Raw genomic sequence first — 144,179 nt, forward strand, 5'->3', positions numbered from 1 at the left:
AATCTCTTGCCAGTAGCGTTGTGCCTTCCTGCAAGACCACCAGAGATGGTAATATGTCCCCATTTGTGTCTTGCACTTCCAACACATTGGTGATGTGTTTGGAAACATTTTAGCCAAACGTGCCGGAGGAAGGTGCCATCTATAAAATATCTTGTATAAATTTTCTTTGTATGGAATCGACAGTGTCATCTTATAATTTTCTGCCCATAGCTTGTCCCATCTATCCAACTCTATATTGTGACCTATATTTCTTGCCCAGCTTACCATGTTTTCTTTCACTGTTTCCTCCTCTAATTTATACCTTATTAAATATCCATAAATTTTAGATATTATTTTCTCATCTGTGCCTTTTAAAATTTTATCTAGTTCACTTGGTTGGCTTTGAAAATCATAATGTCTCCGGTCTGCTGTATATTTTGACTCAATTTGAAGGTATGGCCACCAATCAATCATAATGCCTCGTCTTTCCAGTTCTTGTCTCGTAAGTAGGTCTCCCTCACTACTCAACAATTCTTGATATTTCCGCATCTTTCTTATTTCTATAGTGTTTGGATAAATTAGCGCCTCCATAGGCGACAACCATCGTGGGATTTTACTATAGTGTTGCCTTCTGATATCTTGCCATGTTTTATATAGTGCACCTCTTATTACATGTCTCTGGAAGTACGGATGTTGCTTGTCTGTGCCTTCCCACAGAAAGGCATGCCAACTTCGACTCAGATCAAATCCCTCCAAGTATAGCGTTCTCCTATTTGATAGATCTATCCATTCTCTGATCCAATTCAACGCCGCCGCCTTGTAATATAGCTCCCAGTCTGGTAGACCTAGGCCTCCCTTCTCCTTTGTGTCCTGTAAGCATCTTATTTTAATTCTAGCTTTCTTTCCTTGCCAGATGTATTTCATTATTGTCTTATTGAGATCCTTAAAGAAATCTTTTCCTGGACCAATTGGTATCACTTGGAAGAGATATAGGAGTCTTGGTAATATGTTCATCTTTACAGACGCTATTCTGCCAAGAAATGATAGTTGTACCTTATTCCATCTTTCCAAGTCTTTTCTAATTTGCTTCATCAATTTAATGTAATTGTCCTCTCTAATAGTTGTTGCTTTTGTAGTAAGCCAAATTCCCAAATATTTTACTTTCTTCGCAATTTGCATTCCTAATTCTTCTTCTAATTTTTCCTCCTGTGTCATTGTCATATTTTTGGTCAAGACTTTGGTTTTTTGTTTATTGATCTTAAGCCCCGCCACTTTGCCATACTCCTCTATCTTCTCTAATAATTTGACTCCCGCTACTTCCGGTTGTTCCACTATGAAGACCACATCATCCGCGAAAGCCTGTAGTTTATACTCCTCATTCCTTATCTTCAGTCCTTTTATTTCTTCTTCCTTTCTTACTTCCTTTAGAAGGACTTCCAGTGAGATTATAAACAGTAGAGGCGATATCGGGCATCCTTGTCTTACCCCCTTTTGGATGCTTATTTTTTCGGTCATATCTCCATTAATTATAATTCTTGCTGTCTGGGAAGAATATATTTTCTTAATCATTTTCAGGAATTTGTCGCCGAAATTCATAATCTGCAGGTGTGCTATAAGGAATTTCCAGTTCTAGTCTTCCTAATCTTTGATTATCCAATAGTTTTTGATGCTGTCTTTTAATATGTACATCTTTTGACACAGAGCTTAGATATCCAAAACAAACACATATTCATGTACCCCACAGTCTGATAAGCCCAAAAAACAGTCAATTTTTTCAAATCTGAGCTTTCCCTGAGGAGTTAGACCAAAGCTGTCTCTCAGAATTGGCAGTAGGACTGCATTCAACCTGAAAACATAACCTTTGACACAGAGCTTAGATATCCAAACCAAACAAATATTCATGTACCCCACAGTTTGAAAAGCCCAAAAAACAGTCAATTTTTTCAAATCTGAGCTGTACCTGAGGAGTTAGATTAAAGTGTCTCTCAGAATTGGCAGTAGGACTGCATTCAACCAGAAAACATAACTTTTGACACAGAGCTTAGATATCCAAAACAAACAAATATTCATGTACCCCACAGTTTGAAAAGCCCCCCAAACAGTCAATTTTTTCAAATCTGAGCTATCCCTGAGGAGTTAGACCAAAGGGTCTCTCAGAATTGGCGGTAGGGCTCAGTTCAGCCAGAAAACGGAACTTTTGACATAGAGCTCAGATTTGCAGATTCATGTTCCCCACGGTCTGAAAAAGGGCAAAAACACATTCAAATTTCAAGTACGAGGTTTCCCTGAGGAGTCAGACCAAAGGGCATCAGAATTGGCAGTAGGACTGCATTCAACCAGAAAACATAACTTTTGACACAGAGGTTAGATATGCAAAACAAACAAATATTCATGTACCCCAGATTCTGAAAAGCCCAAAAAAAGACAATTTTTTCAAATCTGAGCTTTCCCTGTGGAGATAGCCCAAAGTGCCTCTCAGAATTGGCAGTAGGACTGCATTCAACCAGAAAACATAACTTTTGACACAGAGGTTAGATATGCAAAACAAACAAATATTCATGTACCCCAGATTCTGAAAAGCCCAAAAAACAGTCAATTTTTTCAAATCTGAGCTTTCCCTGAGGAGAGAGCCCAAAGTGTCTCTCAGAATTGGCAGTAGGACTGCATTCAACCAGAAAACATAACTTTTGACACAGAGGTTAGATATGCAAAACAAACAAATATTCATGTACCCCAGATTCTGAAAAGCCCAAAAAACAGTCAATTTTTTCAAATCTGAGCTTTCCCTGAGGAGATAGCCCAAAGTGCCTCTCAGAATTGGCAGTAGGACTGCATTCAACCAGAAAACATAACTTTTGACACAGAGCTTAGATATCCAAAACAAACAAATATTCATGTACCCCAGATTCTGAAAAGCCCAAAAAACAGTCAATTTTATCAAATCTGAGCTATCCCTGAGGAGTTAGACCAAAGTGTCTCTCAGAATTGGCAGTAGGGTTCAATTCAGCCAGAAAACGGAACTTTTGACACAGAGCTCACATTTGCAGAAGAAACACATATTCATGCTCCCCAAGGTCTGAAAAAGGGCACAAACACATTCAATTTTCAAGTACGAGGTTTCCCTGAGGAGTTAGACCAAAGGGCATCAGAATTGGCAGTAGGGCTCAATTAAACCAGAAAACTTAACTTTTGACACAGAGCTCAGATTTGCAGAAGAAACACATATTCATGTACCCCACAGTTTAAAAAGCCCAAAAAACAGTCAATTATTTCAAATCTGAGCTTTCCCTGAGGAGTTAGACCAAAGCTGTCTCTCAGAATTGGCAGTAGGACTGCATTCAACCTGAAAACATAACCTTTGACACAGAGCTTAGATATCCAAAACAAAGAAATATTCATGTACCCCACAGTTTGAAAAGCCCAAAAAACAGTCAATTTTTTCAAATCTGAGCTGTACCTGAGGAGTTAGACCAAAGTGTCTCTCAGAATTGGCAGTAGGACTGCATTCAACCAGAAAACATAACTTTTGACACAGAGCTTAGATATCCAAAACAAAGAAATATTCATGTACCCAACAGTCTGAAAAGCCAAAAAAAACAGTCAATTTTTTCAAATCTGAGCTTTCCCTGAGGAGTTAGACCAAAGTGTCTCTCAGAATTGGCAGTAGGGCTCAGTTCAGCCAGAAAACGGAACTTTTGACATAGAGCTCAGATTTGCAGAAGAAACACATATTCATGTTCCCCACGGTCTGAAAAAGGGCAAAAACACATTCAAATTTCAAGTACGAGGTTTCCCTGAGGAGTCAGACCAAAGGGCATCAGAATTGGCAGTAGGGCTCAATTCAAACAGAAATCTTAACTTTTGACACAGAGCTCAGATTTGCAAAAGAAACACATATTCATGTACCCCACAGTTTGAAAAGCCCAAAAAACAGTCAGTTTTTTCAAATCTGAGCTTTCCCTGAGGAGTTAGACCAAAGTGTCTCTCAGAATTGGCAGTAGGACTGCATTCAACCAGAAAACATAACTTTTGACACAGAGCCTAGATATCCAAAACAAACAAATATTCATGTACCCCACAGTTTGAAAAGCCCCCAAAACAGTCAATTTTTTCAAATCTGAGCTATCCCTGAGGAGTTAGACCAAAGGGTCTCTCAGAATTGGCGGTAGGGCTCAGTTCAGCCAGAAAATGGAACTTTTGACATAGAGCTCAGATTTGCAGAAGAAACACATATTCATGTTCCCCACGGTCTGAAAAAGGGCAAAAACACATTCAAATTTCAAGTACGAGGTTTCCCTGAGGAGTCAGACCAAAGGGCATCAGAATTGGCAGTAGGACTGCATTCAACCAGAAAACATAACTTTTGACACAGAGGTTAGATATGCAAAACAAACACATATTCATGTACCCCAGATTCTGAAAAGCCCAAAAAAAGACAATTTTTTCAAATCTGAGCTTTCCCTGTGGAGATAGCCCAAAGTGCCTCTCAGAATTGGCAGTAGGACTGCATTCAACCAGAAAACATAACTTTTGACACAGAGGTTAGATATGCAAAACAAACAAATATTCATGTACCCCAGATTCTGAAAAGCCCAAAAAACAGTCAATTTTTTCAAATCTGAGCTTTCCCTGAGGAGAGAGCCCAAAGTGCCTCTCAGAATTGGCAGTAGGACTGCATTCAACCAGAAAACATAACTTTTGACACAGAGGTTAGATATGCAAAACAAACAAATATTCATGTACCCCAGATTCTGAAAAGCCCAAAAAACAGTCAATTTTTTCAAATCTGAGCTTTCCCTGAGGAGATAGCCCAAAGTGCCTCTCAGAATTGGCAGTAGGACTGCATTCAACCAGAAAACATAACTTTTGACACAGAGCTTAGATATCCAAAACAAACAAATATTCATGTACCCCAGATTCTGAAAAGCCCAAAAAACAGCCAATTTTTTCAAATCTGAGCTATCCCTGAGGAGTTAGACCAAAGTGTCTCTCAGAATTGGCAGTAGGGTTCAATTCAGCCAGAAAACGGAACTTTTGACACAGAGCTCACATTTGCAGAAGAAACACATATTCATGCTCCCCAAGGTCTGAAAAAGGGCACAAACACATTCAATTTTCAAGTACGAGGTTTCCCTGAGGAGTTAGACCAAAGGGCATCAGAATTGGCAGTAGGGCTCAATTAAACCAGAAAACTTAACTTTTGACACAGAGCTCAGATTTGCAGAAGAAACACATATTCATGTACCCCACAGTTTGAAAAGCCCAAAAAACAGTCAGTTTTTTCAAATCTGAGCTTTCCCTGAGGAGTTAGACCAAAGTGTCTCTCAGAATTGGCAGTAGGGCTCAGTTCAGCCAGAAAACGGAACTTTTGACACAGAGCCTAGATATCCAAAACAAACAAATATTCATGTACCCCACAGTTTGAAAAGCCCCCAAAACAGTCAATTTTTTCAAATCTGAGCTATCCCTGAGGAGTTAGACCAAAGGGTCTCTCAGAATTGGCAGTAGGACTGCATTCAACCAGAAAACATAACTTTTGACACAGAGCCTAGATATCCAAAACAAACAAATATTCATGTACCCCACAGTTTGAAAAGCCCCCAAAACAGTCAATTTTTTCAAATCTGAGCTTTCCCTGAGGAGTTAGACCAAAGTGCCTCTCAGAATTGGCAGTAGGACTGCATTCAACCAGAAAACATAACTTTTGACACAGAGCTTAGATATCCAAAACAAACAAATATTCATGTACCCCAGATTCTGAAAAGCCCAAAAAACAGCCAATTTTTTCAAATCTGAGCTATCCCTGAGGAGTTAGACCAAAGTGTCTCTCAGAATTGGCAGTAGGGTTCAATTCAGCCAGAAAACGGAACTTTTGACACAGAGCTCACATTTGCAGAAGAAACACATATTCATGCTCCCCAAGGTCTGAAAAAGGGCACAAACACATTCAATTTTCAAGTACGAGGTTTCCCTGAGGAGTTAGACCAAAGGGCATCAGAATTGGCAGTAGGGCTCAATTAAACCAGAAAACTTAACTTTTGACACAGAGCTCAGATTTGCAGAAGAAACACATATTCATGTACCCCACAGTTTGAAAAGCCCAAAAAACAGTCAGTTTTTTCAAATCTGAGCTTTCCCTGAGGAGTTAGACCAAAGTGTCTCTCAGAATTGGCAGTAGGACTGCATTCAACCAGAAAACATAACTTTTGACACAGAGCCTAGATATCCAAAACAAACAAATATTCATGTACCCCACAGTTTGAAAAGCCCCCAAAACAGTCAATTTTTTCAAATCTGAGCTATCCCTGAGGAGTTAGACCAAAGGGTCTCTCAGAATTGGCGGTAGGGCTCAGTTCAGCCAGAAAACGGAACTTTTGACATAGAGCTCAGATTTGCAGAAGAAACACATATTCATGTTCCCCACGGTCTGAAAAAGGGCAAAAACACATTCAAATTTCAAGTACGAGGTTTCCCTGAGGAGTCAGACCAAAGGGCATCAGAATTGGCAGTAGGACTGCATTCAACCAGAAAACATAACTTTTGACACAGAGGTTAGATATGCAAAACAAACACATATTCATGTACCCCAGATTCTGAAAAGCCCAAAAAAAGACAATTTTTTCAAATCTGAGCTTTCCCTGAGGAGTTAGACCAAAGTGTCTCTCAGAATTGGCAGTAGGACTGCATTCAACCTGAAAACAGAACCTTTGACACAGAGCTTAGATATCCAAAACAAAGAAATATTCATGTACCCCACAGTTTGAAAAGCCCAAAAAACAGTCAATTTTTTCAAATCTGAGCTTTCCCTGAGGAGATAGCCCAAAGTGCCTCTCAGAATTGGCAGTAGGACTGCATTCAACCAGAAAACATAACTTTTGACACAGAGCTTAGATATCCAAAACAAACAAATATTCATGTACCCCAGATTCTGAAAAGCCCAAAAAACAATCAATTTTTTCAAATCTGAGCTATCCCTGAGGAGTTAGACCAAAGTGTCTCTCAGAATTGGCAGTAGGGTTCAATTCAGCCAGAAAACGGAACTTTTGACACAGAGCTCACATTTGCAGAAGAAACACATATTCATGTACCCCACAGTTTGAAAAGCCCAAAAAACAGTCAGTTTTTTCAAATCTGAGCTTTCCCTGAGGAGTTAGACCAAAGTGTCTCTCAGAATTGGCAGTAGGGCTCAGTTCAGCCAGAAAACGGAACTTTTGACACAGAGCCTAGATATCCAAAACAAACAAATATTCATGTACCCCACAGTTTGAAAAGCCCCCAAAACAGTCAATTTTTTCAAATCTGAGCTATCCCTGAGGAGTTAGACCAAAGGGTCTCTCAGAATTGGCAGTAGGACTGCATTCAACCAGAAAACATAACTTTTGACACAGAGCCTAGATATCCAAAACAAACAAATATTCATGTACCCCACAGTTTGAAAAGCCCCCAAAACAGTCAATTTTTTCAAATCTGAGCTTTCCCTGAGGAGTTAGACCAAAGTGCCTCTCAGAATTGGCAGTAGGACTGCATTCAACCAGAAAACATAACTTTTGACACAGAGCTTAGATATCCAAAACAAACAAATATTCATGTACCCCAGATTCTGAAAAGCCCAAAAAACAGCCAATTTTTTCAAATCTGAGCTATCCCTGAGGAGTTAGACCAAAGTGTCTCTCAGAATTGGCAGTAGGGTTCAATTCAGCCAGAAAACGGAACTTTTGACACAGAGCTCACATTTGCAGAAGAAACACATATTCATGCTCCCCAAGGTCTGAAAAAGGGCACAAACACATTCAATTTTCAAGTACGAGGTTTCCCTGAGGAGTTAGACCAAAGGGCATCAGAATTGGCAGTAGGGCTCAATTAAACCAGAAAACTTAACTTTTGACACAGAGCTCAGATTTGCAGAAGAAACACATATTCATGTACCCCACAGTTTGAAAAGCCCAAAAAACAGTCAGTTTTTTCAAATCTGAGCTTTCCCTGAGGAGTTAGACCAAAGTGTCTCTCAGAATTGGCAGTAGGACTGCATTCAACCAGAAAACATAACTTTTGACACAGAGCCTAGATATCCAAAACAAACAAATATTCATGTACCCCACAGTTTGAAAAGCCCCCAAAACAGTCAATTTTTTCAAATCTGAGCTATCCCTGAGGAGTTAGACCAAAGGGTCTCTCAGAATTGGCGGTAGGGCTCAGTTCAGCCAGAAAACGGAACTTTTGACATAGAGCTCAGATTTGCAGAAGAAACACATATTCATGTTCCCCACGGTCTGAAAAAGGGCAAAAACACATTCAAATTTCAAGTACGAGGTTTCCCTGAGGAGTCAGACCAAAGGGCATCAGAATTGGCAGTAGGACTGCATTCAACCAGAAAACATAACTTTTGACACAGAGGTTAGATATGCAAAACAAACACATATTCATGTACCCCAGATTCTGAAAAGCCCAAAAAAAGACAATTTTTTCAAATCTGAGCTTCCCCTGAGGAGTTAGACCAAAGTGTCTCTCAGAATTGGCAGTAGGACTGCATTCAACCTGAAAACAGAACCTTTGACACAGAGCTTAGATATCCAAAACAAAGAAATATTCATGTACCCCACAGTTTGAAAAGCCCAAAAAACAGTCAATTTTTTCAAATCTGAGCTTTCCCTGAGGAGATAGCCCAAAGTGCCTCTCAGAATTGGCAGTAGGACTGCATTCAACCAGAAAACATAACTTTTGACACAGAGCTTAGATATCCAAAACAAACAAATATTCATGTACCCCAGATTCTGAAAAGCCCAAAAAACAATCAATTTTTTCAAATCTGAGCTATCCCTGAGGAGTTAGACCAAAGTGTCTCTCAGAATTGGCAGTAGGGTTCAATTCAGCCAGAAAACGGAACTTTTGACACAGAGCTCACATTTGCAGAAGAAACACATATTCATGCTCCCCAAGGTCTGAAAAAGGGCACAAACACATTCAATTTTCAAGTACGAGGTTTCCCTGAGGAGTTAGACCAAAGGGCATCAGAATTGGCAGTAGGGCTCAATTAAACCAGAAAACTTAACTTTTGACACAGAGCTCAGATTTGCAGAAGAAACACATATTCATGTACCCCACAGTTTAAAAAGCCCAAAAAACAGTCAATTATTTCAAATCTGAGCTTTCCCTGAGGAGTTAGACCAAAGCTGTCTCTCAGAATTGGCAGTAGGACTGCATTCAACCTGAAAACATAACCTTTGACACAGAGCTTAGATATCCAAAACAAAGAAATATTCATGTACCCCACAGTTTGAAAAGCCCAAAAAACAGTCAATTTTTTCAAATCTGAGCTGTACCTGAGGAGTTAGACCAAAGTGTCTCTCAGAATTGGCAGTAGGACTGCATTCAACCAGAAAACATAACTTTTGACACAGAGCTTAGATATCCAAAACAAAGAAATATTCATGTACCCAACAGTCTGAAAAGCCAAAAAAAACAGTCAATTTTTTCAAATCTGACCTTTCCCTGAGGAGTTAGACCAAAGTGTCTCTCAGAATTGGCAGTAGGGCTCAGTTCAGCCAGAAAACGGAACTTTTGACATAGAGCTCAGATTTGCAGAAGAAACACATATTCATGTTCCCCACGGTCTGAAAAAGGGCAAAAACACATTCAAATTTCAAGTACGAGGTTTCCCTGAGGAGTCAGACCAAAGGACATCAGAATTGGCAGTAGGGCTCAATTCAAACAGAAATCTTAACTTTTGACACAGAGCTCAGATTTGCAAAAGAAACACATATTCATGTACCCCACAGTTTGAAAAGCCCAAAAAACAGTCAGTTTTTTCAAATCTGAGCTTTCCCTGAGGAGTTAGACCAAAGTGTCTCTCAGAATTGGCAGTAGGACTGCATTCAACCAGAAAACATAACTTTTGACACAGAGCCTAGATATCCAAAACAAACAAATATTCATGTACCCCACAGTTTGAAAAGCCCCCAAAACAGTCAATTTTTTCAAATCTGAACTATCCCTGAGGAGTTAGACCAAAGGGTCTCTCAGAATTGGCGGTAGGGCTCAGTTCAGCCAGAAAATGGAACTTTTGACATAGAGCTCAGATTTGCAGAAGAAACACATATTCATGTTCCCCACGGTCTGAAAAAGGGCAAAAACACATTCAAATTTCAAGTACGAGGTTTCCCTGAGGAGTCAGACCAAAGGGCATCAGAATTGGCAGTAGGACTGCATTCAACCAGAAAACATAACTTTTGACACAGAGGTTAGATATGCAAAACAAACACATATTCATGTACCCCAGATTCTGAAAAGCCCAAAAAAAGACAATTTTTTCAAATCTGAGCTTTCCCTGTGGAGATAGCCCAAAGTGCCTCTCAGAATTGGCAGTAGGACTGCATTCAACCAGAAAACATAACTTTTGACACAGAGGTTAGATATGCAAAACAAACAAATATTCATGTACCCCAGATTCTGAAAAGCCCAAAAAACAGTAAATTTTTTCAAATCTGAGCTTTCCCTGAGGAGAGAGCCCAAAGTGTCTCTCAGAATTGGCAGTAGGACTGCATTCAACCAGAAAACATAACTTTTGACACAGAGCCTAAATATCCAAAACAAACAAATATTCATGTACCCCACAGTTTGAAAAGCCCCCAAAACAGTCAATTTTTTCAAATCTGAGCTATCCCTGAGGAGTTAGACCAAAGGGTCTCTCAGAATTGGCGGTAGGGCTCAATTCAGCCAGAAAACGGAACTTTTGACATAGAGCTCAGATTTGCAGAAGAAACACATATTCATGCTCCCCACGGTCTGAAAAAGGGGAAAAAGAAGCTCAGATTTGCAGAAGAAACACATATTCATGTTCCCCACGGTCTGAAAAAGGGCAAAAACACATTCAAATTTCAAGTACGAGGTTTCCCTGAGGAGTCAGACCAAAGGGCATCAGAATTGGCAGTAGGGCTCAATTCAAACAGAAATCTTAACTTTTGACACAGAGCTCAGATTTGCAAAAGAAACACATATTCATGTACCCCACAGTTTGAAAAGCCCAAAAAACAGTCAGTTTTTTCAAATCTGAGCTTTCCCTGAGGAGTTAGACCAAAGTGTCTCTCAGAATTGGCAGTAGGACTGCATTCAACCAGAAAACATAACTTTTGACACACAGCCTAGATATCCAAAACAAACAAATATTCATGTACCCCACAGTTTGAAAAGCCCCCAAAACAGTCAATTTTTTCAAATCTGAGCTATCCCTGAGGAGTTAGACCAAAGGGTCTCTCAGAATTGGCGGTAGGGCTCAGTTCAGCCAGAAAATGGAACTTTTGACATAGAGCTCAGATTTGCAGAAGAAACACATATTCATGTTCCCCACGGTCTGAAAAACGGCAAAAACACATTCAAATTTCAAGTACGAGGTTTCCCTGAGGAGTCAGACCAAAGGGCATCAGAATTGGCAGTAGGACTGCATTCAACCAGAAAACATAACTTTTGACACAGAGGTTAGATGTGCAAAACAAACACATATTCATGTACCCCAGATTCTGAAAAGCCCAAAAAAAGACAATTTTTTCAAATCTGAGCTTTCCCTGTGGAGATAGCCCAAAGTGCCTCTCAGAATTGGCAGTAGGACTGCATTCAACCAGAAAACATAACTTTTGACACAGAGGTTAGATATGCAAAACAAACAAATATTCATGTACCCCAGATTCTGAAAAGCCCAAAAAACAGTCAATTTTTTCAAATCTGAGCTTTCCCTGAGGAGAGAGCCCAAAGTGCCTCTCAGAATTGGCAGTAGGACTGCATTCAACCAGAAAACATAACTTTTGACACAGAGGTTAGATATGCAAAACAAACAAATATTCATGTACCCCAGATTCTGAAAAGCCCAAAAAACAGTCAATTTTTTCAAATCTGAGCTATCCCTGAGGAGTTAGACCAAAGTGTCTCTCAGAATTGGCAGTAGGGTTCAATTCAGCCCGAAAACGGAACTTTTGACACAGAGCTCACATTTGCAGAAGAAACACATATTCATGCTCCCCAACGTCTGAAAAAGGGCACAAACACATTCAATTTTCAAGTACGAGGTTTCCCTGAGGAGTTAGACCAAAGGGCATCAGAATTGGCAGTAGGGCTCAATTAAACCAGAAAACTTAACTTTTGACACAGAGCTCAGATTTGCAGAAGAAACACATATTCATGTACCCCACAGTTTGAAAAGCCCAAAAAACAGTCAGTTTTTTCAAATCTGAGCTTTCCCTGAGGAGTTAGACCAAAGTGTCTCTCAGAATTGGCAGTAGGACTGCATTCAACCAGAAAACATAACTTTTGACACAGAGCCTAGATATCCAAAACAAACAAATATTCATGTACCCCACAGTTTGAAAAGCCCCCAAAACAGTCAATTTTTTCAAATCTGAGCTATCCCTGAGGAGTTAGACCAAAGGGTCTCTCAGAATTGGCGGTAGGGCTCAGTTCAGGCAGAAAACGGAACTTTTGATATAGAGCTCAGATTTGCAGAAGAAACACATATTCATGTTCCCCACGGTCTGAAAAGGGCAAAAACACATTCAAATTTCAAGTACGAGGTTTCCCTGAGGAGTCAGACCAAAGGGCATCAGAATTGGCAGTAGGACTGCATTCAACCAGAAAACATAACTTTTGACACAGATGTTAGATATGCAAAACAAACACATATTCATGTACCCCAGATTCTGAAAAGCCCAAAAAAAGACAATTTTTTCAAATCTGAGCTTTCCCTGAGGAGTTAGACCAAAGTGTCTCTCAGAATTGGCAGTAGGACTGCATTCAACCTGAAAACATAACCTTTGACACAGAGCTTAGATATCCAAAACAAAGAAATATTCATGTACCCCACAGTTTGAAAAGCCCCAAAAACAGTCAATTTTTTCAAATCTGAGCTGGACCTGAGGAGTTAGACCAAAGTGTCTCTCAGAATTGGCAGTAGGACTGCATTCAACCAGAAAACATAACTTTTGACACAGAGCTTAGATATCCAAAACAAACAAATATTCATGGACCCACAGTTTGAAAAGCCCCAAAAACAGTCAATTTTTTCAAATCTGAGCTATCCCTGAGGAGTTAGACCAAAGGGTCTCTCAGAATTGGCGGTAGGGCTCAATTCAGCCAGAAAACGGAACTTTTGACACAGAGCTCAGATTTGCAGAAGAAACACATATTCATGCTCCCCACGGTCTGAAAAAGGGGGAAAAGAAGCTCAGATTTTCAAAGAAACACATATTCATGTTATGCAAGGTACGAAAACACCAAAAACACACAATTTTCAAATCTGAGCTTTCCCTGAGGAGTTAGACCAAAGCTGTCTCAGAACTGGCAGTAGGACTGCATTCAACCAGAAAACATAACTTCTGACACAGAGCTTAGATATGCAAAACAAACAAATATTCATGTACCCCACAGTCTGAAAAGCCCAAAAAAAGACAATTTTTTCAAATCTGAGCTTTCCCTGAGGAGATAGCCCAAAGTGCCTCTTAGAATTGGCAGTAGGACTGCATTCAACCAGAAAACATAACTTTTGACACAGAGGTTAGATATGCAAAACAAACACATATTCATTTACCCCACAGTCTGAAAAGCCCAAAAAACAGTCAATTTTTTCAAATCTGAGCTATCCCTGAGGAGTTAGACCAAAGTGTCTCTCAGAATTGGCAGTAGGGCTCAATTCAGCCAGAAAACGGAACTTTTGACATAGAGCTCAGATTTGCAGAAGAAACACATATTCATGTTCCCCACGGTCTGAAAAAGGGCAAAAACACATTCAAATTTCAAGTACGAGGTTTCCCTGAGGAGTTAGACCAAAGGGCATCAGAATTGGCAGGAGGGCTCAATTAAACCAGAAAACTTAACTTTTGACACAGAGCTCAGATTTGCAGAAGAAACACATATTTATATACCCCACAGTTTGAAAGGCCCAAAAAACAGTCAATTTTTTCAAATCTGAGCTATCCCTGAGGAGTTAGACCAAAGCTGTCTCTCAGAATTGGCAGTAGGACTGCAGAGCGGGCACACTCCGACCTGACCATCTGGCTGCGCCCGTGGGACGCTGGAGCCGACTTGGGAAGACGGGGCCTGTTGCGATGCCACTGATCTAGCGGCCACCTCCCGCAGCCCCAGGGGCAACCATGCTCGGGGTGTCCCCGGATGGGACCGACGTGCGCACACGAATGGACGAAGTTCCCCTCGCTCTGCCGCCAAGGTCCCCTGGGAGCGGGGCTGGCCAGCGGTTGGAGCCGGACATGGTTGGGTCTGGGCTTGGGGGCCCAGAGGCCCGCGAACCCCAGCCACGCCAGAGGTGGCGCTCGCCCAACCTGGAAGGGACTCAGATACTGAACCCCCGTGTCTCACGCGGGGAGGCGCCCGGATCCAGGCGGGAGGGCACGTCACGCTCATGGCGATTGAAACATCGGTGACGCTCAGACGGGCGTAGCTCCAGGATGAACCCAGGGCTGCAAGTGCGTTCGAAGGGTCGATGATCAATGTGTCCTGCAATTCACATTAATTCTCGCAGCTAGCTGAGTTCTTCATTGATGCACGAGCCGAGTGATCCGCCGCTAAGAGTTGTCACTGTCAGTTAAACTGTGGTGGGTCGTGCCTTGTGCCGAGGACGCGCCCCCGCCCACGGAAAGGTAAACAAGATGAGATGCAAACGGCTTGGTTTCAACACATAAAGGACCGGGCACTCGGCTCGGCCCGTGATCACTCTGCTCGGGACGCCCCATGGCCGCCGGGGGAGACGTAGGGAGTCAAGGAAGGGCGCGAGGCAGCTTGAGGCTTTGAACCGCTGCCGACCTTCGGGAGGGAGTGACATCTTGGGTACCCGGCCCACGTGTTTGGGGAGGGAAACTGGCGGTGTGGAAAGAGGCCAACCCCTCCGGTGCGGTGACTGCGATGCCACCGGCCCTGTCCGTGGCCAGGCGGCGTGCTGACCGCACACAGAAGGGACACCCAGAGCAGAGAACGGCCATCGCGGCCTCCACCCTTTGGGCCTGAGGACGGTTCCCTCTGATCAGTCCAACACACCCGAGGGGGAGAGGAGGAGGAGCTGGTCCAGTCTGTGGGGTTCGGGTCTTGGTTGCAAAGACAGATGGAAGGAAGGACGGACAAAGCGGGTTGCCGATGGCCAACCTCAGGCACTCACCCAGTGAGGCTGCAGCACAGCACGGGAGGCAGCGTCGGGACCCCCGTGCGCATGGGACGCCTCCCCGGCTGGGTCCGGTAATGATCCTTCCGCAGGTTCACCTACGGAAACCTTGTTATGACTTTTACTTCCTCTAGATAGTCAAGTTCGACCGTCTCTCGGCGCTCCTCCAGGGCTGAGGCCGGCCCCAGTGGGGCCGATCCAGGGACCTCACTAAATCATCCAATCGGTAGTAGCGACGGGCGGTGTGTACAAAGGGTAGGGACTTAATCAATGCGAGTTTATGACCCGCACTTACTGGGAATTCCTTGTTCATGGGGAATAATTGCAATCTCCGATCCCCATCATGAATGGGGTTCAACGGGTTACCCGCACCTGTCGGCATAGGGTAGACACACGCTGAGCCAGTTAGTGTAGTGCGTGTGCAGCCCCGGACATCTAAGGGTATCACAGACCTGTTATTGCTCAATCTCGGGTGGCTGAATGTCATTTGTCCCTCTAAGAAGTTGGACTAGTTAGCATGCCAGAGTCTTGTTCGTTATTGGAATTAATCAGACAAATCACTCCACCAACTAAGAATGGCCATGCACCACCACCCACAGAATCGAGAAAGAGCTATCGATCTATCAATCCTTTCCATGTCCAGGCCGGGTGAGGTTTCCCATGTTGAGTCAAATTAAGCCGCAGGCTCCACTCCTGGTGGTGTCCTTCTGTCAATTTCTGTAAGTTTCAGCTTTGCAACCATACACCCCTGGAACCCAAAGACTTTGGTTTCCCGGAAACTGCCCAGCGGGTCATGGGAATAACGCCGCTGGATCGGTAGTCAGCATCGTTTATGGTCAGAACTATGACGTTATCTGATCGTCTTCGAACCTCTGATTTTTGTTCTTGATTAATGAAAACATTCTTGGCAAATGCTTTCGCTCTGGGCCATCTTGCGCCAGTCCAAGAATTTCACCTCTAGAGGCACAATACGAATGCCCCCGGCCGTCCCTCTTAATCATGGCCCCAGGTCCGAAAACCAACAAAATAGAACCGGAGTCCTATTCCATTATTCCTAGCTGGAGTATTCCGGCAACCGGCCTCTTTGAACACTTTAATTTTTTCAAAGTAAACACTTCGGGCCCCTGGGACACTCAGTTAAGAGCATTGGGGGAGTGCCGAGAGGCAGGAACTGGAACAGGTGGTAGCTTGCTTCGCGGCAGACTGCCAGCTTGATCCCAAGATCCAACTACGAGCTTTTTAACTGCAGCAACTTTAATATACGCTATTGGAGCTGGAATTACCACGACTGCTGGCACCAGACTTGCCCTCCAATGGATTGTCGTTAAAGGATTTAAAGTGGTGGACTCATTCCAATTCCAGGGCCTCAAAAGAGTCCTGTATTATTATTTTTCATCACTACCTCCATGCGTCAGGAGTGGGTAATTGCTGCCTGCTGCCTGCTGCCTTCCTTGGATGTGGTAGCCGTTTCTCAGGTTCCCTCTCTGGAATCGAACCCTGATTTCCCCATTACCAGTGGTCACCATTGTAGGCGCAGAAAGTACCATCGAAAGTTGATAGGGCAGACGTTCGAATGCATCGTCGCCGCCACGGGGGTGTGCGATCGGCCCGAGGTTATCTAGAGTCACCAAAGTGGCCGAGGCGAGCCCAGGTTGGTTTTGGTCTGATGAATGCACATATCCTCAGAGGTCAGCGCTCGTCGGCATGTATTAGCTCTAGAATTACCACAATTATCCGAGTAACGGTGGGAGGGACCAAAGGAACCATAACTGATTTAATGAGCCATTCGCAGTTTCACTGTCATGCCCATGTGTACTTTTACATGCATGGCTTAATCTTTGAGACAAGCATATGCTAATTGCAGGATCAACCAGGTAGCCGCCGAAGCTGCACGGAGGATCGGAGCCGGCGAAGGAGTAGGCTGGTGACGGCACAAGCCGAGCATCGGCAGGGGCTGGCTTCGGGTCACCCCCTCCGCCATATGTTGGCGCTGGAGGTGGGAATGCGGGACTTGTGGCGGTCGGGCCAGGGAGCAGGAAGGCCTTTGGAGGCCTTCCCCACCAGGCCCTTCGGAGGTCTCTCTGGGAGGGTCGGGGCTCAAGGTGGCGCTAGAGAAAAAGTCGCACCCTCAGAGAGGCGGGTGAACGCCGGTGGCGGACCTGCGGCTCTGGGAGGCTGAGGCCCCCGGCAATGCTCGAGCCGCTCCACAGTGGAGGAAGGCTGCAACCTGTGACTTGGGGAGGCGCGGGGCCGATGGCACGCCATGGTTTGAGTACGGAGGAGGATCCGCTCCCCCGGTGACGCTTCGAGGGTCACCGAGGTGGGGAGGCGTCCGCTCTGCCTGAACACCGGGCCTTGGAGGACCGGCCCGCAGAGGTCCCTCCCCAATCGATCGGGAGAGAGGCGGGAAGGAGGACTGGTCCGACCGCTCATCGTCTGCCTGTCAAATGAGAGCGGCCCGGCACAGTGCGGTCGGCTTGCCAGCGGTCGAGGACCTGGTAGACCGGTGCTCCTACGAGTTCTGAAAACCCAGTTGCCAGAAATCTCTGCGCATGTGGCGGACCCGGACTTTGGATCCCCAATGCCGTGGGGCTTCCCAGCTGTGGTGGCTGGGGAACGCCGGGACTCTCGGATGCTGATGATGCCCCGACCCACTGACTCTGTCTCCTCGCCGCCTTCCGAGTAGACCAGGGTGGGACGGCTCCACTTTGGTCCTGGCGGGCCCTGGCCAGGGAAAGACGCCAGTCTACCGTGCCGGAATGTAGTGACCCCGGCAGCGCGGAACTGGATCCCTGCTCGGGAGCCGTGGGCCTCAGTTGGGGACCTCCGTTGTCACCTTGGTGCCCTGGCCGGGGCCCGGGGGCATCCGTGGTGGTCAGATGGCCCGGTCTACCGGGACGTGGACGGGACCGGTTGACCAGAGTCTCCGTTTCTATTTTCCTGCCTTGATGTAGCATGCGAGGGGTTCCTTCTGAATGGACTGGGGCAGGACAGCTCCACTTTGGTCCCAGCGGCAGAGTGTGGAGACCGGGACAGCACAAGCGGGGATCACGGGATGGGATTCCAGCATGGGGGCCGTGGGCCTCGGTCGTGGAGGAGTCCACAACGGGTCCGCGACGGGCAGACGGCCCAGTTTACTGGGACACTCGGGCGGCCTCGGGCGGGACCGATTTACCGGGGTCTCAGCCGGACTAGAGTCTCTGTTTCTGTTTCCCGGCCATGATGGATGTTCGGGATCCCGGCGCGGGGGCCATGTGCCTCAGTTGAGGACCTCCGCCGTTGCCTCGGTGCCTGGGCTGGGCTCCGGGGGTGTCCACGATGGGCAGCAGCCTGGTCTACTGGGATGTGGGTGGGACCGGTTTACCAGGGCCTCTGCCGGACTAGTCTCTCTGTTTCTATTTCCCTGCCATGATAGATTCTGGGTTCAGTTCCAAGTGGGGAAAAAAGACACTGGAAATATGGAGACTGCTTGGAAAGATGGTTGGAAAAATGGCAGCTCCGATCACGCTTTGCTTGCACATGCACGAAGCCGAAAACACTAGCCTGAAGATGACGAGTGGGATATATATGCAACTCTTGGCGTATTTGGGTCTTTTCCCCTGTAAGATTGAGAGTATCTTGGCGATGTTTCGACAAGGTCCCACTCATCATCTTCCGGCTGGTGCCTTCGGCTTCGTTCCTGTGCGAGCAAAGCATGATCAGAGCTGCCGTCTCTCTATAAATACTCGTGGGGAGGTGTGGGGTGCTGGCTTTGTTGCTGTGAACGGGTTGGTTGCATGTGTTGTTACATCTTGATTAGTTGATGGAGTTGATATTTGCAGATTAGTTGGCTGTTTTGTAACATCCTGTGTGGGTGAGTCCTTGATATGTGCCCATTAGTCTTTTGTGTTGTAACGACCTGGGTAATGGGCTGGGTAGTTGATGTAACGTCCTGAGCAGACGGCTGTGATGCCACACCTCGGGTTTTGGTTTGGCTCTGAGTTTGCCATGTGTTCATGGCGTGTGTCAGTTTGCTTTGTGTGGGGATTGGAGGGAGGTGCAGCAGCTGGTGATGCCACCGTGGTCTGGCCTCTGGATGGTGGTTGCACTTCATCTATGGGATGGGTTTGAGTTTGAATCTGATGAGGATGATTGGTGGTGATGTCATGTGTTATCTTGGGTCTGGTGTTAATCTTCGTGGCTGGGACTTGTCTGTTGACTAGGGCTAGTTTCCAGATGTCTGGTAGGCGGGAGGTATCGTCACGTTTATTCATGTTATGGGGGTGTTTCTCTATTTCGATGGCTTCCATGATTATTCTCTTATTGAAGTGTTCAGTTTTGGAGATTAATTTGGTTCCTTCAAAGTCATTTTGTCTCCTGTTGTTTTAAAGTGCTGGAAAAGGGGGGAATTTTTTTCTTCTTTTCTGATTGCGTTCTTATGTTCTGCAATGCATGCATTTATTCTCCTATTAGTTTGTCCAATTTATGTGGCTGGGCAGATTTTGCATGGTATTTCATAGACTCTTTGGTTTTCTAGCTGGATCTTGTCTTTGGGGTTTCTTAAAATGTTGGCTATTTTTTGGTCAGTGCAGAAGGCTGTCTTGATATTGTGTTTGTGGAGAATTTTGCTGATTTTATCTGTGGTGCCTTTGATGTAAGGGAGGAGGGCGATGCTGTTGTCCTGTTCTGTGTCTCGGTTCTTGGGGGGGGGTGTCTCTCTTTGGATTAGGTTGGTAATTGTGTTTCTTTGGAATCCGTTAGAGATTAATACGTTTGTGAGAGTGTGTAATTCAGTTTTCAGGTGGTCTTTGTCGGCTAGGCGTTTGGTTCTGGAGTCTTGGCTACAAGTTGATCTGTGCAGGGTGGTGATGTGATTGTGAGTTTAAGTAGCAATTGGTATGTGGTTTTTTTTTCTGGTAGATGGTGTGTCCTAGGGAGCCGTTGGGTTTTTTGTAGATTAGGACGTCCAGAAAGGGGAGTTGGTTGTTAGCTTTTATTTCCATAGTAAATTGTATTTTGGGGTGTAGGCTGTTGAGATGTGTGAGGAAGTTGTCCAGTTTTTACTTTCCGTGTGGCCAAATTACGAAAGTGTCATCTACATATCTAAGCCAGAGTTTGGGTTTGTGTTCAGATTTATCTAAAGCGTTGGTTTCAAAGTGTTCAATGTATAAGTTTGCGATGACGGATGAGAGGGGTGATCCCATAGGTGCTCCTTCTACCTGTTTGTATCTTTGTCCATTGTGGATGAAGTATGTGTTGGTTAGGCAGTGGTTGGTCAGTTCTAGGATGTACTTAGGGGGTTTATATTTGTTTTGGATAGCTGTCAAGGTTGAGTTCTTTGATATATTGAGTTCTTTGATATATTGTCTTGAGCAATCATAGAACTCAGGATATTACAACACTAAAACTCAGGATGCTACAACATAGCCAACTACCCAGGATGTTGCAGCTCAGGACTCAGGATGTCACAACACTGGAGCTCAGGATGCTGCCACACGGCCCATTACCCAGGTCGTTAAAACACAAAAGCCTAATGGGCACACAGCTAGGACCTCGCCCACACAGGATGTTACAGAACAGCTGACTAATCTGCTCCATCAACTAATCAAGATGTAACAACACAGCCAACCTACCTGCTTATAACAACAAAGCCAACACTCCCCACCTCCCCACCAGTTTATAGAGAGATTTATAGAGAGACGGCATCCCTTTTTTAAAAAATTTAAAACAAACTTTATTAAATTATCAAACAATTATAAAAACAATTAAAACAATAATAAGATATTCATATACATAGATCATACACTCCTGGACTCACGGCTGTCTTTAGAAGAGCACATGGCGGCCGTGGCCAGGGGGACTTTTTATCAGGTCCACCTGATTTGCCAGTTGCGTCCCTTTCTGGATCGGGACTCGTTAAATACGGTCACTCATGCTCTCGTTACTTCCCGCTTGGACTACTGCAATGCTCTCTACATGGGGCTCCCCTTGAGGAGCACCCGGAGGCTCCAGCTGATCCAGAATGCGGCCGCGCGGGTGGTTATGGGAGCGACGTGGCGCTCCCATGTGACCCCCCTCCTGCGCGAGCTGCACTGGCTCCCGGTGGTCTTCCGGGTGCGCTTCAAGGTTTTGGTTACCACCTTTAGAGCGCTCCATGGCATCGGACCGGGGTATCTACGAGACCGCCTTCTGCTACCAATAGCCTCTCACCGACCAGTACGCTCCCATAGAGAGGGGCTCCTCAGGGTGCCGTCGGCCAAACAGTGTCGACTGGCGGCCCCCAGGGGGAGAGCCTTCTCTGTGGGGGCACCTACCATCTGGAACGAGCTCCCCCCAGAGATACGGAAGATCCCGGACCTGCACACGTTTCGCCGTGCTCTCAAAACTTTTCTATTTCAGCAAGCTGGCCTGGCCTAACTCCCATCTTTTAAATTTTTAAATTTTTTAATTCGTGATTTTACAAATTGGGTGTTTTAATCTGTGTTTCGGCCGAAATATTTAATAATTTTAAGGGATTTTTTAATATTTGTATTATCTGTATTTTATCTTGGCTGTTCACCGCCCTGAGTCCTTCGGGAGTAGGGCGGTATAGAAATTTGATTAATAAATTAATTAATAAATAAATATCATATATTTGACATTTCATTTCTATTCTTTTACATATCTATATATATTCTTCTTCTCTACACGTTATATATTTCTTAACCTAGTCCCATATTCATTTTCCTGACGGTGAAGTTGTTGTTGGTATTTATATGAAGTAAGCATGGAAATACCCTCTCAATTATCAGTTCTCAATTTAAAATTCACTATTAAAGAAAGGTAAAATTTAGTACTCATTAAGATTATGTATATGGTTTACTACGTATATCCTTATCCACTTTTTTTTCACTTAATCCAATCGTACCACTTGTCCCATACCTTAAAATACTTTGAGCTTTCCTTATCCTTTAATTTCAGTGTTGGTTGATCTGATTCCACACATGCATATATATTTTTTTGTATTATCTGCTGATCAGTTGGCAAATGATCAGTCTTCCAAACTTGTGCAATTGCTATTCTGGCCGCCGTAATTATATGATGTATCAAATATGTCATTTCTTTTCTGATATTTTGTTTATATATTCCTAATAATGTGCTAGCCTCGTGGGGGCAAGGTGCCACCTATACCACATTTTGTATTGGTTTTCCTTGTAGGTTACTGATTTCGTTATTTTGATGTTGTTTTCCCAAATCCTTTCCCATTCTTCTAGTTGAATATTTTTACCTATATTTCTAATCCAGGCGACCATTTGTCCTTTAATTATATTCTCATTTAAGTCAATTTCTAATAAGTATTTATATATTTTGGATATTAATTTCCCTTCTTTCACTTCCAGAAATTTGTCTAGCCTATTAGGATTCACATCAATTCCTCTTTCGTCCCTGTCTTTCCTATATCTATTTTGTACTTGAAGGTAGGGCCACCAATCCAATTCCATTCCCGCATCTCTGAGGTCCTGGCGTGTTCTTAATAGTCCATTTGATTCTAATAGATCCCTATACCGTATAATTCTACGATAATTTATAGTATTGGGGTGCATAGCCGCCTCCACTGTGGAAAACCACCCAGGGACCTTTGTGTAACATTTTTTCTTTGTCTCCAACCAGATGTCAATTAATGCTCTCCTAATTATTAAAATGTTGGTACATCTTGTTCCCGGAATTCCACAGGAAGGCGTGACACCCCATCATTAAATCATGGCTTTCAAGTTTTAATAATCGTTGATTATCTAGGTTAACCCACTCTTTTATCCATATCAGGCCTGCTGCCTTATAGTATTTCTCCTACGCCGGGAAACCAAAACCTCCTCTAAGTTTATCATCCTGTAGTGTGCTCAAGCTTATCCTGGGTTTTTTGCCCTCCCATAAAATTTTTTTTATTTAAGTTAATAAAGAATTTTTTCTCCAATTTCACTGGGATAGTCTGGAATAGGTAGAGGAGTCTATGCAGGATGTTCATCTTCAGAGCTGCTATCCTTCCTAAAAATGAACAGCATCTCTGATCACGCTTTGCTCGCACATGCACAAAGCCGAAGACACCAGCCTGAAGATGACGATATATATATATATATATATATATATATATATATATATATATATATATATATATACACCTTTCACACTTGTGATGTCCTCTATGTGCGTATATGTTCAACAGGCCAAGGAATCTCATAGGCCACCATGGAAAATAGCTATTCATCTTAACATCATCTACCCAGTTTAACCCTCAGAGTGCCTGGAGAGAGGAATGGGCCAAGGTACCTTCTAGTGGCCTGGCCCCAGTGGTGGGTTCCTCCCGGTTCGGCCGAGCCGGTAGCGGTGATGATATGATGTCACTGAAACGGTTCTGCCCCCCGCGGTTATTCTTACCTTTTATTTGGCCCCACCCCCAATCTATTGCTGCCTCCTGAGTCCCAGCTGATGGCTAGAGGGAAAAAACCTGTTTAAACTCTTGCCCCGGGCCTCAAAGGGCCGCCCTACAGCTGATCAGTGTTAAAAGCAAACAAATAAGTAGACCGATGCCTGCAAAAATAAATGGGTAGACTCAGTGGTGGGATTCTACTTCAGTAGAACCGGTTGTTAAGTAGTTAAGTAGTTTGGAGAACTGGTCATTGAAAGAAATCTCCTTTTGTTTTTTTCACTTTACAGGGTTAATCCTCTAAGGATTAATTACAACATTTGGTGGTGTTTCCTAGCCTAATCTTTATTACAGAAACTGCCTCTCAGGCAGTATGCCTAGACTTACTATCATTTCACGTTCCGGAGGCTATTTTTTTGCTTGACTTTCTTAAACGGGAAGGGTTGTTTTAAGCTTTTTACACCGCTGTTGGGAAGAAATACTCCCCTGTTGGAGTTCTTCCAGCCAGGGTGCAATCATCAGCACTTTGAAGAAATAATTGAATCCTTTTGTACATATGGACTACTCAGAGGGCTGAAAAAGTTATTTTTGACTGGTCCTCGCACTTTTGACCAGTCCTTGAACTTACGACTGTCCTCACATTTTAAGTTTTTGCCCTATCTTGTCACCATGGTGAAGAGAAGCAGTTGTGAAATGAGTGATACGATTGTTAAGAATGCTACAATGGGCATAAATGATGACCAGTCATAAGTGCGAAGACCGATCAAAAGTGCGAGGACCTGTCAGAAATCACTTTTTTCAGCCCTCTGGGTAGTCCTTTTGTACATATGGACTACTCAGAAGGCTGAAAAAGTTATTTTTGACTGGTCCTCACACTTTTGACCAATCCTCGAACTTACGACTGTCCTCACATTTTATGTTTTTGCCCTATCTTGTCACCATGGTGAAGAGAAGCAGTTGTGAAATGAGTGACATAGTTGTTAAGCATGCTGCACGGGCATAAATGTGAGGATGGTCATAAGTGTGAGGACCAGTCAAAAGTGCGAGAACCTGTCAGAATTGACTTTTTTCAGCCCTCTGAGTAGTCCCTATACACAGAGTCATGGCCACCCGGCCACATGACCAGCTAGCCACGCCCACCCAGTCACATGATCTCCAAGCCCCACCCACAAAATAAGCCACGCCCACAGAACCGGTAGTAAAAAAAATTAGAACCCACCCCTGCCTGGCCGTTAGTCATCCCTCAAACCACCTGCACTTAACCTGCCTCGCTGTGTCTGGATGAAACTGAACGGAATGAGATGTGGTATTGGAAGAAGTGCCTCTGCCCTGCATCGGTGGGGATGGAAAGATTCCTTTTGTTGTGATTGTGCCACTGATATGCAAACTTTTAAACATATTGTGCAAGATTGCTTGCTCTTGATGTGCATTATCTGGTTCCTTAAAAAATCTGCACGAAGCAATGCTTAAAAACCAAGAAAGACATTTTATATTTATTTCTTGGGACAACAAAGTATACCACAAAGCCTTAATCTTCAAAAGAATGCTTAAAAAGAAAAAAAAAAAGAAAAACGCTCTGAAATCTTGGCTACTGTAATCACTCCTAGGCTAGAGGAACTTCAAGACTCAATTCTTCACCCAGGCCCTCAGCTGTGGAGGATGGGTATGACTGCAGATGGTGTGCCAGCTGTATCAGCCATTATTTAAAACTTTGTTCTTCACATCCATTGTTCTTATTTATACTGCATTTCACTTTTACATGTGATATTCTGAATGGCTCAGAGTCCTTCTGGAATCAGGCGGTATCTACATCAAATAAATAAGCAGTTCTTTCTTCTAAAAGTCCATTTATACGTTGCCCTACAAATTTAAAACATTCTTTGCCTTCTCATTCTCTTTCTTGATTTTAATCAGTTATTCAGCACATTTACAGAATCAGCTTCTTACTGTAGGAACAATGAAGACGCCCAGAGGTCAAAATCCAATTCAAAATAAATTCAAACAACCCCAATTTTTTACCACCATAGAACAATTGTTGAGGAAGAGGAAGCTCAAAGCTGTCTTTCCCTTTTTCAGTACTACTATATTAATTTAGGACTGACCAATGAGGTTCGCCAATGCAACTTTCTGCAATAAGCAAAAATTTAGAGGTCAAAAATAAATCTGGAATTGTAAAAAAAACAGCTTCAGCAAGTTATCACATCTAAACCTCAACCTGCCTTTTAAAACTGTACATATTTCAGCAAGTTGGAACACAACAGGAAATGAGATTTAAAGATTTGCTTGAAAAATAATCGCCCGCACAGTAATCCCAATGTAATATAATTTTAATTGTCAAGATATAATCTTACTATATCATTTTATACAATTGTCATTAAGGAGAAAAAACACAGATAAAGCTCTGTGATAAATCTGCAGCTGCTTTTGAATTGTGTATGGGACGCACCCCACGGAGGCTGGCTATTGCACAGAATTCTTTTTCCTACAATGTTGGGTTGTTTTTTTTAAGAACCCTGTTTTCCAAAGCTTTTGCAGCGCCGCTTCCCCCTCTGCTTAAATGCATCAGGAAAACTGACACAGGATGGATTTGTGCAATCGGCCTGCCAAAATTATTGCTCACATTAGCATAAACACATCATGCTGATCAGAATGGGACATCTGTTGCATTTCATCTTTCATGTTCCAATAAGGCCAAAGTTCAGAAACATTAAGCGAGTCCTCACCAACAAGAGTTAACAGCAATTTAGGTAAGACGCAGAATAAATTTCAGACAATTTCAAATCAAATCTTTAAAATTTTACTTAAAACATAATGCCTATGAGCAGACAGATTGGTTTTCTCAGGCTGGGATTGCGGCGGCCGCCTATCACTGCCTTCGTGTACCCCATTTTTGGCCTCTGTGCATCCCGTTTTTCAAACAGACCAAAAACGGGACACACAGAGGCCAAAAATGGGATGCATGGAGGCTGAAAATGGGGCGTACGAAGGCGGCGATAGGTAGTGGCGGCAAACCCTGCAGCCTGCAGGTGATCGTCGGTATTCCGGGAGGCCAATCCAACCGCCAATCAACTGCTCGTGCTAAATCAGGCTGTGCTGAAGCTGACCAGGCTGTTTGCTGTTTGCTGCAAGGAGGCAAATTGCTGGGAGGCAGAAGGTTGAGGGCCAGCAGGTGGGCGGGGCTTCAGCAACATTCGCTCTATAAGATGCACAGACATTTCCACCCACTTTTTTTGGGGTGCGTCATATAGTCCAAAAAAATATAGTAATTGTTCTCACTATCACAAAATTTTTTCTTAGTTCTAAGGTTGCTTCTCTCCTTGATTAGTTTCCCTCCATTGTTTCTTATCCTGCTCTTGAAAGGTCAAAGGCCACCTATCAAAACTGAGCAGATCTGATCCTGAAATAAAATGGATCACAAGGTTTTACAAGAAGGTATTGGCTATTCCACAAACTTGGCAGGGATTCATTGAATATGTTTGCTGCATAACAGGGGAAAGATATTTGATACAACTAGATCTCCTTACAGGAATGCTACAGATTCTAACTTTTTAATTTAATTAGATTTAAATAATTTAATTTGATTCTAATTTTTTCCATTTAATCATGGATGCTGGAGATCTAAAGAAAAAGTTGACCACTTGTCCAGGATGGAATAAAGTCTGCTGCTTTGGGCAGGAGGTTGAACTAAAAGATCCCTCAGGGCCTTTCCAGCCCTATGAGTCTATGATTGCAATGGATTTGGAAGAATGCCTTGGGGGCAGGGGTGAAATCCAGCAGGTTCTGACAGGTTCTGGAGAACCGGTAGCAGAAATTTTGAGTAGTTCGGAGAACTGGCAAATACCACCTCTGTCTGGTCCCAGAGTGGGTGGGAATGGAGATTTTGCAATATCCTTCTCCCAGGAGTGGGGAGAGAATGGGGATTTTGCAGTATCCTTCCCCTGCTATGCTCACCAAGCCACACCCACCAAACCACACCAAGCCCACCAAGCCACACCCACAGAACCGGTAATAAAAAATTTGGATTTCACCACTGCTTGGGGTAATTATAGTGTAAGGATCGCCTCTCCTTCCAACTTAAGAAAGTACGAACTCTTGAAACGTAGTTGTTCAAAAGGATTCTTTTATTAAGCAGAAGTGAAAACCATCCAGCTAAAGCACAATCTGAATGCCCTTAGGCAAAGCAGTAGGATTAAAGTGGTAGAGACCCCTCCCTTTAGGTCAGAATGCGGATTTCAGCCAATACACAAGTGTGAAGATGTTTTCTTTACTATTTCCTTTGAGAACCCGAACAAACATGCATTCCCACCATTTCCCTTTAAAGTGAGACAACCCACATGGCTATCATATAAATTCCTGCAGGTAAAGGGAATCTCAGGCTTCCTTGGCACCAGGATATAGGTTGTAAAATATCTGATGACACAGGCCATGCTAGTAAATCGAATCCACATCCCCCCTTCCTTCACTTGAATGGCAGTATCACTTTTAGGGATCTGACATGCTACCCTCCTTAGAAAACAAAAGGGTCCACCTGTAAAAAAAAACAAAAAACAAATATACACAAGATTTCAAGATAGTAGATCAACAAGGTTTGTTAGGGTATTGGGAGTGAAATTTTCTCAGTAAGATTGGAGCCCTAACGTGGTGTTTAGCGACCCATTCATTGTGTGCTGATGGTAAATGTTTCCAAGCAACTAAGTATTGGACTTTCCCCCTGTGGATCCTAGAATCAAGGATTTCCTTGATTTCAAAGTGTTGTTCACCTTCAATCATGATGGGAACAGGTGGTGTAGATGCAGGTGGTCTGAGGGATGAGGTTACTTCTCGTTTGAGTAAACTGATATGGAATACTGGGTGGATCTGCCTGAGTGTCTTTGGAAGAAGTAGTTCAACTGCTACCGGATTGATGATTCTAGTGATGGGGAAAGGTCCAACGAACTTTGGCCCTAGTTTCTTTGATGGTTGTAATGATTTCAAGAATTTTGTAGATAAGTATACTCTGTCTCCAATATGAAAAGGTTTGGGTTCCATCCTTTTCTTGTCAGCTTGAATCTTAAAAGCTTCTCTAGCCTCCTGTAAGGCTAATCTAACCACTGGCCATGTGTTTTGCAAATTGTCCATCCACTCCTTAAGTGAGGGGATGGTGGGTTCTTCTGTGGGTAGTTCAGGCATGGGGCTGAAATCCTGGCCTGTTGCTACTCTAAAAGGGGTAAAACCAGTGCTTGAATGGACAGCATTATTAAACGCAACTTCAGCAAAAGGCAAAAGTTCGGTCCAGTTATCCTGTTGAAAATTAATGAAACATCTTAAATATTGTTCTAGTACCGAGTTTAAAATTTCAGAATTGCCATTAGTACACGGATGAAAAGAGGTGCTCAACCCCTGGCCAGTACCAAGTAAGCCCAAAAACGCCCTCCAAAAGTTGGAGGTGAATTGAGCCCCTCTGTCGGAGATGATCCTTTGTGGAGCACCATGAAGTCGATAAATGTGTATTAGGAATAATTTGGCTAAACTTTTAGCAGTTGGGATCTTTTGGCAGGGTATAAAATGTGCCTGTTTTGAAAATAGGTCTGTCACAACCCAAATAACAGTATTTCCCTCACTGTTTGGCAATTCCACAATGAAATCCATAGCAATCTCTCTCCAAGGCGCTGCAGGTTCAGCTACCTTCTGCAATAGACCTGGGGATTTCCCCTGGCGTCTTTTTGCTGCTGCACAAATGGGGCAGCTAGCTACATAGCTTTCTATGTCCTTTAGTGATGGCCACCAAAATTGTCTTTTAATCAGGTGTAAAGTTTTCACAAACCCAAAATGTCCAGCTAATTTGGAGTCATGGCACCGTACCATTAAGCATAGTCTTTGGCTTGCAGGGACATACAACTTCCCCCCCACCCAAGCCAAGTCTTCTTTCATCAGACAGCTGGATTTGTTGTTCAAAAACCATTCATCAGTGGCCAATGCTTGTTTAAAATTTTGGGTGGTGTCATTGTCTGTCACTGTTTCTTGTTTTCCCTGGGATCTGGTGACTACTTTAGCGGCTAGTTGACTGTTTTGTACTATAGGTTTGATTACATCTGACCTTGCACGAATGTATTGCGGTTTTCTGGATAGCGCATCCGCCAGAAAGTTTTCCCCCCCCGGGAGGTATTTTAGAGCAAAATCAAACCATTTAAAGTACTGAGCCCATCGTACTTGTTTTGGGGAGAGTTTCCTTGGGGTCTTTAGGGCTTCTAGATTTTTATGATCAGTCCAGACTTCAAAAGGGGTCTTACTGCTTCTAGGAAGTGCCGCCAGGTTAACAATGCCCAACGAACTGCATACGCCTCTTTCTCCCAAATAGCCCACCTTTGCTCAGTCTCATTCAACTTTTTGGATGTGTAAGCGCAGGGTTGTAATTGGTCTTGCTCATTCTTCTGAAGCAGGACCACTCCTATTGCCACATCGCTGGCATCTGCTTGTATGACAAATGGTTTCTCCGTGTCTGGGTGTTGTAGAATTGGTTCTGCTGAGAACAGCCATTTAAGTTTTTCAAATGCTGCCTGGCATTCCATAGTCCAGTTCAATGGTTGCTTTGGTTTAGGGTTGTCCTCCCCCTTTGTTTTTAAGAGCTTGGTGATGGGGAGGGCAATCTGAGCGAATGCAGGGATAAACTGGCGGTAAAAGTTGGCAAACCCCAGGAAGCTCTGTAACTGTTTACGTGTGCGTGGAGGGTCCCAATCAAGTACAGCCTGCACTTTTAGAGGATCCATCTCAACCCCCTGGTGTGAAATGCGGTATCCCAAATAGTCAATCTTCTCTTGATGGAATTCACATTTGGAAAGTTTGGCATAAAGTTTGGCAGCACGGAGTTTGTTTAAAACTGCCCTGACTAGTTTTACATGTTCTGCTTTGGTCTCGGTATAGATTAAAATGTCGTCCAAATAGACCAGAACCCCCTTATATAAATGCTGATGCAGCACTTCATTTATTAACTGCATAAACACTGCAGGAGCTCCTTGTAACCCAAAGGGGAGCACCTTGAATTGGTAGCAGCCGAGGGGGGTGTTAAATGCCGTTTTCCACTCATCCCCTTCCTTAATTCTGACACGGTAGTAAGCCTCCCTTAAGTCCAGCTTTGAAAAAATTTTCCCTTTAGCGAGGTGTGCTAACATATCTTTCATAAGGGGGAGAGGATACACGTTCTGCACACTGATAGTATTAATGTTCCGGTAGTCAATGCATAAGTGTTTTGAACCATCTTTTTTCTCTCTAAACAACACTGGGGCTGCAATTTTTGGTCGGGCTGGCTCGATAAAACCTCTTGCTAGGTTTTTCTCAATGAATGTTCTCAGCTCTTCCAACTCCCTCAGTGACATGCTGTACATCTTGGGTTTAGGGAGTTTCGCGCCGGGTAAGATTTCTATTGCACAGTCAGTGGCACGGTGGGGGGGGGGGAGCTCATCTGAGGCTTTTTCGCTAAAAAACTCAGCTAAATCCTTGTATTCTATGGGTATGCCCTCAGTTGGTGTGGCGTGACCAGGCATGGCCGTTTCTCAATTCTCTGCCCCCTCAAGTCCTTTATGTGGATACTCAGCGAAAGTCACCTTCCGCTGAAATTTTATGATGCCTTGTTTCCAATTGATTTGTGGGTTCCATCTTTTTAGCCACGCAAGGTCCAGAACCAACGGCCATTCCATGCCAGGTGCCACTATAAAGGTAAGCCTTTCCTCGTGGCTTCCAATGCCTATATGTAGAGGCACGGTGGCCAGAGAAGCTGGCTCCCCTCCTGCTATTGACCCATCTAGTTGGCAGAAAGCAATGGGGGTTTTCAGCTTTCTTACGTTAATCCCTAACTTCCCTACTAAGGTTGGGCTGATCAAACAACGGGTGCACCCCGAATCCACTAGGGTGGGGATACTTATCTCCCTGTTCTGGTTTGGGATAAATAGTCTTAAGGGGAGGGTAAGCGGTTTAATTGGTTTGCTTACCAGTGGCTCATCATCTGGATCGCTTCCAAACGAGTGTGATTCCTCCTGTTCAGATGCCAGGGTTTCTTCCCCAAAGAGGGGAGGGGATGGGACTTCTACAGCCTCCCTGCTCCTCAGGGCAGTCTCCTTCCCACGCCAACCCAGTTTTCCAGGACCCTCCCCCGGTGGGTGGTTCCAGGCGGGTGTTTGCGAACGACACTCTGCAGCTCGGTGCCCTTCTTTTCCACACTTGAAACAGGCTGAAGATCTTGGGGAGAATGCGGTTTGTGGTTTGTGGGGCTCTTGCTTCCATTGGGGTGAGGATTTCTTCCATGCTCGCCCCGCTCGATACTGGTTTCTGGCCATATCTATCTCAGCTTCTTCGGCGGTGACATACCATTCATGTAGGTCATTCGGTGCCCCTCGGGCCACGCAGGCATTGTATAAATCATCACTCAGTCCGTCCTTAAAACAGCTCACCAAAATATCTTCCGGCCAGTGCACATGACACGCGAGGTCCCAGAATTCTTCAGTATACTCTGCTACTGGCCGTCGCCCCTGCCTCACCACCTTAATGCGGTCACGTGCTTTGCGATCTGCCAGTGGGTCCTCGAACCGACGTCGCAGGGCCATCATGAAATGGTTGAAATTCGGCAGGTCTGGTGCGTTGGCATTATGTAGGGTCACCATCCATCTGGCTGCGGCACCCTCTAGGGCTAGGGTCACAACTCGCACTCGGGAGCCTTGGGTTTGGAAATCACGCCCATACTCTTGCATGTAGGTGAGCACATGTGCCACAAAGAATCCTAATTGTTGCGGATTCCCATCAAACTTCACCCCAAGAGGGGGAGTTTCTCTTTCCAGCTGAGGAGCCCGGGGTTGATTGGGAATGGGCGCCGGTGTGCGTGCTGCCTGTGGGGGGAGGGTTTGCTGGGTCTTCTCCAGTAGCTGCTGCACCATCTGCTCGATAGGCGGCCTCCAGGAGGGGGGTGCCTCCCCTGGCATCATCCATGACTGCTGCCCTTTCAGTGCTCTTTGGTTGTTGTCCTGGCTCCCTTCGGATGTTAAGATTTTCCAAAGTCTCCATCACCAATTGGGTTATATGCCTCTTCAGATAGTCCTCCCTCAGGGGTGCTTCGGTCAACCCCCCCTGGTCAGTAAGGGCTTCTAGTTCCAGTTTCCACCCCGGTTTTCGGTTGCCACGGTTGAGGGTGACTCCTTTGGTTCTCTCATCCCAGCCATCTTTCTTCCCGATGCCAATCGACCAGCGGGGCTTTTCAGGATTCTCCAGGGTTACCTCATCCTCTCCGATGGGTTGCACGAGACAGGCATCCGACTGGGTGGCGGTTACTGTCTCTCCCCAGCAATCGGTTTCTCCCAGCTCTCTGCTTTGTTCAGACATGGTTTGCAAGGTCCCCTCAGTAGAGCAAAGATTGCTTCTCTGGGTTGACCGTTTTGCAGATTGTGCTTTCTGTAAGGATCGCCTCTCCTTCCAACTTAAGAAAGTACGAACTCTTGAAACGTAGTTGTTCAAAAGGATTCTTTTATTAAGCAGAAGTGAAAACCATCCAGCTAAAGCACAATCTGAATGCCCTTAGGCAAAGCAGTAGGATTAAAGTGGTAGAGACCCTTCCCTTTAGGTCAGAATGCAGATTTCAGCCAATACACAAGTGTGAAGATGTTTTCTTTACTATTTCCTTTGAGAACCCGAACAAACATGCATTCCCACCATTTCCCTTTAAAGTGAGACAACCCACATGGCTATCATATAAATTCCTGCAGGTAAAGGGAATCTCAGGCTTCCTTGGCACCAGGATATAGGTTGTAAAATATCTGATGACACAGGCCATGCTAGTAAATCGAATCCACATCCCCCCTTCCTTCACTTGAATGGCAGTATCACTTTTAGGGATCTGACATGTAGTTTATTTCATGTTCCCCAAGCAACAACAGTTGAGTGATCATGTGATGCCTGAATCAATAAGCAGAAGGAACATGCAGCTCTTTGGACAAATGAACACAATGTTCTTTTCATTCAAAGCCAAGCTAAGTTTACTGTTTTCCTCCTGATCTACTCAAATTATGAGAGATGTTTACATTAAAGAAGTACTGCTCTTAATCGTCCCTGGTATTATTCACAGACTATTCATACTTTAGGAAAATATCACATAGAAGAAAGCAGATCAACGAAGCCTTTGTATTCCAAGAATGGTTGTTCTTAGAGTCATTGTTGACTCAGTTCTGTTGTGGTTGCAAGATTGGAACTGTGCCCTAATGGCCTTGCTTTCAAGACACTGTTGTGTTTTTTCTAAAGCAATCTTCTTAACTTCACATCTTCAGTATGTGTTGGGACATTCTGGGATCCCAGCATATCTTCCCTATGTGAGGGAAAGCTTATCTGGAAAAAAAATCATCAGAATTAAAATGTGATCTACCTGTTTATGATATGAAAGAGTGTCACCTTAGATTTCATGGAGTAATGTAATTAGAAAACTACTACAGCAAGGAAGGGGTCTAGATAGAAGCTTACATTTTTGCATTTTTACTTAGAATACAGAATCATAGGGCTGGAAGGAACCTCATAGGTCTTCTAATCTAACCTCCTGATCAAGGCAGGAGACCCTAGATCATTCCAGACAAATGACTGTCCAATCTCTTCTTGAAAACTTTCACTGACAGAGCACCCACAACTGAGGGAAACAAACCATTCCATTGATTAATTGTTCCCAATGTCAGGAAATTTCTCCGTACTTGAGGTTGGATCTCTCTTTAATAAACTTTCATCCCTTACTTCTTGTCCTGACTTCATGAGATTGTCAATCCTCTCTTCTCTGTGAAAGTGTCTCAAGTACTGGAAGACAGTCATTCTTTCGTCTTCATATTCAGAATAGTGTCCTACCAAGCCTCAATGAACTGGGTACCCTAAGATCTCCACCACAAAATAAATCCATCCTAATCATCTTACATGTTGATCTCACTGCTGCAGGTTGCAGTCCATGTGCTGGGACTGTGTGAGAAAGTCACTTCCAAGTCGAAAACTAACGTTCAGGAGATGCAAGAATGGATCTCTGTTTCATGCATTTTGCTGAGCAACCAAATTTTTCCTCCTTCTGATACACCATTGCTGGATTGTAGGCAGATACTACATATGAGATGCAAACTGGTGAATGCACCTCAAAAATAAATTGTCAGATTGCACTGGGTTGCACAGCAATGATGAACTTGAGTTGAATATGAAAAAGCAAGGATACCAGCCTGGCCGCCAAATGTCTGCTCTATCCTGTTCCCCATAGCTACCTATGGTTGTGAAAGTTGGACCTTAAAAAATCAAGACAGGAAGAAAATCTACTCATTGTGGTGCTTCTGAAAGTTCCCAAGCATTCCTTGGACAGCAAAGGTGACTAGCTCTCCCCACATACAGTGGGACTCAATATATACAGAGTCCAACATCTTTTAAATATTTCCCTCTTGATAAATTTAATTGTTTATAGGTATGTTTTGCCAAGTGAATCTCTCTCCATATTACAACTCTCTCTCTCTCAACATATTACAGTGTTGCCTTGTTAAAAAGTTCAGAGAAGAGCAACTAAGATGATCAAAGGCCTGGAGACTAAAACATATGAAGAACAGCTGCAGGATTTGGGTTTGGCTAGTCTAAAGAAAAGAAGAATTAGGGGTTACATGATAACAGTATTCCAGTATTTGAGGGGCTACCACAAAGAAGAGGGGGTCAAATTCTCCAAAGCACCAGAAGGCAGGACAAGAAACAGTGGATGGAAACTAATCAAGGAGAGAAGCAACCTAGAACTAAGGAGAAACTTCCTAACAGTGAGGACAATTAACCAGTGGAACATCTTGCCACCAGAAATTGTGGGTGCTCCATCATTGGAGGTTTTTAAGAAGAGTCTAGACAGCCACCTGTCTGAAATGGTCTACTGCTTGAGCAGGGGGCTGGACTAGAAGACCTCCAAGGTCCCTTTCAGCTCATTCCTTCTAAAATATTCAACTGCTTTGAAACTTAGTCAATTTGATACTCAATGCATTTTGACCTGAATTTTTTTGTTCTGGTATTCATTGCTTGTTTTGATATTCAAATGTACAAGCTACAACTTGTCTGTGTGGGCTACCTTACATTATTCCTTACGGGAAAAATTTCTTTGGTACTCATCATTTTTGGTACTCATCGCACTTCCAGGAATTAACTAATATTGAGTATCAAGGTGCCACTATATAGTAGAGAATAATCCACTTGGAGAAGAAATTTGATCTGCACTTTCACAATATGTTTTTTGTCCCCATCATGGAGTTTTCACCCCATTTCAGGTATTTGCCAAGTAAATCAACTTCACCCACCCCTAGCTTCTTTTGTATTTTACAAGCACATACCACATGTCCACTTAAGTTTGCTGTTTCCCAATCATAAATACAAGTATAAATCAGATGCTTTCAAAACTGCTTTCAAAACTTCATTACTGTGGCAAAGAATGGTAAGTTGACCTGGGAAACCATAGTGATTTCAACTTGCACGTAACTGCCAGTCTTAAGGGCTAACCTTGTTCTTTTTGGTTTGGGAGATAACCTATTACATTTTGCATGGCAATATTTATTTTACTTTGTTCTGCTGAATTCTGTGGTGCATTTTCCCTACCGCAACTTTATGTTACTGGGTCAGATAAACGTAATGGGAACAAGCAGCTGTGAGTAGGTGAACGTACCATTTGAAATGTTATAATTAGGGTTTGGAACGGGTAATACGATGGGCATCTCTTGTCCAGCAATGCTACAAAATGTTAATGCACATTCTTTTTCTTTGTTTCCAGCTAAGCAAAAATGACATCATTGACGTTGCTTTATGTGGCATCAGTACTGGCTATTTTTTTCCCACCATGTCACGGGCAGGAGGGGAAATGTTCAGGGGCTCCAGGAATCCCAGGGACCCCAGGGGCTAATGGGATACCTGGAAGAGATGGACGGGATGGCATGAAAGGGGATCCAGGACCACCAGGTATTGTATATATGTTCTACTCTTAAGAATAGAGAACGGGTCTGCAACTGATTCACATTACTCAAATTGTAGAGAACAGCAATGGATGGTAGTAGTGAAGCTTCCTTAAGTGATGAGATTGGCTCAGTTGGCTATGACTGTAGAAATCTTGTGCCATCATTTTGCTAAAATGACAGTAAAATCAGAGTATGCCCACTGGGATTGATGGCTTCTTCCCTCTACAGTCTGAGCATGGATGAATACATTATTGCAACTAAAGGAGAGATGTTTCTCTGTGGTGAAATCCCATAACTGCACATATTTATATTATGAAGAAATAAAGAAAGAAGGTCTCCTGTGTGAGCAGGGGATTGGACTAGATGACCTCCAAGGTCCTTTCCAACTCTGTTATTGTTATATCTAGAATATCTGAACTGTGGATTTCTAATCCTTCCAAGATCATTCTCTCTCTCTCTCTCTCTCTCTCTCTCTCTCTCTCTCTCTCTCTCTCTCTCTCTCTCTGAGATAGATGATTGATAGATAGATAGATAGATAGATAGATAGATAGATAGATAGATAGATAGATAGATGATAAATACAAAGAGAGAGAGAGAGACCATTCAGTTCTGAAGTGTTTGTTTCTTGAAAGTTATTCGCAGCCTTGAATTTATTCTTTATTTTAATTGCTGTCAATGCTTCTTATTTATTTATTTAAAATAATGTCTTAATCTGTTTCTTTACAATAATAAAAAAATGAATACACTCTACTTTCAGCTTGCAATTCCTTGTTTCTTCCCAGGCCCCATGGGACCCCCCAATGGTTTGCCAGGTCCTCCTGGAAGAGATGGGCTTCCAGGATCAAGAGGGCTGAAAGGTGAAACAGGAGAGAAAGGAGACCATGGACCCCCTGGGCCAGAAGGTAGTCGGAGAATTATTGCTTTTGTTGTGATTTCAAGGCCCCACCAATTAATTGATCTCCCCCTAACATTATGTCACCAATATCATTATACCTGGCTGGGAGTATATCATTATGGCATCCTTGGTGTTCTCTAAACTTGGCTGTTTGCTTGCAAACATTTATGATGTAATCAGATAATGAAACTTTTGCAAGCGGAAGTAAGCATAGAGAGCACTGAGGACCCCACAGTTGTTCCCCCTCCTTCTCTTCCTCCTCCTCTCCCTCCTCCAGTCCACAAATCCCACCTCCTGCTAGCACAGATGATGTTATCTAGATTGGTAATGAAATCTGCAAGAAATCAACCAAGCTCAGACCGTATCATGGTCTCCATAGTTCAACCTTGAACTACAGTGATAGTTCTATTGAGTGTGTTACTAAAGCTGTACTTTGATACCATGGTTTTGAATAAGTGAAAAATAATTCAGAAAAGTGATTGGGAGTTCATGCAGATACAGCACCTCTGATACTCACTAAAGGAGACCAACTTTTGAGAAGGGAAAAAAAGGGGATGGCTGCTTTAATGAGACCACTGGTAAAAATTGTTCTAATGGCCATAGTTGTGGCAACACATTTTCAAACTCATGCAGAAATTTGGGGGAAAGTCAGACTGCTTTAATGGGTAGGAGAACAGGGCTAGGCTGTTCTTAATAAGAATATCTATGGGACAGTGCAAAAAAAAAAGTCTCAAAGTGATTTTTCAGTAATTGAGAAATGTAGGACCAAAGAAAGACACACTCAAGTCAAGCAGGGACAGAACAGAAGATAAAGGGAATTCTGCGCTACAGCTATGCTTCCTATGCTGACCAATTCAAAACAAAGGGTTATTTCCTCCAACACTCTGAATTCTGTCTGTTGAAAAAACTAGTTCCCTAAAGAAAAACATTAGGTAGTGGAAAACACTTTGTGTGAAACTAAGCCTATATAATAATTAAGTATCCAATACTAACCATGAATGTGATCTCTCAAGTCAGGATCAACTCTTGATGGCATGACATACATATCTACTGCATGTAGTTTTCTGTGACAATTTGCCACTGCCTTCTTCGAATATGTGGGTTTTAGTTTTGCTTTCTTCTCCAGGAAAATTATTAGGTAGCTCCTATCCAAGGATTAACTAGGTCTGACCCAGCTTCTCAGCTCAAATAAGGCACCTCCTGGGATACTAAGTCAGAATATTGTCCAATCTCTGCTGAAGCAGGAGACCCTATGCTATTCTGGACAAACGGCTATTCTTCTTCAAAACCTCCAATGATTGAGCATCCACAACTTCTGGAGCAATGGTGGGTTGTTACTGGTTTGCACTGGTTTGTGTGTACCATTGACGGAAATTTGGTGAAGGTCGCCTTGCAAATCCAATGCGGTGCGCATGTGCAAAGAACATGGGGATGATGGAAGCAGCTTTTTCCAGCTCAGCTCAGGGCAACTGTGAGGAGCAAGAGGGGAAGCCAAGGTGCTCACCCCACAGCGGCCAACTTCATACGCTCTTGCTCCCATGCATGCTTTCCCGCTCTGATCCGGTGTGTGCAAGGAGTGTGAAGGGAGGCAGACATCGCGCCGAGAAGCTGAGAGCAAAAGTAGCAGCAGCAAGGGTGACAGGGGCGTGTGTGTGTGTGTGTGTGTGTGTGTCCTTCTGTGGTCCCATCCCGGGTGACTGCCAGGGTTTCGTTGCCTCCTCTTTTCCTCAGAGGTGCGGTGTCTGCTTCCAAGTCTTTGTGGAGGGACGGACACACACACACACACACTCGCCCCCGCTGCCGCTATTTTTCTTCTTGGTGCTCTTAAAGTTTATCTTGAAGAGCTGGAAGACATTTCCTTAGATCACCACCAAACTAATTGTTGGGAGCGTCAGGCTAGCCCCTGAATATACGAGAAGTCTTGGGCAAAGACTCTTCCAAAGTGCGGCCAAGTTTTCGCCTTCTTCGCCTCATATCACAGAGCAAACATGCAGAGTAGCACACACACCTCATGGTGTGTGTGTTTGCTCACACACATTAAGGCCGAGAAAGAGGAGAAGACTTGGCTGAACTTTTTAAGAACTTTGCCCAAGACTTCTTGTACATTCAGGGGCTAGCCTGACGCTCCCAACAATGAGTTTGGCAGAAGCCGAGAGCAAAAGTAGTGGGGGAGACAGGGGTGTGTGTCCCTCCGCAAGGACTCCGCGTCTCTGAGGAAAAGACGAGGCAGCAAAGCCCTGGCTGTCACCTGGGAGGGGACTGTGGAGGGACCCTTGCTGCTGCTACTTTTGCTCTTGGATTCTCGGTGCGGTGTCTGCCTCCCTTCACACTCTTTGTGCACGCCGGATCAGAGCGGGAAAGCACGCATGGGAGCAAGAGCGTGCGAAGTTGGCCGCTGTGGGGTGAGCGCCTTGGCTTCCCTTCTTGCTCCTCACAGTCGCCCTAAACTGAGACAGTGCAATTCTTTACTTGGGCAGCCCTGACGACCAAAGCAGCAACAAGCAGCTCCACAACAATGAGGTACAGTAAGATTTGGTGGTGCAGAAATTGTTCGGTAAAAAAATAGTGCATCTCTGAGGGGCTTCTGGCAAAAAACAAAAAAAACCACCCCAAAACAAAACCCAGGTTTGCAGCAACAGTTTGGAGCTTGTTAAATGTTCCTCTGCCCCAGCCATGCGTTTTCCAGTCCGGGCTGCTTGGCGTATAGGCTTTTATTTTGTCAGCCCAAGGGGAGGGGGAGGTATGTGGGAAATCACCCTGTCTCTGCAGCATTGGTCATGTGACTGAGTGGGCGTGGCCAACTTGATGTCACTCAAAGCAAGGTGCTGCCCCACCTTGCCATGCCCACTGAGTCACATGACCACCAAGCCACTTCCATGGTCACTTGACCACCAAGTCATGGTCACCAAACAAGCCACACCCACAGAACCGGTAGTAAAAAAATTTGGAACCCACCCCTGTTCTGGAGGTAAGTCATTCCACTGATTAATTGTTCTCACTGGTAGGAAATTTCTCCTTAGTTCTAGGTTGCTTCTCTACATGATAAGCTTCCATTCATTTCTTCTTATTCTGCCTTCAGGGGCTTTTGGGAGTAGGTCGACCCCCTCTTCTTTGTGACAACCCCTCGAATATTGGAAGACTACTATCATGTCATTCCTATTCCTTCATTAAACTTGACATAGCCAATTCCTGCAACTGTTTGCCATATATTTTAGCCTTCAGCTCCTTAATCATCTTCGTTGCTCTTTTTCTAGAATCTCTTTTTTTTTATTAAAAAGTTTTACAGAAAAAAAGAATTTCCCCCCCAATATTCCCCCCACCCTTTCCCTCCCCTCCCCCCCAGACTTCCCAGAGCAAAATACAAGGTATTTCAATTAACAATCATAAGCTAAATTAACCTATCTATCCTCAAGACTACTAAATCCCCCCTGAAACCTTAACTCCACTATAGATAACATAATACTTCTAATACTTAACGTTCATTCATAAGCTATTTGATATTTTCTTGTCTGATACTTATTTTGAATACAATCAATCCATCTTCTCCATTCCGATACGTATCTTTCTCGTTTATAGTCCTTCAAATACGCTGAGATTTTCGCCATTTCTGCTAAGTTCGTTACTTTCAATATACACTCTTCAATAGTAGGCAAAAAGTCCTTCTTCCAGTATTGCGCTACCGACAGCCTTGCTGCTGATATTAAGTTCAAAATCAACTTAGTTTCTAATACTGTACAATCCGTCGTTATACCCAGTAAAAACAATTGAGGAGTAAATTTCAACCTTTTTTTCAAAATGTTCTGCATCACCCACCAAATTTTTATCCAAAAAGCCTTGATTTTCTTGCAAGTCCACCATATATGATAATAGGTTGCATCATTACATTCACATCTCCAACATTTAGCTTGCAAATTCGAGTACATACATGATAATTTCTTAGGATCTAAGTACCATCTATAAAACATTTTATAAAAATTCTCTCTCAAATTTTGTGCTTGCGTAAATTTAACATTTCTGACCCAAATCTTTTCCCACGTTTCCATCATCACTGGTTCCTGAAAGTTTTGTGCCCATTTAATCATACAATCTTTAACCAATTCAGTTTCTGAGTCTATTTCCAGTTATGCATTATACAACCTTTTAATATGCATCTGACTTTGATCTCTAATCTGTTTCACCAAATTTTCCTCATTTTGCATAACCCCAATTTTTTGATCCTCCCTCCATCTAGCTTGGAGCTGACCATACTGAAACCAAGTAAAAATTATCCCTTCTTCTTTTAATTCATCTAGAGATTTCAATTGCAACTTGCCCCTTTCCAAAAGAAGAAGCTCTTTATAAGTAATCACCTCTATTCTTTGCTCTGTACTTCTATTTTCTATTACATATCTGGGGTTTGCCCATATAGGTATCTTGTAGTTCAGCTTTTTTTTTTTTTATTTGATTTATATGCCGCCCTTCTCCGGAGACTCAGGGCGGCTTACAATGTGCTCAGCAATAGCCTTCATCCTTTTGTATATTTATACAAAGTCAGCTTATTGCCCCCACAACTGGGTCCTCAATTTACCTACCTTTGAAAGGCTGAGTCAACCTTGAGCCTTAGCAAGATTCGAACCTGCAGTTATTGCAGACAGCTGGTCTTAATAACAGGGTGCCTTAGACCACTGTCCTACCAAGGCTCAAAGCTTATATTGGTACTTTTTCCAAACCCTCAGCAATGCATTTCTAAGTATATGACCCTTAAACACTTTATCCACTTTTTTTTTCATACAACAAATAAGCATGCCATCCATATAACAAATCATAACCTTCTATATTTAACATTCTTTCTTCAGTTAAGTTAAACCAGTCACTAATTTGTGATAAAGCTGCAGCTTCATAATACAATCTTAAATTAGGCATTTTAAGGCCTCCTCTCTCACGTATATCCTGTATAATTTTCAGTTTCACTCTTGGTTTCTTCCCAGCCCAAATAAAAGTATTAATCCCTTTCTGCCATTCCATCAGATTTCCATCTTTTTTAAGCACTGGTATCATTTGAAACAAAAATAAAAACCTAGGTAATACATTCATTTTTATTGCTGCTATCCTTCCCAGTAGTGATAGTTGTAACTTTTTCCATTTTTCCATTTCTTTCTGTACTTTTTGCCAAAGAATTTCATAATTGTTTTTATACAATTTCGTATTTAAGGCTGCAATATATACTCTTAAATACTTAACCTTTTTAACTACTTCAAACCCCGTTATCCTCCCTAACTCTTCTCTTTGAGTTATAGATAAATTCTTAGCTATCATCTTTGTCTTGTGTAAATTTACTTTGAATCCAGATACTTTACCATATTCAGCTACCATATCCAACATATAGGGAGCCACTTCTATAGGTTGAGATAAAGTAAGAACCAGGTCGTCTGCAAACGCTCTTAATCTATAATCCTGCTGTCTAATTACAATTCCTTTTATTTTGTCAGGATCACGTATCTTATTCGGCAAGACTTCTAAAGTTAAAATAAACGACAATGGCGACAATGGACAACCCTGCCTTGTACCTTTCTCAATTTTAAACACATCTGTTAAACTTCCATTGATTATTATTTGTGCTGTTTGTTCCTGATATATTGCTCTAATTGAATGTATAAAATACTCCCCAAAGTGCATTTTTTCTACTATTTTAAACAAAAATTGCCCTTGTAGTATGTTTATTGTTTCTTTTACTTTCTTATCTCCTGGATTAGATATAAGTAATTGTTCTTTCTTTTTTATTTCTTCCTCTCACTCTTTACGCTTCTTCTGTTGTTTTGATCTATATTTATTATTCATATGTATTAAGATACCCCTCATATAAGCCTTACTAGCATCCCAAGCCATTTCCATAGGAGTACCCTTATTCATGTTAATAACAAAAAATTATCTCATCTGTTTTTTAAGCTCCTTTACATTTTCTTCATATCTAAATAAGTTTTCATTCAACCTCCAAGACCTCCTTTCTCCCCTCTCCTGTTCAAATTCAATCCAGACTGGACTATGATCAGTTAAAGTTCTTGGACATATCTTCATCTTCTTCACTCTGGAAATAAAATCATTTGTGATTAGTATAAAATCAATCCTGGAGAAGGATTGATGTCTATCAGAAAAAAAGGTAAAATCTTTTTCCTCCAGGTTACGTTCTCTCCAGATATCTCTCAATTCTATATTTTCCATCATATCAAAAAAAGATTTAGGTAGTTTTGCACGTGCTGAAGTCTTTGATAAGCTTTTTTTATCTTTCTGCGTATCAATTACTCCATTCCAGTCACCCATTAGTATAAAAGATTTATAATCCCACTGTATTATTTTAGTATGTAAAAATTTATAAAACTTGTCTTGTTGCTGGTTAGGGGCATATATTCCGATAAGAAGCATTTTTCCAGACTGTGTCAATAACTCAATTGCAATATATCTTCCTTGATCATCTGCCTCAATTAGATTAGCTGATAGTCCTTTCCTTACATATATGACTAATCCATTTTTCTTCTCTGGCGCTGATGCTACAAAGTTTGTACCTAATCTTGAATTTATCAAATATTTTTGGTCTGATAATCTAATATGTGTTTCTTGTAAGTAAATAACATCGTTGTTAAATTGTTTCAAGTAGTGAAATACTTTCTTTCTTTTTTGTGGAGAGTTTAGGCCATTAACATTCCAAGATAGGAATTTAGTTGCCATCTTTAGCCTTTCGAAGCTTTGTAAGCATCAGCTGAAGCTCCTCCTCCACCTTACTCTTCGGCCTAGCTCCCCCCACTGCTTCTGTTTTTTGTACTACTAGAGATGAATTTTGAGATTGTTGCCCTTTTGGTTGTTGTTGTTGCAATTTATAAGTTGCTCGGGTCAGTCGTTATGTTTTCGGCTCTCCATTCTTAGGTGGTTCCAAAGTTGGGGGTAAACCCCCAAAATCCAAATCTTCTTCCATAATAATTCCTCCAGCTGCAGCTTCAGCGTAGGTTTGTATCTGTTTTCCATCTTTTCCTTGTTGTATCATCTCCATTTTCTTCCTTCCCCCGCCCCCTGGTGAGGGTGGTTATCCAGCCTGTAACACGTTTACATAAAAATCTTTTGCCTTCCAAACTGTATTTAACCGGTATCTTTCTCCTTTATAAGTCACTATTAGGCTAGTTGGAACGTCCCATCTGTATGCCACTTGTTGATTTCTCAGCTCATTTACCAAAAAGCCAAAGTCTTTCCTGCTCCTCAACATCTTTGGAGGAATCTCTTTCAAAACCACCATCTCCTGCCCAGCCATCTGAACTTTATTATTGTAAGAAGCTTGTAAAATTTCATTTCTGATCCTCCTAGTTGTGAAATAAATCACCACATCTCGTGGCAGCTGTCTTTGTTTTGCCAACCAGGAATTAACCCTGTAAATTTTGTCAATTTGGATTGCCACATCTTCTGGTTTTTCTTTAATTATCTCAGCCATAGCATCAGCACAAATGTCTTTTAAATTTTCTTTGCTATTTTCCTTTAGGCCTCTCAGTCTCAGAGCAAACTCCATAGATCTGTATTGTAACATTACCAATTCATCATCCACTTTCTCTGTTCTAGTCATGACATCACACATTTTACTCTCCAGATTTAAATTGACTTCATTAATTTCTTCAACTTTCCCATCAAGCTGGATAACAAGATTTGAGAGTCCTGATACAGCAAAAACAATATCATCTCTTATTTTATCATGCTCTTTTGCAACTGCTCCCTTGATCGAACCTATATCTTCCTCTATTTTCTTAAATTTCCCTTCAACAAGTAAAGTTAAATTGTTCATTGCTTTTCTCATTGCTGTTGCTTGATTATTCATGGCTTCTTTCATAGCTTCCTTAAAATCATTAAGTGCTGTGTCTTGACTCTGGGTCTGGCTCTGTGAACCATCCGGAAGTTGTGCTTTCTGTGTCACCACTGACACAACTGGGGAGCCTCCCCCTCCTTTAGCAACTCCTGGTTTTACTTGCTTAGAAGCCATTTTTTTTCCTTTCCCCCCCTTTTCTTTAAAAGTGACAAAGTCTTTAAAGATGTTAAATTAAAGTCTCCAAGAGTTGCCAAACAAAGTAGTTTTTTCCCCCTTGTTCTCTTCCCTCCACACTCTCCGTTCCCAGCAGTTAATAGGCAGCTAATCTACTCTTCCAGCGCAAAGTTCTCAAGCACTTTCATTTCAGGCTTTCACTTTCAAAGCCCTGACAAAGACTCCATCTTCCGCCTTCAGCTCAAGATTCAGATCGAAACAAAGTAACTTTGGAGTTAAGCTCTGTATTTTTAAGGCTTGTTCTCTTGTTTTCCACTCTGCCTGCGCTTGGGATCAGTCAAACTCATGTTTTAAAAGCAGGATCGGATCGCGGCTTCTCGCCCTGCTTTTGCAGGGACGTCCTGGCTCTGGAGCTTCTTGGCGGGCTGCCTGAGGAGCTCACACCCTCCAAGCCTCTGGAAATGATCCAGAGGGCTTTCGGGGGGGCTCTCCTCTCGCCCACCAGCTCTCCTCTCCTTCTTTTCCTGAAGGAGAGTTTTTTCAGCCATTTGACAGCTGATTTGCGCTGTCAAAACGGCTTTTACGGAGACGCAGGGCTGGCGGTCATGAATGACCGTCTACGGAGCCTGCGGTGCCAACCGGAAGTCTCAATACATCTAAAGATTTCAATTGCAGTTTACCCCTTTCCAAAAGAAGAAGCTCTTTATAAGTAATCACCTCTGTTTTTTGCTCTATACTTATATTTTCTATTGCATGTCTGGGATTTGCCCATATGGGTATCTTATAGTTTAGCTTATATTGATACTTTTTCCAAACCCTCAACAACGCATTTCTAAGTATATGACCCTTAAACACTTTATCCACTTTTTTTTCATATAACAAATAAGCATGCCATCCATATAACAAATCATAATCTTCTATGTTTAACATTCTTTCTTCAGTTAAGTTAAACCAATCGCTAATTTGTGATAAAACAGCTGCTTCATAGTACAATCTTAAATTAGGCATTTTAAGACCTCCTCTCTCACGTACATCCTGTATAATTTTCAGTATCACTCTTGGTTTCTTCCCACCCCAGATAAAAGTATTAACCCCTTTCTGCCATTCCATCAAATTTCCGTCTTTCTTAAGCACTGGTATCATTTGAAACAAAAATAAGAACCTAGGTAAAACATTCATTTTTATTGCTGCTATCCTTCCCAGTAATGATAGTTGTAGCTTTTTCCAATTTTCCATTTCTTTCTGTAATTTTTGTCAAAGAACTTCATAATTATTTTTAAACAATTTCGTGTTTGAGGCTGCAATATATACTCTTAAATTTAACTATTTCAAGCCCCGTTATTCTCCCTAAATCTTCTCTTTGAGATATGGACATATTTTTAGTTATCATCTTTGTCTTATGTTGATTTACTTTAAATCCAGATACCTTACCATATCGACCTATTATGTCCAACATATGTGGAGCCGATTCTGTAGGTTGAGATAAAGTAACAACCAAGTCACCTACAAATGCTCTTAATCTATAATCTTGCTGTCTAATTACAATTCCTTTTATTTTATCAGAGTCACGTATCTTATTCAACAAAACTTCTAAAGTTAAAATAAACAACAATGGAGACAAAGGACAGCCCTGCCTTGTACCTTTCTCAATTTTAAAAGCATCTGTTAAGCCTCCATTAACTATTATTTGTGCTGTTTGTTCCTGATATGTTGCTCTAATTGATTGTATAAAATGCTCTCCAAAATGCATTTTTTCTATTATCTTAAAACAAAAATTGCCAATTCAATCGATCAAATGCCTTCTCTGCATCCAAAAATATGAACGCTGCAGGGACCTGGTTGTTTTTTTCCAGATATTCCAATAAATTTACAATTTGTCTAACATTATATTTCATTTGCCTCCCTTTTATAAAACCTGATTGGTCATTATGAATTGTTTGTTGCATAACTGGCATTAATCTGTTCGCTAATATCTTAGCAAAAATTTTATAATCAGTGTTCAAAAGTGAAATTGGCCTAAAATTTTCAGGTTTGATACAATTTTGATCTTCCTTCGGAATCAGTGAAACAAAAGCTGTTCTCCAGGAGGGTGGAACTCCTCCCCCTAATTGAATTTTACAAAATAAAGCTTTAAGCGGTTCTACCATTTCAAACTGTAAATTCTTATAATAAACAACTGTTAATCCATCTGTTCCCGGAGCTTTCCCTGTTTTTAACTGCTTAATTGCAGCAATGATCTCCTCAGAAGTTATTGGTTGATTCAATCCTTCCCTCTGTTCCAACGTTAATTCCGGAATATTCCCTTCCTTTAAGTATCTATCTATATCTATACCTTGTATTGAGTCACTAGCATATAACTTTGTATAAAATTCTAAAAAAGCCTTTTTGATCATATTCTGTTGGTAAACTTCTTTACCTCTAAATTCTCTCTTACCAATGACTCGTGATTTCTGTTTTTTCCTCAGCATGTAGGCCAACCACCTACCTGGTTTATTGGCATTACAAAATGTATTATGTTTAGCATATTGTAAGCTAGTTGCCACCTGATCAGCCATTAACATATTAAATTGCGCTCGTAATATATTTATTGTTTCTTTGACCTTCTTATCTCCTGGATTAAATATAAGTAATTGTTCTTTCTTTTTTATTTCTTCCTCTATCTCTTTCCGCTTCTTTTGTTGTTTTAGTCTATGTTTATTATTCATATGTATTAACATACCCCTCATATAAGCCTTACTAGCATCCCAAACCATTTCCATAGAGGTACCCTTGTTCATATTAATAGCAAAAAATTCTTTCATTTGTTTTTTAAAATCTTTCACATTTTCTTCATATCTAAATAAATTTTCATTTAACCTCCAAGACCTCCTTTCTCCCCTCTCCTGTTCAAATTCCACCCAAACCGGACTATGATCAGTTAAAATTCTTGGACATATCTTCGTCTTCTTCACCCTAGAAATAAAATCATTTGTGGTTAGTATAAAATCAATCCTGGAGAAGGATTGATGTCTATCAGAAAAGAAAGTGAAGTCTCTTTCCTCCACATTGCGTTCTCTCCAAATATCTCTCAGTTCTATATCTTCCATCATATCAAAAAAAGATTTAGGTAATTTTGCACATGTTGAAATCTTTGATAAGCTTTTTTTATCTTTCTGTGTGTCTATTACTCCATTCCAGTCACCCATTAATATAAAAGATTTATAATCCCATTGTATTATTTTAATGTGTAAAAATTTATAAAACTTGTCTTGTTGCTGATTAGGGGCATATATTCCAATTAAAAGCATTTTTCCAGTCTGTGTTAATAATTCAATTGCAATATATCTTCCTTGATATCCGCCTCGATTAAATTAGTTGATAATCCTTTCTTTACATATATAACTAACCCATTTTTCTTCTCTGGCGCTGATGCCACAAAGTGTGTACCTAATCTTGAATTTATCAAATATTTTTGGTCTAATGACCTAATATGTGTTTCTTGCAGACAAATAACATCATTGTTAAATTGTTTCAAGTAATGAAATTCTTTCTTTCTTTTTTGTGGTGAATTTAGGCCGTTAGCATTCCAAGATAGATATTTAGTTGCCATCTTTAGCTTTTCAAAACCGCTTGAGCATCAGCTGAAGATCCTCCTCCACCTTACTCTTCGCCCTAGGCCCCCCCCCACTGCTTCTGTTTTCTAAACTTCTCGAGATCGATCTTGAGATTGTTGCATTTTTAACTGTTGTTCTTGAAGTTTATAAGTTGATTGGGTCAGTCGTTGTACTTTCGGTTCTCCCTTCTTAGATGGTTCCAGAGTTGGGGGTAAGCCCCCAAGATCCAGATCTTCTTCCATGATGATTCTTCCAGCTGCAACTTCAGCATAAGTTTGTATCTGCTTTCCATCTTTTTCTTGTTGTATCATCTCCATTTTCTTTCTGTCTCCCAGGGTGAGGGTGGGTATCCAGCCTTTAAAACGTTGACATAGAAATCTTTTGCCTTCCAGACTGTGTTTAACCGGTATCTTTCTCCACTATAAGTCACTATTAGGCTAGTTGGAACGTCCCATCTGTATGCCACTTGTTGATTTCTCAGCTCATTTACCAAAAAGCCAAAGTCCTTTCTACTTCTCAACATCTTTGGAGGGATCTCTTTCAAAACCACCACTTCTTGCCCAGCCACCTGAACCTTATTCTTGTAGGAAGCTTGTAAAATATCATTTCTGATCCTCCTGGTTGTAAAATAAATCACCACATCTCTTGGCAGCTGTCTTTGTCTTGCCAGCCAGGAGTTAACCCTGTAGATTTTATCAATTCGGCTTGCCACATCTTCTGGTCTTTCTTTAATTATCTCTGCAATAGCATCAGCACAAATATCCTTTAAATTTTCTTTGCTGTTCTCTTTCAGGCCTCTCAATCTCAAAGCAAATTCCATGGACCTGTATTGTAACATTACCAATTCATCATCCACTTTCTCTGTTTTGGTCATGACATCTCCCATTTTGCTTTCCAAATTTAAATTGGCTTCATTAATTTCTTCCACTTTCTCATCCAACTGAATAACAAGTTTTGACAATCCTGATACTGCATAAACAATATCTCTGTTGCAATATTTTCAGGATCAGACTCAATAAGATTAGCAAGAGTTAAAGATTTAACTATATATTCTTTTATTTACAATAGGCATTCTATATTCACTGAATATTCACAGATAGAAGCAAGGGGAAGGGTGTAGGTAGCTCCTTATATATACAATGGGTGGAGCTATATGTGGGAGTGGTGAATTATGAATACATTAAGAAGTGAAGAATAAGTTAACCCCTGATACCCTGTTTGTACACTATTTACACATTAGAGAATAAGGCATTTACATCTGACAAATCCCCCTCTAAATGCCGATTCGTTATACAACACCAGTTACACTCAGATTCAGGACAATACAAAACATACAACTTAGAGGTTAAATATTTGTGCTGCTTAGAAGGTAAAGGCTTTGTCAATATATCAGCTAATTGTTCTGAAGTGTCGCAATGCACTGCTTTAATAAATCCATCCTGAGATAATTGTCTCACATGTTTAAATTTTATATCTATATGTCTGGACCTTTGTCCAATGGCATCAGATCTAGATATTTCAATGGCTGCTTTATTGTCTTCATGCATAACAAAAGGCAAAGCAGGTTTTTTCCAGACATCTGAAATTAAATCATTAAACCATACAAGGTTATTTGCGGCTTTGGATAAACAAACATATTCCGCTTCTGTCGTTGAAGTGGCCACTAGTTCTTGTTTACCAGTGTACCAGTAAACTGGACAGTCATTTAAGAGAAATACATAACCAGATGTACTTTTTCTGCATGAGATGTCTCCAGCCCAATCTGCATCTGCATAACACGTAAGCTTTGGTTCTTTATTATCATTAGGTTCTAACATTAAACAAAAGTCTAGTGTACTTTTTAGATATCTTAAAATTCTTTTAACAGCTTCCCAGTGATACATTGTTGGTTTGCTGACATGCCTGGATAATAAATTGAGTGGTAAAGCGATATCTGGTCTAGTCCAATTAGATATATAAAGGAGTGAACCTATGATTGATCTATAAAATGTGTTGTCCTTGAATTCGGGAGAAGATTCATCAGTATTTCTTAGAAAGTCAGTTTGCATAGGAGTATCACAAGGTTTGGCATTGTTTAAGTTGCATTTATTTAAAAGTTCTATGATCTTATCTCTCTGGGTAAGTTTGAATCCCCTTTTTGTCTTATTAATTTGGACACCAAGGTATTTGTTTACCTTGCCTAAAGATTTCAACGAGAAATGCTCATTTAATTTAGTTACAAAAGTTTCTCTTCTCTCTTTATGTTTTCCTATGTATAAAATGTCATCCACATAAATCAATACAAATTCAATGTAATCATCACCCCTCTTGACAAAGAAACAATTATCAGCAGTGGTAGCGTTGAAGTCCATGGTCTTAAGTACTTTTACTAAACAATCATACCACCGTTTACCAGATTGTTTTAGCCCGTATAAACTCTTGTTTAACAACCAAGTCTCATTTCTGTTTGTGTATTGACTGTGAGGTGCTCTTACGTATATTTCTTTATCTAGTTTTGCGTGTAAGTACGCAGTCTGTATGTCATATTGGAATACATCAAGATTGAGTGCTGATGCTACCACTAGAGCTGTTTTGACACTCTCTGTTCTTACAGTGGGGGAATACGTGTCAGTATAGTCCTCCGGATATTTCTGTGCATAACCCTGTGCAACTAATCTAGCTTTGTATAGAGTATTTCCTCCCTCTAAATTCTTAATTTTATATATCCACCTGGTACCAATAATTGTCTTATCTTTAGGTGCAATTGCAGGTGTAAATACATTTAATCCTTGTAAACTTTCCATCTCTTTCTTCATTGCTAATTCCCATTTTTCTTTTTCTTCGCGAGGAAGTTTTAACACTTCCTCATATGTATTGGGTGTTGTTGGTTCACCATCCATATGCATTACATAATCCTTGTATTTATTTGGCATTTGATTTCTGGTGTTTCTAATGATTTTTTCGGGTTTACTATCGTTATCATGCAAATATCTTGCTTCCTTTTTTGTTAGTGTGTCTGTCTTTATTTTGTGTTGGCTATTTGTCCAAGTCTTGGTTTTGTTTTTATATTTGTTGATATTTTGCTTTTCTATAGTCCCTTTCTCATGAGGTTTTGTATCTTCATATTTTTTTGGGAATATTTCATTAAGATGTAATTTAGACCAGTTGGCTTGTTCATGGAACACAGCTGTTCTGGAGACTATAAATTTGTTGTTACTATCAATGAATCTGTATCCTTTAGTGCCAGTCTCATATCCCATAAATCTGAGTCTTCTGGACACATTTTCTCCCTTTCTTCTTAATTGTTTAGGTATGTGTACGTCTGCTGTGACTCCAAATATATGCATGTGTGCTAATTTTGGTTTTCTATTATACATCACTTCATATGGTGTCTTATTTACAATGCTGGACCATGTTCTATTTTGTGTGTAATTTGAATAATGTAAGGCTTCTGACCAGAATTGTTTGCTTAAGCCAGCATCTTCCAATGTGCATCTAATCATGGTTTGTAATGTGGAATTTTTTCTCTCTGCAATCCCGTTTTGGAACGCAGAAAATGGACTAGATGTGTAATGTAACATTCCTTTGTCTTTTAACCATTGGGAGAATTCTTTAGACATGAATTCGCATCCTCTGTCTGTCATAATTTGTTTTATTTTGATGTTGTGTTGTGTTTCTATGCGTTTGTAAAATTCTTTAAATTTTTGAAATGTTTCATCTTTGTGTTTTAATGTATAAACAAATCCATAGCGGCTATAATCGTCCACTATTGTCAGGAAGTAACGTTTTCTATAAGTGATTGATGGAGTTAATGGACCAACTAAGTCCATGTGCACTAAATCAAAAATTTTGTTAGTTGATCTAGTAGATTTTCTTGGCCTGGGACTAGTTTTTAGTTTTGTAGATTTACATACTGAGCATTCCAGATAATTTTCACAATTTTTTATTTTAACACCTTCTGCGTGTTCAGTCATTTTTTGTACTACAGGAAAACTGGCATGTCCTAACTTCCTATGTAAGATGTGAGCACACTCATCATGAATTGGTTTACCTATTTTTGGCTTCTTATCGTTGTGTGCATCTGTGTGATCATGAGATATTTTACATTCATCATTGTCACTGTTGCTAACATTCTCATCATCTATTTCAATACAATCTTCCATATTTGAATCAATGTTATGTAACCATTTTTCTTTTGTTATCAGATAAGGTAGGCCTCCTTTAATCACCACAGTGCCTACATTTATTTTATTCTTTTCCAAAGTTGCCTTTCCTTTTGAAAAGACAATGTTAATGTCAGAATCTCTGCTTAGTTTTATGGCACTTAATATGTTATGAGGTATTTCAGGTATTAGTAATACCCCCTCTATTTTTCCTAGACCAGGCAAGGTTACATTTCCTCTACCTAATACTTGAACCTTTTCTTGGTTAGCTACCTTAATTACAAATTTATCTTCTGCAAATGAAGACAATATACTTTTGTTATTAGTGGTGTGATTAGTTGCTCCAGAATCAATAAGCCAATTATTGTTCTCACTTTGCTGTGTGTTAGTGTTGTCTTGTTTATTTAATCCATTCAGTGAACCAGATTTTCTATCCTTTGAATTGTCTCTGCCCCCTCTATTCTCTCCGTGATTTGGTGGGCTCCTATGTCTATGCCTTTCTATGGAAGGCTGTCTATAATCGTATTTGTTTCTGTATTCTGATCTATATCTTTCTTTTAAAAATTTTGGGCAATCTCTTCTATTGTGTTCCCTGGATCCACAATTATGACATTTAAATGTTCCACTATATTTTTCTTGGAAAGCTACTTTCCTATATGGTTTATGTTCTGTGTGATTGTTAGAACGATTCCTTCTAGAATTATCTTCTGTTATCAATTTGTTGGATAGACTTTCTATGGATAAATATCCTAGATTGATTGTGTCTAAATGTGACATAAAATTGTCCCATGATGGATCAAGTGAGTTGATAATAACACTTTTCATTGTTTGGTCTGAAATCACCTCCCCCCTCAAATGCAGTTCAGCTCTTATTTTGTTCAAAGATATTAAATGTTCACTTATGGAAACCCCTGGTTTTACCCTAGACGAAAAGAAATCTTTAGATATCCTTGTGGTGGTAGCTACACTGTCACTGTGAAACAAATTAAACATGCATTGAATAATTTCTGAAACAGTCAAATTTGGCTTAATGCTGTGATACATTGCAGGAGACACACTAGATATTATTAAGAAAAAAGCTCTATGGTGTAAACAATCTATTTTTAGAGTCCAAGGTCTTTTTGGGGGACTAGTGATAAAAAACAGTAAGTTTTCTTTCATAAAGACAACCTGGAGCTGTTGATACCATTCTTGTAAATTAATGCCATCAACCCTTAGTTTTGGGAAGTCACTGGGTAAATTTCCGACATTATTGGGTCCATTACTTACAACCTGAGGTAGTCCGTGGTCTCGTAAATGCAGAAAATTGCAAAACGGCGTGGGGATGCTCGCTACGAGTCTGCATGGTCTTCTCTCCAGTTCATGTCTTCCCGGACCGTCAGCGTAGTTTCGCGCATGCGCGTTGTTCATTTCTTCTTCGGTGTCGTCGTGGAAGGTTCTCCCCATTGCGGCTTGCTCGCTCTGCTCCTCTTCAGACGAGTCGGTCTCTGGTTCGACTTTGGGAGTCCTGACGACGGTGGCTGCTCTTCCTCTTCTATTGAGAGCGTTGGTGCTTGCTTCGGTCTGCGGCGTAGGGCGGTATCGGCAGGGCTCTCTGGGTTCGGGCGTCAGCGCTCTTGTAGTCAGGATGGGAGCGGGCAGGTCTTGAGGCATTGGCTTGCTCGCTCGTTTCTTCGGCATCTTTTTAGTAATTTTCAGTTTTGGCCCAAATGCAGCAAAGAGCGTTTTCATTGCTGATTTTATTTGGTGTTTTGTTGGATCTTCCTCACTTTCTGGTTCTGATTCTTCTGAGGTGTTTGAATCTTCTTTTTCGTTTTCGTTGTCTGATAACATTTTTCGCGCCAGAAATTTTGAATTGAGCTTGCTGATTGGCTCTGCTTCGCTCATCTTGGAGGCCTGTTGAAACCAAGATGGCTGCCATTCAAATTTTCGCGCGGGATCATCGTTTTTCTTCTTTGTAATGATTTTCTCCGCAGTCATATCACTCACTACTTTTGGATCTTTAGGCTTTTCATTAGTGATGTTTTTCTCTCTCGCTGCTCCGCTGTTCTTCAGCATATCTTGGAGGTTCGCGATGAGGCTTTCATCATTCTTCTGGCTTTTTAATAGTTTTAATATCTCTGACCTGAGTTCGTTATTTTCTATTTCGATTTCCTCCTGGTCATCAATTATTTCTTCGTCTTCAGTGGTGTATTCTTCGGACTCTCTCAAAATTGCGTTTGTGGATTCGTTGATTATTTCTTGTTCCGTTTCCATTTCTTTGCTGTAGGCCCTGGTGTTGGGCCTATCTTTCTTAGACATTTTAAAGTTTTTTATTGAGTCAATTAACCATCCTCTGCTACCAGTTTGTTGCAATATTTTCAGGATCAGACTCAATAAGATTAGCAAGAGTTAAAGATTTAACTATATATTCTTTTATTTACAATAGGCATTCTATATTCACTGAATATTCACAGATAGAAGCAAGGGGAAGGGTGTAGGTAGCTCCTTATATATACAATGGGTGGAGCTATATGTGGGAGTGGTGAATTATGAATACATTAAGAAGTGAAGAATAAGTTAACCCCTGATACCCTGTTTGTACACTATTTACACATTAGAGAATAAGGCATTTACATCTGACAATCTCTTATTTCATCGTGCTTTATTGCAACCACTTCTTTAATTGATTTTATATCCTCCTCAACTTTCTTTAATTTCCCTTCCACAAGTACTGTTAAGTTATTCATTGCTGTGGCTTGATTATTCATGGCTTCTTTCATTGCTGTTGCTTGATTATTCATGGCTTCTTTCATAAATTCTTTGAAATCATTAAGAGCAGCCTCCTGACTCTGTGAATCAACCGGAAGTTGTTGTTTTTTTTTTAAATTTGATTTATATGCCGCCCTTCTCCGGAGACTCAGGGCGGCTTACAATGCGCTAAGCAATAGCCTTCATTCTTTTGTATATTTATACAAAATCAGCTTATTGCCCCCACAACTGGGTCCTCAATTTATCTACCTTAGAAAGGATGGAAGGCTGAGTCAACCTTGAGCCTTGGCGAGATTCGAACCTGCAGTAATTGCAGGCAGCTGTTCTTAATAACAGGGTGCTTTAGACCACTGTACTACCAAGGCTCTTTGTGCCTTGGTAGTTGTGCTTTCTGTGTCACCATTGACACAACTGGAGAACCTCCCCCTCCTTTAACAACTCCTGGCTTAACTTATTTAGAAGCTATCTTTTTTTTTCCTTTTTAAAAAGATCTTTTTTTTTCAAAGCCACAAAGTCCCTTGAACAACTTTAAAATGCTTGTAATTTAGAGTCTCTAATTTATCAAGCAAAATAGTGTTTTCTCCACAAGTTCTCACTTCCCAGCAGCTTTAATCCACTCTTACAATGCAAAGTTCTCAATAAGGACTTTCGTTTCTGACTTTCACTTTCAAAACCATAACAAAGACGCCATCTTCAGCCTCCAGCTCAAAGAAATTCAGTTTGAAACAAAGTAAATCCGGAGTTAAGCTTTGTTACTTTTAAGGCTTGTTCTGTTTCCGCTCTGCCTGCGCTTGTAATCAGTCAGACTCACTTTTTGACAGCAGGACCGGACGTGACTTCTAGCTCTGCTTACACAGAGTTGTCCTGGATTCAGAGCTTCTTGGCAGGCTGACTGGGGAGCTCTCACTCTCCAAGCCTCTGGAATTATTCCAGAGGACTTTCGGGGAGCTCTACTCTCGCCCACCAGCTCTCCTCTCCTTCTTTTCCCAAAGGGGAGGTTTTTCAGCCGCCAGACAGCTGATTTGCGCTGTCAAAGCTGCTTTTAGGAAGTCATGGGGCTGGCGGTCTAAGGAGACCATCCACGAAGCCTGCGGTGCCGACCGGAAGTCACTCTTTTTCTAGAATCTCAATGTCAGATGTGCTTCCTTCAAAGTCCAGGAAAGAATGACCCAAACTCCATTGTTTATAGAGAAAGGTACTTTTACTAGAAAATGAAGTGAACGCAACCAAAGGAAAGCAGAATCTAAGGCAATAAGCGCGAAAATTGCATATAGAAAGCATCCCCTCCCACTGTCCACCGTAAATCATCCAATCTAAAGGTCTCCCAGGGGTCAGGTGGAAGCACATGTCTGGCAGCGTCATCAATCAGGAATGCCACTACCATTGGCCCGACGGCAGCTTCAAAGATACAGTCCGGTGGCTTAACTATAAGTTTCGTTTCCTCCAGCACGCTTCCCCCCCATGCTACCTAGCTCTCCCCCCTCCCGTTACTATGGCAGCCAAAGCAGTAAAGGCGGAGGCTGACATTCAGCCCCTCTGCAGAAGAGATGTTAGTCCTAAATAGGGAAAGAGAAAACAACACAACACAGAAATTAGGGTTTATCAGGATATTTGGTGTGAAACAACATCACGTTTATTCACCCATTCAGCTTGAGATAATGGGAAATGCTTCCAGGCCACCAAATACTGCACTTTACCGTGATGCTTTCTAGAATCCAAGATTTCCTTAACTTCAAAATGTTGTTCCCCTTCTATCAGTATGGGGACCGGAGGAGCGTCCTGGTTTGGACGCAAAGGGGACGAATGTTCCGGTTTCAGTAAGCTAACATGAAACATAGGGTGGATTTGTCTCAAATTTTTTGGCAATTCTAATTCAACTGTGACTGGGTTGATGAGTCTAGTGATTGGGAAAGTCCCCACATACTTTGCTCCGAGCTTTTTTGATTTCTGGGAGGTCTGTAAATATTTAGTGGAAAGATAAACCATATCACCCACTTTGTAAATGTGTGCCGGGCACCTCTTTTTGTCAGCTTGGGCTTTATGTGCTCAGTGTGCGTCATCTAAAGCTTTTCGAGTTACTGCCCAAGTACCCTGTAGTTGTTCGATCCACTCAATTAAAGAGGGGTTCTGTGGGTTATCCTGTGGTAGCTCTGGGATTGGCACAAACTCTTGGCCAGAGGCCACCTTAAATGGAAACCAGTGCTGCTATGTATAGAGTTATTATACGCCACCTCCATAAATGGCAATAAGTCCACCCAATTATCTTTCTGGTAATTTATGTAACATCTCAGGTACTGTTCTAACACTGCATTGGTTCTCTCACAAGCCCCATTTGTCTGGGGGTGGTGGGCAGAGCTTAACCCCTGGGCCGAGCCTATTAACCCTAAAAACTCCTTCCAAAAGTTGGAGGTAAATTGCACACCCCTGTCCGAGATTATACATTTTGGAGCCCCATGTAATCGATAAACATGTTGAATAAAAAAATTTGCAAGGGTTTTAGCTGAAGGGATTTTAAAACAAGGGATGAAATGCACTTGTTTGGAAAACAAATCCGTTACTGCCCAAATGACTGTGCATCCCCCACTCTCCGGCAGGTCTACAATAAAATCCATGGATATCTCTTTCCAAGGAGCATTTGGCCTTGTCACACTCTGAAGTAAACCAGGTGGCTTCCCCGGAGGTCTCTTAGCTGAGGCACACACCGGACAGCTAGCTACATATGCCTCTATGTCCTTTTTGAGTGCAGGCCACTAGAATTGTCTTTTAACGAGATGTAGAGTTTTAACAAATCCAAAGTGTCCTGCCGTCATGGCGTCATGAGCATGCTGCAACACCGGTACTCTTAAACTGGCCGGAACATACAATTTGGCCCCAATCCAAGCTAGTCCATCATGGAGTGTACATTCATTCGAGTGGGTTCGAAACCACTTGTCAGTCTTTAGAGCTTCTTCTAATTTCTGAAGCAAATCGCCCGAGAGGGCTGGGTCGGCCCTCGTCTGTGCTCTGTGTCAGACTTCGATGCTATCTCAAAATAAATGAATTTCCAAACTGCCAATCTTTAAGGAAATCTTCTCTTTAATTGAGCACAGCCACCGCATCCTGATTTGATGCGGACAAGACTGACCTTTTGCCCCCCAATCCCTCCCTTTCTGATCCCCAAATATCTGCTTCTCATTGGCTATCTTCCAAGTCATTCTTCTTGTCACGTCATTTCCCAGGAATGTCTCCCCCCTTCATTTCCACGACAACCGGACATCAAAGGGATTTAGCAGGCAGAAGTTCAGAGCTTCTCTCTCTCTCTCTCTCTCTCTCTATCTATCTATCTATCTATCTCTATGCTAGCGAAACGCTGACATCCGGCCCCTCTCCCTTCACTCTCCCAGCGGGGCCTGCATGAGATAAACAACAAGTTTAGTACCTCACCCCCTCCGAGGGGGTACCCCACCCCCTCCCGGCTTGTCCGGGTGATCTGCATGGAATTTAGCTATGAGGCGGTCAGCTTGGATGTTTGTGCTCTTTACCCAGGAAGCTTCTGACAAAGGGTAGCCCTTCCACTTAATTAAGTACTGGAGGCGCCCTGTGTGCCACCTCGAATCGAGAACTCGCTGTACTTCATAGTGGATCTGGCCTCCAACAATTAAAGGCCCGTGGCACCGGCCTTAAAGTTGAACCTACTACAGGCTTCAGGAGGCTACTGTGAAAAACGGGGTGTATCCTCCCTAGTAACTGGGGCAACTGCAATTGTACTTTAACCGGGTTGATTACTTTTACTATTGGAAATGGCCCTATGAATTTCGGCCCCAGTTTTTTGATTGGGAGTCTGAGTCTCAAGTACTTGGTGGAGAGGTAGATCTTTTCCCCCACTTGGAACGGTCTCTGCGGGGCTCGGTGCTTATCTGCTTGTGTCTTTTTTTTTTTTAATTGAAAAAGTTTTTCAAATACAACTTCCCCCCCCCTTTTTCCCCCCTTCCTCCCTAACCCCCCCTCGCCATCCCCTCCCCCCTGTGACTTCTTCATAGTAAAACCCAAATTCATAACAGATTATATAATACTTTACCATCCCCTTACTCCATCCCATATGCTGACCCTTTCTTTCTAATAAGGTTATCATATCCCCCTTATACTATACATTTCAAAATGACATTCTACTATAACATATAATAACTCTTAATTTAGCATAATAATATTATTATATCTCCCAGTTTAGCGATTTCTGCTCATAATCTATCCTTTTCTACCCCCCATACGTATATCTCTTAAGTCAAATCTTTTATATATATTAATATAACATTTCAAAGCAACCTTCCGCTATAAAACTATATAATAAATCCTAATTTAACAATTATTCAGTTCATAGTCTACCCATTTCCTTCACCCCCATCGTTATATCTCTTAACTCAAATCTTTTACATATATTCATATCTAAACATAATATCCCTTTTCTTAGACTAAACAATCAATAAACTAACCTGTCTCCACCCACTTTCCTACAAGACTACCATACTTAATAATTCTTAATATCTTTATTCTTCTGCCCACTCCACTAAAAAAATATTCCCTTATGTAAATAAAATCCTCTTAAAAAGACTTTAGGTTTGTAATCCATATAATATCTTCTGTAATGTCTTTCAGCTGGATTGTAAACTCCATCACCCATGTTAGGGTAACATCACATCCTAATTCCAACAGTATGTTCGGTATCTTCAATTTAATTTAATTTAATTTAATTTAATTTCCAATTTATATACCGCCCTTCTCCCTGAGGACTCAGGGCGGTGTACAGCCAAGATAAAAAACATAGAATACAAATATTAAAACATTTAAAAATATATATAAATTTCGGCCCGAAAGTTAAGATATCACAAACTAATTAAAAGAATCTAAAAATTTCTTCTAAGCCAACCCGGCTTGCTGAAAAAGATAGGTTTTCAGGGAACGACGGAAGGCATTGAGGTCATGGATTCTTCTTATCTCTGGGGGCAACTGATTCCAGAGGGTAGGTGCCCCCACAGAGAAGGCCCTCCCCCTGGGGGTCACCAGCCTACATTGTTTGGCTGATGGCACCCTGAGGAGGCCCTCTCTGTGGGAGCGCACGGGTCAATGGGAGGTCGTCGGTAGCAGCAGGCGGTCTCGGAGATAGCTAGGCCCTATGCCATGGAGCGCTTTAAAGGTGATAACCAACACCTTGAAGCGCACCCGGAAGACCACCGGGAGCCAGTGCAGCTTGCGCAGGAGTGGTGTTACATGGGAGCGCCATGTTGCTCCCATCACTACCCGCGCTGCTGCATTCTGGACCAGCTGGAGCCTCCGGGTGCTCTTCAAGGGGAGCCCCATGTAGAGAGCATTGCAGTAGACAAGGCGATAGGTGACGAGGGCATGAGTGACTGTGCACAAGGAATCCCGATCAAGAAAGGGTCGCAACTGGCGAATCAGGCGAACCTGATAAAAGGTCCCCCTGGTAACAGCCATTAGATGTTCCTCCAAGGACAGCTGCCTATCCAGGAGGACTCCCAGATTGCGAGCCCTTTCAGTGGGGGCCAAAGACTCGCCCCCAATAGTCAGCGATGGAGTCAACTGACTATATCGGGATGCCGGGAGCCACAGCCACTCAGTCTTGGAAGGGTTGAGCCTGAGCCTGTTCCTCCCCATCCAGATCCGCACAGCCTCCAGGCACTGGGACATCACTTCAAGGGCATCGTTGGGGTGGCCTGGGGTGGAGATGTACAGCTGGGTGTCATCAGCATACTGGTGGTATCTCACCCCAAAGCCACGGATGATCTCGCCCAGCGGCTTCACATAAATGTTGAACAGAAGGGGCGAGAGGACCGATCCCTGCGGCACTCCACAAATGAGAGGCCTCGAGGTCGACCTCTGCCCCCCTGCCAACACAAACTGCGACCGGTCGGAGAGAAAGGAGGAGAACCACCGCAACACAGTGCTTCCCACCCCCAACTCTTCCAGCCGGTGCAGCATGATACCATGGTCGATGGTATCAAAAGCCACTGAGAGATCTAATAGGACCAGAACAGAGGAATAACCCCTGTCCCGAGCCCTCCAGAGATCATCCACCAATGCGACCAATGCCGTTTCCTTGCTGTGCCCAGACCTGAAACCCGACTGGAACGGATCTAGATAGGATGTTTCCTCCAGGAATTGCGGAAACTGTTGCGCGACCACACACTCAACAACCTTCGCAATGAAGCGGAGGTTGGAAACAGGACGATAGTTGGCCAATATTGCTGGATCCAGGGACGGCTTCTTGAGGAGAGGCCTCACCACCGCCTCTTTCAGGGCAGCGGGGAAGTGACCCTCACTCAACGAAGCATTAATGACGCCCTGGAGCCAGCCTCGTGTAACCTCCCGGGAAGCCGGTACCAACCAGGAGGGACACGGGTCCAGTAAACATGTGGCCGCACTAAGTCTCCCCAAAATCCTGTCCACATCATCGGGAGTCACAGCATCAAACTCCTCCCAGATAACATTCTCAAGACTGTTCCTCGTCACCCTGCCCTGATCTACCCAGTCAGAGTCCAGATCCCCCCGGATCTGAGTGATTTTGTCATACAGGTATTGTCCGAAATCCTCCGCCCTGCCTTCTAAGGGATCCTCCCGCACTCCCAGATGGAGCAGGGCACTGGTCACCCTAAACAGGGCAGCCGGACGATTCCGGAACATACAATTTGGCCCCAATCCAAGCTAGTCCATCATGGAGTGTACATTCATTCGAGTGGGTTCGAAACCACTTGTCAGTCTTTAGAGCTTCTTCTAATTTCTGAAGCAAATCGCCCGAGAGGGCTGGGTCGGCCCTCGTCTGTGCTCTGTGTCAGACTTCGATGCTATCTCAAAATAAATGAATTTCCAAACTGCCAATCTTTAAGGAAATCTTCTCTTTAATTGAGCACAGCCACCGCATCCTGATTTGATGCGGACAAGACTGACCTTTTGCCCCCCAATCCCTCCCTTTCTGATCCCCAAATATCTGCTTCTCATTGGCTATCTTCCAAGTCATTCTTCTTGTCACGTCATTTCCCAGGAATGTCTCCCCCCTTCATTTCCACGACAACCGGACATCAAAGGGATTTAGCAGGCAGAAGTTCAGAGCTTCTCTCTCTCTCTCTCTCTCTCTCTATCTATCTATCTATCTATCTCTATGCTAGCGAAACGCTGACATCCGGCCCCTCTCCCTTCACTCTCCCAGCGGGGCCTGCATGAGATAAACAACAAGTTTAGTACCTCACCCCCTCCGAGGGGGTACCCCACCCCCTCCCGGCTTGTCCGGGTGATCTGCATGGAATTTAGCTATGAGGCGGTCAGCTTGGATGTTTGTGCTCTTTACCCAGGAAGCTTCTGACAAAGGGTAGCCCTTCCACTTAATTAAGTACTGGAGGCGCCCTGTGTGCCACCTCGAATCGAGAACTCGCTGTACTTCATAGTGGATCTGGCCTCCAACAATTAAAGGCCCGTGGCACCGGCCTTAAAGTTGAACCTACTACAGGCTTCAGGAGGCTACTGTGAAAAACGGGGTGTATCCTCCCTAGTAACTGGGGCAACTGCAATTGTACTTTAACCGGGTTGATTACTTTTACTATTGGAAATGGCCCTATGAATTTCGGCCCCAGTTTTTTGATTGGGAGTCTGAGTCTCAAGTACTTGGTGGAGAGGTAGATCTTTTCCCCCACTTGGAACGGTCTCTGCGGGGCTCGGTGCTTATCTGCTTGTGTCTTTTTTTTTTTTAATTGAAAAAGTTTTTCAAATACAACTTCCCCCCCCCCCTTTTTCCCCCCTTCCTCCCTAACCCCCCCTCGCCATCCCCTCCCCCCTGTGACTTCTTCATAGTAAAACCCAAATTCATAACAGATTATATAATACTTTACCATCCCCTTACTCCATCCCATATGCTGACCCTTTCTTTCTAATAAGGTTATCATATCCCCCTTATACTATACATTTCAAAATGACATTCTACTATAACATATAATAACTCTTAATTTAGCATAATAATATTATTATATCTCCCAGTTTAGCGATTTCTGCTCATAATCTATCCTTTTCTACCCCCCATACGTATATCTCTTAAGTCAAATCTTTTATATATATTAATATAACATTTCAAAGCAACCTTCCGCTATAAAACTATATAATAAATCCTAATTTAACAATTATTCAGTTCATAGTCTACCCATTTCCTTCACCCCCATCGTTATATCTCTTAACTCAAATCTTTTACATATATTCATATCTAAACATAATATCCCTTTTCTTAGACTAAACAATCAATAAACTAACCTGTCTCCACCCACTTTCCTACAAGACTACCATACTTAATAATTCTTAATATCTTTATTCTTCTGCCCACTCCACTAAAAAAATATTCCCTTATGTAAATAAAATCCTCTTAAAAAGACTTTAGGTTTGTAATCCATATAATATCTTCTGTAATGTCTTTCAGCTGGATTGTAAACTCCATCACCCATGTTAGGGTAACATCACATCCTAATTCCAACAGTATGTTCGGTATCTTCAATTTAATTTAATTTAATTTAATTTAATTTCCAATTTATATACCGCCCTTCTCCCTGAGGACTCAGGGCGGTGTACAGCCAAGATAAAAAACATAGAATACAAATATTAAAACATTTAAAAATATATATAAATTTCGGCCCGAAAGTTAAGATATCACAAACTAATTAAAAGAATCTAAAAATTTCTTCTAAGCCAACCCGGCTTGCTGAAAAAGATAGGTTTTCAGGGAACGACGGAAGGCATTGAGGTCATGGATTCTTCTTATCTCTGGGGGCAACTGATTCCAGAGGGTAGGTGCCCCCACAGAGAAGGCCCTCCCCCTGGGGGTCACCAGCCTACATTGTTTGGCTGATGGCACCCTGAGGAGGCCCTCTCTGTGGGAGCGCACGGGTCAATGGGAGGTCGTCGGTAGCAGCAGGCGGTCTCGGAGATAGCTAGGCCCTATGCCATGGAGCGCTTTAAAGGTGATAACCAACACCTTGAAGCGCACCCGGAAGACCACCGGGAGCCAGTGCAGCTTGCGCAGGAGCGGTGTTACATGGGAGCGCCATGTTGCTCCCATCACTACCCGCGCTGCTGCATTCTGGACCAGCTGGAGCCTCCGGGTGCTCTTCAAGGGGAGCCCCATGTAGAGAGCATTGCAGTAGACAAGGCGATAGGTGACGAGGGCATGAGTGACTGTGCACAAGGAATCCCGATCAAGAAAGGGTCGCAACTGGCGAATCAGGCGAACCTGATAAAAGGTCCCCCTGGTAACAGCCATTAGATGTTCCTCCAAGGACAGCTGCCTATCCAGGAGGACTCCCAGATTGCGAGCCCTTTCAGTGGGGGCCAAAGACTCGCCCCCAATAGTCAGCGATGGAGTCAACTGACTATATCGGGATGCCGGGAGCCACAGCCACTCAGTCTTGGAAGGGTTGAGCCTGAGCCTGTTCCTCCCCATCCAGATCCGCACAGCCTCCAGGCACTGGGACATCACTTCAAGGGCATCGTTGGGGTGGCCTGGGGTGGAGATGTACAGCTGGGTGTCATCAGCATACTGGTGGTATCTCACCCCAAAGCCACGGATGATCTCGCCCAGCGGCTTCACATAAATGTTGAACAGAAGGGGCGAGAGGACCGATCCCTGCGGCACTCCACAAATGAGAGGCCTCGAGGTCGACCTCTGCCCCCCTGCCAACACAAACTGCGACCGGTCGGAGAGAAAGGAGGAGAACCACCGCAACACAGTGCTTCCCACCCCCAACTCTTCCAGCCGGTGCAGCATGATACCATGGTCGATGGTATCAAAAGCCACTGAGAGATCTAATAGGACCAGAACAGAGGAATAACCCCTGTCCCGAGCCCTCCAGAGATCATCCACCAATGCGACCAATGCCGTTTCCTTGCTGTGCCCAGACCTGAAACCCGACTGGAACGGATCTAGATAGGATGTTTCCTCCAGGAATTGCGGAAACTGTTGCGCGACCACACACTCAACAACCTTCGCAATGAAGCGGAGGTTGGAAACAGGACGATAGTTGGCCAATATTGCTGGATCCAGGGACGGCTTCTTGAGGAGAGGCCTCACCACCGCCTCTTTCAGGGCAGCGGGGAAGTGACCCTCACTCAACGAAGCATTAATGACGCCCTGGAGCCAGCCTCGTGTAACCTCCCGGGAAGCCGGTACCAACCAGGAGGGACACGGGTCCAGTAAACATGTGGCCGCACTAAGTCTCCCCAAAATCCTGTCCACATCATCGGGAGTCACAGCATCAAACTCCTCCCAGATAACATTCTCAAGACTGTTCCTCGTCACCCTGCCCTGATCTACCCAGTCAGAGTCCAGATCCCCCCGGATCTGAGTGATTTTGTCATACAGGTATTGTCCGAAATCCTCCGCCCTGCCTTCTAAGGGATCCTCCCGCACTCCCAGATGGAGCAGGGCACTGGTCACCCTAAACAGGGCAGCCGGACGATTCCCTGATGATGCAATAGAAGCGGAAAAGTAGTTAGACTTTGCCGTCTTTATCGCCACTAGGTAGGCCTTAATATGCGACCTTACCAGTGTTCGATCAGATTCAGCGAGACTGGCCCTCCAACCGCTCTCCAGGCGTCTTTTCCGGCGCTTCATTTCCCTCAGCTCCTCAGTAAACCAAGGAGCCGCACAGGATCGGCATCGGGTCAGAGGCCGCAAAGGCACAACTCGGTCCAAGGCCCCACCAGCCGCCCGGTCCCAGGTGGCTACCAGGTCCTCGGCCGAGTCATGTGCTAGATCCTCAGGAAATGGCCCAAGCTCCGTCTGGAACCTATCAGGATCCATCAGGCACCTGGGGCGGACCCATCTAATTGGGTCCGCCTCCCTGCGGCGAGGGGTCGCGGTTCGAAGATCTAGGCGAAGGAGTGAGTGGTCAGTCCATGACAAGGGTTCCATGTCTATATCCCCTATAACAAGACCACTCAACCTCTGGCCAGAGACAAAAATCAGATCCAGAGTGTGACCTCCCCTGTGAGTAGGGCCATGAACTAACTGGGTCAGGTCCATGGCCGTCATGGAAGCCATGAACTCCCGAGCCACCTCAGACGTTTCACCAACGGATGGCAAGTTGAAATCACCCATGACTAAAAGCCTGGGTGTATCTACTGCCACCGTGGCTATCACGTCGAGTAGCTCAGGTAGGGCTGTTGCCACGCGGCAGGGAGCCAGGTACGTAAGCAACAAGCCCATCTGAACCCCACGGCCCCACCTCACAAGGAGGGACTCACATCTGGCTATCTGAGGCACAGTTGTCTCCCTCGGACCCAGATCCTCGTTAATAATAACCGCCACCACCACCCCGCCCCTCCCCTGGGCCCTCAGCTGATGGAATGCTCTGAAGCCTGGTGGGCACATTTCAACCAGAGGGACGCCACCCTCTGGGCCCAACCAGGTCTCCGTAATACCCGCCAGGTCCGCTCCTCCCTCTTGTATAAGATCGTGAATGAGGGGGGCCTTATTGACCACGGACCTGGCATTGCACAGCATCAGCCGAAGGCCCAGCTCCTGAGTATCTAAGCCACCTAGTATCCATCTACCCCCATCAATAACAAAAATCTTCATTAAAAAAAAACACAACAACAACCACCCGAGTGACTTTATATTTGTATTCCATATAGTGTCTGTAGAGGTGTCTTTTATCCAAATTATTAATTCCAACCACCATCTGCATGCCCCAATCCCATAACCAACCATCTGCATGCCCCAATCCCATAACACTCTTGCCTTGTGGCTCAGCATAAATGTAGTATATTTATCAAAGAATCCAAAAAAAGATAGTTCCAATCCATTCAATTTAAGGCCCTTTTCACATCCCAAAAGTACAGCACTGCAGAGATCTGTCACTCTCCTCAGGATAATATAAACCAATACTTTGATTATCTTTTCATATATTCAATCATCTCTTAAATAACTGGCATTACACTGTTGTTTAGTTTAAAAGTTTTTGTTTTTGTGAGACCTGCTTCTTCTTTTCTTGACTTTTTGTGGGTTGGATCTCCATCCTGATTTCATTTCTGTAATTTGTATATCAACTATTTGGTTTTCATGCTGATCTATAACTTGATCTTGTTGGTTTTGCTTTTGTGGTTTAAATCTCCATTCTGGTTCTGTGAGTTTTATATCAACTGATTGATTTCCGTGCTGGTCTGTAACTTGGTAAGTCATCACTTTAGAATCCAGAGCCGCCTCTCTTGTATTTATAAATGATCCAGCTGAGATCTCTAAAGAAAAATCCGAAAGCGGCTCATCTACAAGAACCTCTGTAACTTGTTGTTTTTCCATTACTTCCACCTCCTTTTGCTTATCTTGAATTTCTATCTCTTGTTGGTTTTGCTTTTGGAGAACCTTGTATAAAATTCTTCCGCTTTTTCAACAGTATTTAGCTGATATCTTTCTCCTTGATATCTCAATATTATACCAACTGGAACGTCCCACCTAAATAAAATATTTTGTTTCTTTAGCTCAGTCACCAAAACTCCAAATTTCTTTCTATCTTTTAGAATCTTAGGCGGCAACTCTTTATATATCCAGATCTTTCTTCCGTACAGTTGTAGAGTAGAATTGAAAGATTTTTGCACAATATCATTTCTTATTTCTTTATCTGTAAAATAAATCACCACATCTCTAGGCAATTGCCTTTGCTTTGCAATCCAAGAATTTACTCTATAAGCCTTGTTGATCTTGCAAGATACCTCCTCAGGATGAACCTTTAAAATCCCGGCCAGAACTTGAGCAGATATTTTTCTTAAATCATCTCTATTATTTTCCTGTAACCCTCTCATTCTGACCGCAAATTCTGTGAGCCTGTATTGCATCATTGTAATTTCTTTTTCAATTCCTTGCTTTATATCTTCTGCATTGTAAGTCTCATGACCAGCTTCCTTTTTAAACTTTACTTCTAAACTTTTGTCTTGAATATTTATCAAATCATTTTCAATTATTTGTATTTTATTGTCCAAAGTATAAATCTTGTTATCAACTTCCTCCATTTTAGACTCTAATAACTTGATATTTGTATCCATCTTTATAACAATTTCTGAAAAAGCATTAGTCACTGTTACAATCTTTCGTTGCAAATTATCATACTTTAGTTGTATCATTTCTTTAATTTCTTGCCTAAATTTTTCAAGTTTCTGGTTCACAGTCTCGTGATATCTAGCCATTTCCTCCTGGAGAAATTCTTTTAAATTAAAGCCATTCTGCTGAGTCTGTAAGCTCAGAGCTTGTTCACATAATTGCAAATGGGGGAACACCCCCCCCCACTGCTTGTTTGTCAGGCTTTATTAGTTTTAATGCCATCCTGCCACACAAACTCTTTTTTAAGAAAACTTTTCCCCAAACAAGATCAAGTACAAATCTCCAAGAAAAAAGGAACTTAAAATAGATATTTTTCTTCCAGATTCTAACCAGCACTATTTATTCCGCTACTTTGTAGCTTGTTACGGAAAGACTCTCACTTTCGGCTTTCTTCTACTTCCCAAGCCTCAGCAGTCGCCATTTTAAAGTTTTTTTTCTCCTTCACTCTAAAATGCTTGTAAAATCATTAAGGATACTTGCGATTTAGGGTCCCAAGTCCAAGTCTCATCTTTTTTAATTAATCCATCTGTTAGTTTCATTGATTGATCCGGTTCCAGCGCCTAGCTCTGCAAAAAGGCAGAGTTCTCCCGAAGCCTGGAGCAGCGGCGAGCCGGAATAGGGAGCCACAACCTGCTCGTCCCCAAGAGTTAAAAAAAAACTCTGGGGACTTCGCAGAGGGCTCTACCTGCCCTCGCCTGCTTTGACTCACATTTCGATCAGGAAATGGAGTTTTTCGAGCCGCCTTTCAGGTGTAAAGGCGGCTCTTTACAGGCATCGGGGATGGCGGTCTCAAAGGACCATCTGGCGGCAGTGGAAGCCAGACCGGAAGCCCCTTATCTGCTTGTGTCTTATAAGACCGTGCTGCCTTGTCTAACGCCCTCTTGACATTCTCCCAGGTTTCTCTTAGCATTGCCATCCATTCGGTCAAGGTAACTGAGGAAGGAGGCTCCCTCGGGTACTCTGGCATGGGGACGAAATCGATGCCGCTCACTATCTTAAATGGGCTTAGTCCTGTACTACTGTGGACAGCATTGTTATATGCGACCTCAGCAAATGATAAGAGGTCCACCCAGTTTGATTGTTGGTAGTCCTCGTAGCACCTCAGATACTGCTCTATCACGGCATTCAATCTCTCCGCCCCCCCCATTGGTACTCGGGTGAAACACTGAGCTGAGGCCTTGGGATGATCCTATGGATCGAAGGAATTCCCTCCAGAACTTCGCTGTAAACTGGACCCCTCGATCAGAGATGATTCTTCTGGGTACTCGGTGCAGGCGGTAGATGTGTTTTACGAACAGTTTGGCCAATTGGCGGGCTGAGGGTAGTCCGCTGCAGGATATGAAATGTGCCTGTTTGGAGAACAAGTCTATTACAGTCCAGATCACTGTGCTTCCGCTGCTCCTCGGCAGTTCGACTATGAAGTCCATAGCAATCTCCTCCCATGGCCTTGACAGTTCAGCTACTGGCTGCAGCAGCCCCGGGGGCCTTCCTGGTCGGGTTTTCATCGTGGCACAGATGGTACAACTTTTTACATAGCTGTCCACGTCTTTTCTCATGTGGGGCCACCAAAACTGTCTCCGAGCTAAGTGCAGAGTCTTCAGGAAGCCAAAATGTCCCGCTGGTTTGACATCGTGACTTCTCTTGAGGATTAAGATGTGCAAGGTGTCTGGGACATAAAGTTTCGTCCCTCTCCATGCTAGGCCATCTCTCTTTGTCAAGAGATGTTGATTGTCTCGGAACCAGGGGTCCGCCAACATTTCTGCCTTGAGCCTCGTCGTTAGGTCACTCGCGGGTTGGCCCTGCTGGTCTCGGTGCTGCCATCTGGTGGTTATTTGGCCCACTCCTTGGGCAGAAGGGATAATGGGATTCACTATCTGCTCATGTTTACTGTTGTATTGAGGCATTCGGGAGAGGGCATCGGCCAGAAAGTTCTTTTCCCCTGGGATGTGCTTCAGCTCGAAGTTGAAACGATTGAAGTATTGGGCCCACCGGACTTGCCTGGGCGATAACTTCCGTGGGTTCTTGAGGGCCTCTAGGTTTTTGTGGTCAGTGCAGACCTTGAATGGTGTCTGGTCTCCTTCTAGCAGGTGTCGCCAGGTTAACAGCGCCCATCTCACCGCGAACGCTTCCTTCTCCCATGCCGCTCATCGTCTTTCTGTGTCGGTGAGTTTGCGGGATGTGTAGGCACAAGGTTGCAGGTCCCCCTGGCTGTTTTTTTGGAGTAGGACTGCCCCTACTGCTACATCGCTGGCATCTGCTTGGATGACGAAGGGTTGTTCGGGGTCAGGATGCTTCAAGACCGGTTCTTTTGCAAACATTTGTTTTAGTGTCTCGAATGCCTGTTGGCAGGCCGAGTTCCATTGTAGAGGCTGTCCCAGGTGGGGTTTCGTTGTCGGACTTCCTGTCTTTAGGAGGTCCATCAGAGGTTTGGCAATTCTTGCAAAGGAGGGGATGAATTGCCTGTAGAAATTCGCGAAACCCAGGAAGCTTTGTAGTTGCCTGCGGGTGGGCGGGGGTTGCCAGTCTAGGACTGATTGTACTTTAGCCGGGTCCATCTCTATACCCTCGTTTGACACTTGGTAACCTAAATAGTCCAGACGCGATTGGTGGAACTCGCATTTTGACAGTTTGACATAGAGGTTCGCTTTCAGCAGTTTTTCCAGCACTTTGCGTACGAGGGGTATGTGTTCGACTATGGTCTCCGTATAAATGAGAATGTCATCTAGGTAGACGAGGACCCCTTTGTACAGGTGGTCATGCAGAACTTCGTTTATCAATTGCATGAACACGGCTGGGGCTCCCTGTAGCCCAAATGGCATCACCTTGAATTGGTAACTTCCCAGGGGGCAGTTGAACGCTGTCTTCCACTCGTCTCCTTCCCTGATGCTCATTCGGTAGTAGGCTTCGCGGAGGTCTAGTTTGGTGAAAATCTTCCCCTTGGCCAGGTGGGCTAGCATGTCCTTCATGAGGGGGAGGGGGTATAAGTTGTGTACGCAGACTGCATTGAAGTCCCGAAAGTCAACTACCAGATGCATAGAGCCATCTTTCTTCTCTTTGAAGAGGACCGGTGCTGCGACCCGCGGTTTGACTGGCTCGATGAAACCCCTTCGTAGGTTTTTGTCTATGTAGTTCCGCATCTCTTGCATTTCACGGGGCGTCATGGCATACAATTTAGGTTTAGGAAGTTTCGCCCCAGGGATGATTTCGATGGCACAGTCGGAATCGCAGTGGGGAGGTAGGACGTCGCACTCGGTCTCGCTAAATACCTGTGCTAGGTCTTGGTAGTCTTTTGGGATCTGCTCTGTTTCATGGGTGCTGTTGGATGTGGGCCCCAGCTGCTTCGTGGTGCCCTCCGGGAGGGGCCCTTGCGTCGGTGCCATTTTCTTTTGTTCAGCCGGGAGACATTGGGGCCCGAGTGTGTGGGGTGTTTGTTCTGGTTGGAACAGCAGAGGTTGGGGCCCTTTGGCTATCCTCAATCTGCGGGTACCCTCTTGCCACCAGATAACTGGACCCCACTTGTCTAGCCAGGAAAGTCCCAGTATGACTGGATCGGCCATCTTGGGGGCTATTATGAACCGTATCGTCTCCCAGTGATCCCCTAGTTCTAGCTTCACTGGTTCGGTCAGGTGTGTGGTGCAAGTTCCGCCTACTAGGGTCCCATCAACTTGCTCAAATCGAATTGGGTGGTTGAGCTTCTTAGCTCGGATCCCCAATTTTAGGACTGTGGGTAGATTAATCAGGCACCTAATGCAGCCCGAGTCTATCAGGGCTTGGAAAGTCTCTTGGGTACCTGTCTTTGGGGCTGTTAGGCGTATGGGGAAAAGGAAAGGGTGGATGGGTCCACTCACCATTGGGTCGTCCTCACCCTCGTCCTCGCTGTCATACGAGTCGGGGAATTGGTCTCCATCATCCGGGATTCCCTTTGTCTCGGTCAGGTGGGCGAAGACCTCTGTGCCGGGGAGGAGACTTCGTGGCGCATCAGTGGCTCGCTTGGGGACCCGTTTCTCGTCATGCCTTTGGCTGAGGGTTTGGCCTCGGGCCCGGGGTTCCACAGGCTGCTGCTAGATGGCCTATTCCTCCACATCTGTAGCATCTCATTGGGCTCCATGGAACGAAAGGCCTTTGGGTAGGCCGTGGTGCCATGGTTCCTCGTCTGGTTTGTGGCCTCGGGTCCGATTGGTATCTCTCCCTGGCCTCTGGTTGCTTTAGCATGTCGTTGGCGCGCAGTCCCCTTTCAACTTGCATTGCCACGCGGAACCATTCAGAGAGTCGGTTCGGGATGTCCCGATAAGCGGTCACTTGAGCGATCCGCTTATCTAGGCTCGTTCTGAAAAAATACACTAGCAGTCGCTCAGGTAGGGGAGGCAAGGTGCCCACAACTCTTTGGAATTCACGAATGTGTTCCTTGATGGGCTTCCCTCTCTGGACTAGGCTTCTGAGTTTGTCTTCCACATATGGGTCCTCCCCTACTTCCTCATACCTCACCCACAGTAGTTGCAAGAAATCATTTGCGTCTTGCAGTTGGGGGGCTCTATTCTTGTAGAGGGCTGATGACCAAGTCTTTGCTTCTCCCTCCAGCCCTTCTGAAATGGCATTGACCAGGGCTCTGGGGAATGGGTAAAGGTGCCCATAGCTCTCGATATAGACCTCAGCTGCGTCGAGGAACTGCGCCACTTGGTCTGGATCCCCATCAAATTTCCCTCTGAACCGAGGTGGCTCTGCCCTCGGTGGGCCATCCTCCCATGGCTGGGCTCTGTGTGCCTGTCTGGGGTATTGTTGGGCTTCTTCTTCATCTCTCATTCGGGGGCGGGGGGGTGATGCCTTGCATAGGCTGGTATGTTTGCTGGGCAGAGGAGGAACCCATGGATGCAAACTGGGACTTTCCTTCCATCTGGTGTGGGAGGGGGAAGGGTTAGGCCCCCTTCTATGGTGACTTAGTTCAATAGGGTCAGCTGGCCTCCTTCTATCTTTGGGCCTGCAGGATGGACCGTCTTCCAGGCTGACAGCACGTTCAAAATTTTGCTTTAACTCCTCCATGGGGCTTTCCAGTGGCAGGGTTGAAATTTCTTTCTGTCTGGCCTTCTGCCAATCCCATAACCAATCCACCCTTCCCAGTTCACTCAGGGGCTTCCCCTTACCTTTAGCGTCTGGAAAGGGGAATTCAGCTTCTGCAGATTTTGGCAAAGTCCACCAAGGTTCATCATGCACAGCTCCTGCAGGAAGCTTAGTGCAACGCCGCAGATGGGAGAAGAATGCAGATAAGGACTCCAGACGCCGTTGCAGAGAAACTCCCACGGATGCTTGCCTTTTGCTGTTTTGAAGCACGCAAGCTATCATCGGGACTGCTGCTGGACCTTTTTCCTCCCACAAGCTTCAAGCAATGTTTGCTGTTTGAACTGTTTTTACTTCAGGTGACTTTTAGCTGTGAAGTTTGTGCTGCCCCCACTTGGATTGCCTTGATGATGTATCGACACCGAAGCTGCTTACCTTCATGCTGGCTTTATTCTCTTGTGAACTGTTTCGGTATTGTGGAGAGGGATCTAGGGAGATAGCCTTGCTTCACATACCCAGATAAGACTTTGTTTTTAACGTGCTTTCTTAAAGACATAGTGCTTTTTAAATGTTTTAAAGTAAATTATATTTTTACACAAGACACCTCTGTCAGAATTATTTCAGTCTCAGTGTGTTTACTCATGAGCTGGTTCACGGTCCGGGGTACCCCTCACCCCCATTTCATAACACTCCAGGGGGTTTTCTTCCCTCTCTAGTCTCGGTTTTCTGGTGCGAATGTGAAAAAACCCCGTTTTCCAGTTAACACATGGGTTCCATCTATGGAGCCAGGGCAGTCCAAGTATGAGGGGTCGTTCCATGCCAGGGGCCACAATAAACCTGAGGGTCTCTACGTGATCCCCCAATTGCATTTCAATGGGTTCGGTCACAAAGCTGGCTGGGCCCCCTCCTGCAATCGATCAACTGACAGAACGCAATGGGCCTTTTTAACATTTTTAGCCTCAGGCCCATTTTCTCCATCATTTGCGGGCTGATTATGCACCTGGTGCACCCAGAGTCTAATAGGGCTAACATCTGCACATGTGCCCCTGTGGACGGCACCCTTATTTCTATGGGGATGAGCATGGGGCCCTCAGTGTGACTCACCAGATCATCAGAGTCGGAGTCGGAGTCTGTCCCACTGTCATCCGCGGTGGTCAGAGTTCCCAACCCATCCTGGTTTTGGGGAATGAACTTCTCCTTTCAGGGCGGTTTCATGAGCTTTTGCGGGTGCTTTATCAGCCTTCTTTGGTCCCGAGCCGGTAGATTTTGGCACTGGTTTGGAGAAACATTCGGCGTCCCGATGGCCTTCCTTTCCACATTTGAAACACGTGAAGGGCTTCAATTTTGGTTTGAATTGCACTCTCCCCGCGCCCGCCTTTGGGGCTCCTTTGCGGTAGAAGGGGGATGACGGGTCCCCTGCACGGCCTCCTCGGAGTCGGCTTCGGGCCAGCTCGATTTCCACATCCTCAGCTACTACGTACCAACTCTGCAAGTCTTCGGGGACCCCCCGTGCTCTACAGTCTTTGTATACGTCTTCATTCAGTCTGTCCTTGAAACTCTCCAGTAGGGCTGCTTCTGACCACCCTGTCATGTAGGGTTCCAGTTCGTGAAATTCTTGGGTGTATTCTGCCACCGATCTCCGGCCCTGCTGGATACCCTTCATTCTGAGTCTCGCTTTCCGCTCGGCTAGGTGGTCTTCAAACCGCCTCCTAAGAGCCCCCATGAACAGGTTGTAATTCCTCAGCAAGGGAGAGTTATTATTGTGGAGGACCACCATCCATTCAGCTGCTACTCCCTCTAAGACATTCGTGACACATCTCACTCGTGCCGCATCTGATAAGTAATCCTCCCCCCAGTCCTGCATGATGTGGTTCCACACTTGGGTCAAGAAAAGCCCCAAGGTCTTCGGGTTCCCATCATATTTTCCGGTTAGGGGGGGAATTTTTGGCTTTTTGCGCCTGCGGGGTGGGGCCTGTAAGGCTGGGGGTCCCTGGGCTGCTGCATCCCTCGCTTGAGCCCCAGAAGCCTGATGTTTCTTCCCCAGCTTCCTCTTCCTTTCCCCCACAGGCTGTCTCTTCTGGATCCAGTCTGGGGTAGTCTCCCTTCCCCACAGGGAATACATAAGACTCAATGTTTTTTCCGGCTTTCCTTGGCATCGGGGAGGAGTTTCATCGCCTGAGCAATCATGAGGCTCTCCTTTTGCTCTTGCAGCCACACTGCCTCTCCCTTACGAGGTCTGGAGCTGCTTACTCCTTGGGGGGTCCTCCCCAAGTCCGGCAACCTTCCTACTCCCCTCGACCATCTAGCTTCCTCTGGCTCCTCTCTCAGCTGAATTTTTTCCATCCATTCTGCAGCTTCCTTCTCCGCTTGAAGTGAAATTATAGTAGAGCCAGAAGCTCCCATCTGATCTCCTTCACTCTCTTGGTCAGACATATCTTGGGTTCAGCCCCCTCGGTGTTTATCCGGGATGGCTGGAGGTGAGATTCTGCTTAATGTCAGGTGTGCTTCCTTCAAAGTCCAGGAAAGAATGACCCAAACTCCATTGTTTATAGAGAAAGGTACTTTTACTAGAAAATGAAGTGAATGCAACCAAAGGAAAGCAGAATCTAAGGCAATGCGCGCGAAAATTGCATATAGAAAGCATCTCCTCCCACTGTCCACCATAAATCATCCAATCCAAAGGTCTCCCAGCGGTCAGGTGGAAGCACATGTCTGGCAGCGTCATCAATCAGGAATGCCACGACCGTTGGCCCGATGGCAGCTTCAAAGATACAGTCTGGTGTCTTAACTATCGGTTTCGTTTCCTCCAGCACGCTTCCCCCCCATGCTATCTAGCTCTCCCCCCTCCCGTTACTATGGCAGCCAAAGCAGTAAAGGCGGAGGCTGACACTCAACATCTTTTTTGTATTCTGGTGATCATAACTGGATGTAGTATTCCGTGTGGAATACTAGACAGGCCACAGGAAAATTCAGTATTCTCCAGAGGCAAAATTCAGAGCAAAGAAATGGACTTGCTCTGCTCCTCGAAGCTAAATGGATTGCTTTTCTATTTATTTCCAGGCCGTGCAGCTTTTCTCGATCCAGACATGCAGAAAGTGCTCAGAAATCTGGGAGACAGGATCCTAAGACTTGAAGGAGGTGTGCTGCTTGCTTTTCCTATTCTAGAATTATGGAGACCAAAACTGTAATACAAATACCTGCTACCAGGAGTAGCTTTCATGAGAGGCAAAAAATATTTTTTGAAAAGGGATGGTGAGATAGGCTTCATTTCCTCTAAAATCTTGCATTTATCTGGACTCTCCATTGCTTTTTGAGAAGGAAGCTTTGCATGTATATTTTCAAACGTAAAAATAAGAGAAATATTCATTTTCCTATTTGGAAATCAGAGGTGTAACCATTTTCCAAATCAAATTAAATAATTAAAGTTCTAGCATATTCAAAAATATCTGAATAAATGTTTGGAGATTGAGTGTTCTGGGAAGCTTTTTGATTGGACTGTCCTGTTTTTTGTTTTAAACCCTTGTCATGGTCTGACCATTCTCTCCTTCAATTTGACCTTCAAACCTCTACACCCCGCCTCAGTGTGGCAGAACCGACTAGGTGGTTCCCCCTCAGACGCCTGATGGATCATGATAGGTTCCAGACGGAGCTTGGGCCATTCCCTGAGGCTCTGGCTCACGACCCGGCTGAAGACCTGGTGGCCGCCTGGGATAGGGCAGCCACTGGAGCTTTGGACCGTGTCGTGCCTTTGCGGCCTCTGACCTGCCGCCGATCTCACTTAGCTCCCTGGTTCTCCGAGGAGCTGAGGGAGATGAAGTGCCGGAAAAGACGCCTAGAGAGCAGTTGGAGGACTAGCCTTTCCGAATCCGACTGAACACTGGTAAGGTCTCATATTAAGACCTACCTAGTGGCGATAAAAATGGCAAAGTTTAATTATTTTTCCGTGCTTATCGTGTCTGCAGATAACCGCCCAGTCGCCCTGTTCAGAATGACCTGCTCCTTGCTCCATCCGGGAGCGCGGGAAGACCCCTTGGAGGGCAGGGCTGAGGATCTTGTGCAGTGTCTGCATGACAAAGTCGCTCAAATTCGGGAAGGCCTGGACTCTGACTGGGTAGATACAGGTGGGGTGACGGAGACAGGTCTTGAGAGCATTATCTGGGAGGAATTTGTCCCAGTGACCCCTGAAGACATGGACAGGATTCTGGGTAGACTTAGCGCGGCCACATATTTATTGGACCTGTGTCCCTCCTGGTTGGTGCTGGCTTCCCGGTTACACGAGGCTGGCTCCAAGGGGTTGTTAACGCTTCTTTGAGAGAGGGCTACTTTCCCACCGCCTTGAAAGAGGCGGTGGTGAGGCCTCTCCTCAAGAAGCCCTCCTTGGACCCAGCTGTTTTAGCAAATTATCATCCAGTCTCCAACCTTCGCTTTGTGGCGAAGGTTGTTGAGAGTGTGGTGGCGCGACAGTTCCCCCAATACCTGGATGAAGCAGTCTATTTCGATCCGTTCCAGTCAGGCTTCAGGCCTAGGCACAGCATGGAAACGGCATTGGTCGCATTGGTTGATGATCTCTGGAGGGCTCGGGACAGGGGCTGTTCATCTGTCCTGGTCCTGTTAGATCTCTCAGCGGCTTTTGATACCATCGACTACGGTATCATGCTGCACCGGTTGGAGGGGTTGGGGTGGGGGGCACCGTGTTGCGGTGGTTCTCCTCCTTCCTCTCTGACTGGTCGCAGTTTGTGTTGACGGGGGGGCCTGAGGTCGACCCCGAGGTGCTTTGTATGTGGGGTGCCACAGGGGTCGGTCCTCTTGCCCCTTCTGTTCAACATTTATGTGAAGCCGCTGGGTGAGATCATCCGTGGTTTCAGGGTGAAGTACCATCAGTACTCTGACACTCAGCTGTAAATCTCCACCCCGGACCACCCCAATGATGCCCTTGATGTGATGTCCCATTGTCTGGAGGCTGTACAGCCCCCACTGAGAGGGCTCGCAACTTGCATGTCCTCCTGGATGCACGGCTGTCTTTAGAAGAGCATGTGACGGCTGTGGCCAGGGGGCTTTTTATCAGGTTCGCCTGATTCGCCAGTTGCGTCCCTTTCTGGATCGGGACTCCTTACGCATGGTCACTCATGCCCTCGTCACTTCCCGCCTGGACTACTGCAATGCTCTCTACATGGGGCTCCCCTTGAATAGCACCCGGAGGCTCCAACTGGTCCAGAATGCGGCCGCGCGGGTGATTATGGGAGCGTCATGGCACTCCCATGTAACACCTCTCCTGCGTGAGCTGCACTGTCTCCCGGTGGTCCTCCGGGTGCGATTCAAGGTGTTAGTGACCACCTTTAGAGCGCTCCATGGCTTAGGGCCTGGATATTTACAGGACTGCCTTCTGCCACTAAGAGCCTCCCACCGGGAGGGGCTCCTCTGGGTGCCGTTGGCCAAACAATGCCGACTGGTGGCCCCCAGGGGGAGAGCTTTCTCTGTGGGAGCACCTGCCCTCTGGAACGAGCTCCCCCCAGAGATACGGACGATTCCAGACATACGTACTTTCCGTCGGGTCCTCAAAACCTTTTTATTTCATCAAGTCGGGCTGGCCTAATCTCTCCAATTGTGTATTTTAATTTGGATTTTTAATGGGGGATTTTAACTGTCGGGCCAAATTGATTAATTCATTTTTAAACTGTTTTTATATTTTGTATTTGATATTTTTTACTTCTGGCTGTTCACAGCCCTGAGTCCTTCGGGAGAAGGGCGGTATATAAATTTAAAAATTAAATTAATTAAATTAATTAAATTAATTAAATTAAATTAAATTAAATTAAATTAAATTAAATTAAATTAAATTAAATTAAATTAAATTAAATTAAATTAAATTAAATTAAATTAAATTAAATTAAATTAATTAAATTAAATAATTAAATTAAACCATGTTCATTTTGATAATTTTGATCTTAAATTTTCTATGGTAAACTTTCAAAAGAGCAGCATGGTGGCCTAAAGGTGGAGCTCTCTCCTGATAATCAGGAGGCTGTGATTTCAATCCTAGGTAGCGGCAGATATTTTTCTCTCTGGACACAAAGAGAAAATATCTGCTGCGAACTCCGCATAGGCGTCAGGAAGGGTATCTGGCCAGTAAACTCCGAAACATTTCAATCTGAATTTTCATTTAGAGAGATATTTTTGATTACTACGGAAATGGAACAGATTTATAGAGGGACATCTGAGAGAGTAGCATGGATTAATTCAAATGTATTTAGTTTATGCAATGCATAGTCATGGTGTGGCTGTTGCAAAAACAAATGATAATTTGCACTTAGGAATTGCCAAATAGTAGGACAAAATGTATAATCATGCTTTTTCTTCTCTTTTGCAGTTCTAGCCTTGAGGGGACTGATAAATAAGGTGGAGGACAAAATATTTACTACCAATGGGAAGACAGTTGGCTTTGATGCAATAATCCAAGCATGTCAACTTTCAGGGGGTTCCATTGCAAAACCCATGAATGAAAAGGAGAATGAAGCTATTTTGCAAATTGTGAAAGAACAAAATCAATACACCTACTTGGGAATTAAGGAGAGTTCAGTTCCAGGAGCCTTCGAATATTTCAATGAAACTCCTGTGAATTATACCAACTGGCGTCGATATGAGCCAAATGGAAAAGGGTCAGAAAATTGTGTTGAGATGCAAACTGATGGAAGTTGGAATGACAAAAAATGCAACCAGTATCGTCTCATTATTTGTGAATTTTAAAATTTCCTGTTTTAACATCTAAACCAAAGAAATTGTCATGGCTTCTGGGAACTATAGTCTTCTGAATATATTTGTTGTAAAGTCTTCATCAGCCTTCAGTCTTCTACAGTTCCCAATATTCTGAAGCATGAGAGTTAAATCAGTAACAAATGTGAGGATAGGGTTTTGATGATGATGTGGTAGGTACAATCAAGCATTTCCAATTTCTGAATAATTAAAAGAAATTAAAATATTGATTTATAGATGATTAGGGTTTGATTGTTCTTTTGGGTTAGAATTAATTTATCTCAAGCATGCCCATCTAAACAGCAGAGCAGTTTTTATAAGGGCATATTCAGATATTGTCAAAATTATATGTGTCTTTCCGAATTCTCCAGGAATATTCTGGTGTCTTTCAAAAACTAATGTAAATCTGGACACGAATGTCATAATTATATCTATCATATCTATCTACGCTATCTATCTGTCTGTCTGTCTATCTATCTATTCAATTTGAAAACAATACTGAGACCATTGGAGAAGTTAACCAAGAGGAAAGAATATCAATTCTGATCAATTTTACAAGGGGTGATGTTAGAAAGAACAAACTATTTTATCATTTAAAATAAACTGGTTAATGAGCTACAATAAAAGCATTCCAAAGGTTTCTGACTACTAATTTTCCCGAAGACTCCTTCCTCCAGTTATTCAGCTTGCTTGCTCAGAGTAGTGTGTGCCTCATCCCACTTGGGCATCTGTTATGTTTCCATTAGTCAATTAATAAGTAGCCCTTTGGGAGGCCTATGGACATTGGCTTCCTCATTAGCAATGAGATTTGTTTAGAAGTCTCTCAAAACCAAATATTAATAGACTGAGTATGAATCTAATGACAGAGGGGAGGGAAATAAGCAGACAGTACCCTGTGTTTGTATAGCACTTCTGATTCTGATAAATGTGACCATCCTAGACTAAGTCAAGTCCAAAAACACCAGGTAATTTCTAGAAGCACTCAGACACATCAGCCATCAAGAGATACATAGATATCAACATCTATAGCAGTGGTGGGTTTCAAAATTTTTTACTACTGGTTCTGTGGGTGTGGCTTGGTAGGCGTGGCAGGGGAAGGATACTGTAAAATCTCCATTCCCACCCCACTCCGGGGAAGGATACTGCAAAATCCCCATTTTCTCCCAATCAGCTGGGACTCAGGAGGCAGAAAATAAATGTGAGCGGGGCCAGTCAGAATTTTTACTACCGGTTCTCTGAACTACTCAAAATTTCTGCTACCAGTTCTCCAGAACTGGTCAAAACCTGCTGAAACCCACCTCTGATCTATAGACTATGCAAAATAGGCTATCATGCAACCCAAAAGGGAACAAAAAGGCCCCAAGCACCTCTCCACCAGCAATCAGCACTCAGATCAGCATAGATTAACTCCAAGGTTATCAGACCAACAATCAAGTAAACAAAACCCAAGCAAGGGTTTTGCCAAAGAGCGAACAGCAGCAAACAACCCAACCAAAGAATCTCTTAAGATTGCCCGCACCAATACTGACAGGGCAAGACACTAGAATGTAAACTGACAGCAAACAGTATTCCTTACTGGCACTGATGATGTTACCTAGTTGGGTAATGAAAGATCTGCAAGAAAACAAGCAAGCCCAGAAAGCACTAAGGATACAGACCCCCACATACTTCTGACTGTTTCTTTCTCATTCATTCATTCCTTAGGAGACATCATAATTCTAATAATTTCAGTATTTTGAAAGGAGAGCAGTTAACATTGATTGCCTTCAAAAACATGAGTTCGTTTGATCCAGGTTAGAATCTGAGTGGAAAAATCACCTGGAAATCCAGTTTACACTGACGAGAAAGAGACAATTTGGGGCAGTAGTTAAGATACTGGAGTAGAAATCAGAGTTCTAGTTTTCCCTTAGCCATGAAGTCATCTGGGTGATTTTGTGCCATTCCAATGGTTTGGAATTCCTCTTATTCCAAACCATTTCAAGGGTGATTATAGGAGATGAAAACATTAGATATAGCCAAATACGGTATGCTAAATATTCCAAAAAATCTGATAACCCTTTATAAGGAATGGATTCAGTGCAATTTAATCATTATCGGACTTATCTCTTAATGCAGAGATGGGTTTCAGCAGGTTCTGACCAGTTCTGGAGAATTGGTATTGGAAATTTTGAGTAATTCCAAGAACCGGTAGTAAAAATTCTGACTGGCCCCGCCCCCATCTATTCTCTGCCTCCCAAGTCCCAGCTGATTGGGAGGAAATGGGGATTTTGCAGTAACCTTCCCTTGGATTGGGGAGGGAATGGAGATTTTACAGTATCCTTCCCCTGGAGTGAGGTGGGAATGGAGATTTTACCGTATCCTTCCCTTGCCATGCCCACTAAGCCACGGCCACCAAGCCATGCCATGCCATGCCCACCAAGCCATACCCACAGAACCGGTAGTAAAAATTTTTTAAACCCACCACTGTATTAATGGTACCAAGAAGAGAGTAAAAGAACAAAAAATCCTTTTCAAACCAGGATCAAGAATGACTGAAAATGAATCTCGTAAAAAGAATATGAATAAATATATTTTTTAAAAATGATACTTTCTGATGACCCCTTCAATAGAGCTTGATTAGTACACAAACAGGGTAGGGGCACACTCTTAAATACACAGTCTGAACATCTTACAGAAAAACTAACACTGTGTAAAGTTAATTACTGGTTGTTCCTGTAATATTTAAACAATCACCCAATATTTGTTGAGAGAAATCATTTCCAGGGCAATGAGCATCAAGGAGGTGAAAGCATTTAAAGAGAGTTTGGGGAGCTGTCCAGCTATTGCCTTGCACGAAAGGAAGAAATTATAAAGTGTTATTTGTAAAAGATTTAATTCCACATCATAGAGTCCAAGCTTTTGTTTACAAAGCTGTTTGAAGGTGAAAAGGTCTAAGAGTGGAGAATTCACTTATAATAAATGGTTTCCCACTGACTGAAGTCCTTTAAATGATTAGACTTCAAATAGGATTCCAGTGTTTCAACTATTGTCTCAACTATGTTAGAAGCCAAGTTGGGGCCACTTTGGGTGATGCTGGTACTAAATATCTTCTTTTTTAATAAGTGACAATGAAAAAATATATATCCAGAAATATTTCAAGAATGTCTATGATTTCTCTGACCTTATAATTGCAACAGGCTTCCATTTCTTCTGCTGCCCTCAACCATGCCACAGAAGGCTTTTTCTTCTTCATCATCATCATCTGCTCACATACAGAGACCAATTTTGTCTCTCCCAGATGGATGTTTCACACTATGCTCCTAGCTTCTGTGAAGGCTCCCTTGGGCATTCACAGCTGTCTTGCTTCAGCCGAAGAGGCTGCTGCTGCATAGGATCTCAGAAATTAGGATGATGTGACATAAAGAGATTCCTACAGAACTATACCCAGTCCATTTATCATATCCATGCGGACTTCCATTATCACCCATTTGCTGAATTATATCTGGAAATCATTTGTTTACCTATGACTCAAAGTTAAGATTGCCGTATCTGGACTATCAAAATGCAAGTGATCTATAGATGGCAGCAATAAGGTTAAGGACTCCTTGCTGACATCTGGTGGTCATCCAATTTTTTTGCATCCCAGATATGGTAGAAGCTGGAATGGCAATAAAGTGCATCTTACTGATTGGAATTAGAATATAATAGAGCTGGAAGGAACCTTGGGGGTCTCTAGTCCAACCCCCTGCTCGTCTTAAAAATTTCCAGTGATGGAGCACCCACAACTTCTGGAGGCAAGCTGTTGCACTGACTAATTGTTTTCACTGTTAGGAAGTTTCTCCTTAATTCCAGGTTGCTTCTCTCCTTGGCTAGTTTCCATCCATTGCTTCTTGCATTGCCTTCTGGTACTATGGAGAATAATTTGACTCCCCTCTTCTTTGTGGCAGCCCCTCAAATGTTAGAACACTGCTATCAAGTCCCCCTTAGTCCTTTTTTTCTCTAGACTAGTCAAACCCAAATCCTGCAACCGTTCTTCAAATGTTTTAGTCTCCAGGCCTTTAATCATCTTAGTTGCTCTTTTCTGCACTTTGTGCAAAGTCTCAACAAGGAGAGGAGGGAAGGGGAGCAGAGAGGGGGGAGCAGAGAGGAGCAGAGGGGAAGGGGGAGGGGAGGGGAGAAGAGAAGAGACTGAGGTTCTTTTTTTTTAAATTTGATTTATATGCCGCCCTTTTCCGGAGACTCAGGGCGGCTTACAATGCGTTAAGCAATACCCTTCATACTTTTGTATATTTTATACAAAGTCAGCTTATTGCCCCCACAGTCTGGGTCCTCATTTTACCTACCTTTGAAAGGATGGAAGGCTGAGTCAACCTTGAGCCTGGTGAGATTTGAACTTGCAGTAATTACAGGCAGCTGATGTTAATAACAGTGCTTTAGTCTGCTGCTTTAGTCTGCTACGCCACCAGGGACAGCAGACTTGTAATCCTCTCTTTATAATTCTTCAATTTCCATAGATAGAAATTCTCATGAACATATTTGATATTGTGTTTGAGTTCACCTAATATTAAAGTGTGTTTTATTCCCAAAGGAAGTAATTCTCATTATCATGACAGATAACAATACCCTATGGATACCTTAAAAATTTACTCCACTTCATTTCATCAAAGTGATCTGATTTTACTGACCTTTGCAAAATAATGTTATTTTTCAGGTCATAAATTTATCTCCTAGGATAAAAGAGGTTTACAACTATGTATAACTTGAAAAAAGGAACCCTTTGGATAAAAAACAGTTTTGGTAAGGAAACCTGATGAGAAGTACCTATTCAAATGTAATTATATGGAGCTTTTTCTTTAATAAAAATGATTTTAGTATACAAATGGCACTGGATTTATACATGAAAATTGTCACTGAAAGAAATAGGTAATCTCTTCTAAATGGATATTTATGAACAACTGCATTATGAATGTTACGTGATATTTCTTAAGTGGATTTCAAAAGATGTTTCTGGTCCAAAAATTGATTGATCAGAGCTTACTACTAAAGACCATATCAGTTGTGGGCATCACAATTTTCAGTAAAAACCAGAGAAGGTGGAATAGATGCTGAGAATGTTAAAAAGTATGGTCAAAGGGACTAGACCCTAAACCCAGCAAAGAGAAGCTGAGGATGTTATCTATGTTTAGCCTTGAGAAAGATAACTGAGAGGAGATATAATAGCATTTTTGATTACTTGCCTAAAGACCTGTACCCTACTTACTTTCCAGAGATGGAATCGTGATTTTAAAACATTGGAAAGAAAATTCTGTTGGAATCTTATGAAAAATATCCTAACAGAAAAAAAATAGTTTAACAGTGATACCTAGGAACAAAAAGACGAGTAATGTTACACATGTTGTGACAATGTCTTTATATGAATCACTGGGACTGTACTATTTGTGCAAGTTAGTAATCTGTGTTATTTCCATAATTATTCATGAAATTTAATATATCATTATGGCTTCTATCAGGGCAGAATCCCCTTTGGTGGAAGTTTTTGAGTGGAGGCTAACTAAGCAACTGTTTGGGGTGCTTTGTTTTGACACCCTGAGCAAAAGTTGGTATTTGTCACCTTATAGGACCCTTCCAACTGTTGGATTCTAGGATTGCATAACTAATTTTGTGTAGTAATTCTTTCTTTCTGTGGATTGTTTTTTTATGTCTTCAATTTGGAACAGGACATCCTCCTCATGGTATATGTTCCAAGTCAACCACGTCAGATTTCTAATCGTGTTTTTGTTCCCTCTGTCTGTGTACATACTGTTACTATGTGGACAGATAATGTACACAAAGAATGTGCGTTTTTTTGTCAGATTTCTAGAGAAGAGTTTGTAGCTCTTTGTTTGGATAGGCATCAGAAATTATGAGGCATATATCCTTTATATATCCTTTATATGTAAAGAAACTTTATATGTGCAAACAGTTTCCAACAGAAAGATTTTTTCTCTCTCCATTGGTCTATTGTATTGTCCAAGAACATGGATTTTTTAAAAATATACTGTGTATATCTTATTTCTGAAAGACAATCGGTATTGACAGACGACTATTCTAGCTTTGCTAAATCTTTTTCCGTAACAGAACAGCTATGTAAATAAAACAGAGGGGACAGGTAGAGAATGAAGACAAGATAACAATTGTATACACGTACACTATATATTGAAATTTTTCACTGTTCCTCATTATTTTGTCCTGAAGTGAAAGGGTAAGTTGAAATCCTTCATTCAAAGCTACAACCACTATCTAGTTTATTGTAAAAGGGTCCTAATAGTTTAGCAGAACTATTTATTTGAGTAGTTACATTCCATGATACGTTTTAGAATTCCATAAAGATGCATGCCAATTTTAAAATTAACACATCATGCAATGTAGTAATAATAATAATTTTTAGTCTGTCATGCTGACTTAATTGGAACAGAAATTGAAAAGGGGGAGAAGGGCAATTTTAAAGTAATTTAACTATATAATTTTGGAATAAAGAAGGGTAGCACTGAGTTGTCATTTAGATATTTTCATCTTTTTAATTTATCAGTTTAAAGAAAATGCTGTTGAGAATGTCATAACTACCAGTAGAATAAAGAGATGCAAATAAAATGCCTAGCTTAAGGAGGGAGGAAGTATCAAATATTTTCTAAACAAAAGATAATAAAATTATTTCCAAGGGTCTCCTTCACTGCTGCGGACTGCAATTATTAAATTTTTGTCTATTATTAAGTAAAATAGAACACAACATGCAAATTCTCTATCAAGAAGAAATTTTAATGTTTGGTAGGATGGCCACATTGACTGCTTTCATTAGAAATAATCTAAGTTTAATGATGATTGTCACCCCTTATAAATGATTTTTGTGGAAAACAGAAAAATGAAGTCATTATATACAGTCTTGAGGATTAGACTAAAAGTAATGGACCATAGGAAAAGCAAAATCTTTGCTGTAAACATAGGGTAAGAGATTAGCTTATATTTATACTTACAGCTGCTATCAAAGAAAATTGGATATTACTTCTTTATAATCCTTTTGTTTCTGTTCTTCAGTTTCTCCATTTTTGGTTTTGCTCTTTTCTTCTTCCCTGGTTTTTTCCCTCATTTTCCATTCTAATGACTAGTTCTGATTAGTTTTTATTCTGTATTCCCAATTCTAATAATTTTTTTTAAAAAGATATGTTCACATATTGCTTGAATCAGCAGAATGGACTAACAGTGTTGACTTGTTCCAATTGTGGTGGGACACAAGTTCGAATTGGTGGAACTTAAGATATGGAAATAAGCTGGGTGGCTAATTTTGATATCCTAAAATGGACTAGATGTGGCTACTACTTTGGTGCCCAGAAAAGTTTAATTAAAAAAAAAATTAAAAGGCAAAGAGAATCCACTTCCATGATTTTGCCCAGAGACTACATTAATGTGTTTTTGAAGTCACTAGGAGTTGAGTTTAACCTGAAGAAGATCTGATCTTCCCATAGTGAAGTAATATAACTTTTTGAGACATGGAGATGCTTCATAATGCAATGCTATGGATCTTCACCAGCCAAAATCAAGACTATTTAGGTGTTAATATGCACGTAACACTTTCCATAAATACTCTTTGCAGCATCAAATTGTTCCCAGAAGTACAAGTAGCTGTTTCATCAAAAAAGTGAAAAACTGAGGTATGGATTATGAAGGAAACCTTATTTGATGCATGGAGGGTGGAATGCTGCAACTCTGGCTGATATTTTTAAAAATTGTCTCCTTAGCCTATGTTTTACCTTTTACCTTTCACCACTCACCATACTGATATTGTTGATAATCATGTCATTCCCTAATTTAAATAACCTGCTCATTATATTTATATGTAAATCGTTTCAACCTTTTTTTTTCTTCCAATTTGTCATGAGCCATTTTGGAAATAAAAGATTATTTTGATGCAAGGTGAAATCTGCTGAAAACATTTTTCTTCATTTAGTTGATTGAAAAAGATGCTGTCCTCCCAGCTGGTTCAGATCCTTGCTATAACAGCTGCTTTGCTGGTAGAAGCTCATGCGCAGATAAATTGTCCAGGTAAGCTTGGAAATAACAAAAACTTCAACAGTAATGATTAAGTGATCAAAAATACAATTGTAAATAATTAGTGATTATCCTGTTGCTAATGAACAGAAGGACATTCTGTGTGGTTTCTCATGTCTGCATTTTACTGATGAATTCTTCAGGGGAAATCTATAATCGTAGATTTGAGTTTAAAAATGGGAAGATTATTTCTTGATTTATCAAATATTTGCTGCCCAGAATTGTTTCATTACTAGATGGGCAGCAAATAGGCAGACAGATGGACAGAAGATAGTCAGACAGAAAGATCTTCCCATTTTTAAACTTCAGTAACAGAAGTGCAATTTTAAAAAAATAAAATGCAATGGAGACAATAGACTGGCACAAACTTTTATAGGTTTTTCCACTGAATATTACAGAAATAATTTAAACATTTGAAATAAAAGAAAGAAAAGAAGGAAGGAAGGAAAGGGAAAAGGAAAGGGAAAGGGAAAGGGAAAGGGAAAGGAAAGGAAAGGAAAGGAGCATCATAGATATTGTATACACCAGTTTGAGAGTTTGAGTTATTGAAGTTCAGGGTATATTTATGTTTCTACAACAGAACAATGAAACTCCAATGCTCTTTTATATCTGAAATTTGAAATTGGTGCCCAAGAACGTTAAAAAAGTATATATTTTCCTTTGAACAGGTCCCCAAGGACCTCGTGGAAGAACTGGACTTCCTGGCCCTCAAGGAGCAAAGGGCACTCCTGGCATCCGAGGACCTGCTGGTCCATCAGGTGATGGAGTATCTTTCTTTTGGCTTTCCTTGGGCTCCCAGACCTGAGCAGATATGCTTATCCCAACATCTAGCTTTGCCCAATTCAAAATTCCAAACAAAACACATGAGAATCCTCCTCTTCCCTTTTTAAAAATCTCTTTGATTCCGATATTGCATGATGAAATGTTCTGAACAACCTGCTGAGGCCTTCAAACACCTGCACACTATTTTGCAAGACTGCTTCATCTTTATAAAGATCATGCCCTCTGAAGGGATGAAGTGCTCCTATTTTTTGTAAACTGGTTTCTTCCAGACAATAATTAGTGCCATCATTAACACAATAATCTTCTAGGTATTTTCTTCAATGAAAAGGAGACCAAGCTGTCCTTGTATTTTGTTGCCTAGACAACTGGGCATTCATTTATCAATTATTCAATTCATTTGCTGCCCATCTCACTGTCTGGGTGACTTTCAATCTGATAAAATGATATTGTAAAAGATTAAAATAGTAAGACAATGAATATATAAACATTAACAAAGAAATAGCTAAGATAGAGGGATGGGTACACAATAGAGGTGGAATCTTTCAATCCAGTAATCATCTCCAGGATGACAGAGCTGTATCTGCCCCCACTCCCAGGCCAATTGCCAGAGCCATTAAGGCCTTTATGGAAGGCCCAAGGAGTGGGTCAGATCTCCTCTTGAGGGTGATGATGTTCCAGAGAGTGAGCACCATGGCAGAAAAGGTTCTTCTCCTTGATCCTGCCAGCCAAAATCCCTTGGCCAATAGGATGGGATGTGTACAGAAGCATGTCCCTTCTGTAAGTGTAAGTGAGGTAGGCCAAATCCCTGACATTTTAATTTGGTAATCAAGGCCTCCATCCAGTGGTGGGATTCAAATAATTTAACAACAGGTTCTGTGGGCGTGGCTAGGTGGGAATGGCTAGGTTGCCATGGCTAGGTGGTCAAGTGACTGGGTGGGCATGGCTAAGTGGTTGCATGGCCGGGTGGTCATGTGACTGGGTGAGTGTGGCTGGGTGGCCATGTGACTGGGTGGGCATGGTCAATTCAATACCACTCACGTCAAGGGGTGCCTCGCCTGGCCCCTCCCCTCCCAGCCGTTCCTTGTCACACACAGCCTCAACGTATCTATAGTTCTGTAAAAATGTTGTTCATCTTTTTCCAACTTTATTATCTACATACTATAGAATGTCCTTTCTTGAACCATTGAAAGGAGGAAATGGCTCACATGCTTTGCCCAAGAGTGTGATAGGCAACAGGTTTTTAAGGGGCTGCCACAAAGAAGTGAGGGGCAATGTATTTTCCAAAGAAGCAGAAGGAAAAACAAGAAGCAATGGATGGAAACTGAACAAAGAGAGAAGCAACCTAAAATTAAGGAGAAACTTCCTGACAGTGGAACTGTTTGTCTCCAGTTGCTCAATCACTGGAAGTTTTTAAGAAAAGACTGGACAGCCATTTCTCTTAAATGGTATATGTGTCAGGCTTGGAAGCCATCTTAGGCCTGCCACATTTAGTGATGTGGGAAACTGGGAGGGGGCATTGTATGGAGCTGGGGAGATATAGTCATAGTAACATTCCTTTCTCCGGGAGTCAAGGCCACTCTGCCCTGCACCTGGAGGGGTGTGTCTGGGAAGCATCTCCAGTTGGGACGGTGCATTGATTGGACCATGTGATGGACACGTGGGTGTTGGGCAAGGACTTGGACTTTTTTTTGGGTGGGAAAAACCTGGAAACTTTCAGGTTTGGGTTTTCCCAGATGTGCCAATATGACTTCTCTAATAAAATGGAACTTTGAGGAATGCCTAGCCTCGGAGTTTTCTTTCGTTGGGGGTGTTACTTGGAATCCTCATAATAGGGTTCCCCCTCAAGGTTCCTTCTAAGTGTTATTCTGTTATTCTGACCCCTTTCCCAGGCCCTCTATTTAGATTTTGACATCCTCAGTTTTTCTGTCTGAGCAGGGGGTTGGACTAGAAGACCTCCAAAGTCCCTTTCAACTCTGTTATTCTGTTATTCCTGAGCTAAATAGTTAAGAACCTCATTGGGACCCTATCTCTTTTGCTCCCTCTGGACTAATGAGTTAAAGAGCTGCCTCTAGACATTCACTTTAATAAGATTTTTAGAAACCTGCAGTTGAAAGTTCTTTATGTCTCCTTACCCTGAAGACCCAATTTCATTTGGAATCTAATCCCAAAATGATTGCCCTTTTGGCATTTCTCTTGATACTTCTTCAAAATGCACCCCCAAGAAGCCACTCCCTCTCTCTCCCTCCCTCCCTCCTCCCTCCCTTCCCCCCTCTCTCACACTCAATTTAAGCAAATTCCCTTGTCTTCGACACTTTAGAATCATAGGCTAGAAGAAGGTACCTTGGAGGTCTTATAGTTCAACCTTCTGCTTAAGGCAGAAGACCTCATATATACTTGCGGGTTCGCAGACATCCCAGCTTTGGCTACAAGAACTGCAGGCAGCTTTCCCGACCACACACTTCCTCCTCCCACCGCCCCATGCAAAGTGGGAGGCCCAAGAGAAAACACCTGGTCTTGGCATACAGCCCTTCATGATGGAGCCCTTCCCGGGGAGCAAAGCATGGATTGGACAAATGGATCCATTCTGAAGGCAAGCTCCAGAGCGGTGGCGGTGGTGGCAGAAGGAAGAAAGCGAACCCCAGAGCAGCGGCGGCAAAAGGCAAGCTCCAGAGGGGTGGCAGCAATGTTGGACGGCAGAAGGCAAGCTCCAGAGTGGCAGCACAAGGTGGTTGTGGAAGGCAGCAGAAGGTGGTGGTGGAAGGCAAGCTCCAGAAAGCAAGCAGCGGCAGCACTTGAGGACAGCATGTGGATGTCCTGGGATTGCACATGTGCACTACAGTGGAACAGCAGTCTCAGCCCCAGTGCAGCATCTCCCCTGAGGGCTGGCTGCCTGCCCTCCTGCTGGTCGGCTCAGAAGCGGCACATCCCCTGTCATGGGCTGGATACGGGACCCGAGGCGGAGGGGAAGGCAAGCGGGCAATAGTCACCCAGAGGCCCCGTGTAAGCTGAACGCGCCAAGCCAAAAAGGTGAGCGAGCCTTGTGAGTCTCGCCGTGTTCCTCTGAGATGGCTCTTTGGCCGAGTGCAGTGGGTCTCCCTCCCCTGCCACCAGCCTCAGCCTTACCTTCTAGATCTTCCATGAGCCTCTGGTGGCCTGAATACCATGCCCTTCAGATCCCAACAGGGTCAGCACGTAGCTGCCTGTGAAGATAAGGCTGAAGCCGGGCGACCCTCAGGGGAGATGCCACCCTGGGGCCAAGACTGCTGCTCCACTGCAGTGTGCACATGCAGCCCTGGGACATCTGCCCACCCTCCTGGAGCACTGCCGCCAGTGGGCACTGGCACCATTGGGATCTGAAGGGCAGGGCACTCAGGCTGGCAGAGGTGCATGGATAGTCTGAAGCTCCACGAGGCCTTCACGATAGATCAGATTGTCCAAGGCTTTGCTCCCATGGAAGGGCTCCATCATGGAGGGCTGTTCTCGAGGCTTCTCAAGCCTTGAGAAGCGGTAGGAGGCTGAGGGAGAGAAACTGATTCAGACAGAGAGAAATGGATTGAAGCTGAGATAAATGAGAGGCTTTGGAGATGAGCACCCTTCCCATCCCCGCTTCCCTGAGGGGCTGCATAGCCACACTTACCTCTGCCTCGACAGCTGTTTTACATCAATAAATAAAAGAAAATAAGGTTTATAGATATCGTGTACCCCAGGTTTTGAGAGTTTGGGTTATTAAAGATATATTTATCTTTAGAAACCTTTATCTTGTAGAAACCTACAACATAATGAACCGATCAACCAAAAGTCCAGTGTTCTCTATATCCAAAATTCGAAATACGTGCCCAAGAATGTTAGACAATTACACCTCTGTTTTCCTTTGAACAGGTCCCCAAGGACGTCCTGGACAAAATGGATCTCCTGGCCCTCAAGGACCAAAGGGCAATCAAGGTGTCAGAGGACCTGCTGGTCCACCAGGTGATAGAGTGTTATCCTTTGTGCGAACTTTGTGGGGGCTCCCAGACCTAAGCAGATATGCTTTGCCCAATCCAGAATCCCAAACAAAACTATGGAAGTCCTCCTTTTCCCTGTTTAACACCTCTTTGATTCCTACATTACCTGATGAAATGTTCTAAACAAGCTCCTGATGCCTTCAAAAACTTGCACACTATTTTGCAATACAGCCTCATCCTAATACAGGCCGTGCTCTCTGAAGGGGTTTAGAAGTGCCCCTTATTTTTGAAAACTGCTTTCATCCAGATAATTAGTGCCACTCACTCAATCATCTTCTAGGTATTTTCTTAAATGAAAAGAAGATAGAGCTTTCCTTGTGTGTTGTTGTGTTGCCTAGGCAGCTGGACATGACATATTAATTTGGCAATCAAGCTCTTGGAAGCAGGAGGGGAGAGAATCAATAGGAACCCCTTTTACAAAATAAATATGGATGAGACAAACTCTCTGAAATGATTCACCTTGAAGCAGAGACTCAATTATGAGAGTCATTCTACAATAACTCTCATAATTGGAAATTAGTTTATGAGAGCACTTGACTTCACAGAGATGTTTGCCTTCTGCAATCGAAAGATAGTTATTGGTTCTGCTCCACAATCCTATCGTTACCTTCTCAACCTGGTGCTTTTGGCTTCAAGTTCCATAATTGCAAAGAGACATAACTTTTTTTAGAAAGCAGGATGGAAAATTCCTAGGTTAGTGTAAATACAAGCCAGGGTAGATATCTGAAGTGTTTAGCAATTGGAATGAGGTTGTTAAGGCAAACTCCATTCCATGTACAATCATATCAGCTTGATTTTCTTTCTCCCCCACCAAAGTTCCTTAATTGTAGAAGTTTTCCTTCAGAAAGCAATTGGCAATTGAAGTTTGTTAGTCTAAGCATTATAGAATAGAATAGGATAGGATAGGATAGGATAGGATAGGATAGGATAGGATAGGATAGGATAGGATAGAATAGAATAGAATAGAATAATGGAATGGAATGGAATGGAATGGAATGGAATGGAATGGAATGGAATGGAATGGAATGGAATGGAATTCTTTATTGGCCAAGTGTGACTGGACACACACGGAATTTGTCTTTGGTGCATAAGCTCTCATTGTACAAAAAAGCTATAAATGATAAATCTTGATCATAGTCATCATAAAAATACATTCATCATAAATCATAAGATACAACACTTAGTGATAGAATCAACATAAATCGTACTAGGAAACTAAATAAAACAATATAAAGATACAAGCAACAAAGTTATAGTCATAACTAGAAAAGGAGATAGGTAATAGGAAAGATGAGAATAATAATATTAATACAGTCTTACTAAATAGTTTGACCAATGTTGTGGAAATTGGTTGTTTAGCAGTTCTTTTAACAAGCAGAGCCCTACTTGTCAAGTTAATTTAAAACGTGAATGCATTGGGTTTAAATCTTAATTTTGTCTTTAATTGAATTGTTCATTTTAGTTTTCTTACTTCTTGCATTTATTGTCTCTTTTCTCCCGGTAGACATCTACATTAAATCATTATGTAAATCATTATCTAAACTACAGGGTTTTTTTTTTCATTGAAATACATGAATACTTGCTATATGAGTGTAGCATATATATATTTTTTTATTGAAAAGTTTTACAAAAAAGAAATACAAAAATTTTTTCCCCCTGTTCCCCCCACCCTTTCCACCCCCTTCATCCCACCCTCCCCCCCGACTTCCCAGAGCAAAATACAAGGTATTTCATTTAATCAAACATAAACTAGATTAATCTACTTATCCTCAAAGTACTGCCTCCCCCACTGAAACCTTAACTCCACTACCGATAACCAAATACTTCTAATACTAACATTCATTCATAAGCTATTTGATGTTTTCTTGTCTGATACTTATTTTGAATATAATCAATCCATCTTCTCCATTCCGATATGTATCTTTCTTGCGTGTGGTCCTTCAAGTACGCTGAGATTTTCGCCATTTCTGCTAGGTTTGTTACTTTCAATATCCACTCTTCAATAGTAGGCAAAGAGTCCTTCTTCCAATATTGAGCTACCAGCAGCTGCTGATATTAAGTTCAAAATCAATTTAGTCTCTGAAACTGTACAGTCCATAGTTATACCCAATAGAAACAATTGAGGAGTAAATTTCAACCTTCTTTTCAAAATGTTCTGCATCACCCACCAAATTTTTATCCAAAATGCCTTGATTTTTTTACAAGTCCACCATATATGATAATAGGTTGCATCATTACATTCACATCTCCAACATTTAGCTTGCAAATTCGAGTACATACATGATAATTTCTTAGGATCTAAGTACCATCTATAAAACATTTTATAAAAATTCTCTCTCAAATTTTGTGCTTGCGTAAATTTAACATTTCTGACCCAAATCTTTTCCCACGTTTCCATCATCACTGGTTCCTGAAAGCTTTGTGCCCATTTAATCATACAGTCCTTAACAAATTCAGTTTCTGAGTCTATTTCCAGTAATGCATTATACAACCTTTTAATATGCATCTGACTTTGATCTCTAATCTGTTTCACCAAATTTTCCTCATTTTGCATAACCCCAATTTTTTGATCCTCCCTCCATCTAGCTTGGAGCTGACCATACTGAAACCAAGTATAAATTATCCCTTCTTCTTTTAATTCATCTAGAGATTTCAATTGAGACTTGCCCCTTTCCAAAAGAAGAAGCTCTTTATAAGTAATCACCTCTATTCTTTGCTCTGTACTTATATTTTCTATTACATGTCTGGGGTTTGCCCATATAGGTATCTTATAGTTCAGCTTATATTGGTACTTTATCCAAACCCTCAACAACGCATTTCTAAGTATATGACCCTTAAACACTTTATCCACTTCTTTTTCATACAACAAATAAGCATGCCATCCATATAACAAATCATATCCTTCTATGTTTAACATTCTTTCTTCAGTTAAGTTAAACCAGTCACTAATTTGTGATAAAACAGCCGCTTCATAGTACAATCTTAAGTTAGGCATTTTAAGACCTCCTCTCTCACGTATATCCTGTATAATTTTCAGTTTCACTCTTGGCTTCTTCCCAGCCCAAATAAAAGTGTTAACCCCTTTCTGCCATTCCAACAAATTTCCATCTTTTTTAAGCACTGGTATCATTTGAAACAAAAATAAAAACCTAGGTAATACATTCATTTTTATTGCTGCTATCCTTCCCAGTAGTGATAGTTGTAACTTTTTCCATTTTTCCATTTCTTTCTGTACTTTTTGCCAAAGAATTTCATAGTTATTTTTATACAATTTCGTATTTGAGGCTGCAATATATACTCCTAGATACTTAACCTTTTTAACTACTTCAAACCCCGTTATCCTCCCTAACTCTTCTCTTTGAGTTATAGATAAATTCTTAGCTATCATCTTTGTCTTGTGTAGATTTACTTTGAATCCAGATACTTTACCATATTCAGCTACTATATCCAACATATATTTATTTATTTATTTATTTTTATTTGTTCCTATTTCTATACCACCCTTCTCCAAATAGGGCTCAGGGCGGTGAACAGCCAAAGTAAAAAACAGAACATACAAAATTTAAAAGCAGTTTAAAATAATTAAATATTTTAGCCGTAAATTAAAGCAACCCAATTTAAAATCAATTTAAAATTTAACTCAAGCCAGCCCAGCTAGTTGAAATAAATGGGTTTTCAGGGCCCGACGAAAAATCCAGAGGTCTGGACTTCCTGTTTGCTGCTGGCCGCCGCCAGACGTTCCTTTGGGATCGTCAGCTTCCACTGCCTGTCAGAGCTGCCTTCACAACGGAACGGCAGCTCGAAAAAAACTCCGTTCCCATGAGGAAACGGAGATAGAGCCGGCAGGGGTGGGTAGAACTCTCTGCAGAGTCCCAAAAGTTTTTCTTTTACTTTTGGGATGGAGCGGATGAGATGCCCCATATCCCCAGCCGCTGCTCCGGGCTTTGGGAGACCTCTGCTAATGCAGAGCCAGGCGTCAAAAGCAAGCCTGCGAATTTGACAGATTACTCAAAGAAAATGTGAGTTGGACCTGTAATACTGAAGCGCAAGTATTTTACTTATCTTTTAAAAATTACTTAAGAGAATAGAGGAAGAGAAAGAGGAAAAAAGTTTCTTTTTAAAATGGCGTCTGCCGCGGCTGGAGAAGAGTTTGAGAGGGAAAGTTTTTCCGTTTTTTATTATTACAATGTAGCGGAATAAATACCACTGGCTACATTTGTAGACAAAACTCCGCTCCTGTTTTTGTTTTTCTCTTTTTCCCCTGGAGGCCTGATTGTTGCTGGCTGGAAGTCTTTTGTCTTGTTTTTTTTTTTTTTTCTAACAAAGCCTGCTCAGGCGGAAACATGGCACTGAGGCTTGTGAAGTCAGACAAACAAATAGGTGGGGGGGATTCCCCCACTAAGAATTTAAAGGAACAAGTTTTAACTCTTCAGTCCCAGAAACCTGATTTTAATATAATAGAATTTCTCTTAGAGGAGATTGAAAGAAGGGATGAGATTGTGAATCAGCAACTTGAAAAATTTAAGCAGGAAACTAAGGAATTGGTGAAATCCAAGTTTGACTTTTTGCAGCAAAAAATTTTAAAAGTGTCAGAATTCATGATTCGGTTGGATACAAATACTAATTTACTAGAGTCAAAAATGGATGAAATTCAAGATAAATTGGACAATAGAATTCAAAAAATTGAAAATGATTTGTTAAATATTCAGGATTATAGTTCAGAAGAAAAATTTAAAATGGATGCTGACCAAAAGTCTGGTAATGTAGAAAATCTGCAACAGAGGATTGAAAAAGAGGTTCTAAAGATACAATATAATTTCACAGAATATGCAATAAGACTTAGAGGTTTGCAGGAAAATAACAGAGATGACTTAAGGAAAATATCTTCTGAATTTCTAGCTGGGATTTTAAAGATTCAACCTGAGGAAGTGTTTTGTAGGATTGACAGAGCTTATCGAATAAACTCCTGGACTGCCAAGCAAAGGCAATTGCCTAGAGATGTGGTAATCTATTTTTCAGATAAAGAAATTAGGAATAAAATTGTGCAAAATTCCTTCAATTCTAATTTGCAATTGTATGGAAGAAAGATTTGGATTTACAAGGAACTCCCACCTAAGATATTAATGGAAAGGAAGAAATTTGGCTTTCTGGTGTCTGAGTTAAAAAGGAGAAATATTCAATTCCGGTGGGACGTCCCAGTTGGTATTATATTGAGATATCAAGGAGAAAGATACCAGTTAAATACTGTTGAAAGAGCGGAAGAATTTTATCAAAATAGGTTGAAAATGAATTTAACGTCTTCAGATATAATACAGGATAAGCAGAAGGAGCTGGAACTAAAGACAGAGACTGTACCAGATAAATTGCCTTTGGATTTATCGGATACCCCAGCTGGATTATCTACAAATTTGAGAGAAGTGCCATCTGATTTTAATGTGATGACTTATCAAGGCAAGGACAAGCATGGAAACCAATTAGAGGATATACAAGGGATAAAAAAGAAATGCGAGACACAAAAAATTAGGATGGAAGTCAAACCCACAAAAAGAAAACAAAAAAAGAAATAGGTTGTACAAAAATAGAAATTTCTAACCCAAGCAACAGTGAAGCCAGTGATTTTAAAATATGAATGATTATGTGAAAACATAGAGGAGGCGACATATTGGTCAATATCATCCTGAGGATAGTGGCAGATCTCTGCATTGCCGTAATTTTGGGACATGGAAAGAGCCTCAAATTGATGGTTTTGAATTATCTACTTTGAAACTTCTTTTTGTGTTGATAAATATATTATAATTATCTTGAATTATAAGGCAAGAGAATCACATTGGGACATGCAGAAGATCGGGTTGTTACCCAATACGATGATGGAAATTAATAATCCTGATGAAACCCACAATTATTATTATATGGAATATAATTATAATGTCACTCGGGTGGTTGTTTTTACTTTTATATATATAAGAAGATGTTTACTACTGATGGGGGCAGATATGATTGGAGATCTTGAATAAACTGTTGCATCAGCAAGCTATGTTACCCTATTATGGATGTTGGTTTTAACAATCCAGTGGAAAGACTTCAAGAAGATATTATATGGACTATAAATTTAAAGTTATTGTCTTTTCTTTTTTTATTTAGATATAATGGAATATATATATATATATATTTTTAAGTAGTGTGGGCAGTGAATTAAAGATATCAAGAATTGTTGTGTATGGTAAATTTGTAAGACAGTGGGTGAATAAGCTAGCTACAGACTGATTAGTTTAAGAAAAGGGATTTTTAAGTGATACATTTAGGGGAGTGGAGGAAATGGATAGAGTGGAATAAATGTTAAATTAGATTTTATGGGGAGCCCGCTTTGAAATGTTATTAAAGTAGGACTTATCGTATAGTTTTAAAGTGGAAGGTGGTTTTGAATTGTTGCAATAATGTATAGATATAAAACACTATTATGCTAAATTAGAAGTTATTTTATAATAGTTATAGTATAATGTGTTTTTTTTTTGTTTTTTTTTTCTCTTCTTCTTTTCTGAAATGTATGGATAAAGGGGGATTTATAATACTTTTAGTAAGTAAAGGTCAGTATTTTGAGGAGGGAGTAAGTAATCTGTTATGAATTAGGGTTTTTTTTTGTTACGAAGAAGTCACAGGGGGGGAAGGGTGGGGAGGGGGGGTTAGGGAGGGGGGGGGGAAAAGGGGGAAAAATTTGTATTTGAAAACCTTTTCAATAAAAAAAAAAAAAAAAAAAGAAAAATCCAGAGGTCTGGCGGACGGCACCCTGAGGAGGCCTACTCTGTGCGAGCGTACTGGCTGGTGGGAGGCTGTTTGGTGGCAGAAGGCGGTCTCGTAAGTAAGTACCCCGGCCCTAAGCCATGGAGCGCTTTAAAGGTGGTCACCAACACCTTGAAGCGCACCCAGAAGACCACCGGGAGCCAGTGCAGCTCGCGCAGGAGAGGTGTCACATGGGAGCGCCTCGTCGCCCCCATAATCCCCCGTGCGGCCGCGTTCTGGACCAGCTGGAGCCTCCGGGTGCACCCCAGGGGGAGCCCCATGTAGAGAGCGTTGCAGTAGTCCAGGCGGGAAGTGACGAGTGCCTGAGTGACTGTGCGTAGGGAGTCCCGATCTAGAAAGGGGTGTAACTGGCGTATCAGGCGGACCTGATAAAAAGCCCCCCAGGCCACGGCCATCAAATGATCTTCTAAAGACAGCTGTGCGTCCAGGAGGACGCCCAAGTTACGAGCCCTCTCCGTGGGGGTGAATGATTCACCCCCAATAGCCAGCGATGGCGTCAGCTGGCTATATCGGGACGCCGGAAGCCACAGCCACTCGGTCTTGGAGGGGTTGAGTCGGAGCCTGTTTCTCCCCATCCAGGCCCGCACAGCCTCCAGGCACTGGGACATCACTTCAAGGGCATCGTTGGGGTGGCCTGGGGTGGAGATGTACAGCTGGGTGTCATCAGCGTACTGATGGAACTCCACCCCGAAGCCACGGATGATCTCACCCAGCGGCTTTACATAAATGTTGAACAGAAGGGGTGAGAGGACCGACCCTTGTGGCACCCCACAAGCAAGGTGCCTCGGGATCGACCGCTGCCCCCCTGTCAACACAGATTGCGACCGGTCAGAGAGGTAGGAGGAGAACCACCACAGAACGGTGCCCCCACCCCCAACCCCGCCAACCGGTGCAACATGATACCATGGTCGATGGTATCAAAAGCTGCTGAGAGGTCTAACAGGACCAGGATAGAGGAGCAACCCCTATCCCGAGCCCTCCAGAGATCATCCACCAACGCGACCAATGCCGTTTCCGTGCTGTGCCCAGGCCGGAAGCCGGACTGGAGCGGGTCTAGATAGACAGCTTCATCCAGGTACCGGGGAAGCTGTTGCGCTACCACACTCAACAACCTTTGCAACAAAGTGAAGGTTGGAGACTGGACGATAGTTGGCCAAAACAGCCGGATCCAGAGAGGGCTTCTTGAGGAGGGGCCTCACAACCGCTTCTTTCAAAGCGGCCGGCAGGACCCCCTCACTCAAAGAAGCGTTAACAATCTTCTGGAGCCAGCCTCGTGTCACCTCCCGGGAAGCCAGTACCAACCAGGAGGGGCACGGGTCCAATAAACATGTGGTTGCGTTCAGCCGTCCCAGGACCCTGTCCATGTCCTCGGGAGCCACAGGATCAAACTCCCCCCAGATAACACTCTCAAGACCTGCCTCAGTCATCCCGTCTGGACATACCCAGTCAGAGGCCAGCCCTTCCCGAATCTGAGCGATTTTGTCATACAGATACTGCACAAAGTCCTCAGCTCGGCCCTGCAGGGAGGGAGCCACTTCTATAGGTTGAGATAAGGTAAGAACCAGGTCGTCTGCAAACGCTCTTAATCTATAATCCTGCTATCTAATTACAATTCCTTTTATTTTGTCAGAATCACGTAGCTTATTCAACAAGACTTCTAAAGTTAAAATAAACAACAATGGCGACAATGGACAACCCTGCCTTGTACCTTTCTCAATTTTAAATACATCTGTTAAACCTCCATTAATTATTATTTGTGCTGTTTGTTCCTGATATATTGCTCTAATTGGGTGTATGAAATACTCCCCAAAGTGCATTTTTTCTACTATTTTAAACAAAAATTGCCAGTTCAGTCGATCAAATGCTTTCTCTGCATCCACAAATATAAACACTGCAGGGACCTGATTATTTTTCTCCAAATATTCCAATAAGTTTATAATTTGCCTAACATTATATTTCATCTGTTTCCCTTTTATAAAACCTGATTGATCATTGTGAATAACTTGTTGCATAACTGGCATTAGTCTATTCGATAGTTTCTTAGCAAAAATTTTGTAATCCGTGTTCAAAAGTGAAATTGGCCTAAAATTTTCAGGTTTGATACAGTTTTGATCTTCCTTCGGAATCAATGAAACAAAAGCTGTTCTCCAAGAAGGTGGAACTCCTCCCCCTGATTGAATTTTACAAAATAGAATTCTAAGCGGCTCTACTATTTCAAGCTGTAAGTTCTTCTAATAAACAGTGTTAGTCCATCTGTTCCTTGAGCTTTCCCTATTTTTAACTGCTTGATTGCCGCAACAATCTCCTCAGAAGTTATTGGTTGATTCAATCCTTCCCTCTGTTCCAACATTAGTTCCAAAATATTCCCTTCCTTTAGATATCTATCTATATCTATACCTTGTATTGAGTCACTAGCATATAGCTTTGTATAAAATTCCAAAAAAGCCTTTTTAATCAAATTCTGTTGGTAAACTTCCTTACCTCTATATTCTATTTTACTAATGACTCGTGCTTTCTGTTTTTTCCTCAACATGTAGGCCAACCACCTACCTGGTTTATTGGAATTACAAAATGTATTATGTTTAGCATATTGTAAACTAGTTGACACCTGATAAGCCATTAACATATTGAATTGCCCTCGTAGTATGTTTATTGTTTCTTTTACTTTTTTATCACCTGGATTAGATATAAGTAATTGTTCTTTCTTTTTTATTTCTTCCTCTATCTCTTTACGCTTCTTCTGTTGTTTTGATCTATATTTATTATTCATATGTATTAAGATACCCCTCATATAAGCCTTACTAGCATCCCACATCATTTCCATAGGAGTACCCTTATTTATGTTAATAACAAAAAATTCTCTCATTTGTTTTTTAAGCTCCTTTACATTTTCTTCATATCTAAATAAATTTTCATTCAACCTCCAAGACCTCCTTTCTCCCCTCTCCTGTTCAAATTTAATCCAGACTGGACTATGATCAGTTAAAGTTCTTGGACATATCTTCGTCTTCTTCACCCTGGAAATAAAATCATTTGTGATTAGTATAAAATCAATCCTGGAGAAGGATTGATGTCTATCAGAAAAAAAAGTAAAATCTTTTTCCTCCATGTTACGTTCTCTCCAGTTATCTCTCAATTCTATATCTTCCATCATATCAAAAAAAGATTTAGGTAGTTTTGCACGTGCTGAAGTCTTTGATAAGCTTTTTTTATCTTTCTGCGTATCAATTACTCCATTCCAATCACCCATTAGTATAAAGGATTTATAGTCCCACTGTATTATTTTAGTATGTAAAAATTTATAAAACTTGTCTTGTTGCTGGTTAGGGGCATATATTCCGATAAGAAGCATTTTTCCAGACTGTGTCAATAATTCAATTGCAATATATCTTCCTTGATCATCTGCCTCAATTAGATTAGCTGATAGTCCTTTCCTTACATATATAACTAGTCCATTTTTCTTCTCTGGCACTGATGCCACAAAATTTGTACCTAATCTTGAATTTATCAAATATTTTTGGTCTGATAATCTAATATGTGTTTCTTGTAAGCAAATAAACAACATCGTTGTTAAATTGTTTCAGGTAGTGAAATACTTTCTTTCTTTTTTGTGGTAAGTTTAGGCCATTAAAGTTCCAAGATAGGAATTTAGTTGCCATCTTTAGCCTTTTGAAGCCTTGTAAGCATCAGCTGAAGCTCCTCCTCCACCTTACTCTTCGGCCTAGCTCCCCCCACTGCTTCTGTTTTTTGTACTTCTTGAGATTAATCTTGAAATTGTTGCCCTTTTGGTTGTTGTTGCAATTTATAAGTTGATCGGGTCAGTCGTTATGCTTTCGGCTCTCCCTTCTTAGGTGGTTCCAAAGTTGGGGGTAAACCCCCAAGATCCAAATCTTCTTCCATAATAATTCCTCCAGCTGCAACTTCAGCGTAGGTTTGTATCTGTTTTCCATCTTTTTCTTGTTGTAACATCTCCATTTTCTTCCTTCCCCTGCCCCCCCTCCCCCCGGTGAGGGTGGGTATCCAGCCTGTAACACATTTACATAAAAATCTTTTGCCTTCCAAACTGTATTTAACCGGTATCTTTCTCCTTTATAAGTCACTATTAAACCAATTGGAACGTCCCATCTATATGCCACCTTTTGATTTCTCAACTCATTTACCAAAAAGCCAAAGTCTTTCCTGCTTCTCAAGATCTTTGGAGGAATCTCTTTCAAAACCACCACCTCTTGCCCAGCCACCTGAACCTTATTCTTGTAAGAAGCTTGTAGAATTTCATTTCTGATCCTCCTAGTTGTAAAGTAAATCACCACATCTCGTGGCAGCTGTCTTTGTTTTGCCAACCAGGAATTAACCCTGTAAATTTTATCAATTTGGATTGCCACATCTTCTGGTTTTTCTTTAATTATCTCAGCCATAGCATCAGCACAAATGTCTTTTAAATTTTCTTTGCTATTTTCCTTCAGGCCTCTCAGTCTCAGAGCAAACTCCATAGATCTGTATTGTAACATAACCAATTCATCATCCACTTTCTCTGTTCTAGTCATGACATCACCCATTTTGCTTTCCAGATTTAAATTGGCTTCATTAATTTCTTCTACTTTCCCATCAAGCTAGATAACAAGATTTGAGAGTCCTGATACAGCAAAAACAATATCATCTCTTATTTTATCATGCTCCTTTGCAACTGCTCCCTTGATCGAACCTATATCTTCCTCTATTTTCTTAAATTTCCCTTCAACAAGTAATGTTAAATTGTTCATTGCTTCTCTCATTGCTGTTGCTTGATTATTCATGGCTTCTTTCATAGCTTCCTTAAAATCATTAAGTGCTGCGTCTTGACTCTGGGTCTGGCTCTGTGAATCAGCCGGAAGTTGTGCTTTCTGTGTCACCAGTGACACAACTGGGGAGCCTCCCCCTCCTTTAGCAACTCCTGGTTTCACTTGTCTAGAAGCCATTTTTTTCTCCCTCCCCCCCTTTTCTTTAAAAAGCAACAAAGTCTTTATAGTCTCTAAATTGCCAAACAAGGTAGTTTTTTTTCCTTTATTCTCTTCTCTCCGCACTCTCAGTTCCCAGCAGTTAATAGGCAGCTAATCCACTCTCCCAGCGCAGAGTTCTCAAGCACTTTCGTTTCAGGCTTTCACTTTCAAAGCCCTAACAAAGACTCCATCTTCCGCCTCCCGCTCAAGATTCATATTGAAACAAAGTAACTTTGGAGTTAAACTCTGTATTTTTAAGGCTTGTTCTCTTGTTTTCCGCTCTGCCTGTGCTTGGAATCAATCAAACTCACTTTTTAAAAGCAGGATCGGATCGCGGCTTCTCGCCCTACTTTTGCAGGGTTGTCCTGGCTCTGGAGCTTCTTGGCGGGCTGCCTGAGGAGCTCTCACCCTCCAAGCCTCTGGAAATGATCCAGAGGACTTTCGCGGGACTCTACTCTCACCCACCAGCTCTCCTCTCTTTTCCCGAAGGAGAGTTTTTTCAGCCGTTTGACAGCTGATTTGCGCTGTCAAAGCGGCTTTTACGGACACACAGGGCTGGCGGTCATAAATGACTGTCCACGGAGCCTGCGGTGCCAACAGGAAGCGAGTGTAGCATATTTTCACTGGCATATATCCCAGAGAATTCCCAAAAGAGAAAATTGCCAGCATCAACCATACTGAAACCATTTCGAGCTCTGAAATTTTGTCCATCTACAATGCAAATCTTTCCAAGATCTCAGCCTGAGCGAATCATAAATTCTAAACCACAGGCATGCTGTAAAATGTAAAATCATGACTCGGATTTCAACTGTAGAATATTGATTATTTGATGTACTGTGGAAATGCTGATGAATAAGAAGGCTAATTCTTACTCAGTTAATCTTGCATAAAGTGAATGTTTTGGCTTTATATAACTTATTTAACTTATATGCAGAGCACATCATGAGAAAGGCGGGGCTAGATGAATCAAAAGTTGGAATTAAGATTGCTGGGAGAAATATCAACAACCTCAGATATGCAGATGATACCACTCTAATGGCAGAAAGTGAAGAGGAATTAAAGAGCCCTCCTGATGCGGGTGAAGAAAGAGAATGCAAAAGTTGGTTTGAAACTCAAAGTTAAGAAAACTAAGATTATGGCATCCGGCCCTCTCAATTCCTGGCAAATAGATGGGGAAGAAATTGAGACAGTGACAGATTTTATTTTCCTGGGCTCCAAGATCACTGCAGTTGGGGACTGCAGCCAAGAAATTAAAAGACATCACCCTGCCAACAGACGTGTGTATAGTCAAGGCTATGGTTTTCCCAGTTACAATGTATGGCTGTGAAAGTTGCACCATAAGAAAGGCTGAGCATCAAAGAATTGAGGCCTTTGAACTCTGGTCCTGGAGAAGACTCCTGTGAGTCTCTTGGACTGCAAGGCGATCAAACCGGTCAGTCCTAGAGGAGATCAACCCTGACTGCTCTTTAGAATGCCAGATCCTGAAGATGAAACTCAAATACTTTGGCCACCTAATGAGAAGGAAGGACTCACTGGAGAAGAGCCTAATGCTGGGAATGATTGAGGGCAAAAGAAGAAGGGGACAGCAAAGAATGAGGTGGCTGGATGGAGTCACTGAAGCAGTAGGCATGAGCTTAAATGGACTCCAGAGGATGGTAGAGGAGAGGAAGGCCTGGAGGAACGTTGTCCATAGGGTCACGATGGGTCGGACATGACTTTGCAACTAAAACAAAAGTGAATGTTTGCAACATCCTAAATTCACCGCTAGAGGGGACCATTAACTTTCAAACTAAAATATACCTGCTCCCAACTCTATTTGAAGTAAATGTTGAAGAAAACATATATCCAGCATTTATATAACTCTGAGAAATTTCTCACATTCTCACAGAGCGGATGCAACTTAAAACAAAACATATTGCACTCTTACAGATTGTTCTAGTATTTACATCAGATCACCTATAATTTATTTCAGTATAATCCACTCCATGGTAAGGCCACACTTGGAATACTGCATCCAGTTTTGGTAGCCATAATGTAAAAAAGATGTTGAGATTCTAGAAAGAGTGCAGAGAAGAGCAACAAAGATGATTAGGGGTAACAGTAAAGGTAAAGGTTCCCCTCGCACATATGTGCTAATCGTTCCCGACTCTAGGGGGCAGTGCTCATCTCCATTTCAAAGCCGAAGAGCCAGCGCTGTCCGAAGCTGTCTCCTTGGTCATGTGGCTGGTATGACTAAACGCCAAAGGTACATGGAACGCTGTTACCTTCCCACCAAAGGTGGTCCCTATTTTTCTACTTGCATTTTTTATGTGCTTTTGAACTGCTAGGTTGGCAGAAGCTGGGACAAGTAACGGGAGCTCACCCTGTTACACGGCACTCGGGATTCAAACAGCTGAACTGCCAACCTTTCGATCGACAAGCTCAGCATCTTAGCCACTGAGCCACTGCATCCACCGCATGATTAGGGGATTGGAGGCTAAAACATATAAAGAATGATTGCTGGAACTGGGTATGTCTAGTCTGATGAAAAGAACTGGATGGGGAGGAACAGGCTCAAGCTCAACCCTTCCAAGACTGAGTGGCTGTGGCTCCCGGCATCCCGATATAGTCAGTTGACTCCATCACTGACTATTGGGGGCGAGTCATTGGCCCCCACAGAGAGGGCTCGCAATCTGGGAGTCCTCCTGGATATGCAGCTGTCCTTGGAGGAACATCTGACGGCTGTAACCAGGGGGACCTTTTGTCAGGTTCGCCTGATTCGCCAGTTGCGGCCCTTTCTTGATCGGGATTCCCTGTGCACAGTCACTCATGCCCTCGTCACCTCTCGCCTTGACTACTGCAACGCTCTCTACATGGGGCTCCCCTTGAGGAGCACCCGGAGGCTCCAGCTGGTCCAGAACGCAGCAGCGCGGGTAGTGACGGGAGCAGCATGGCGCTCCCATGTAACACCGCTCCTGCGCGAGCTGCACTGGCTCCCAGTTGTCTTCCGGGTGCGCTTCAAGGTGTTGGTTATCACCTTTAAAGCGCTCCATGGCATAGGGCCTAGCTATCTGCGAGACCGCCTGCTGCTACCGACGACCTCCCAGCGACCCGTGCGCTCCCACAGAGAGGGCCTCCTCGGGGTGCCATCAGCCAAACAATGCAGGCTGGTGACCCCCAGGGGGAGGGCCTTCTCTGTGGGGGCACCTACCCTCTGGAATCAGCTCCCCCCAGAGATAAGGAGAATCCAAGACCTCAGTGCCTTCCGTCGCGCCCTTAAAACCCATTTATTTAAACAAGCCGGGCTGGCTTAAGATGAAATTTTTAACTGTTTTTAAATGTTTTAAACGTTTTTAATTGGTAAATGAGTTTTAATTGGGCCAAATTTATATATCTTTTAATTGTTTTTAATATTTGTTCTGCATGTTTTTTTTTTTTTTTTAATCTGGCTGTACACCGCCCTGAGTCCTTAGGGAGAAGGGCGGTATAGAAATCCAATATAAAATAAAATAAAAATAAAATAAACTAGGGGAGACATTGATAGCAGTGTTCCAATATCTCAGGGGCTGCCACAAAGAAGAGGGAGTCAAGCTATTCTCCAAAGCACCTGAGGATAGGACAAGAAGTAATGAGTGCAAACTAATCAAGAAGAAAAGCATCTTAGAACTAAGAAGAAATTTCCTGACAGTTAGAACAATTAATCAGTGGAACAACTTGCCTCCAGAAGTTGTAAATGCTCCAACACTGGAAGTTTTTAAGAAGAGATTGGATAACCATTGGTCTGAAGTGGTGTAGGGTTTCCTGCCTAAGCAGGGGGTTGGACTAGAAGACCTCCAAGGTCCCTTCCAACTCTGTTATTCTATTCTATTCTATTCTATTCTATTCTATTCTATTCTATTCTATTCTATTCTATTCTACTCTACTCTACTCTACTCTACTCTACTCTACTCTACTCTACTCTACTCTACTCTACTCTACTCTACTCTACTCTATTCATGATTGGTATTAACAATATCTAGAATCTGAGAGGAGGTAAGTGTTATTTTCCCCAAACTTTTTTTTTCTATACTGTTGCAAAGAGTCAGTCTGGTGTAATGGTTAAGGCATCAGGCTAAAATCCAGGTGAATTCTAATTCTGCTTCAGGCACAAAACCAGCTGGATGTTCTTGGTGTTAGTTTCTTTCACTCAGTCCTTGGAATGAGGAAAGGGCAAACCCCTTCCCAAATCTTGCCATGAAATGTGTATTTATTATGGATGGAGGTGTCAACAAAAACTTGAAGACGTCCCTCACCCCATACACACACACACACACACACACACACACACACACACACACACACACACACACGTTGCTAACCCTGGCTTTCCAATAATTAAAGGACTTGGTGGAAAGGCTTTCTATATAGAGGCAAGAGCCTCTTATTAATATTTTGGTGGGTGACCAGAGTCTCTCATTTCAAAAAGTTGAATAATATATTTAACATTGGAATCATGCAAGTTTTCAGAGAAAGAAAGACATAAAATGTGTTTACTACAGAAAACAAAATCCATTGGTTTCAGTTGAAAGACTGAAGTTGAAAGACTCTAGGCCTACAAATCAATCAGTTAATCAATCTGTTTTTTAATCTATCAGACTATTGCCGGTTTGTGTTCCAATGCATTGTTAAAGAAAAGCGATGTCCCAATTAATTTCACAGGATCAGACAGTCATAATGGTATTAATAATTTCAGTTGAACCATCTGACAATGAATTTCTATTATTTTTCATTCACAGGTGTGCCTGCCAGCCAGGATCCTAAGCTACAAAACAACATCGAAGAACTTCAACGCAGAATCGCCAGAATAGAAAGAGGTATTTTTTAATGGCTTCCCTTTCTCTTTTTCAGATTAAAAGTGGGTGAGTAGTTTTTAATTCTTATTCCATTTGTGTCACCAAGAAACCTGAATGAGAACAAAGCTATTCAGAAGACTGTGCAATATTATGACTGTGAATAGTTACGCCTATCTGGGTATTATTTTTTTTATTTTTTATTTTACTTCAAATTTATATACTGCCCTTCTCCCTAGGGACTCAGGGCGGTGTACAGCCAAGTAAAAACACATAAATACATAATACATAAATTAAGAACAGATTAAAAGGAAATATCTCAATTTGGCCCAAAATTTAAAAAGACAAACGAATTTAAAATCATTTAAAATCATTTAAAAGGATTTGTTAGGCCAGCCCGGCTTGTTGAAAAAGGAAAGTTTTAAGGGAATGGCGGAAGGCACGGAGGTCTTGGATTCTCCTTATCTCTGGGGGCAGTTGATTCCAGAGGGTGGGAGTCCCCACAGAGAAGGCCCTCCCCCTGGGGGTCACCAGCCTGCATTGCTTGGCTGATGGCATCCTGAGGAAGCCCTCTCTGTGGGAGCGCACGGGTCGATGGGAGGTCGTCGGTGGCAGAAGGCAGTCTCAAAGATAACTAAGTCCTATGCCATGGAGCGCTTTAAAGGTGGTAACACCTTGAAGCGCACCCGGAAGACTACTGGGAGCCAGTGCAGCTCGTGCAGGAGCGGTGTTATACGGGAGCGCCATGCAGCTCCCATAATTACCCGCGCAGCCGCATTCTGGACCAGTTGGAGCCTCCGGGTGCTCCTCAAGGGGAGCCCCATGTAGAGAGCGTTGCAGTAGTCCAGGTGAGAGGTGATGAGGGCATGAGTGACTGTGCACACGGAATCCCGATCAAGAAAGGGGCGCAACTGGCGAATCAGGCGAACCTGACAAAAGGTCCCCCTGGCAACAGCCATCAGATGTTCCTCCAAGGACAGCTGTGTATCCAGGAGGACACCCAGATTGCGTGCCCTCTCCACGGGGTCCAAAGACTCGCCCCCGATAGTCAGCGCTGGAGTCAGCTGACTATATCGGGATGCCGGGAACCACAGCCACTCAGTCTTGGAAGGGTTGAGCTTGAGCCTGTTCCTCCCCATCCAGATCCGTACAGCCTCCAGGCACTGGGCCATCACTTCAAGGGCATCGCATTATTGAAAGTGATGATCCAGGGAAATTCCATTTCTGGAATGGGGATTCTTTGAATTTCACCAACTGATAAAGAATAGGATATCCTAAAACTAGATTATCCCTCTATTTTTAATAGTGTGCACTATCTACCTTATCTGTCAGAGGTCAAGAGACTTTCTAACATTCACTGGTTTTTCTTCTGAATTACCAAGCTGTTGTTTTTACATTGAATACATGGTAGGGTCCTAATGCTCAGGAGAGATTCAACTTAGAATCATAGGGCTGGAAGGGACTTTAACAGATTAACAGAGTTGGAAGGGGCCTTGTAGGTCACCTAGTCCAACCCCCCTCCCCCATCTAAGCAGGAAATCCTGCCTACACCATTTCTGACAAATGGCAAGCCAATCTCTTCTTGGAAACTTCCAGTGATGAAGCTCCCACAGCTTCTGATGGCAAGCTGTTCCATTAGTTGATTGTTCTCACTGTCAGAAAATGTCTCCTTATTTCTCTCTCCTTGTTCAGTTTCCATCCATTATTCCTTGTCTGGCCTTCAGGTGCTTGACCCCCTCCTCTCTGTGGCAGCTCTTCAAGTATTGGAAGACTGCTATCATGTCTCCCCTGGTCCTTCTCTTTACTAGACTAACCATGCCCAGTTCATGTAACTGTTCTTCATATATTTTAGTCTCCAGTCCCCTAATCATCCTGGTTGCTCTCCTCTGCACTCTTTCTAGAGTCTCCACATCTTTTTAATAGTGTGGTGACCAAAACTGTATGCAGGATTCTAGGTGTGGTCTTACTAAGGCTTGGAGGTCTTCTAACCCAATCATCCCACCTCTTCCTTGAAACAATAAATACCATTTTTAAATAGATGGTATAGTAGCTTTCATCAGCATATTGCCATGGTACAGTCCAAATCCTGCTTTGTTTTTTGTTTTTTACCTTAATGGGCTCATTAAAAAAGCAGTTCAGGAAATTTATTGCCACTTTCAAACAAAAACAGAAAAGACATGGGAAATCTCTTAGTTCCACTCGGGTACAACCAGATTGCTGCTTAACAATCAAACTATATAAAGTCAATTCTGTAAACCTATTTATCTTTGAACTGATGTTCTCGATGGATATGGGGATACCCAGAACTAAAGTACAGGTAGATCTCATTTGGTGGAGCATTTACCATTACAACAGTGATGAAACCTTTGCAAGTCCATAAAGTAAAGCTGAAGTCAAATCATAAGCATAACTGTGTTCCATTTAGCAACCACTATGCTTAACAACCAAGTCGCCAGTCCAAACCATGATTGCTAAAGTAGGCTTACCAGCAGTGAGAACTCATAAACAATTCAGTTCAATGAGACTTGTGATTTCCTATCATTCAAAAAAGTGAATATGAACTCTCCAAGCTTTGTGATAGAAAAAAGGAAAACAAAGAAATTATTTTACTTAACATTTGTTCATTCATTTATACATTTATTCGTTCATTCCATTTGTGTAGCCAACCACTTGCCATCCATTTGGTCTACTACAAAGCAGGAGACCATGAGTTCTAGTCCTACCTTAGACATAAAAGCTGTCTGAATGGCTTCAGCCACAACTCACCAACAGACTGTGAGTTCTAGTCCCACTTTAGGAATGAAAGGCAGCTGGGTGACTTTGGGCCAGTCCCTCTCTTTCAGCCCAACTCATTTCGCAGGGCTGTTATTGATGTAGGGAAACTAGGAGTAAGGTGTGTTGGATATATTCACCACCTTGAGTTATTTGTAAAAATAATAAAGGGAGGCTATAAAAAAAGCTTGTTGACCAGTTTAACTGAAAAACAACAAAATAGTCAAACAGAAATTAAAAATACATTGTTGCCTGGGACCATTCATCAATCCATTTCTTTAAAAGGGCTCACCCCACACCTTGTCCCAAAGCCTCCATGGAGGAAAAAAATGGGTCTTCAATAGAAGAGAATTCAGGTGGTCCTCGAGATATGACCATCATGGAGCCTGCTCATTTTAGTCACAGGTTGGATTAGTTGTTAGGTGAAATGTAACACTAATAACCTCCTCACACACACTATGCTTGCTCTCCCCAATTAAATGAAAAACGGAATGTTCAAGTCATTAAGTGAAGCATGGGGATAGCCGTATGGTGCAGTGGTTGGAACGCAGTATGGCAGGCTGACTCTGCCAACTGCCAGCAGTTCAATCCTGACCAGCTCAAGGTTGACTCAGCCCTCCATCCTTCCGAGATGGGTAAAGTGAGGACTCAAATTGTTGGGGGGCTATAGGTTGACTCTGTAAACTCCTTAGAGAGGGCTGTAAAGCACTGTGAAGCAGTCTAAGGGCTATTGCTATTGCTATCCTGGGTGGGGGAGGCTGCTGGAGGCTGGCACAAGCCCAGTCTCACCCATGTCCCACAAAATGGCAGCTGCATTTGGATAGCTGCAGCACAGCCTGGGGACACCTAGCCTGCCCTCCTTCCATAACCTGAGGTCCAGAGAGCTTCAGAAAATCAGTGTGGGGCATGATGGGCATATGGAAAGGAGGCCCAAACACTGCAAGGCTTCCAATGGGGTGGGTGGGATGAGGGGGGAGAGCAGGAGGGCTCAGCAGCGACCCTGTGGTGGGTCATAAGAGGAAATGACAGCACTTCTGCTGCAGCCATTGTAATTTTGAAATGGGGTCATAGGTAGCTTTTTGAGAGTTGATCATAATTCCGAATGTTCATTAAATGGTCTGTCATACTTTGAGAATTACTGTATATGGAATTGGAATCTATGCGGTTCAGGGTGAAACTATGGGGTCCTTGATGGTCTCTGAACTTGCGATGGTTGGATAATGAAAAGTCTGCAAGTCAACCACCAAACTCAGGAACATCAAGGACTCCATGGGTCTTCAATTTTTTTTTTACAAAAGGCTGGCAGGATTGACGCCATCTGGATGATCTAAGCAAGGCTTCTAAATTTCTTGACAGCTTTGACCTTGGATGGAAAGATGGCAATTGCTGGAGATAAGCTGTTCGCTTCTACTGGGAAGACATCTATGTTTGGGAAAACAGAAGTGACTTGCCAAGAAGCCCATGGTTCCATTGCAGCACCAAAGAACTTGAATCAGAACAAAGCTATTCAGAAGATTGTACAATATTATAACAGTTATGCCTATCTGGGTATTATTGAGAGCGATGAGCCGGGGAAATTCCATTTCCGGAATGGGGATCCTTTGAATTTTACAAACTGGTACAAGAATGAACCTTCAGGTCAAGGAGCTGAAAAATGTGTGGAAATTTACAGCGATGGCACTTGGAATGACAAAATGTGCAACAATTACCGCCTTGCAGTCTGTGAATTTTAAGCCCAACCCAAGGCAACTGTTGAATGTTCCTTAAAAGAAAATTCAATGTGATTCTTCTGTCCAAAAAAAAAAAAAAAAAAAAATCAATAAAAATCCTTGGCATTTATTTTGCTTTCATTTCATCTCCTGTGCTCAAAAGGCAAGTCTGTTCTAAAAGGATTTGCGTGTTCAGAAACAGAAAAGGTATCTCTAGAATGTGGGTTAAATGTCATAAAGACCGTGAAAATAAATTAAAGAAGAAATAGAAATGTTATCCCCAACAGGAAAATAATATCAGCTACTGTAGGATAGAGATGCGGGGTTATATAGGTAGTTCTTCACTTACAACAGTTCAATTGGAGCTAATTCTCTCTCTTCCAGCCAATATCCAAAGTTACCAATTGCTATGTATCAATTCCACGCTTCTCAACATCTCACTCCAGATGATGTCCTCCAGTGCTTTCGTGTAGATGCTTAACAGCTTGGGAATCAGGATGAAACTCTGAAATACAAAGCATCAGTGACAATAGGTCAGTCCAAGAATTATTCTTCACTTTGATAAAAAAAAAGATGACATTATCAAGACCAAGAACTGATGCAAACTGCCTGCTTTCACAAACATCTGAAAAGCACAAGGAAGGACAGGACTTTTGCTGTCTTAAAGTGCTTAAATATAGGTATTTCCTTAGAAAGTAGGGTACTTATTAGAAATGTTTGGCTGTACCAGTCTTGGGAAAAGTCAAGAGGGCTGTAAGCAGGGAGGGGGACCATGGGATGTACACAGGATAACAGAAATCCTCAGGATGACATTAATCGGCACAGCAATTATTTTTACAACATCCAAACCATTTGCATGACCAATAGGCTTTAGCAGTAGTGGGTTGCAAAACCCGTCGCTATTGGTTTGCTCGTGCGCACACGCTTGTGCGATGCTTCTGCGCATGCGCAGAAGTGTCCGGCGCAGGTGGGTGGAGCCTCCCTCCATCACTGTTACCGGTTTACCGGTCCAGGTAGAACTGGGAGCAACCCACCACTGGGCTTTAGGATACATTTGTCCCTCTTGTCAAACTTTGTGTGATGGAGCAACCACTTGTTTGTCTTAACTACCCTGTTGAACCTTTGAGGAAGAACTAGGTGAAACCAGCCTGAAATATTCATGATAAAGTCTGGGGAGAAAAAGAAAAAGGACTGTGTCACCTTAAGAACCAGGTGGGAGGTGGCACAGTATAAGTACTTGTTAGTATGGTTATGACAGCTATTTCCCAATCGTCAGTCTCTGAGTGACCACAAGATTTGCTTGGATTTGTATGGCTTTATTATGCAGATAGAGCATAACATCCTTCAAAGTTGGGGAAAGTTTTGTTCCTGTTTAGTAGCCTGAATGGAAACAGAAAAAGCACCTTTGGAGTGGTTACAGACACCTTTCTTCGATCTAAAAGGTGAAACAGGTGGACAGAAGGTAAGCAGCTAGTCTTACCTGTGGGTTAGACCAGCTGTTAAGCATGGATATGGGAATCAAGCATCCTCTTTTCCAAATGTCCCATTTAGAAGAAATACGTGGTCCTTCCTCAAAAGGAAAATATCTCTGTCTTTCCTAAGGTCGCTGAAGAGAAATATTTAGTTGGTCAGATTTTTGGATGAGGTGAGGGAAAATCTCTTTCCACCCTCAAATTTCTTATTAAGCTACAGCTATTAAAGAAGGGGAATGTGAAAGGTTTATTTTATTTGTTAAAAGGTTATTTATATGATCTGAAAAGAAACTAAAACTGATTAGTTAGAACAGAATATTTCAGCTCCTCTTGAATATTGTTCACCAATAGCTAAAGTGTAGTGTTTTTTTTTTTTTATTGAAAAGGTTTTCAAATACAAATTTTTCCCCCTTTTTCCCCCCCCTCCCCCCCCCTAACCCCCCCTCCCCACCCTTCCCCCCCTGTGACTTCTTCGTAACAAAAAAAAACCCTAATTCATAACAGATTACTTACTCCCTCCTCAAAATACTGACCTTTACTTACTAAAAATATTATAAATCCCCCTTTATCCATACATTTCAGAAAAGAAGAAGAGAAAAAAAAAACAAAACAAAAAAAAACAAACACATTATACTATAACTATTATAAAATAACTCTAATTTAGCATAATAGTGTTTTATATCTATGCATTATTGCAACAATTCAAAACCACCTTCCACTTTAAAACTATACAATAAGTCCTACTTTAATAACATTTCAAAGCGGGCTCCCCATAAAATCTAATTTAACATTTATTCCACTCTATCCATTTCCTCCACTCCCCTAAATGTATCACTTAAAAATCCCTTTTCTTAAACTAATCAGTCTGTAGCTAGCTTATTCACCCACTGTCTTACAAATTTACCATACACAACAATTCTTGATATCTTTAATTCACTGCCCACACTACTTAAAAATATATATATATATATATTCCATTATATCTAAATAAAAAAAGAAAAGACAATAACTTTAAATTTATAGTCCATATAATATCTTCTTGAAGTCTTTCCACTGGATTGTTAAAACCAACATCCATAATAGGGTGACATAGCTTGCGGATGCAACAGTTTATTCAAGATCTCCAATCATATCTGCCCCCATCAGTAGTAAACATCTTCTTATATATATAAAAGTAAAAACAACCACCCGAGTGACATTATAATTGTATTCCATATAATAATAATTGTGGGTTTCATCAGGATTATTAATTTCCATCATCGTATTGGGTAACAACCCGATCTTCTGCATGTCCCAATGTGATTCTCTTGCCTTATAATTCAAGATAATTATAATATATTTATCAACACAAAAAGAAGTTTCAAAATAGATAATTCAAAACCATCAATTTGAGGCTCTTTCCATGTCCCAAAATTACGGCAATGCAGAGATCTGCCACTATCCTCAGGATGATATTGACCAATATGTCGCCTCCTCTATGTTTTCACATAATCATTCATATTTTAAAATCACTGGCTTCACTGTTGCTTGGGTTAGAAATTTCTATTTTTGTACAACCTATTTCTTTTTTTGTTTTCTTTTTTTTGTGGGTTTGACCTCCATCCTAATTTTTTGTGTCTCGCATTTCTTTTTTATCCCTTGTATATCCTCTAATTGGTTTCCATGCTTGTCCTTGCCTTGATAAGTCATCACATTAAAATCAGATGGCACTTCTCTCAAATTTGTAGATAATCCAGCTGGGGTATCCGATAAATCCAAAGGCAATTTATCTGGTACAGTCTCTGTCTTTAGTTCCAGCTCCTTCTGCTTATCCTGTATTATATCTGAAGACGTTAAATTCATTTTCAACCTATTTTGATAAAATTCTTCCGCCCTTTCAACAGTATTTAACTGGTATCTTTCTCCTTGATATCTCAATATAATACCAACTGGGACGTCCCACCGGAATTGAATATTTCTCCTTTTTAACTCAGACACCAGAAAGCCAAATTTCTTCCTTTCCATTAGTATCTTAGGTGGGAGTTCCTTGTAAATCCAAATCTTTCTTCCATACAATTGCAAATTAGAATTGAAGGAATTTTGCACAATTTTATTCCTAATTTCTTTATCTGAAAAATAGATTACCACATCTCTAGGCAATTGCCTTTGCTTGGCAGTCCAAGAGTTTATTCGATAAGCTCTGTCAATCCTACAAAACACTTCCTCAGGTTGAATCTTTAAAATCCCAGCTAGAAATTCAGAAGATATTTTCCTTAAGTCATCTCTGTTATTTTCCTGCAAACCTCTAAGTCTTATTGCATATTCTGTGAAATTATATTGTATCTTTAGAACCTCTTTTTGAATCCTCTGTTCCAGATATTCTACATTACCAGACTTTTGGTCAGCATCCATTTTAAATTTTTCTTCTGAACTATAATCCTGAATATTTAACAAATCATTTTCAATTTTTTGAATTCTATTGTCCAATTTATCTTGAATTTCATCCATTTTTGACTCTAGTAAATTAATATTTGTATCCAACCGAATCATGAATTCTGGCAATTTTAAAATTTTTTGCTGCAAAAAGTCAAACTTGGATTTCACCAATTCCTTAGTTTCCTGCTTAAATTTTTCAAGTTGCTGATTCACAATCTCATCCCTTCTTTCAATCTCCTCTAAGAGAAATTCTATTATATTAAAATCAGGTTTCTGGGACTGAAGAGTTAAAACATATTGCTTTAAATTCTTGGTGGGGGAATCCCCCCCACCTATTTGTTTGTCTGACTTCACAAGCCTCAGTGCCATGTTTCCGCCTAAGCAGGCTTTGTTAGAAGAAGAAAAAAAAAAAACAAGACAAAAGACTTCCAGCCAGCAACACTCAAGCCTCCAGGGAAAAAAGAGAAAAACAAAAACAGGAGCGGAGTTTTGTCTACAAATGTAGCCAGTGGTATTTATTCCGCTACATTGTAATAATAAAAAACGGAAGAACTTTCCCTCTCAAACTCTTCTCCAGCCGCGGCAGACGCCATTTTAAAAAGAAACTTTTTTCCTCTTTCTCTTCCTCTATTCTCTTAAGTAATTTTTAAAAGATAAGTAAAATACTTGCGCTTCAGTATTACAGGTCCAGCTCACATTTTCTTTGAGTAATCTGTCAAATTCGCAAGCTTGCTTTTGACGCCTGGCTCTGCATTAGCAGAGGTCTCCCAAAGCCCGGAGCAACGGCTGGGGATATGGGGCATCTCATCCGCTCCATCCCAAAAGTAAAAGAAAAACTTTTGGGACTCTGCAGAGAGTTCTACCCACCCCTGCCGGCTCTATCTCCGTTTCCTCATGGGAACGGAGTTTTTTCGAGCCGCCGTTCCGTTGTGAAGGCGGCTCTGACAGGCAGTGGAAGCTGACGATCCCAAAGGAACGTCTGGCGGCGGCCAGCAGCAAACAGGAAGTTCCGCTAAAGTGTAGTGTTAAATAACCAGTTTGGTATCACAGTTAAATTGGGAGACAGTTTGGCATCAGGCTAGAAACTGAGAGACAGCAAATTCTAGTCCTTGAGCACAAATCCAGCTGGGTGACCTTGGGCCAGTCATTCTCTCTTAGCCCTAAAAAGGAGGCAGTAGCAAATCACTTCTGAAAAACCTTGCCAAGAAAAATGCAGAAAATCAAAAGGAAGGAAAATAATGTAGTGATACTCAATTATCTACACAAATGAACTTGGAATTATTTGGAACTATTCAATAAAAGTAATTATTCCCCCCCCCAAAAAAGAAAATAAATGTTTTCTCCCCTGTATTTGTTTACCCTAATTAGGCTTTCTTTTTAAAGTGTGTCATCAAGGCCCAGACTGCCAAAATTATCTTGCCACCTGCCACTCTTTTACTGAAACAGGCGAAATGTGTATTTATCTGTTCCAGAATAGCACAGACATTCTAATGCAGTATTGCAAAATGTTTAACTTAGATGCTATTCCTGGAATGACCGGGGGTTTAAGGGGATGACACAGCTGCTAGCTATTCATTTCGTAGGGAGAAATGTCTCTTTGTCAGAAACATAGCAGGTTGCCCTCAAGTGAGATACTCTTCTTCTTGCTTGGGTCTCTGCTCCACCAGTCACACACTGGCATAAAAGTACTTTTGTACATTGTGGTTAAAAGATTCGAAGAGTTTTTTTACACTTTAAATATGTCATTATTATAAAGCCAGTCAGTTTTGCTTGTATGGAGGAGTTAGTAAAAGCAAAATATTTAGAACTGTACAGCCCAGGGAAGAATAGTGGGATAACCTCACTTTTTTTCACACTGGCACGCATTAAAAAAGTGAAATTCTGATGTCCACTCTCAAAAGAATATATATGCTGTATATATATAAATATACATACACATACACACATATACATAATGCACATACATGATCATCATTCTAGCTTTTGTCTATCCACTGTAGGATGAAGGCCTCTTCCGCATATTTCCAACCAATACGGTCCTGAGCTTTCTTTTGCCAATTGGGCCCGCCATACTTGCTGATGTTGTCCATCCATCTCGTTTTAGATTTCTTTTGTAGATGCTTTTGATCCAGTGGGATCCATTCTACAACTGCCTTGTTCCACCTGCCATCAGTCCTTCTTGCTCTGTGACCAGTCAATTTCCATTTCCATTCTTTTAGTCTCTTGATGGCATCGTATACTTTCTTTTGCTCTTTGATCCACATGCAGGTCTTTATGTCTTGCCTTGTGATATTGAGTGTGTCTCTTTCCGTGGTTCTTTGTGCCACTCACAGCTTTTGTGTCAATTGTGAGGTCAGTGTCCAACTTAGAGCAGGTAGCACACACTGATCGAAAACTTTTCTCTTCAGGCATAGGGGGAGGTTGTTCTTGAAAATTACGTTTCACTTGCCGAATGCCTGCCAACCACATTTAACATGATGTTCAGTTTCCTTTATTGTATCATCCTCCATTGAGATCCATTCAGTAAATGTAGAACTACACCTAGTTCTTCTCCAGATATATATTTTTTTCTTTCTTTAATGAATTTACATCTATATCTACATTTACATATACATTAATCACAGACCATTTAGAATACGGTAAGTATGGGATTTCACCATTCTTCTGCTCTGATACTAAGTATAGGAGCCCCCCAGGGTTGTGTGCTAAGCCCTTTCCTTTATTCCTTGTACACACATGACTGCACCCCATTGTATAACACCAACGCAATTATTAAATTTGCGGATGACACGACAGTGGTGGGGCTCATTAATAAGAACAATGAGTCTGTTTATAGAAAGGAAGTACAAAGGCTGACATTGTGGTGTAAAGAAAATAATCTTACACTTAACACCAAAAAAACTAAAGAACTTATAATTGACTTCAGGAGGAAGAGAGATGTACACTTACCATTGTACATAAATGGTGAGGAAGTGGAGAGGGTGGGTAGTTTTAAATTTCTGGAAACTTATATCTCGAAGGACCTCTCATGGACTATGAATGCTAACATGCTTGTGAAGAAGGCACAGAAGAGGCTGTACTTCCTGAGAATGCTCAGGAAGATAAATCTATCTCAACATCTACTTCTGTCCTACTATCGCAGCACCATTGAGAGTGTCCTGACATATGGCATTCTTGCATGGTATGGGAGTAGCTCTGTAGCGGACAAAAAGGCTCTACAGAGAATCATTAAAACTGCCCAGAATATCATCAGGCTCCAGCTACCAGCCCTGGATGACATCTTCAAATCTCGCTGTTTGAGAAAGTTGCATAACTTTCTCAGAGACTCTTCCCATCCTGCTTACAATCTTTTTGGACTGCTGCCTTCTTGCAGAAGATACAGAACAATTAAAACTCGGACCACACATTTTCTGAATAGTTTTTATGCCAGAGCTATAATTGCACTCAACAATGAACTAAAGGGCCACCATCATGAGCTGTTGGACAGAATTACTTGGTCTGATGTGTGGATGTTTGGGTGGTTTAGGGGCAGGGAATTTGTGGTTGGTGGAGGGGTGTTTGGGGATTGTTATGTGTGTTGGACCTGGTCTTTGGTGTTAAGTGAATTTCATTGTATGGGTATACTGTGTATATACATACAATGACAATAAAGTTGTTGCTGTTGTTGCTGCTGTTGTTATTGTTGTTTTTGTTGTTGTTATTGTTGTTGTTGTTGTTGTTGTTGTTGTTGTTATTATTATTATTATTATTATTATTATTATTATTATTATTATTATTATTATTATTGGTAGCGGAAAAGAGAGCCTTGTGAGTTAACAAGGTTGATGCTATATGGAACAAAGTTATTACAGAATCTAGTTGTTCTGCTTCAGCTAGTAGAAGGTAACAAATAAAACCATTCATGGAGAGGATGTATAGCGTCCCTAACAATACTGCGAACCCTGATTATATGCCATGTCCTTTATAGAAGAAAGTGAACTTCCAATAATCTTTTTTGCTGTCCTCACCACTCACTACACAGCTTTCCTATCTGAAACAGTAATACATCCGAACCACACAGTAAAATAATATGACAGGATGCTTTCAATCAATTGCAGGATAATAATTTGTATGTTTCTGAAGCTCACTACCAATAGATGCCACCATATTGTTCACTACACTGTCAGGGTTCCAACTAATAGACCCATAACAAGCAAAACTCTGAGGCAGGTAGATTCCTCAAAGAATAGCTTTATTGGATATATCGTATTGGCACAGATCGGGTGAAAACTGACTCTGAAGGTTCCCGCAGTTTTCATCAAATTAAAAATAAAAGTTTTTCACTTTCTCAAAACAATCAGTCACATGGTCCAATCACAGCTTCATCTGGTTGCCTGGTGACATAACTCCTCCTTCTTCTGACCAAGTGTGAGAATGTCCTTGGTTCCCAAGAGAAAGTATTTTGTTTTGGCTAAGTCCCAACTATCTCAAATCCCCCCTCCCTATCCCTCAGCTCCAATGTGGCAACACTGAAGCTCCAAGATGGCTTCGATCAGATCAGCTTCAGGGTTGACATACACTTCCTAAAATGTTAGTGAATCACACAAAATCTGATCTGAACCCTTTATTGGGTTCAACATTGCAACCTTATTCAATTCAGGATTCACTTCAATTCACTTAATCTTCAATTCAGTCTTCCAGTTCCCTTTGGGGTGAAAAAAATTGTCTATGGCTGACTGGCTATCATCCAAATTACATAATCAATCTGAAGCATCGGATCTGATTACATGATTCAAATCTACCTGCCAGTTTGATCTACACTTTTTTACACTTGTGTAATTGAAAAATCAACCTTGTGCAAGAGCTCTTATTGAATATTTATTTTTATTTATTAAATTTCTGTGCCTCCGATCTTCCCTAGAAGGTGACTTTACCCTTATGAGTCATTTTCATTTCTTTAAAACCTTTGATTATTGTCTTCTTACTTCCTTGATTATTTAAGTCCCCCTACAAAATATAAGCAGCGATTGCCATTAATTGGTGTGTGTGTGTGGAATTAAGAACTTCCTAAATACTTGTCAACTTCATAAAACAAAGAAGGCTGACTAGAAGATACTATAGATGGGATCACAAACAAACAGAAGTTAGATTGGATCAGCGGTGAAATGTAAAATTTGTTCTGTGGGTGTGGCTTGGCAGTGGTGGGGGTAATGTGACTGGGTGGGCATGGCCACCTTTTTTTTTTTACTTTTAAAAGCATTTTTTCTACAATCTTAAGAGGTTGCAGAAAAAATGCTTTTAAAAGCCTCTTGATGATCCCAGCTGAGCCGCACGATCATCAGAGGCTTTTTTTTTAACTTTTAAAAGCATTTTTTCGGCCGAAGAGGTTGTACATTGTAAGCCGCCCTGAGTCTCTGGAGAAGGGCGGCATATAAATCAAATTAAAAAAAAAATGAGGTGTGTGTGTGCAGGGATTTTTTGGTTTCTCCAAACCACCCGCCACCATCGCTACCGGATCAGGCGATCCGGTCCGAACTGGGAGCATTTCACCTCTGGATTGGATAACAGAAACCTCATTTCCCATCATCCATTTCTATCAGCTGTCAACCTTCTGTAGTACCTGAAACACAGAATCTGGATTTCCCTTTTTCTTCTACAACCATCTGCAAAAAAAATAAATAAATAAAGAGGAAAGGGAAAACAGGTGATAAAAAGCTCCAATGTGAATTATCAACTTGCAGACAAAAGTACTTTTCTTGTAAGCACAGCTGGTTACACAGACCCATTTCCCATCTGTTTGTTTTCCTTGGTAAGATATAGCTCATTCGGTTATTCTTTGTGTTTGCAGTCCTCTTGCTCTTTTTCTTCTGATTGGAATTGCAAATACATCATCCAGAAGAGGAAACAGAAGAGGGTGAACAATGCTTTATATAATTCAAGTACAGGGTGAAGAAACCAAGACCTCTAAAAGTTGGTAGAACTTCCAAGTTCTAACAGCATAGGATTTAGGAGTTCAAGTGGCTGAGAATGACAGTTTCATGCCATCTGGAGGGTCCCTGTTACAGTTGGTGACCACTGCAAGTCAATGACTTATTTTTTGATTAATTTGTGGGACCCAAGCTCTATCTTGCATTTTCTCCAGGATCTCAAGATAGCATTTTCAAAAACCTCCATTTTGTTCCCACATTTGTGTGTTTTTGGCCTCCGGAGGGCACCAGTGGGGATGGGGAAGGCCTGTTTTTCGCTCTCCCCAGGCTCCAGAGGCTTTCAAGGAGCCTGAGGAGGGCAAAAATGGCCTTCCCCACCCCGAAAAGGCCCTCCAAAGGCTGGAAACGGCCCATTTCCCGACTTCCAGTGGGACCAAAAGGCCTGTTTTTCACCCTCCCCAGGCTCCAAGAAAGCGTCTGGAGCCTGGGAAGGGCAAAAACGGGCCTACCGGGCCCACTGTGCCATCACGTGCCAAGTGCAGGGGGAGCACAGGGGATCGTGCACATATGCACAGGGATGTGGGGCACATTGAATTATGGGTGAGGGCACGTGTGTGTACAACCCCCTGTGCTCCCCCCGCTTTTGGCACGTGACGGCAAAAAGGTTAGCCATCACTGCCCTACATCATTTCTGACAGATAGCAGTCCAGTCTCTTCTTGAAAGCTTCCATTGATGAAGCTCCCACAACTTCTGATGGCAAGCTATTCCATTGGTTGATTGTTCTGACTGTCAGAAAACGTCTCCTTATTTCTAGGTTGAATCTCTCCTTGTTCAGTTTCCATCCATTATTCCTTGTCTGGCCTTCGGGTGCTTTGGAAAACAGCTTGACCCCTTCCTTTCTGTGGCAGCCCCTCAAATATTGGAAGACTGCTATCATGTCTCCCCTGGTCCACTAGACTAACCATGCCCAGTTCCTGCAACCATTCTTCGTATGTTTTAGCCTCCAGTCCCCTAATCATCCTGGTTGCTCTTCTCTGCACTTTTTCTAGAGTCTCAACCTTTTTTTTTCTAGTGTGGTGACCAAAACTGTATGTAGTATTCTAGGTGTAGTCTTACTAAGGCTTTATAGAGTGGTATTAGTACCTCACTTGATCTTGATTGAATCCCTCTGTTAATGCAATTTAGGATTGTGTTGGCTTTTTTGGCTGCCGCTGTACACTGTTGGCTCATATTTAATTGGTTGTCCACTAAGACTCCAAGATCCTCACTCACATGATGGTGAGTCTTCCCTAATCCTAGATAAAACATTTTAGCAAGAGAGTTGATTGGATCCTGATGTACATATCTATGCCTTGTCTTAAATATGACAATTTAAAGAAATATGAATATTCAACAAAAAGATGTAAAATAATACACTATGGAATTTGGGACAGGTATATGCCAATTTTCCCATCAAGGATGCCTTTGGACATCTCTTAGCAACTGGTAATATTTTATTTCTATGGCCCAAAATTTCCCTCCCAGATTTTCACAAATCAAGCCACCATTACAGGCATATCACCATCCCCTTCTTTTAAAAAACAAGTGCTCTCCTCTGCCCTTTTTCTAGAGTCTCAACATCTTTTTTATAGTGTGGTGACCAAAACTGGATGCAGTACTCTTGGTGTGGTCTTACTAGGGCTTTATAGAGTGGTGTTAGTACCTCACTTGATCTTGATTGTATCCCTCTATTAATGCAATTTAGGATTGCATTGGCTTTTTTAGCTGCCACTGCACACTTCTGGCTCATATTTAGCTGGTTGTCAACTAAGACTCCAAGATCCCTCTCACAGTCACTGCTATTAAGCTTAGTTTCCCCCAGTTTATATATGTGCTTTTGGTTTTTCTTACATAATTGTAGGACTTTACTTTTCTCTACATTGAATTTCATTTTGTTAGTTAAGGCCCAGTGTTCAAGTCTGTCAAGATCCATCTGGATCTTGAGCCTATCTTCTAGGGTGTTAGCTATTCCTGCCAGCTTAGTATCATCTGCAAATTTGGTGAGTTCCCCTTCTATTCCCTCATCTAAGTCATTTATGAAGATATTGAAGAGTACTGTGCAGAGGTGGGTTCTACTTACCTTTACTACCAGTTTGCAATGGGGCCGCGCACAGTTTTTTCAGAACTGACCACACTAGTTTCACATGTTCGTCCATGGTCTCCATGTAAATAAGAATGTCATCTAGGTAAGATCAGGACCCCTGTGAAGTTTCCAAAAGATGCCGTAATTAATTCATGAGCCACGAGCCATACTTCAAGAGAAATACAGTCATTTATTAGGAGCACCATTTTGGCAATATTTGGATGCAATTAGAACTAATCCACGTAGATTTACGTTCCCCCATTACCCTGTCTCTCCCCTCCTCCCTGGCCACATCATAAATCACATTCTCCAATTAGCACTTTGGCTGGCTGTGAAACCCAAAGCTCTCCTACTGATTGCGGTAGAAAGGCATCTATGGAATGTAGTTTCAATTAGGGAAATCAATCAGCTCCATCAGTTCTCCCTCCCTCCTGCTCATGGTAACTTGAAAGCTTTGCAAGTTGACAACCCCCTTGTAAAGATGCTCATGTAATACCTCATTAATCAATTGCATGAACATTGTCAGGGTCCCTTGTAGCCCAAAAGGGAGCACCCTAAACTGGAAGCAACCCAGGGGGCAATTGAAGGCAGCTTTCCATTTGTCCCCTTCCTTAATTCAAACTCTGTTTTAAGTCTCTCTCAAATCCAGTTTAGTGAAAATCTTCCTCTTAGCCAGGTGAGCTAACATGTCTTTCATAAGGGGCAATGGATAAACATTTTCTATGCAAATGGTGTTCAGGTTCTTGTAATCCACACATAAGCAAAGAGAGCCATCTTTTTTCTCCCGAAACAAAACCGGGGCAGTCACTCGGGGCCTCGCTGATTGGATGAAGCCCTTAAGTATTTATCAATAAAGTTCCGCAGCTCCTCCAGCTCGCAAGGGGTCATGGAGTAGATCTTTGGTTCAGGGAGCTTCACTCCTGGGAGGATCTCTATGCCACAGTCAGTGGCAGGGGTGAAATGCTTCTGGTTCGGACCGGATCAGGTGATCCGGTAGCGATGGTGGTGGGTGGTTCAGAGGACCGGTAGCAACTGCTTTTACATTGTGTGTGAGTCAGTTGTGTTTTGTTTTGTTTTGTTGTGTGTGTATAAAGTTTGAAAGTTGGTTTTTGAGCTTTTTGTGGATGTGTGAGGTTCCTGCTTGTTGACAGAGAGAGATGCTACATTTCACCCAAATTCACATGAACTTGAAACATAGCTAAGTGCAGGAGCTAGAAACCAAGGAAGAGTGAAATATGAGGCCACTGGAAAACACGCAACTCAACTCAGGGGAAAGGTCTGATTGTTGTGCTAAAACAAAATCTGAATTTTTGTAATTTGGGAAAAGCCAATTCTCTCTCTCTCTCTCTCTCTCTCTCTCTCTCTCTCTCTCTCTCTCTCTCTCTCTCTCTCTCTCTCTCTCTCTCTCTCTCTCTCTCTCTCTCTCCATTCATCACAAATGTTCTCCCTCCCCCCTTTTTTCTTTTCTTCTCCCATGATTAGAAGGAAAATGAGTCACCTGGTTGTGACAGAGATTCCAGAAATAGCTTAATTTGTTTAAAACTTAAAAAATGGTTGAAATGACAGGTTGATTGGGCATTCTTGGTTTTGGTTTGTTTTTGTTTTTTTTAGAGAGAACCAGTTGATAAAGATTTTTTGTGTCTTTTTCTTTTTTTCTTTTGGCACTTGAAGTCAGGAGAAACCTCTCTTTCCTCATAGCAGGTAAACCACCAAAAGTTACACAGATTATGCCCTTTTTGAATAGCACAGAGAACATTTTGCAAATAGTCTCCCTTTGTGTTCCTCAGGTCAATTTTGTTGAAATATTGAAATAATACAGAATGTAAGTTGGTGGGTGCACCCCCATGGTCATGTGATCAAAATTGGCAACTGACTCCTATTTATGATGGTTGCTGTGTCCTGGGGTCATTTGATCACCTTTTGGGAACCTTTTGACAAGTAAAATCAATGGGGAAGCCAGATTCACTTAATAACCATGTTACTAACTGAATCACTATAATGATTCACTTAACATCTGTGGCAAGAAAGGTCGCAAATGGGGCAAAATTCACTTAAATGCTTCACTTAGTAACAGAAATTTTGGGGTCAATTAAGGTCATAATTTGAGGACTACCTGTATTCCCGCATATTTTAAGCAGCATGAGGTATGTCTGTTTGCTCCTTTCACCCAATATTTAGAAGGAAATGTGTCTCAAAGGTGCTTTTTCAAAGAGATTCTAGGTATCTAGGTAAGCTAAGAACTTACCTGCTATCCAGTCAGAACTGAAGAAGCTTCCTCAAGGAAAAAACATAGTCCAGTTGCCTTTTTTGAAAAAAAAACCTTTGAGACAATCATGACCTGGATTGACTGAGAATCTCCATAGACAAAGATTAACAGATTAACAGAGTTGGAAGGGACCTTGGAAGTCATCTAGTCCAAACCCCCACCCAAGCAGGAGACCCTACCCCATTTCTGACAGATGGCAGCCCAGTCTCTTCTTAAAAGCTTCCCGTGATGAAGCTCCCACAACTTTAAAATGCACTCCCTCTAAGACTTTAAGTTACCTAACAGATTACCTAACAGATTGTCTCAAGTGATGAAGCTCTCACAACTTCCGAAGGCAAGCTGTTCCATTGGCTGATTGCTCTCACTGTCAGAAAGTTCCTCCTCATTTCTAGGTTAAATCTCTCCTTGATCAATTTCCGTCCATTATTCCTTGTCTGGCCTTCAGGTGCTTTGGAAAACAGGTTGACCCCTCCTCTCTGTGGCAGCCCCTCAAGCTATCACGTCTCCTCTGGTCCTTCTCTTCACTAGACTGGCCAGGCCCAGTTCCACATCCAGATGGAGAAAAATTGTCAGAATGGTTTGGGGCAAAATTTTCTGGGCGGGAGAAAAATTAAAAATGAATCTAATGAAGACTGCATGAGTATCTTATCTAGATAATGTTCCCATTGTTGGGAAGGAAAAACAAGCATTTTAAAAAATGAGGAAAGAGAAATGTAATTGATTGGTATGGATGGCATGACCAATTTCCTCAGCAGGAAATTGCTCAGCGTTTTTGCCCTGAGGATTTTGGATGCATGTCCTACTAATTCTTCTCAAATTCTGTCTTGAGGTCTTCATCCTATTCCCTACCTGAGAGAAAGAGAAACAAACATTTCCAGAATCTCTTTGGCTTCTGGAAAAAAAACACCCAATTGCCCTCCTCCAAAATATAAATTAATGCTACAGTGAAATTGTAGACATGATGTACTTGAAGACTGTAACCTGGCAGCTTCAATCTCACAATGAATGGAAATATGGAAGAGTGCAGAATATGAGGGTCACAACATTCAGCTTCTGGAAAAGATCAAGTCACAACATGAAGACCCCACATAATAAAGATATGACATAGTTGAAGATGTGGCACGAAAAGGCAACTCTGCTTGGTTGGAAACATTCCAAAGCCATTCATGCTGGAAACTACACGTTGCCATAGTAGTATTTGCATGGATGCTCCAGGCGGTAAGGATAACCTTTGCAGGAACAATCTTGCTCAGTTGGTTCTTGATAATAACTCAAAAGGTCAAATCAAACAGGAAGGAAGGGGAAGATCCCAAGGGCATTATGTGTTCCAGGTCACATGAAATGTGAAATACATACAAACAGGGCTGACAGGCTACTTAACAAAAGTCTTCTTCTTCTTCTTCTTCTTCTTCTTCTTCTTCTTCTTCTTCTTCTTCTTCTTCTTCTTCTTCTTCTTCTTCTTCTTCTTCTTCTTCTTCCTCTTCCTCTTCCTCTTCCTCTTCCTCTTCTTCTTCCTCCTCTCCTCCAAAGATTCTCACCTAGGTAGTCAAAGCTGAGATCCTTTGGCTATCATATCTGTGCTCTCTTCTTGGCCAACTAGAAGGATCAGCAGTCAGCTCAGTGGAAAGGTGGAAAGCAGCTATGGAGGACCTGCTCATAAAGATATAAAACATCTACAATGGGGTTGAGGAGAGCAATGATGTGGGTTCTGTGGAAGCATCCAAGATAGATTGCTCTATGGACAATGTTGGAGAAGCAACTTTCAGTGGAGAAACATGCACTCCAGTCAATCTCAGTTGACATCTTCAGTTGGAAAACTTTAAACAATAAATGAGCTTGGGCAGTGGTGGGATTCAAATTTTTTTACTACCGGTTCTGTGACCGTGACTTGGTGGGCATGGCTTGGCGGTCATGTGACTGTGTGGGCATGGCTTGGCAGTCATGTGACTGGGCAGGCGTGGCTGGATGGCCATGTGACCATGTGGCCGTGGCCTTAGACAAAACAGATTTTCTTGGGTTGCTGGAGTCAAGTGGCATACAAATTTAATAAATATTATTATTATTATTATTATTATTATTATTATTATTATTATTATTATTATTATTATTTAATCTTTAATGAGATTCACAGCCTTTGAGGCTGGTTAATAGCTCAGCAGCTCGAGTCCTAACCAAGGACCTAGGAACTGTTAAGGTATCGTCGGAGGATGTAAGCTGTTCCGAGTAAGGTGGTTTTTTGTAGAATCAAAATGTTCAAGTCCGGCAAATTTAGAATTTCTAAATAGTGGGGTAGCCCTTTGGGTATTGCTCCAAGGGCTCCAATTACAATCGGGACAACACATGATTTCTTTTTCCACAGTCGCTCAACTTCAATTTGTAAGTCCCGGTACTTTGTGATTTTTTTCTTGCTGCTTATCTTCAATCCGTACATCACCAGGTATTGCAATGTCAATGAACCATACTTTTTTCTTTTCAACTATTGTTATGTCAGGTGTGTTGTGGACCAAGTGCCTGTCAGTCTGAAACTCAAGTTCCCACAAGAACTTGAGTTTCTCATTCTCTAAAACTTTCTCAACCTGATGTTCCCAGTGGTTTTTGCTATACTCAAATCCAAACTTCTGGCACAATTTCCAGTGAATGATTTTAGCAACACGGTCATGGCGTTGTAGGTAGTCAGTTTGTGAAATTTTGCTGCACCCACTGATCAGGTGGTCGACCGTCTCTTCTTTTTCATTGCAGAGGCGGCATTTGCTGTTGGTGGTAACATGTTGAATTTTTGCCTTCATGCAGTTTGTGGCTAGGGCTTGTTCTTGAGCTGCCAAAATAAAGCTTTCTGTTTCTTTTTTCAGTACTCTTGATCTTAACCAGTTCCAAGTTAGTTTCTGGTCAGCTTTGCCTTCAGTACTTTTCAAGTATTGGCCATGCAGAGCTTTGTGTTTCCAATTTTCAGCTCGCTGCTCAATTACTTCTTTCTTATATTCTGCTTTTGTTTTAGTTGTCTTTAAAAGGCCTCCTTTATTTACTTCCTTAATCATTGGTTCTTCACTTTTCTGGATGTAATCATTCAAGCTGCATTTTTCTTCTTCCACAGTCTGCTTTACTTGTATGAGTCCTCGACCACCCTCTGCTCTTGGTAAATATAATCGGTCAACATCACTTTTAGGGTGCAAGGCATGATTCATTGTCATAAGCTTCCTTGTTTTTCTGTCCAAATTGTCTAACTCCATCTGGGTCCAGTCAATTATTCCTGCAGAGTATCTAATCACAGGTATAGCCCAGGTATTTATGGCTTTTATGATGTTTCCTCCACTCAATTTGGACATTAATATCTTATGAATTCGCCGAATGTACTTGGCTGAAGTTAATTCCTTGACTTTATTATGCATTAAGTCAGAGGCTTCTAAAATCCCCAAGTACTTGTAGCCTTCTTCTGATTTTACTGCCTTTATCATTTCTTCATTCTCTAGTTCTATTCCATACTCTTCTATGATCTTGCCTGCTTTGGTTGCTATTGTTGCACATTTGTCAATTCCAAACTGCATACCGATGTCTTGGCTGAATTCTTTTGTGTTTTCAATTAATAAATTCAGTTCAGTTTTTGTTTTACCAAACAGCTTCAAATCATCCATGTACATCAAGTGCGAGATTTTCAGTCCTTTCTTTGCAAGTTCGTATCCACAGTTCATCTTCTTCAAAATGATTGTCAGTGGTAGCATTGAGAGTATAAAAAGTAGGGGGTGAAAGGGAATCGCCCTGGAAAATGCCTCGTTTAATTTCAACTTCACCCAGTTCTTCTTCATTAGCCATAAGTTTCGTTTTCCAGAGGTTCATTGAAGATTCCATGAATTTTTGTATGTTGCTGCTGATGCCTAAGATTTCCAGGCATTTCTTGATCCAGCTATGGGAAACTGAATCAAACGCTTTCTTATAGTCTATCCAAGCCATGAACAGGTTGGTTCGTCTTTTCTTTGAGTTCTTTAGGATTAGCTTGTCAATCAGCAGTTGATCCTTTGTTCCTCTTGAGTTTTTGCAGCATCCTTTCTGTTCTACAGGAAGCAAGTTATTTCTTTCCAGGTATCCATAGATTTGGGTTGCAATGATACCAGTAAGAAGCTTGTATGTTGTTGGCAAACAGGTGATTGGTCTATAGTTTCCAGGGTCCTTTCCTTTTTCTTTATCTTTTTGGATCAAAAATGTCCTTCCAGTTGTCATCCATTCATCATTTTCAGGTGTTTTTAGGATCTGGTTCATCTGGGTTGCCAATCTTTTCTGCAGACTTGTAAGTGCCTTTAACCAGAAGCCATGCAGCTCATCCGGTCCAGGTGCACTCCAGTTCTTCACTTTTCTTGACTGTCTTTGCACCATTGCTTTTGTTATTTTCACGTCTTCCATTTTATGCACTTTAATAGAGTCCTCAACCTGTTTGATCCATTTTGCATTTCTGTTGTGCTTCTTGTTGTTTTCCACAAATTCTTCCAGAATTTCAGAGCTTTCTCTTTATCAGGCTTTTCATTTGTTGTTACATTGGCTACATTGTTTGGCTGATGGCACCCTGAGGAGGCCCTCTCTGTGGGAGCGCACAGGTCGATGGGAGGTTGTCAGTAGCAGCAGGCGGTCTCGAAGATAACTAGGTCCTATGCCATGGAGCGCTTTAAAGGTGGTAACCAACACCTTGAAGCGCATCCGGAAGACCACTGGGAGCCAGTGCAGCTCGCGCAGGAGCGGTGTTATGTGGGAGTGCCATGCAGCTCCCTTAATTACCCGCGCGGCCACATTCTGGATCAGTTGGAGCCTCCGGGTGCTCTTCAATGGGAGCCCTGTGTAGAGAGCATTGCAGTAGTCCAGGTGAGAGGTGACGAGGGCATGAGTGACTGTGCACATGGAATCCCGATCAAGAAAGGGTCGCAACTGGTGAATCAGGTGAACCTGACAAAAGGTCCCTCTGGCTACAGCCATCAGATGTTCCTCCAAGGACAGCTGCGTATCCAGGAGGACTCCCAGATTGCGCACCCTCTCTGAGGGGGCCAAAGACTCGCCCCCAATAGTCAGCAATGGAGTCAGCTGACTATATCGGGATGCCGGGAACCACAGCCACTCAGTCTTGGAAGGGTTGAGCTTGAGCCTGTTCCTCCCCATCCAGATCCGCACAGCCTCCAGGCACTGAGACATCACTTCAAGGGCATCGTTGGGGTGGCCTGGGGTGGAAATGTACAGCTGGGTGTCATCAGCGTACTGGTGGTACTTCACCCCAAAGCCACGGATGATCTCACCCAGCGGCTTCACATAAATGTTGAACAAAAGGAGCGAGAGGACTGACCCCTGAGGCACTCCACAAATGAGAGGCCTCGAGGTCGACCTCTGCCCCCCTGCCAACACAAACTGCGACCGGTCAGAGAGAAAGGAGGAGAACCACCATAACACGGTGCCCCCCATCCCCAACTCTTCCAACCGGTGCAGCATGATACCATGGTCGATGGTATCAAAAGCCACTGAGAGGTCTAACAGGGCTAGAACAGAGGAGCAACCCCTGTCCCGAGCCCTCCAGAGATCATCTACCAATGCGATCAATGCCGTTTCCATGCTGTGCCCAGGCCTGAATGTCAGGGCGTTGATTAATCCCATGTTTGGCTCTAGGACAAATCACCCTGGTTAATTAGAGGATGGATCGTGGCTCCTCCTTGTTGCAATATTCTGAAAAAGAAACGCGAAGAAAAGTTCTCTAATAAAACTAATTTATTTGTTATAAAGAAAATAAAACACCTCACTAACTAAGAAAAGTAATTGCTACATTTTGAAAGTAAATCGGGCCAGCTGCCTTTCAGCAACCGGCAGTCCCGTGGCATGAGAACAAAGGAAAGAGTGTGAAGCAAGTGAAAGAATGCGGACATGTGTAGTAAAATACTGATAAGGAACTTGGCAAACTACAGTAAGTCTATTAGTCCAAAAATATGCAGCTCAGCTGGTAAATAAAATAACGCAGTGACAATCCCCTTCTTTGCCAGTTGAGCGAAATATCAGTACATCATCAAATAAGGCACATCTTCTCACGCAGATACTCGTGTTGAGCTGCTGGGAGTGGTTTGTTGAGCATATCAGCAATTTGATCATGTGTAGATATATATTGCATTTTAACAAAACCTTTTTTCACTAAATGTTTTATGTTTTGATAACGGATGTCAATGTGTCTGGACCTAGAACCTGTGAAATGAGATTCAGAAATATAAACCACCAATTCATTGTCTTCCATCATGGTGATCGGTCGGATCGGGTGTGTCCAGATATCTGTGACTAAAGCATCAAACCAAGTTAGAGAATTACATGCATCTGAAACACAAGCATATTCAGCTTCAGTAGATGAACAAGAAACAAAATTCTGTTTACGTACTTGCCAATAAACAGGACATCCATTTAAGAACAACATATAACCTGAAGTACTTTTACGTGATTTCTTATCACTTGCCCAATCAGAATCTGCATAACAACATAATTCTGCATAATCAGTATGTGTTGGTTCTAACAATAATTTCAAATGTTTAGTGTATTTTAGGTATCTCAATAATTTCTTAATACATGTCCAATGAAACTGTTTTGCCTTACCTACGTGTCGTGATAAGAGATTAACACTAAGTGCAATGTCGGGTCTGGTCCAACTACTAATATATAACAGTGACCCAATGACTGAACGATAAAGTGTTTGATCCTCGAACTCAGGACTTGCTTCTTGTGTCAAGTTATGAAAATCTGTTTGCATGGGTGTCTTTGTTGTGTTAGCATCTTTCATGTTGCAATAATGCAAAACTTGTTCAATTTTATCTTCTTGTGAAAGACTAAACCCCTTCTGTGTTTTTTTCAATCTGAACACCTAAATAAGTGCTAATATGACCCAATGATTTCAATGTGAAGTATCTCTGCAAAGCTTTGGCAAAAATCTCACTCATTTGCTTATTTGGACCAATATAAACAATATCATCAACATAAACAAGAACTATCTCATATGCATCGTTAGATCTTTTTGTGAACACGCACTCATCAGTTTTGGACTTAATAAAGCCCATTGAATTTAGTTTGTCAGTAAGACATAAATATCACATTAAACCAGATTGTTTCAGACCATAAAGACTTTTGTTTAGAAACCAGGTATCCCCTTCTTGCTGTCGGAATCCTGGAGGACTTCTCACGTAGATCTCTTCATCTAGGTCTGCATGTAGATAAGCCGTGTCAACATCAAACTGGAAAACTTCTAAACCAAGGATAGTTGCAGTTGCTAAAGCAATTTTTACACTCTCAGTTCTGACTGTCGGTGAGTAAGTATTTGTGTAGTCCTCAGGATAACGTTGAGCGAAACCCTGAGCTACAAGTCTGGCTTTGTACAATGACTCACCATTTGGTTTCTTTTTGATTCTGTAGACCCATCGAGTGCCAATGACCTTTTTGTTTGTTGGAGGTTTTGCAGGTGTAAATACTTTGAGTTTCTTTAGACTGTCCATTTCAACCTGCATTGCTTCATACCATTTGTCTTGCTCTGAATTAGGGAGCTGCTTGATTTGTGTGAAATTATCAGGTGGAAGTGTAACATTGCAAATCAAAGGCAAGGGTGCTTTTGTCAGTTGCCAAGAATATCGTTGTGGAGGGATTCCTTTTGTGACCCTCTTGGAACGTCTCGGGACAACTGTCCAGTCTTCTTCTACTTCGTCCTCGTCCTCACTTTCGTCGCTAGCGTCAGCATCCGCGGCTTGCGAAGACGGAACATCGGGTTGAGAAGAATCAGTGGAATCTTGATCATTAATCTGTGTGGCATCAGCAGTATCATCTCTGGGAAAATAAACTCCAGGATCATTGGAATGAATCCTGGACCAGTCAATATCTTCCTCAAAATTAGCAGATTGGGAAATCACAATTGCATGTTTAGAGTCAATAAATCTGCTCCATTTTGAGTTATCATCAATACCCATAAATCTCAGTCTCTTTGCTGCTGGACTTCCTTTTCTTCTTTGAGCTAAGGGAATGTTCACCATAGCATATGAACCAAAAATATGGATGTTTTTAAGATCAGGCTTGTAGCCATACAATATGAAGAAAGGAGTCTGATTTGTTACACTGCTCCAAGTACAGTTGACAATGTAATTTGCGTACTTGATAGCTTCACCCCAGTATATCTTACCAAGGTTGGCGTCTTCTAGGAGACAATGCATCATGGTTTGCAGTACCCCTTATCTTCGTTCTGCGACTCCATTGTGAGCCGGTGTGTAAGGGGCCGAAGTCTGATGAATAATTCCATTCTTACGCATCCAGTCCTGGAAACGCTGAGACATGAATTTGGCACCACGATCACTCTGGATTCTGGCGATGTGAACTTGGTGTTGGGTAGAAACAAGGGTTGCAAAGTCTTTAAAGATCTGAAAAGTCTCTGATTTTTCTTTCATAGGATATACGTATCCATATCTAGAGTAATTATCAACGATTGTTAGAAAATATTTTCTACCACCAAATGATGGCGGGAATGGACCAACTATGTCAATGTGAACCAAATCAAAAATGTGTGTTGACAGGTGTGTAGCGTGTTTGGGAATGGCTGCTGCTTTGGATTTGGCCTTTTTGCAGACAGCACAATCCAAAAACACCTTACACCCCTTTAGATCAAAACCTTTTGCGAACTCCGGCATCTTCCTAAGAACACGGAAACTGGCATGCCCCAATCTTCTATGCCATTTGTGGATACACCTAGAATGCAAAGGTTTATCAGTTAGTGAATTCTCAACATTAACATTTTTATGCGGCACCTCAGGCTTGCTCTGAGCAACCTGTTTATCAATTCTCTTTTTGTTGGCTTTAGGAGCCTTAGGGGTAGCAACAGGATCTCTCTCTGGAGCATCTCTCTCTGGGCCTGTGCGTTCCCTTTTTGGAGTTTGCATACTTGCCTGTGTTTGTGTTTTAGGCTTTGGCTTTAAGTAATAAACACCACCAATTAATATGGTTCCAGCAACAATATCTCCATCTTTAACTATGTAACTTGCATTTTCAAGGTGGTGAACCTGAAATTTTAACATTCTAGACAAGTGACTCTGACTAAGCAAATTACTGGTTGCTGTTGGTATGTAATAAACATCAGGAATGAATGCATCGAGCTCTTCAACATAAACAGTTCCTTTTCCTTTGACCTGACAAGGATGATTTGAAAAAGAATAAAGTTCACGTAGTTCGGGTTCAGGCTCGTGCATCTCTGTGAAAAGTTCCTTTCTGTAGGTAACGTGCAATGCTGCACCACTGTCCAAAGTCCACAGTAGTTGTCTGTCGTACTCTGGTTGAGATTGTGGATCATTGGTTAAAGCCAATGTGACGAGTGGAGTTTGTGGATCACGCCGGGGACCATGACGACCTTGTCTTCCGCCTCTGCCTCTGCCTCTGGAGTCTGTTCCTCTGGGCTGGTACGTGACGGGAGCTGGAACTCGTTGGGGACAATCCCGGGTGGCATGTCCCACACGATCACTGATGTAGCATCTTGGCATCCTTGGAGCGTAGGTCCTTCCTCAGAAGGGGCGCCTAGCTGGAGCTCTTGATGCGGGTGGTCCTCTCAAATGTGGCGTGGCCAACATGAATGCCTCTTCTTCAATTAAAAGTCTACAGACATTGTCCACTGTGCGTTGAGCAATTGGGACTTGGTTAATTTTTGTAACAGCATCTTTCCATTCATAATTCAAAGAGTTAATAATGATGCTGATCATTTGAATATCTTCAATGTTATGGCCTCTTTCTCTCAATTCTGTTCTCAGACCTTTCAGTTTGGTCAAATGTCCTCCAATTTGTTCACCAGGTTTCAATCTCGAACCGTGGAGTTCAGACATGAGTAAACATGAAGATTCAATTGAGACAGGCCTGTAGCAATTTTCCAATTCAGCCCAAATTTGTCGGGCTGTTGTATTTGGTGGAAAAGTGACCTGCAGTTCAGTATCCATGGACATCAATAATGTTGTACGAGTCCTTATCTCTAAATCTCTTATTGCAAAATTCCAAGGTGGTCCAGGAGGGTTAAATACCATGCAGTGAGTGCCTTCTCTAAGAAGCAATAGTGTAATCTCACTGACCCAGGCTTTGTAATTGTGTCCTGACATTTTTAGTTTTGACTCACCAGTTAGTGGAGAGACAGAAAATGCCTGGTAAGGAGCCTGCATTTGGTACGCTGGCTGTGCTGGCAGAAATGCCTGTGGTATTTGCTGTGCCTGTTGTGGACCTAAAAATTGTCTTGGTTGTGCCATTGGAGGTGGGCCAGGAGCTGGCCCTATTTGCACTTGTGGCTGGGGCACATATGCAGGCATTTGTAGCTGCTGTGGCTGATGCACTGGAATCTGCTGTATTCCAGTTGCCATTTGTGCTTGATCTGCAATATTGGCATGACCTGCTGGAGATGCAGTCATTTGCCTTTGCTTCATTAAGTTTAATTGTGTTCCATCTAAAAAGACACCAACACCACCAGGGGGTGTTTGAGTTTGGGCCTGTGGAAACACTTGTGGCATTTCAGCTTCCTGTAGTAAATTACTTTCGCCAGCAGATGGTACTGCACCTTTAGCTTCGGGCAGCCCAGTTACAAGGAATGATTGCGTGGCAGGTTTATATGTAACTTGATCAGGGAGACTTTCGTGTGACGTATGCAGTGCTCTCTGTCTTAATTGGCCTGACTTATCTTGCTCAAGCATGGATATAGCCATTTTTGCCGGGGATAGCTGCTGTTCATAGAGTTTTATACGGTCACGATAGGCTTTCATAGCCAGCTCATCCAGGGTGAGCTTAGAGCTTCGAGGAGAATAATGAATTGTTTCTCTCTCTGCGTGGGAGTAATTTTGCTCGGCAGTTTGCTTTGGCTTTGCACCGAGCGTTACAAATTCAGAAGGTTCTGGGGGGACTTTTTGAGAGCATGTATATTCAGAAGAAGACGTCACTGACCTCAGTTCCAGTACATTATCTTCAAAAGCAATTTCTGTATTATCTCCCTCCATTTCTGTTCCCACGGCTTCTTGTTCCAGGCATGTGGCTGAAGTAAGGGGCTGGAAATCTGAAAAACTCCTTTCTGCCACCTTCTCAGCAAAATACATTTTGTATTTGTTTTTCTTCTGTTTCGGCATCTCAGCAATATAATTAGCGTACCTCAGTAGCTAAAAACTAATTGCCTATGCGCTCTTATCAGAAATAACAAAACAAGGAAAAAAGCCATAAATGAACCATCCTCCGCTACCAGATGTCAGGGCGTTGATTAATCCCATGTTTGGCTCTGGGACAAATCACCCTGGTTAATTAGAGGATGGATCGTGGCTCCTCCTTGTTGCAATATTCTGAAAAAGAAACGCGAAGAAAAGTTCTCTAATAAAACTAATTTATTTGTTATAAAGAAAATAAAACACCTCACTAACTAAGAAAAGTAATTGCTACATTTTGAAAGTAAATCGGGCCAGCTGCCTTTCAGCAACCGGCAGTCCCGTGGCATGAGAACAAAGGAAAGAGTGTGAAGCAAGTGAAAGAATGCGGACATGCGTAGTAAAATACTGATAAGGAACTTGGCAAACTACAGTAAGTCTATTAGTCCAAAAATATGAAGCTCAGCTGGTAAATAAAATAACGCAGTGACACTGAAACCCAACTGGAACGGATCTAGATAAGATGTTCCCTCCAGGAATTGTGGAAACTGTTGCGTGACCACACTCTCAACAACCTTCGCCACGAAGTGAAAGTTGGAGACAGGACGGTAGTTGGCCAATACTGCCGGGTCCAGGGAGGGCTTCTTGAGGAGAGGCCTCACCCGCCTCTTTCAAAGCTGTGGGGAAGTAACCCTCACTCAACGAAGCATTAATAATTCCCTGGAGCCAGCCTCGTGTAACCTCCCGGGAAGCCAGTACTAACCAGGAGGGACACGGATCCAGTAAACATGTGGCCGCACTAAGTCTCCCTAAAATCCTGTCCATGTCATCAGGGGTCACAGAGTCAAACTCTTCCCAGATAATATTCTCAAGACTATTCCTCGCCACACTACCCGAATCTACCCAGTCAGAGTCCAAATCCCCCCGGATCTGAGCGATTTTGTCATACAGATATTGTCCGAAATCCTCAGCCCTGCCTTCCAGGGGGTCCTCCCGCGCTCCTAGTTGGAGCAGGGAGCGGGTCACCCTGAACAGGGTGGCCGGACGATTCTCTGATGACGCAATAAGAGCGGAAAAGTAATTAAACTTTGCCGCTTTTATCGCCACTAAGTAGGTCTTAATATGCGAACACTTACCAGTGTTCAGTCAGATTCAGCGAGACTGGCCCTCCAACCGCTCTCCAGGCATCTTTTCCAGCGTTTCATCTCCCTCAGCTCCTCGGTAAACCAAGGAGCCACGAGGGATCGGCACCGGGTCAGAGGCCGCAGAGGCACGACTCGATCCAAGGCCCCACCAGCCGCCCGATCCCAGTCAGCCACCAGGTCCTTGGCCGAGTCATGTGCCAGATCTTCAGGAGGTGGCCCAAGCTCCATCTGGAACCTCTCAGGATCCATCAGGCGCCTGGGGTGGACCCATCTAATTCGCTCCACCTCCCTGTGGTGGGGTGTAGCGGTTCAAAGGTCCAGGTGAAGGAGCGAGTGATCTGACCATGACAAGGGTTCCATGTCTACATCCCCTATAACAAGACCACTCAACCACTGGCCAGAGACAAAAATCAAGTCCAGAGTGTGACCCCCCCTGTGGGTGGGGCCATGAACTAGCTGGGTCAGGTCCATGGCCGTCATGGAAGCCATGAACTCCCGAGCCATCTCGGACGTTTCACCAATGGACGGCAAGTGACCACCCATGACCATAAGCCTGGGTGTATCAACTGCCACCATGGCTATCACGTCAAGGATCTCGGGCAGGGCCATTGCCACGTGGCAGGGAGCCAGCTACGCAAGCAACAAGCCCATCTGAACCCCATGACCCCATCTCACAAAGAGGGATTCACATCCCTCTTTTCCTTCTTGTCCCTTTTTCTCTTATTTACATTATAATTTATAACAATCATGATATTAATTTTCTACATTTTATACCTTGTCCTATCAACATTTTACATTTATAACTTCTCCCCTGTTCTTATTGTTCACTATTTCTAATCTTCAGCCAGTTGTACCATTTATTCCATACTACATAGTATTCTGTATCTTCCTTTTCTTTAAGTTCTTTTGTTAATTTGTCCATTTCAGCACATTCTAAGATTTTTTTTAATCAATTCTTCCTCATTGTGCAAATGATATTCATGCGGCCGTTATAATATGTAAAATCAAGTATTTTATTTCTTTAGTATATTTTCTAGTGAATATTCCTAATAAAAATGTCTCTGGTTTCCTATCAATTGGTTGATTTGTTATTTTTTCTAGCCATTTCTTGATTTCAGCCCAAAACTTTTTTGCAGCTGGGCAAGTACACTACACAAGCCCAACTGCACATCTTGATCAGGGCAAAGCAATAGTTTTTGATTCAGTGGTACATGACAAATTACTTCTAAAACTAAAATCCTATGGCATTTCTGGACTCCTACATAAATGGATAGTTGCCTTCCTGTCAAACAGACAACAAGTGGTCAAAATAGGAAGCACTCTATCAAAACCTGTACATGTTAATAGCGGTGTTCCCCAAGGCAGTGTCTTAGGTCCAACACACTTATGGTCATGGGGGATTTCAACCTACCATCCATGGGTGAGACATCGGAGGTGGCTCAGGAATTCATGGCTTCCATGACAGCTATGGACCTGACCCAGTTAATTCATGGCCCTACCCACACAGGGGGAAACACGCTGGACCTGGTTTTCATCTCTGGACAGTGGTCGAGTGATCTTGAGATAGGGGACATAGTCACCGAGCCCTTGTCATGGTCGGATCACTCTCTCCTTCGCCTTGACCTTCGAACCGCTATACCCCGTCGCAGGGAGGCGGAGCCGGTAAGATGGTTCCGCCCCAGGTGCCTGATGGAACCTGATAGGTTCCAGATGGAGCTTGGGCCATTTCCCGAGGCTCTGGCACATGCCTCGACTAGGGACGTAGTGGCCGCCTGGGATAGGGCGGCCGCTGGAGCTCTGGATTGGGTCGTGCCTTTGCGGCCTCTGACCCGGCGCCGATCTCACCTAGCTCCTTGGTTCACTGAGGAGCCGAGGGAGATGAAGCGCCGGAAAAAACACCTAGAGAGTAGTTGGAGGGCCAGTCTTTCTGAATCCGACCGGACACTGGTAAGATCTCATATTAAGAATTACCTAGTGCAATAAAAGCAGCAAAATATGTACATATTTTGCTGCTCTTATTGCGTCATCAGATAATTGCCCGGCCACTCTGTTTAGGGTGACCCGCTCCCTGCTCCACCAGGAAGCGCGGGAGGACCCCTTGGAGGGTAGAGCCGAGGATTTTGTTCAATATCTGCATGACAAAATCACTCAGATTTGGGAAGATCTGGACCTCGGATGAGTTTGATCCTGTGACCCCTGACGAGGTGGACAGGATTCTGGGTGGACTGAATGTGACCACATGTTTATTGGACCCGTGCCCCTCCTGGTTAGTGCTGGCTTCCCTGGAGGTGACGCGAGGCTGGATCCACGGGACTATAAATGCTTCGTTGGGTGAGGGTGACTTCCCCGCCACCTTGAAAGAGGCAGTGGTGAGGCCTCTCCTCAAGAAGCCTTCCCTGGACCCGGCAGTGTTGGCTAATTATCGTCCGGTCTCCAACCTTCGGTTTGTTGTGAAGGTTGTTGAGAGTGTGGTTGCGCGACAGCTCCCCCAGTACCTGGATGAAACGACGTATCTGGATCCGTTCCAGTCGGGCTTCAGGCCTCGGTACAGCATGGAAACGGCATTGGTCGCATTGGTTGATGATGTCTAGAGGGCTCGGGACAGGGGTTGCTCCTCTGTCCTGGTCCTGTTAGACCTCTCAGTGGCTTTTGATACCATCGGCCATGGTATCATGCTGCACCGGTTGGAAGAGTTAGGGGTGGGGGGCACTGTATTACGGTGGTTCTCCTCCTTTCTCTCTGACCGGTTGCAGTCTGTGTTGGCAGGGGGGCAGAGGTCAACCCCGAGGCCCCTCATATGTGGGGTGCCACAAGGGTCGGTCCTCTCGCCCCTTTTGTTCAACATTTATGTAAAGCCGCTGGGCGAGATCATCCGTGGTTTCGGGGTGAAGTACCATCAGTACGCTGATGACACCCAGCTGTACATCTCCACCCCGGACCACCCCAACAATGCCCTTGAAGTGATGTCCCGGTGTCTGGAGGCCATGCGGATCTGGATGGGGAGGAACAGGCTCAGGCTCAACCCATCCAAGACCGAGTGGCTGCGGTTTCCGACGTCCCGATATAGT

The 144,179-nt window shown here is 42.6% G+C and overlaps 2 protein-coding genes, 1 non-coding gene and 1 pseudogene across 4 annotated transcripts; 2 read left to right on the forward strand and 2 right to left on the reverse strand.

Annotated features, from left to right (window-relative positions):
* Window positions 1–14,396: 14,396 nt before the first annotated feature.
* LOC117675786 (5.8S ribosomal RNA) lies at window positions 14,397–14,549 on the reverse strand. The gene has a single exon (XR_004594271.2). It is a non-coding gene; the product is annotated as a 5.8S ribosomal RNA (ribosomal RNA).
* A 656-nt stretch (window positions 14,550–15,205) lies between these two features.
* Window positions 15,206–17,007, reverse strand: LOC148113209 (18S ribosomal RNA; annotated as a pseudogene).
* Window positions 17,008–36,260: 19,253 nt separating this feature from the next.
* Window positions 36,261–80,978, forward strand: LOC117675756 (pulmonary surfactant-associated protein A-like). Its single transcript, XM_034434721.3, has 4 exons — window positions 36,261–36,458; window positions 37,237–37,356; window positions 77,058–77,135; window positions 80,365–80,978. The coding sequence occupies exons 1-4, from the start codon at window positions 36,284–36,286 to the stop codon at window positions 80,739–80,741; spliced, it is 750 nt and encodes a 249-aa protein (XP_034290612.2). The 5' UTR covers window positions 36,261–36,283; the 3' UTR covers window positions 80,742–80,978.
* Window positions 80,979–86,915: 5,937 nt separating this feature from the next.
* Window positions 86,916–114,788, forward strand: LOC117675757 (pulmonary surfactant-associated protein A-like). 2 transcript variants are annotated; one of them, XM_034434722.3, is made up of 7 exons: window positions 86,916–86,967; window positions 88,354–88,411; window positions 88,708–88,802; window positions 89,477–89,566; window positions 93,471–93,560; window positions 110,124–110,201; window positions 114,306–114,788. In XM_034434722.3, the coding sequence occupies exons 3-7, from the start codon at window positions 88,721–88,723 to the stop codon at window positions 114,680–114,682; spliced, it is 717 nt and encodes a 238-aa protein (XP_034290613.2). In that variant the 5' UTR covers window positions 86,916–86,967; window positions 88,354–88,411; window positions 88,708–88,720; the 3' UTR covers window positions 114,683–114,788. The 2 variants fall into 2 exon arrangements, with proteins under 2 accessions (XP_034290613.2, XP_034290614.2); XM_034434723.3 differs by lacking the exon at window positions 88,354–88,411 and having other exon boundaries at window positions 86,948–86,967.
* Window positions 114,789–144,179: the final 29,391 nt, after the last annotated feature.

This window comes from Pantherophis guttatus, chromosome 6 (genome assembly GCF_059756535.1).
Source record: "Pantherophis guttatus breed Tessera chromosome 6, ASM5975653v1, whole genome shotgun sequence".
Classification (NCBI taxonomy): Eukaryota; Metazoa; Chordata; class Lepidosauria; order Squamata; family Colubridae; genus Pantherophis; species Pantherophis guttatus.

Coding starts and splice junctions, on each gene's coding strand:
- LOC117675756 (XM_034434721.3), top strand. CDS start 36,284: ATGACATCATTGACGTTGCTTTATGTGGCATCAGTACTGGCTATTTTT. Junction 36,459..37,236: donor AGGGGATCCAGGACCACCAG/GTATTGTATATA, acceptor GTTTCTTCCCAG/GCCCCATGGGACCCCCCAAT. Junction 77,136..80,364: donor GATCCTAAGACTTGAAGGAG/GTGTGCTGCTTG, acceptor TCTCTTTTGCAG/TTCTAGCCTTGAGGGGACTG.
- LOC117675757 (XM_034434722.3), top strand. CDS start 88,721: ATGCTGTCCTCCCAGCTGGTTCAGATCCTTGCTATAACAGCTGCTTTG. Junction 88,803..89,476: donor TGCGCAGATAAATTGTCCAG/GTAAGCTTGGAA, acceptor TCCTTTGAACAG/GTCCCCAAGGACCTCGTGGA. Junction 110,202..114,305: donor AATCGCCAGAATAGAAAGAG/GTATTTTTTAAT, acceptor ATTTCTTGACAG/CTTTGACCTTGGATGGAAAG.